The sequence below is a fragment of the Capra hircus genome, chromosome 20 (genome assembly GCF_001704415.2).
Source record: "Capra hircus breed San Clemente chromosome 20, ASM170441v1, whole genome shotgun sequence".
Lineage (NCBI taxonomy): Eukaryota > Metazoa > Chordata > Mammalia > Artiodactyla > Bovidae > Capra > Capra hircus.
In genome coordinates, this window is record NC_030827.1 from 2183710 (window position 1) to 2295618 (window position 111909).

The window sequence follows — 111909 nt, forward strand, 5'->3', positions numbered from 1 at the left end:
TCTGAGCCGCAGTTTTCCTCAGATGTTAATTGTGGATAATGCTATTTTGCAAGGTTCTAACAATTAAATGAGATAATGCAGACCCTGCCCCTTGTTCTTCCCACCATATCTTACTCATTATCAAGTCCATGTGAATTCTACCCCTTAAATGCTCTTTGATTTCATTACCATCTCTCTGAAACCATTTAGAAAAAATTTTTTTTTAATTTTTTGGCCATTCCTCATACAGCATGGGCCTCCCAGGTGGCTCAGTGGTAAAGAACCCACCTGCCAATGCCGGAGACATGAGAGACGTGGGTTTGATCCCTGAGTTGGGAAGATCCCCTGGAGGAGGGCATGGAAACCCATTCTAGTATTCTTGCTTGAAGAATCCAATGGACAGAGGAGCCTGGTGGGCTACAGCCGTAGGGTCGCAAAGATTCGGGCACGACTAAAGCGACTTAGCACGCACACAGCACACACACAGCATGTAAGATCTTAGTCCCCCGACGACGGGTCTAACCCATGCCCCTGGAGTCGAAGTGCAGAATCTTAACCGCTGGACGCCACCATTTTAAACAAGGTATTGCCACCTGTCACGTGGACTATCCCACCAACTCCTAACCGGACTTCCAAGCCTATTTGTCTCCTCTTTCAACCTGCTCCCCATCATGAAGCCAGGGTCATCTTTCCAAACCACAAATATGATCCTATCAACCACCATCACTCCCATCCTCTACCTGGGAGCCCTTAGTAGCTTCCCACAGGTGTCAGGAGAGATGCCATCCCTCCACACAACCTCCATGATCTGGCCTCTGCCCCCTTCTCCCATCTCCTCTTGCCCTAGGCAGCCCCTTGCTCCTAGCACTCCAGCCTTGCTGGGCATTCCTTCAAACCCTCTTGTGTACTAGGATCGGCTTCTGATCCTGAACATGCAGTTGCCTCTGCCTGGAATGTCCTTCTCTCCCTCTGATCTTAGCCCAGTGTCCCTACCCCAGGGACATTCTCCCTGAAAGCTGCCTCAACCACATCACACGCCCTATATGACAGTGCCTAATTAAACTGTGCCATTTGTGAATTCTAGTCTGTTTCTCCCTCCAGACTGTGAGCTGTCCGTGTCTACGTGCAGACCAGCGAGAGACCTGTCAGTTTGGGCTCACTGCTATATGACTGACACAGAAGAGATACATAGGAAAGATTTGTTGCATGAACAAACACATGATACTCGGTACGTTTTCCAAAAAATGTGTTTCTTTTTCTTTGCTTAAGAGTTCTTACACATGCAATTCAAAAAAGTAGTTCTTGCTTTGTGGTTTGTTTAATGAAATAAAGGATCTGTCAAGAGTCCTCAACAGTGCATACGCCTAGAATTTTCCCCTGTACAAGGGATGGCCAGCAGAGGGCCCCACAGGAGCAGCTACTGACGGCAGGCCAGTGAAAGTGGAGCTAGCGGGAGGCAGCAGACCCTGTCCCAAACCTGTCTCTCCTTGATCACCAACAGGTTGCACAAGGCAATGGGACTCTGGCCAACCATGTCCAAAATCCTTTTGATCTAGACTCAAGAAATATAGGGAGACCCAGAGCAAGAGATCGGAGGCCAGTGTAGATCATTTTAACACAGACTCACTCCTTGCTGCTTGATCTGTCGGTTTCACGGCGAAGAATTTGTAATCAAGAGCTCGCCCTGTTGGGTAGAATCACGCATGAGTGTTAGGGGAGATCTGCTTTCTTTGGGGGCCACTTTTCACTTGCCAGTCAGTAGTTTTATTTCCATTTTAATTTTCAGAGCATCTGCCCCCCAGCAACAGCCTGCGGTTTGGAATTCATGGCTCTGTTGTGCGTTTATGCACTATGCTTGCTTGTAATTGACAAATTTAAATTCTGGTCATATTTCATTTATTACAGAGACCCAGGGAAAAATCCTCGGTGAAAACCTAATTACAGCGAAAATGCCACAAGGTAATTGCTGTGAAAGAACTCCTGCAGCAACAGGGCTGAATATTTCATCCACCCATAAAATGATTATGCTGACAAGATTCTGAAAAATAATAAAATCTGTTTAATAAAAAAGAAGCAAAAAAATCAGTGTTTTTACACACAAAGTATTAAAACATCCTTCATTTTGGACAGATCCGAAGTCATTTGATTTTTATTCAAATGATGATCCACAGCCAAGAGAGTTCTTTCATAAGAGACAAGTTTCGTAATTCTCCCCACACCACGCGAGGCGGCTGTGAAGCTTTCAGGCCTGTTTCCTTCTAGAACCACCATGAGTGTGCTTTTCATTGCTCTCTTGAAACTTCGGTCTGTGCACCAGAATGAATCAGAAAGCACACAAAACAGACTACTCAGTGTTTAGGTTCTGTGGCTCATCCCCTGTCTCCTTGGCCACCACAGGAGCTGCCCCTCATTCGGAGGGCTTTAGAAGCCACAAGGATGTGACTTCTGCTGCCAGAGCTTTGCTGAGGGCCCAGGACACTGGCAGGTATAATGCACACCCTGGTTTCTCTGAGTCTAAGGATACCACTGTAGCAGGCCAACTCCTCCATTCAGTCACTGGACAAAGATCATTTGTGCCCTCATTATGTTGCAGGAATTGTGCTAGGCACAGGCTATGATGATAAGAGATGAGCAGACAAGAGTAAACAAGATGATAGCTTCTTGCCCTTTTAAAAGAGATACAGCAATAGCGAAAGAGGCCCACCCCAATGGAACTAAAAAGTAAGCAGAAACTTGAACAATTAAAATTAAATACATAAAATTCCAAATGAAATCGAGTATTGCATAGAAACAAATAAGGGCCTGGGAGAGATGATGGGGTGATACCAGAGGACAGTGATGGCTTCTCTGAATCCTAAAGTATGAAGAGAAACCACTATGGGAGGGTCAGAAGGAAACAACTGCAAAACAGCTGTGGGTATGTTCTAGGAATGAAAGAAGAGTGAGGCCAAAGGGAGACTGGAACTCACGTGGGCTTATAGACCAGGTCAGGAACTCTGTGTTTCTCCTGAGGTGGACCATAGGAAACCACGGGAGGGCTTTGAGCAGGAGATGACATGATCTCATCACCATTTAAAAGGCACATCCAGCTGCCGTGCACAGAGCAAGCAGAGCCTGGGGGCAAGAGCAGCAGTGGGAAGCCAGTAGGGCTGCTAGAGCAGGCAGCGCGGGCAGAAGGCGGTGGTCTCCAAGGCCAGGGGATGGCAGCAGAGCTGGCAGGAGGGAGTTGTTTTTTTATTTTTTATTTTTTAGCACAACCCGTTACACATAAAAACGTAAACCCAATAGTTAAAACTCTACCCTTTCACTGCAGGGTGCAAGGGTTCGATTGAAATAAGGAAGGTGCAAGGTGCACCCCCCCAAAAAGTAAATATTAAAGAAAAGAAAAGCATGTAAAATCTCAGACTTTGGTACTGGAGTTTGCAAGTGAAACTGGAAGCAGATAACAAAAAGGCTGGGAAAGAGAAGAAATAAAGACCTAAATTAGGAAGAGCCTGAAGCTGGACTACCCCTCCGCTTTTTCCTACCTCCAAGAATCAAGCGGCACTGTGTGTCTCTGTTTGCCGTGCGGGGGGCCTTACGTGGACATGATACATGGCTGAAGATCATATGCATACACGTATGTATATACGCAGTTGCTGTTGTTTAGCTGCTCAGCAGTGTCCGACTCTTTGCGACCCCATGGACAGTAGCCCTCCAGGCTCCTTTGTCCACAGGGTTTCCCAGGCAAGAATACTGGAGTGGGTTGCCACTTCCTTCTCCGGAATATATATATATAGTGACTGAATTCTGTCATCAGTACCAAAATAAGTTTCAACTATGATCACACATTTGATATAGGTAAAAGGTATACCTATTTGATACAGGTGAAAAATGTTCAATGAAGCCATAAGTCATATTCCTTGAAATACGGTCCACAGTTCACCTAGATTAAAATGGAAGAGGAGGGATCTAAAATGCAGATATAGGGAGCCCTACCTCAGATTTATAGATTCCCGGGTGGCAAGGTGGTAAAGAATAAATAAGTAAGCTAGAATAAATAAGTAAATGCAAAGAAAATAAATCACCCATAAATCTCACAATTCAGGGATAATCATTAACGTTTAGGTGTTTATTTTCCACACTTGTTCTTAAGCACATACGATGTTGTTGTTGAGTCACTCAGTCGTGTCTGACTCTTTGGAGCCCAAGGACTGCAGCACGCCAGAGTTCCCTGTCCTTCACCATCTCCGAGCATTTACTTAAACTCATGTCCATTGAGTCGGTGATGCCATCCAACCATCTCATCCTCTGTCACCCCCTTCTCCTCCTGCCCTCAGTCTTTCCCAGCATCAGGGTGTTTCCAATAAGTTGGCTCTTGGCATCAGGTGGCCAAATTATTGGAGCTTCAGCTTCAGCCCTTCCAATGAATAATCAGGTTTGTTTTCCTTTAGAATTGACTGGTTGGATCTCCTTGCCGTCCAAGGGACTCGCAAGAGTCTTCTCTAACACCACAGTTCAAAAGCATCAATTCTTCTGCACTCAGCCTTCTTTACAGTTCAACTCTCACATCCATACATGACTACTGGAAAAACCATAGCCTTGACTAGACAGACCTTTGTAGCAAAGTAGTATCTCTGCTTTTCAATACACTGTCTAGGTTTGTCTTTGCTTTTCTTCCAAGGAGAAAATCTTTTTTTCCCCCCAACTTTTCAAACACTTTAATCAACAGAATGGACATATACAAATGAATTTCAAAATGAAATCAATGCACCCAAGAGGGAGCTCTAACATGAGAGTACCTACAGCTCACAATGAGAAACCGGTCAGATGGAAGAAGGCCAGAGTCCAAAGCAGAGAGTGAGGAGGGACGTGTAAGAGGAAGGGCCCTGGGACCGGAATATCAAGATGTGCTCAGCGGACGTCTTCAACTTCCAGACGCCCCAAGGCGGTGGTGGTTTGGGACAAACATGGTATTTGGTCACGAAGAGCAGCAGTAGAGATCGGCTGTGTCTGGAATGCGGAGGGAGGTGAGACATCTGGGGAGACTGCAGACAGTCTATGATAAAGCGGACGCAAGTATGAGGGCGCGGGCGACGATAGGCGCCGACCAACCCGCAGCAACGTCCTATGAAAAATGACTCAGGTCACTACTTTAGTGGCAGATATGAAGTAGCTACAGGAAACTTCTGCGGAAAAGGTCCAGCTTATATGGAGAAAAATAGGCATTCGAGCACTGGATCATCGATAGCGCCACATTCAGAGCTGGTGGAGGAAAGGAGCTCTTTCTGGGTGACTTGCAGAAGGCCATTTTTCTTCACGGAGAGGACGGAAGCATTCAGCTCTTCATAAAGTTCTGTGAGACTTCATCTTGTCCTGTTTTGCCTTGTATTTGGAAGCGTCCCTGGGCTCACTGCTGGGACTGCTCCAATCGTCAGCTTCAGCTGTGCTCTTGTAATGGCGCCACGTGGACTTGTTAAAAACCGGAAGACTCAAATGCTTCACTTGAAAGGGCCTTCAAATAAATGACAGCATCAGTAACCACGCCTTCCATAGATCAATGAGCAAGCGTCTTTCAATTTCATGGCAGCTGTCAACATCCACAATGATTTTGGAGCCCAAGAAAATAAAATCTGTCACTGTTTCCATTGTGGTCCCATCTATTTGCCGTGAAATCGTTGGACTGGATGCCATGATCTTCGTTTTTTGAATGTTCAGTTTTAAGCAAGCTTTTTAACTCTCCTCTTTTGCCTTCATCAAGAGGCTCTTTAATTTCTCTTCACTTTCTGCCTATCTGAAGTTACTGATATTTCACATGTATATTTTTTCATTTAAAATGTGAGGATGCGCTTAGATTCTATTGTCGTTGACTTCATGAACATAATGTTTTGTTTTGTTTTGTTTTAATAAAGGCGCTCATCTGTCATTTCTTGGCTGGCTGAGGGTGAGGTGTGGGAGTTGGGGGCAATGCCTAGAGGGAGAAACATCTGATCAGGATCTATGTTTTTAATAAACAACGGAAGTATTGTTGCGAGATGGAGAGCTGACATGATAGAATTAGAAACATCTTATTTAAGGACAGAGAAGGTTTCCTCTGATTGGTGGATCTCTGAAAATAAATACAACGTGTGTCATGAATATGCCTTTGCTGGATGAAGGCATTTCCTAAAAAGCCGAGTGCAAAGAGTTTTCAGGCAAACAGGCATAGCAAGCAACTGTTATGCTTGCAAAAATAGCACCGTGTTGAATATTGACAGCTTTTGTCCATCTGCTTTCTCAAAAACCCAGCCTCTTTCTTGCATTGTAAGAATGTTGAAGGGAAGAAGCAGCCAAGTTCTGGCACAGTAAGTGTATGCATTTTTTAATTTTAGACATCAAGTTGGAAAGCCTCAGTATTTTCTTGGCTTCCATACCTACTGAATCTATAGTCCTGCAGACTGTTTGCTTTGCTTTTCAAGGTTGAAGTGTTTGGGGCATAATGTTGCCAGATTTAGCAAATAAAAGTGCATAATTCCAAGTTAAATTTCATTATTACATAAATTTTTAATATAATTATCTGCCAAACAATATTCAGGACATACTTACAATAATAAAATTATCTGAAATTGTTTAACTGAAATTCAAATGTAACGGGATGTCCCATATTTTATTGGCAACTCTATTTGGATAACTGCCTATTTCAGAGGAAAATGTTGGCACAGAACTTTAATTTCTTTTTTCCCCAGCTTAATTGAAATATAGTTGCATATAACATTATGTAAGTTTAAAGTGTACAGTGTGATATTTGATACATGTATATATTGTGAATTGGGGGCAGGAGGAGAAGGGGACGACAGAGGATGAGATGGCTGGATGGCATCACCGACTTGATGGATGTGAGTCTGAGTGAACTCTAGGAGTTGGTGATGGACAAGAAGGCCTGGTGTGCTGTGATTCATGAGGTCGCAAAGAGTCAGACACGGCTGAGCCACTGAACTGAACTGATAAATTGTGAAATGTTTACCACAGTCAGGCTAGTTAGCTCATTCTTCAGTTCCCATGATGACCATTTTGTTGTTGTGATGGGGAGAGCATGAAAGCTCCACTCTCTTTCAAGAACACAGCGTGGTATTATTGCTCAGCTATAGTCACAATGCTGTACACTGGGTCCCTGGAACTTAAAACTAGTACCTCTTGACCAAATCTTCCCATTTTCCCCACCACTCAGCCTCTGGTAATCACCATTCTACATTCCATTAGATTCCCTGTATAAGTGATAGCATATCGTATTCATCTTTCTCTGTCTAAAAGATGAATTATGCTCATTTCACTGAGTATAACATCCTCAAGGTCCATTTCTGCTGTCACAGACAGCAGGATTTTTACATAAAATAATTTCTTAATTAGAAATCAAAATATTTTAGTTAATGCAGTGAGCTATGTGTATTTTGTTAATAACTTCTTCCTGGTATGCAGCAAAGTGATTCAGCTATATATATATATATATATATATATATGTATATATATTTCTTTGTTGGAATATAATTGCTTTACAAGGTTGTGTTGGCTTCTGCGATACCAGTGTGAATCAGCTATACGTACACATGTGCTAAGTCACTTCAGTCGTGTCCGACTCTGCAACCCCATGGACTATAGCCTGTCAGACTCTCCGTGGGATTCTTCAGGCAAGAATATGGGAGTGGGTTGCCATGCCCTTCTCCAATATGTACACACATATCCCAATAACTTCTTTCTAAAGTTTGGAAGTATTTCTTTCAGAGAAAAGACAATGACTGTGTCCAGTGTAACCGCAGCTGCTTATGGAAGACAGAAGGCAGGACCGCCTACCCCCACTTTAGGCCACCAGAGGCAGAAGCCACGCACTGTCTTCCTTCCTTATCTGATTGGCCTCGAGGAAAGCATTGGCTCTTCTAATGCACGAGAATGTCCTTGATCTTTTGGACACTGGCCACGCTCCTCGGGTAAGGATCTGAGCCTGCCACATCTGCGTACACAGGAGTTGTGTAAAACAATATTCAGAAAGGAGTTGATGCTCCAGCAGGAAGTCAGCCCTCAGAACAGAGAACAGCACTTGTAATTTACAGTGAACAGGGGGAGGATGGGAATGGGAGCTCTGAGAGCAAGGGGAAGACAGGAGATAATTTACTCAATTTGTTTTCCTAGAAATGAAGACTTTATGTCAAGAATTTGTAATAAAACTAACTGAGGCACTCACACCCGGCTCCATAAAATGCTTAATCACCTTGTTGTTCTATAACAGCTCTTCTCTTGATGGAGGAATTTGCCAGCTTTTTAATCTCCCTTATTTGATTAACAATAGCAAACAACAGCAACCTGTGTTGGGTTTCAGTAAATGTTGGATCTACAGACTTATTAAGGAAGATAGATTTATTTTAGGGCCTCACCTATAATGGTCTCAAGCCTTAAGCAGCAGATCATGCTTTTAAAGTTTTATGTTATGGGGGAGGGGCGGGGGAGAATCTATATCTACTTGCGGAGGAAAAGCACATCAGTAGGCAGTCATCATTGTTCCAAGACATTTTTGTGGAGGAAAATATATTACTGCAGTATATCTTTTTCTGAGTCCGGATATCTTTTTTCCTTTTTTAACATTAATTTAAAAGAAACACAAAGCTAATTCTTTTTTTAAATAAAAGGTTTAATGATGATCTTTCCCCAAGTTTGAATCTACTCATAAGAAGTGATTAACACTATGGTGGGTAGAAGGTCTTTAAATTTAATTGAAAGTCCTGTGAACAGAATCCTAGTCCACAGGTGTCTGAGCTGAAGCAGGTACTGCAAACTCTTACTGGCCCCTGTGAATGAGTGGATTCAGTGTGTTTGGGACAATGGGGCCCCAGAGACACCACATCCTACTCAGCACCAGCCCCCATCGCTCCTTGATTTTCATCATTGTCAGCCTTAATGCTATCTCAGCCTGCCTATGTTTTTCACCCTCCTTCTCGTAAACACCTTCTTTTGCTGTTGTCTTTGTGGAGTTTCCAAACACACATCTGAATTCATGCAGGTCTGAGGTGAAGTTTTCATTACCTGCATCAATTAAGGAGAGGCAAAAAGACACATCCAGGAAGATATTTGTTAAGGTAGTTTTATCCTGAAATTATTATGATCTTCCTTCCTTTTCTTCTTTCCTTTTTGATGTTGAATTATCTCTGCTTGTATAGATTAGTGTAAGTTATTTTTGTTTTATTAATGTCCCTCATTCAGAGGTCACTCCACGTTTATATGTTTCTGTGTGTATTTGTGTGTGTGTGTGTGTGTTCACATTCAATGATCTGAGAAGCCCATGACATTATGGATCTATGATGTGTTTGTTTACATCATGTATCAAGAGATGGTATCCTGGTCCGGGAAACAATTTGGTTCAGCGAAAAGCACAGAAGGTTCTGGAATCTCAGACAGGATCTGAGACTAAATCTGGTTCTTATGGCCTCTGAGCAGGCACTAAGCTCAAGCTTCACTTTCTATACAATCAGGAAGGAAATGGCAACCCACTCCAGTATTCTTGCCTGGAGAATCCCATGGACAGAGGAGCTTGGTAGGCTACAGTCCACGGGGTCACAAAGAGTCGGATACGACTGAGTGACTTCACTTCAGGGTGATAACAGCTCCCTGAGAGAGTTCCAGAAGATGAAAGCTTCTAACAATGTGCTAAGTTGCTTCAGTTGTGTCTGACTCTTTGAGACCCTATGGACTGTAGCCTGCCAGGCTCCTCTGTCGATGGGATTCTCCAGGCAAGAATACTGGGGCGTGTTTCCAGGCCCTCCTCCAGGGGATCTTCCTTACCCAGGGATCAAACCTGAGTCTCTTCTGTCTCCTGCATTGGCAGATGGATTCTTTACCACTAGCGCCACCTGGGGAGCCTCTAAAAGAATGTTTATTTTCTGAGCTTCTGTGCCTCTTTGTCCCCCTTTTCACCACTTGGAGAAATAGATCTAAAAATGCTCAACACACATATCAGAAATAAGAAAATGCAAGACTCTGACACTAGCAAGTGTCCACAGTTAAAATGGTGAGTTAGGGAAGCACTGGCAGAGAGTTTGAAATTACAGAACTGGGTAGGCTCAATTCTGGAAAAGGCCTTCCAGGATTAAGTTTTGAAGATACCCCTAGCAAGTTGAGGAGAAGGCAATGGCACCCCACTCCAGTACTCTTGCCTGAAAAATCCCATGGACGGAGGAGCCTGGTGGGCTACAGTCCATGGTGTCGCGAAGAGTCTGACACAACTGAGCGACTTCACTTTCACTCTTCACTTTCACGCATTGGAGAAGGAAATGGCAACCCACTCCAGTGTTCTTGCCTGGAGAATCCCAGGGACGGGGGAGCCTGGTGGGCTGTCGTCTATGGGGTCGCACAGAGTCGGACACGACTGAAGTGACTTAGCAACAGCAGCAGCATAGCAAGTCGAGTATGAAGTCGTTTTTTCTTTAATATAGTTGAAGTGTAGTTGATTTACAATATTAGTTTCAGATGTACAACATAGGATTCAGTATTGTTACAGACTGTACTCTACTTAAAATTATTACAAAGTAATGGCTATATTTCTCTGTGCTGTGTTCTTGTTGCTTATCTATTTTATGAATAGTAGTCTGTATCTCTTAATCCCATACCCCTATTTTGCCCCACCCCTCTTCCCTTTTCCCCCTAGTAACCACTAGTTTGTTCTTCGTATCTGTGAGTCTGTTGCTGTCTTGTTACATACATTTGTTTGCTTTCTTTTTTTAGATTCCACAGAATGGAGAAGTCTTCAGGGATGGATGGTATATTGGACAGCAGTTAATATTATGTTCAGCAATGTGTGGGACATATACTACTAAGGATCTGAGAGCTGTTTTATATGGTGCAGAGGCATTAAACAATGTGTAATCACACTGTTATTCCCCATCCAACTCTTTCAGTTCTCCTGACTACATCAAGAAGAAAGTCTCAGTTTGTACTAGACTAACTTTAATATTTCTCTAATATTAACACATTTTAACAAACAGATCAGGGTCATCAAGAAGTAAAATGTCTAGATGATTGTTTTATTTACACAGTCTTCATTTTTCTTATTTCCTCTGCTTAACTTTTACTCCATACTAAATTATAATAAACTCCATGATATTAAAAAAATTAAGTAATTTAAATGTCAATGAAAGTAAATTTAAAATATTAAAGTAATAAAAGAGGTGTTACACAGCTAGGGCAAGCAATTGTAACAGCAGCCCAATAAGGAGTGATATTTAGAAAAACTGATTGGGCCCATCTCTCTCACAAGGAAACAGATGAGGAAACTGAGATTCAGAGAAAACAAGTTTACTCTTTTCCAAGATCGCATAGCTACCTCTCCTTAGGACTGAAGCTCAGAAGCTCAGCCCTTCTATGCCCTTCCTCATCTAACTCTGCACCAGACAACAAATTCTAGTGTTAAAATGAAGCTGGTGAAAAACTAAAGTGTTCATTGCACAGTCCTGTCCTATTCTTTGTGACCCCCAAGGAATGTAGCCCACCACGATCCTCTGTCTATGGAATTATCCAAGCAAGAATACAGGAATAGGTAGCCATCGTCTTCTGCAGGGGACCTGCCTGACCCAGGAATCAAATCCAGGTGTCCTGCATTGCAGGCAGATGGTTTACCATCTGAGCCACCAGGTTGGATATAAAATAAAAACAGACTGTGTGTTGCAAGTTGTTGGGAACCCACTGGTTCAAGAGGCTGCTAAGTGCAAATAAGGAAGCTTTAGAGAAGGTGGACTTGTGTAGAATCTGAATCTGAAGTTCATCAAGTCTAAGGCAATTCCTGAGGGCACCAAGAAAAATCTTTGAGTCACTCAAAGGCAATGGTGCCAGAAAATCCTCTTGGAATCCAGCAGAGACGGCTTGAATCCCAACTTCTCTACTTGGCAAGAGACCAGTGTATACCTCTCAGCTCATCTGTACAGCTTTATAAGAGTGATAATAGCTAACATTTATGGAGCACATCATCTGCCAAGCCCAGTGCGATGCATTATCTCACTTAACTCTCAAAAGAAGAAGGACAGTAGGCATTATTATCTTCATACGATCGCTGAGGACATCTATAGCTATACCAGCGCTGGAGTAGAATTTAAACCCAAGAAGTTTCAGTCCAGAGTCTGACCTTAACCACACTCCTATTCTGTGAAAATAAGAGCTGTAAAGCACCTAGCCCAGCGCCTGGCACAACAGTCGGCAAAATGCCTTCTCACTGTCCTCCTCTGCCCACACAGTAATGCTAGTCACTTCCTGCCACGCAACCAGAACTTTCTCTGCAGGGGCCTAGCCTGGGACTACAACTCCCAGGATGCACCAGGAAAAGACGCTGACCAATCAGGAAGCCCAATCTCACTTCCTCGGCCCAACTCTCACTCTCTCCACTTAACAGGGAGAAATTGGTGCGTCCCCACAAGGTCCGGGTTGTGGGCTGGCCTGGGTTACTGGGTTTTAAATAATCCTAATCCATCTGTGGTCTGTGTGGTGTAGGTGAAGACTGTTGACCTGTCCAGACTGCCTCAAGTTTCATCTTCAGCCTGGACCCAGTGCAGTTCGCGAGGTCTCTCAGCCTGTGGCTCCCAAGAGCCCGCTTTCCTCACAAGCACGGTCGTGTGTTGAGTCAATAAGGGATGGTTGGCTGGGTGGGTCCGGGCGCGTCCGTTGAGTCTGTTTCGCTTTGTTCCGATCTGGTTTGGGAGCGGAGGGCTGTGGAATCTTCGAGGCTGCCACAGGCGCCATCTTCAGACCCTAGACTGTGGCCCCAGACCTGAGGCTCCTCCCGGGCGTCAGACTGGAAGGAGGGCGTGGCTTTTAGAACGGGAAGAGGATAATGATCCCCCGTTACGGGACGGCCTGGCCTCCTGGCCTTTGGTCCCGGGATAGGGCCTTACTTGCGTTCATGCCTTCAGTCTATGGTATGGAGGGCTCCAGTGCTATTGGGCCCCGATCCTGGTCTCCACTTCCCACCTCCTGGAGAAGCGCCGCTTGGCAGGCCTCTCCAGTCTCAGGGTGATGGCCTGTCGGAGCTTCCTGGAGAAGGGTTGGCCAGCTCTGGCCTCGATCTAGTCCAAAGGGGCCCGTCCCCTTGCCACGCTGCCCTTTGACCCCACCTACCTCTGGACACCTGAGGGTCCTGGATAACTGGACCCCAGAGTGGGGAGGGTCAACTTTCTTGGGCATTTCTCCTTCCATTTAGTTTCTACTTACCTCAGGGTTTTTACTTTTATTTTTGCGTTCATTTCTTTAAAGTTCTTGAACTCCGCCAGCCCCAACCCACCTTCTTTGCTTTTTATCATCTTTACTTTCTCCTCAGACTTGTGTATCTGGCTTTGCTATACCCAAGTAAGATAGCTGCCATTCGATTTTGAGCACCTAGGGGCTTGTAGGCGGATGCAAAGTGTATTTTATTCATTGTCTGGACAGCAAACTATTTCTTTTACAGTGGCTCTGAAGTGAGTGAAATAGGATAAATTTCCTTGACTCAGGAAAAGGCAGAGTCGAAGAATTGATTCCAAGGTTAGTTTGTTCTCTTTTTTTTTTTTGGACAAGCAGCATAAGGCATAACTTCCCATAGTCTGTATTTCTGAAGTTGTGTGCACTAACTGTGGTTTATTCAAGCTATTTTGAGATACTTGAATGACTAAGGTTAATTTCTAGTGAATGAGGTAGAAACATCTCCATATGTTTATATCTGACACAACTGACTAAACATATGTTTTGTACTATAAAGGAGTAATCTGTTGATTAATGTATCTCAGCTGAATTAAAATATGCATTGCCCTAACTCCCAAAGCTAAAGTAGAAGTGTCCATGTTGCCATCTTCTTAGTCAAGGAATTATAACTGTGTCTTATTTTATGCCTTAATATGTACTTAAATAAATCATATATGGACCGTGTCATTCAAGCATAAGTTAGAGAATGATGCTTACATAAATAAATGTAGGGAAGATATTCTGAGATTGCTAAATTGTAAGGAAGTTTATGGGCTTCCCCAGTGTTTCAGCAGTAAAGAATCCTTCTGCAACGCCGGAGACCCAGGTTGGGTCTCTGGAGGGCATGGCAACCGACTCCAGTATGCTTACCTGGAGAATCGGATGGACAGAGGAGCCTGGTAGGATACAGTACTGCTGCTGCTGCTAAGTCGCTTCAGTCGTGTCCAACCCTGTGCGGCCCCATAGACAGCAGCCCACCAGGCTCCCCCGTCCCTGGGATTCTCCAGGCAAGAACACTGGAGTGGGTTGCCATTTCCTTCTCCAATGCATGAAAGTGAAAAGTGAAAGTGAAGTCGCTCAGTAGTGTCCGACTCTTAGCAACCCCATGGACTGCAGCCTTTCAGGCTCCTCCGTCCATGGGATTCTCCAGGCAAGAGTACTGGGGTGGGGTGCCATCGCCTTCTCCGAGGATACAGTACATAGAAGGGCAAAGATCAGAAAGGACTGAAGCAACTGAGCACCCAGACACAAGGTAGTTTTACAAGTTCTGAGGATTTCTGAAATGGGGACATCTGTATTTCCATTGTAAGGGCTCCATTGTATGGATATGGTTTGATTAAAGAAGCAGCCTCATCCTAAGAATTCTGGTTAGAGGTGTTTTCAGTTGGAAAAATAGTAACAAGTTGATGACTTCCTGTGTGAGAATTCTAACCATTTAAAGAAACTATAATTTCACTAAAATTTTAGTAATAACAGATTTTCTTCTTCCAGAAGTGCTGAAAATTTGAGTATTTTTATTTTATTTATTTATTTTTATTTTATTTTACTTTACAATACTGTGTTGGTTTTGCCACACATCAACGTGAATCTGCCACGGGTGTACACGTGTTCCCAGTCCTGAACCCCCCTCCCACCTCCCTCCCAGTACCATCTCTCTGGGTCATCCCAGTGCACCAGCCCTGAGCATCCTGTATGCTGCATCGAACCTAGACTGGCGATTTGTTTCTTATATGGTATTATACATTTTTCAATGCCATTCTCCCAAATCATCCCACCCTCTCCCTCTCCCACAGAGTCCAAAAGACTGTTCTATACATCTGTGTCTCTTTTGCTGTCTAGTATACAGGGTTATTGTTACCGTCTTTCTAAATTCCATATATATGTGTTAGTATACTGTATTGGTGTTTTTCTTTCTGGCTTACTTCACTCTGTATAATCGGTTCCAGTTTCATCCACCTCATTAGAACTGATTCAAATGTATTCTTTTTAATGGCTGAGTAATACTCCATTGTGTATATGTACCACAACTTTCTTATCCATTCATCTGCTGATGGACATCTAGGTTGCTTCCATGTCCTGGCTATTATAAACAGTGCTGCAATGAACATTGGGGTACACGTGTCTCTTTCAATTCTGGTTTCCTCGGTGTATATACCCAGCAGTGGCATTGCTGGGTCATATGGCAGTTCTACTTCCAGTTTTTTAAGGAATCTCCACACTGTTTTCCATAGTGGCTGTACTAGTTTGCATTCCCACCAACAATGTAAGAGCATTCCCTTTCCCCACACCCTCTCCAGCATTTATTGCTTGTAGACTTTTGGATCGCAGCCATTCTGACTGGTGTGAAATGGTACCTCATTGTGGTTTTGATTTGCATTTCTCTGATAATGAGTGGTGTTGGGCAACTTTTCATGTGTTTTTAAAGTATACATACATACTTCTGATTTGTACATTGTTTCTTTTTCGAACCAGATGATTAAGAATAATGTTACTGACCGTAAACTAAATGTGGAAGCCATAATTAAAAACATTAACACAATTTCTTTGGAGCTAAAGAAACTGAATGGTAAGTAGTAATCACTGAATTAAAATGTTTGCAACTCATTGTTATAAAAAGTAGTCAGTTTGTGCTTCTGCCGGGTGTAACTGAATTTTGCCTGTTCATTAGGATTTCTCTATTTCTTAAGCCATGTTTACAATGTAGTATGAACTCTGAAGATGCATTATGTTTGAGCATTGACCTGAAAGATAGCAGACTTGAATTTTCATCCCCAACATTTTATAAAAAGCTTCAGTTCAGTCACTCAGTCGTGTCCGACTCTGCAACTCCATGGACTGCAGCATGCCAGCCTTCCCTGTCCATCACCAACTCCTAGAGCTTGCTCAAACTCATGTCCGTCCATGGAGTCGGTGATGCCATCCAACCATCTCATCCTCAGTGGTCCCATTCTCCTCCTTATAGAAACCTTATGATGTCTAACTAACCCCTTTAAATTTACTCCTCATCCTTCCCTTCAACAAACTATTATACAGTGATGTCACAGTCTGCAAAATTCAGTATCTTTATCCACTAATCATTACTAAGTCTCTAAAGTTCCTTCTAAGTCAAAACTTGTAAGTTTGCTTGATTGTGTGAATTGATGATTCTAGTAGGATTAGGCCTTATAGATCATGATATTTAGTCACTCACCTTACAGACATATTCTGTAATTTTATTCCAGGCATGTAGAATTTCTGTGATTGAATATTTCATCTATTCTTGACCAAACATTTCCTGTGTTGAGAAAAACTCTCTCTGTGTTGGAAAACTCTCTCTGTTACCAGTCTATTCTATATTACACAGTGTCTCATCATGGACTAGCTAAAATATTTTCCCTGTTCCTTTCACCCATTGGTCATTTTTCTAACCATGAAAATCACTTAATATGTAGTTATTCTTATGACAACTCTTGATATATGAAGACAGCCTCTGTGTCAGTTAAAAGACCTTTCTACAAGTAACAAAATACCAATTTAACACTGATTATGCAATAAAGAAACAATAATAAGATTTAAGGTTGGGCAACCCTAAAGTTAATTCAGGGTTTTAAAGGTTTCATCAGGTGTTAGGTTTTCATATTTTCTGCTCTGTTATGTTCACTCTGTTTATCACTTCTCATGGTCATTACCTGCAAACATGATCATATACAGACATTCTCTCTGCCTGTGTCTCTTAAATAATCCTTTCTCCAGATCCCTCTAGCACATTTTCCCTTTCCTTTCATTGGCCAGATTTGCACCACATGTACATCCTACAGCAGTTACCACCAAGGAGACTAGGACTGCCACAACCAGTTTAGACCAGTCAGAACATACTGCTGAAACTGGGGAGAGGATCACCTCAAGTGCAATCAAGTTGTGCCCCAGGAAGAAGAGGGAAGTGGCTGTTAGTTGGGCACCAAGTAGGGAGTGCCTGTTATGTTTTTTCATGTATTCTCCTAAGCATTTCCCACATTTATGGCAGAAAGCGAACAAAACTAAAGATACTCTTGATGAAAGTGAAAGAGGAGAGTGAAAAAGTTGGCTTAAAACTCAAATTCAGAAAACTAAGATCATGGCATCTGGCCCCATCACTTCATGGCAAATAGATGGGGAAACAATGGAAACAGTGACAGATTTTATTTGGGGGGCTCCAAAATCACTGCAGATGGTGGCTACAGCCATGAAATTAAAAGATGCTTGCTCCTCGGAAGAAAAGCTATGACCAACCTAGACAGCATATTAAAAAGCAGAGACATTAGTTTGCCAACAAAGGTCCATCTAGTCAAAGCTATGGTTTTTCTAGTAGTCATGTATGGATGTGAAGGTTAGACTGTAAAGAAAGCTGAGCACTGAAGAATTGTCGCTTTTGAACTATGGTGTTGGAGAAGACTCTTGAAAGTCCCTTGGACAACAAGGAGATCCAACTAGTCCATCCTAAAGGAAATCAGTCCTGAATATTCATTGGAAGGACTGATGCTGAAGCTGAAACTCCAATATTTTGGCCACCTGATACAAAGAATTGACTCATTTGAAAAGATCCTGATGCTGGAAAAGATTGAAGGTGGAGGAGAAGGAGATGACAGAGGATGAGATGGTTGGATGGCATTACTGACTCAATGGACATGTGTTTGAGTAGACTCCGGGAATTGGTGATGGACAGGGAAGCCTGGCATGCTGCGGTCCATGGGGCCACAAAGAGTCAGACACTACTGAGCGGCTGAACTGACTGAAGCATTTCCCAAGCATTTCATGGACTGATCCAGGAATACTGCTGTCTCAGGTGATGTTAATAGATATTATAAATGGAATCAGTGAACTGATGATCAAATAATTTTGGGAAGGGCTTTATGCTAAATAATTCTGTCACAAATTCACAGTACCTATTAACAGAGGCTGTGAGGAGTCTGATGTAAAGGAATAGGGTTACCTTTGCTTAATTCATCATCTCTCAAAAGCAATCTCAACAGCAAGGATTACCTTTCTGAAATATAAATCTGCTAAAAATGCTCATTGGCTCATCATTGTCCTCAGGACTAAGTCCAGACCTCCTAAAATGGACTATAAGACCTTGAGATCAGACCCTGCCTACCTCTCCTTTCTGTTACCTCATTCTTCATTCCCTACACATTCCAGATTCCAGCCACATTGAACTATCTGCATATCTACATGTTTGCTCTTTTTTTGTGGCTGTGTGTTAATTATTACATGCATCTTCTCCTGAAGTGCCCACTCCACCTCCACAGGTTGCCTCCCCACCTCCACCTCACCTGGTTCAGTTCAGTTCAGTCACTCAATCGTGTTCGACTCTTTGCGACCCCATGAATTGCAGCACACCAGGCCTCCCTGTCCATCACCAACTCCCAGAGTTCACTCAAACTCACGTCCATCGAGTTGGTGATGCCATCCAGCCATCTCATCCTCTGTCGTCCCCTTCTCCTCCTGACCCCAATCCCACCCAGCATCAGAGTCTTTTTCCAATGAGTCAACTCTTTGCATGAGGTGGCCAAAGTACTCGAGTTTCAGCTTTAGCATCAGTCCTTCCAAAGAATACCCAGGACTGATCTCCTTTAGAATGGACTCGTTGGATCTCCTTGCAGTCCAAGGGACTCTCAAGAGTCTTCTCCAACTCCACAGTTCAAAAGCATCAGTTCTTCAGCGCTCAGCTCTCTTCACAGTCCAACTCTCACATCCATACATGGCCACTGGAAAAACCATAGCCTTGACTAGACAGACCTTTCTTGGCAAAGTAATGTCTCTGCTTTTGAATATGCTATCTAGGTTGGTCATAACTTTTCTTCCAAGGAGTAAGTGTCTTTTAATTTCATGGCTGCAGTCACCATCTGCAGTTCTTTTGGAGCCCAGAAAAATAAAGTCTGCCACTGTTTCCACTGTTTCCCCATCTATTTGACATGAAGTGATGGGACCAGATGCCATAATCTTAGTTTTCTGAATGTTGAGCTTTAAGCTAACTTTTGCACTCTCCTCTTTCACTTTCATCAAGAGGCTTTTTAGTTCCTCTTCACTTTCTGCCGTAAGTGTGGTATCATCTGCATATATGAGGTTATTGATATTTCTCCCGGCAATCTTGATTCCAGCTTGTGCTTCTTCCAGCCCAGCGTTTCTCATGATGTACTCTGCATATAAGTTAAATAAGCAGGGTGACAATATACATCCTTTACGTACTCCTTTTCCTATTTGGAACCAGTCTGTTGTTCCATGTCCATTTCTAACTGTTGCTTCCTGACCTGCATATAGGTTTCTCAAGAGGCAGGTTAGGTGGTCTGGTATTCCCATCTCTCTCAGAATTTTCCACAGTTTATTGTGATCCACACAGTCAAAGGCTTTGGCACAGTCAGCCAGGTTAACTGCTACTTATTAGTCACAGTTACTTACATTGGAAAAGTTTTTTTGAAGCCAGTATGTCATTTCTTCCACTTTTTCATATCACCTATCATACTATATTGTAATTGTATGTTGCTTACTTATCCCATCTCTAAAGGTTATTCCTAGCACTTAACCCAGTGCCTTTATATAATATGATTTTGGCCAACATTTATTAAATGAATAATTGATTTTGAGATGCTTGCACTTATTTAAAACAATTAGAGAAGCTTTAGATTCTTCTCAAACTAGATTGACTGTTCTAGTTTGGCAATTATTCTTTCATGAGGTAAAATAGAATAAATATGATCAATGTTTTCCTGAAAAGTTGTGGGATAGGCAGGCAGTGAAGATACAAAGGACTAATAGAGCCAGACTAGGAAGGTAGACTTCTGGTAAATATGGAAGATTAAACAAACACTCTGTTACCCCCACTTTCTCCCAGAAGTATTAATGTCAATAACTAACCCTTATAGCATCTACCATAATTCAGATACTCTTCCAAGAGCTCTACATAAATGGGCTGAATTGCTGTAACAACCTTATGAGGTTGGAAATATTACCATTGACATTTCAGTTCAGTTAACATTTACAGATATAGAAATAGATATAAAGGGATTAACTAACTTTCCCAGAGTTACACAGCTGGTAGACCTGGGACTTAAAATCTCACAAGTTGAAGGAAATAGTAGTACTAAAAACAAGGGTCTTAAGACAAAGTTTACATATTGGCTTACAAAATCCATAAGACTTTCTTACATAACCCATTGACTTTCTTTCCCCACTTGGCTACAAAACGTTGGCAGCCAGATTTACACACTCAGGCAGATTTTCCTTTCAGGAATCTGATAAGCCTAAGAGAAAAGACCTAAAGATACTCAGAACTGAGTTTCCTCAACAAAACACCCAGCCAGATCACCACACAATAATTGCCATGGGAAAGAAATTCTAATTGTCTTTTTGGAACGATAGTCTTAAATATGAGCAGACAACTATGGAAAAAAAGATGTTTGAGGAAAACATCTAATATGAAAAGCAGAGACAGAACCAGTAAGTAGATTCAATCAGTGAGGAGAAAAAGATTACAAGTGAAAATTAAAAACTCTTTAAGAAACTATCATTAATATCCACAGAGAAGTAAAAGAAGATGCTACATTTATGAAAAAGGAATAGGATACTATAAAAATATTTGGAGAACAAAATTAAAAGTGTGACAATAGAAATAAACTCTAGAGAATGGTTGAAAGATTAAATGAAGAAAATTCCCTTGAGTGTAGAGCAAAAAAACAGATGGACAAGGAAGTCTAACATTCCATAAGTAGAGTGTTAGAAAGAAAGAACACAGACAATGAATGAGGAGGAATTCATTAAAGAAATAATCTGAGAAAATTTTCCAGAGCTGAAGGATATTTTTTTACAATGAAAGAGCCCAGCGCAGTAGATAAAAATAGTCTTATACTAAAATACAATACTACAAAATTTCAGAACACTGGAAGAACAAAATGATTCTTAAATCTTTTAAAGAGAAACAGTGACTAAGAATTAGAATTGTATGAAATTTGCCCATAGAAACACTGGAAGCTAAGAGAAAGCACAGCACTGCCTTTGGAAATCTAAAGAAAAGTGATGTCCAGCCTAGAATGCTATAACCAGTCAATCTATTAAGCATTGGTGTAGAGAGAGAAACTTTCAGACATATACATTTCCCTACCTTAGAAAGTTACGTTGGTTGTATTCCACCAAAGGAATAGACCAAAAAAAAAAAAAAAAAAAAAAACCAAAAACAGAGAGACATGAGATTCTGGAAGAAAGATACTCCACACAAGGGAGGGGTGAAAAGAGTCCATTGGATAGTGGTGAAGGGAATTCCCAAGATGTGAACTGTACAGCTTTCTAGAGAGCTGTCAGTCCAAACTAGAGCTGATGAGAAGGCTCTAGGAGAGGAGAGACTTTCAACAGTAGAACAGTAAAAGCTCTGGACTATACAGGGAGGAGATTTACCCAACTGCGGAAACTTGGAATACATCCATGGTAATTAAGCAATGAAAAAAGGAAACAGTTATTAACTGTGGTTAGGTGGAAGCTTGCAGGAAGGGAAATGTCCTACAAGACTCAACTGTAAAAAATATATAATAAAAAAATTAAACATTAAATACTGAGCTAAGAAAAATTATACTAAAATATATTGGATGAATAGGGATAAATGGAAAGAGCTATATTTTGTTCTTCTGTGGGCAAAAGCAAATACCTAAAATTGAGAAAAAACATGAATATCATTTAGAGATATGGAGGTTAAATACCACCCCTCCCAAAATAAACAAAAATGCAACACACACACACACACACACACAAAACCCACAAAAACAAAATGAGCTCCAAAAACATCAAAAGTGGTTGCCTCTGGGAGATAGGAACTGCTCTTTTTGTAACATGCTTAATTTGATTCTTTATACTGTATGCATGTATTGCAGATAAAACTAGTAATTTAAAAAATACATAAATTTGCATAAATCAAATTGCAATGTAGTAAAACATCTGACAATTTGAGCCAAAGAGCCCTTCTAGTAAGCTTCTATGTCATGTTTATTTTGCGATGTATAAATTTGACTCTAAGTCAAAATTTGGCACATCTAAATTGTGGTTTAAGCAATAATCACTTAAAATTAAATTAATAATTAGAAATAGCAACTTAAAGTAATAATAGTTGCCTGTGACATATGTGTTACAATATAGTGTCTTATATTATTAATTTTTTTTTCTTTTACACAGAACTCTCCCAGTTACTGCTTTGTGACCTTACCCTACATTTTAGTCATCCTGTGAAGACAGATGACTTAAAGGAAACAGAAAGAAACAACCCCCACTTTGAAGAGTCTAAAGTGCCAGATGTATCCCTTGCTTCTGATAGTTTTTTAATCTGATTTTTTATTTATTTGTTGTAAATTTGTGACTTTTTATTGTTGAATCAACCCATTTCTAGGAGAATTGAGTTTACTAATATATTCAATTAAAAAAAGAAAAATGTGTTGAATTGTAAATAATCATTTCATGCTCTTGTAGGCTTCTCTTGTTTTAATGTTCCAAGAAATGGCTAATTTATTTCACCAATGGCAAGAGCATTGCATAGGAAGTTGGTCATGGAACACTGCTCATCCTATCCTCTGTGCTTGAATTTGGCTTAGATTGAAAGAGAGCTACTAAATTATAAATGTATGGTATAGTTAGAGTTAGCGTTATTGTTAGTCGCTCAGTCGTGCCCGACTCTTTGCGACCCCATGGACTGCAGCATACCAGGCTCCTCTGTCCATGAGATTTTCCAGGCAAGGATACTGGAGTGGGTTGCCATTTCCTTCTCCAAAATTATAAATGTATGGTATGGGTTTATATTAATCAGGTGTCTCCTGGTAGCAAGTGTCAAAAACAACTCAAGCTAGCTAAATCATTTATTAGGTCATGTGACTTGAAAGTCCATGGTTGGGATAGATTTCAGGGCCTTCACTAATTCATCAGATATCTCTGCCCTGGTTCTGTTTCTGTGCACTGGTCTATATCCTTTCCTATTAAAAACTCATCACTTCATGTAACATGTAGAAGAGAATAGAGGTATGGTGGGTGTACAGCATTATCTTTTGGAGACCCCAGAGAAAAGAGAGAACCTTTGTCTTAGCCTCTGTGTTTAACAATCCAGAGAAGGATCTTGACTGGGCCAACTTCAATTACGATGGGTTCTGAGCAGCTGTGTTTGGTGAGGCTGGGACACAGGCCAGGTCAGTTGAAAAGGAGCACTGCGTGCCTGCTCAGCCACTCAGTGGTGTCTGACTCTTTGCGACCTCCATGGATTGTAGCTCACCAGGCTTCTCTGTCCATGGGATTTCCCAGGCAAGAATACTGAAGTGAGTTGCTGTTTCCTCCTCCAGGGGATCTTACCAACCCAGGGATCGGACCTGCGTCTCCTGCATTGGTAGATTCTCGACCACTGAGCCACCTGGGAAACCCTCTAGAGAAAGAAAGGCCCCACCAAAAAATAGAGTTGCCATGGCCTGAAGCAGGGGAGGAAGAATGCTTGTCATAAAAACATCAGATCCTCACAGTTCATTTCAGTTATTGCAGTGGAATAGGTTTCCTACCCCTTTCCACCAGCAGCAACTTAAAATAATAAGCATCTGTTTACCTTGTAAACATTATTCACTACAAGATAGTTGCCTTGAAATCTACTGTGTTCTTGATTTTAGAAATTTTTGAACATTAAGTATAGAATACCATGAAGCAAGGCACAAGGTCAGCTCACTCCGTACCAGAACCTGTAGTTTTCTATGTTCACTACCCAGCACCCAGCTCAGTGCACAGAATAACCATGAAATAAATGCTCACTGAATATCCTATTGAATAAACATGTTGTAAGTGATGCAGGTTTTTCAGTTTTAGAGTTCCTGAGTTCTGGGTCCTGATTTGAGAACTTCTAGTTTGTAAGGATGAAGTTTTGTTAAGCATCTTGTCTATCATCATTGATTAAAAGTCTCCACAGATTCTTTATCTTGGCAAATCATTATTTTAACTAGATGACTTCCAATATCTCTTCCAGTGGTCTTTCTACAATTTCATGAAAATGAAAATATAAGATATTATTTGTGGCTTATAAAACTCATAGATAAAACCAAGAAGACAAAAAAATTTGTTATTAATACAAGTTGTGGAATGACAACCAAGGCCTCAAAAGGGAAAACTTAAGTGAATGTGAAGTTTTCGTCTTGTGAAATTGCTTACCATTTTTTATTAAATGGGATATGTAAGTTGAAGGAAAGAATTGAATTGCTTTGAAGAATTTATAAAGCCTTTGGGGGAAGGGTGAAGATAATGGCTTTATAACAGATGGCAGGGGGAATAAAAATAGAAGAAAGGTATCTAATTGGAAAGTCTGATTAAACTTTTCCATGTATACATAAATTGCTCTTTCATCTTCCCAGGAAGACGTTGGTAAAAATCACATCACTTGATACTTTCAGAGGTGGGCAGAGGTGGAAGAGAGAGGATGAGGATGTCAGATGTGATGAAATTAAATCTGGTGTATTTGATGCCAAAGCCTTATTCTAAATTTAAAATGTTTTCTTTTGGTGTTTGTAGCTTAAATTTGCTTTAAAATAGGAAAATAACAGTTAAATAATTAAATTAAGTCAATAAATTGTTTTAGGAATCAAAAAGTGAAGCAGAAGTCAAATTAATTTTAATTCCAGGAAGTTATTCCAACATGCATTTATCTTTTCCATAAAAAAAGTATGCAAAAAAATCCCTACTCTCCAGCAAAAACATGAACTAAGAAAGGATGAAATGCTTTTGAAGCTTTTTAAATTATTGCTGCCAAGAAAGTCAATTTTAGTAATTTCAAATTATACATATAAAATTGATGATTGTTTTTGACTGACGAAGGATTGGCTAGTTTAAAAATCTGTTTCATGTGTTACCAAAATCTGTTACCATTTCAGTGTTTCTAAACTTGCCCCAAATTGTCTCTATAGGTGTGCAAACTAATGTACTTGGACATGGGTATTCAAAAATACACATGTTTTTAAAATGAATCATTACAGTGCACTGTTAGACTTCAAGTGTGAACATTATTACTCATGCACTTTACAAACATTGAAGAAAAATAAATAAATTATGGGATATTTGACAGTCTTCATTTCAAATACTTTCATAAGTGAAAGGACAAAACCCTTATATTCACGTTGAAGGGGTTCAATTCAGTCCTAAGTGTTTGACTGTTCACCAAGGTTGACTGATCTTCCCATGCTGGGACAGAGGCAGGAGGAAGATTCGTTTGCTTGGCTAACGTGCTAGGGATAACTTGCAGCATACGTTAACGTGCACTGGTATCTGGAACCTCGGTTTTTCCCATCAATAAGCAGAAGCGGCATTTTTCTGAAGTAGTCGATAATATCTGACACAGACAGAAAGTCCTGAAAGATTCAAAATAGGAAGAAAATCAGCATTGGAATGTGTAGCATGAATTTTGCAGTTTTTTTTTAAATCTGCATAACATCCTACCTCTTGTACTATGGGGATTATCAATCTATATAAAATTTGGCAAAGATTTTAATGATTTCTGCTATGGAACTTTGAAAAAAATTCCTCACCAACATTCAGCAAACTATGGATAAAAGACAAGTATGTATTTATGTATATGTTATTTAACTTCACGTAGGGGGTTATGGCACCCCATTCCGGTACTCTTGCCTGGAAAACCCTATGGACGGAGAAGCCTGGTGGGCTGCAGTCCATGGAGTCACTAAGAGTCGGACACGACTGAGTGACTTCACTTTCACTTTTCACTTTCATGCATTGGAGAAGGAAATGGCAACCCACTCCAGTGTTCTTGCCTGGAGAATCCCAGGGACGGGGGAGCCTGGTGGGCTGCCGTCTATGGGGTCGCACAGAGTTGGACACGACTGAAGCGACTTAGCAGCAGCAGCAGCAGCAGCAGGGGGTTATATACATTATATACAGTGAGAGATAGAGGGAGAGTCTAATTATGATAGCTTTGCCTTAGGATTGTTCTTGTTTATTTTTTATTCCAGAATAGTTGATTTATAATGTTGTGTTAGTTTCTGATGTATAGCAAAGTGATTAAGATATATGTATATCTTTTTCATATTGTTTTCCATTATGGTTTATCATAGGCTACTGAATATGGGGCCTCATCGTTTATCTCCCTCTTTTTATAAGGATACCAATCATTGGATTTCAGGAGGATTGTTCTATTTGTGACTTGGTTTTGGTTTTTGTGTCCCTCCTCTAAATCACTAAGAATGTTAGGAGACACAAGGAATCAGGAGGTCAGGCAGCATCTCTGCTGTCTGAAGATATCTGTAGTATGGCATAACAGTTCCCTCATGAAATCTGCTGTGTTCCCACTGCCACCTCCACACTCACAAGAGCTCTGTAGCGAGTCCTTTCATTCATTACCTGTATTACCCTTTCCCTGAGGGCCAAACTGAGAAACCCCCATCTGTCCATTGAGAAATGAGTCAGATGTTACCGAGGTGCCCCAGACAGAGTTGAGCACTTCCTCCAAGACTACTCTTCCAGGTGCCTCCCTCCAGGGCAACAGCAATGAGAGGTTTGCAGTTGTGTGCTTCCACACAAGCCCAGTAGAGATCCTGGAGAGCAGACATCTTCGCTTCTATGGGACCGATGCAGCTCTGCTGCCGCCACTGCTGAGTCGCCTCAGTCGTGCCCGACCCTGTGCGACCCCACAGACGGCAGCCCACCAGGCTCCCCCGTCCCTGGGATTCTCCAGGCAAGAACACTGGAGTGGGTGCCATTGCCTTCTCCGATGCAGCTCTACACACCCCGAACCAGTGATTCAAACATACGATGAAAATCATGTGTTTTTTCTACTGGTTTACATAATCATAACTTAAAAATATTTGGAGTGAAGTAGAAGTTATGGGTGAGTTGTGTTTCCTTCTGGAAATGTTTGATACAGCTAATCCTCCTCCTAGAACTCTGAACTTAAAAAAACACATTTGAAGCATTAGGTTTAGCCACAGTTTCCTTTGCAAAAAGCAGCCCTGAAAGGTTTTCTTTCCACAGTTCTCATTACTACCCCAAAAGGGACTAATATACACCTTGGGAAAACAGAGGGAAATGTTTTTGGCAATTTACACAGCTTCACTGGGCTAACCTCTGTTTTTAGGGAGAAGCGACCCAAGTCATTTTTCCAGATGTTTATTTAAGACACGGCCTTATAAATACACTGTACCCTTACATCAAAATCATGTCACAGAGGTGACTTTAACACACTTCTGTGTCATAGAAAGGACTTGCCTTTGGCACCATCTAATGATATTTTTAATTTACACATTTTTTTGTTACACATGTGATTTTAGACTAGCTGGAATAAAAGATGTAAAAAAGACACTGTGGCAGAGGCCGATGCTGTTAACATTTTATTTCCTCCCAGTAAATGCAGGCTTTCACTAATGCAATTCAGCTCTAAAGTTGCCAGGCAGTGTGGACCTCCAAAGAAGGCCGCAGCCAGGTTCTGTGCGGGCAGGTGTGTGGAGAGGCACACGCGGAAAACGGGGGGAAGTTTGACAACCCTTACCTCTTTCCCTCGGAGTCCAGTTCCCAGCAAGTAAACCTGGCTTTCCTCCTGATAACGGATTTGGATGTTGTAAACTTTATCTTTGTACAACACCATGAGAACGTATGGATTAGATATTGTTTTTTTAGAGCTGTCTCGAACCAGGAAAGTGCCGTCCTAAAAGGATAGATTCTTGTTATTATGGAAGTAGCAAAAGTCAATACTTCTCTTGCCTCTAAGAGCAGCAGAGAATCCTCTAGAGATCGTGAAACCTACCAGCTGACAATGTAATGAGCAGTTAGCTCCCCAAACAGCAGTAGTCCCATGTCTCATGGATTTCTTGGTTGTCAAGAAGCAAGCAGCAGAGATTATATTAGAGAAATTCCCAAATTTCAAAGAGATCTCTTTGAAGGCTCTCAATGAAAAAGGAATCTTTTTTACAATAATAAATAATAGATGGTTGAGTGGATACAGGGCCAGCAAAATAAGGACTTTAGTGGTTAAAGATATCTCTTCCTGCTCCTGAGAGTTAATTCTATGCACTTTCTTTCCACAGTCAAAATCAGAATACACCCAAATACCTAAGAGATGTACCTATTTTAAAATCTCATGGTGCCCAGATACTGTGTTTCATCATCAAACACCTGAAAAAAAAACCAATGTGGATCATCCTTTTTTCCTGATATTTACCAAAATAGTGTGGTGATCTGGCCTATCCTTTAAAATTTCATTTCATAAATTAGCTACATAATATTATAATAACACTATACAGATCTAATATTAAAATAGAATGAATTAAGAAGAACTCCTTTAAATTGCTCCTCCTTCTGCGTGTTGAAATCAGGATGGCCAGTGTGCAATAATGCCTTTCCTTTGTTCCTTTCCATCCTAGGTTGAATGAGTAAATTCTAGTCAGAACATCTCTCTTAGACAAATAGACCTGTGGAGTCATAGCTCTGGCTTCACTTTGGAGTTTCAAGTTTTGAAGATTTCCAGAGCCCGCATAGCATCCCTAATTTAATCAATTAATTAATTAATTGACTAATTAAATCAGAATCTCTCCAGGTAAAATCAGAACTTTTTTTTAATGCTCCCCAAGGGATTTAACTGTGCACTCCCCTGGTGGTCCAGTGGTTAAGAATGTATCTGCCAGTGCAGAGCACATGGGTTCAGTCCCTGGTCTGGGAAGATCCCACGTGCCTCGGAGCAACTAAGCCCATGTGCCCCAATTATTGAGCCTGTGCTGCAGAGCTGCTGAGCCTCTACGCCTGGAGCCTGCGATCCGCGGCAAGAGAAGCCTCTGCGGTGGGAAGCCTGCACACCGCAACGAAGAGGAGCCCCTGCTCACCGCAACTAGAGAAAGCCTGCGCAGCAGCAAAGCCCCAGCACCTCCGAAAATAAAGAATGTTTTTAAAAGATGGGGAGATGAACATTAATCTCTTCATATCATTAAAAAAAAAAAAAAAGTGCAGCCAAGCTTGAGGCTTGAGGACTTTTGTTGTGGTCTCGAGATGTGAAGAATGTGAAAGATGAAGGATCTTTGATATATAGGTTTAAGATTAGTGTTCAATACCGGAAGACAGGAAATCTGGTTTAAGACCTTTAATATTAAAGGACAATTAGAAATTTCGAGGGAAAAGGACAAAAAGTTGCTGTTGTCTGTCTCAGTATGGGTTCCTCCACATTGATATGGATGGCAATCGGGTGTCAGGAGGAAGACACAACTAGTAAGAAGTCGGAAATTTGGGGGAAAGAGTTTCCTTTTGATGCTGTGTGATTCCTGTGAAAGATGGACCATTTTCATTAATAAAATCTCCTAAGATTCCTCCAATCAAAGACTACCTTAATAAAAATTTTTCCCAGGGTCCTAGGAGTCATCGCTATGGAGATTAGTAGGTGAGAAGCTGGCACTGATTGGTACCCTTTGGTATAGCAGCATGAATGGCACCCAGCAGAATTCCTAGCCCATTATGTATGTTCAGTCTGTCTGACTCTTTGAGACCCCGTGGCCTGTCGCCCACCAGGCTCCTCTGTCTGTGGGAGCTTCCAGGCAAGAATCCTGGAGTGGGTTGCCATTTCCTCCTCCAGGGGATCTTTCTGACCCAGGGACAGAACCCAAGTCTCTGTGCCTCCCGCATTGGCAGGCAGATTCTTTACCACTGCATCCGCTGGGGTTTGTTTTATTGGATGATCCAAACTGTAGGAAGAGAGGTTGTAAAAATAAAAATCTGTTGTTAGTTGTTAGCAGCTATGAAAAGCAAGCTTGGAGCCAGTATCTAAAGCCCATCATTGGTACTCAGGAAAAGTCAGTCCCATTTCTTTTCTTCAATCTATACTTAAAAAAATAAACTTGTAGCACAGTACCTGGTTTATCTTTCTAAGAGCTGCTTCTGCCTCTGTTCGGGTAATATAAGAAACATACCAGTCTTCATTTAATGAATTCTGAAAATGCAAATTTTAAAAAATGGAATAAATTTTGTAGTTACATAAGTAAGTGGAAAAAAAAAAGCCTCCAAGTAATCATTTCCATAAATCACCACCTCAGTTCCATGAAGTTTGAAACACTTGTGTTATTACTTTGAATATAGAATCATTCAGGTAAAGCTAAATAGAAGCTATTTTGTGTGAACTGCTTTTTATCATAGGCTCATTCGCAAGGTAGAGGTAAATAAGCATTCATAGATAATCGAGTCTCTAATCAGGAAAGATTTAGATGTAATAATTTCTTCAGTTTAGAATAATAATATATTTAATGAAAAACACTGGGTTAATGAGCAGTTAAATGACTTATGCTATGTCATAAACTAAGAAATAGATGAAAAATAGAATTATTTTTCTGTTTAATGTGAAACACACATTTGCCATTGGAAGAGGAACATCAAGGAAAAAGAATATTTTTCAACTGAATTCTCCCCTCAATATTTTTCACTAAAAAAATTAAGAGTAAAAGAAAATAAAAGTATAGGAGACTATTCAGTGGAAGATTTTGATAATTTGTTTGCTGGTGTAGAAGTAAAATAGGAACATATGCCTTATTACCTGTTCTTCCCCAGGGGACTGTGGTCTAGGTTTGCTGGGAACTGGCGAGAAGTTCCTGCCTTCCACTCTGGGAAGTGGTCTGTTGAGGGGACCTTTGAAAGTATAGCATTTTGAACGTTAATTTACTTTAAGCAATTTTTCACTAGTCATAGCCCATCACTGCCCACCCTCCACAATGCCCTTGCAGTTGTTCCCAGCAATGAACATTTCAAGAAACCACAGCTTCCAAAATAACTTCCACTTGTTCAAAACCACAAGGGCTGTTTCGGGCCCTATTCTGCAGCCATGCCAGTGAAATTCTGAGACACTACACCGCACACTTGATTGGTTGCTTAACTGAGCAAGTTACATATATACCACCAAATGGTAAAATGTGGAGGTCAAGATAATTATGTTCTCATTTTCACAAAAAGAAATGTGACTTACCCAAGATGAGGTGAAATTACCTTGAATATTCTTAGCTTTCAGAGCCAGAGCTTACTACCTGCTGTTCTTGCCCAAATTTCTTACAGAAGTAGAACTGTTAGACTCACATAGAAGGAGGCCCTGACAGTATCTGATCCATCAGGAAGCCTGTGTCGGAGTCTGTAAATTACCCAGCATTTGTGCCTCACCTTCTCGAATGCTTTTTTTTTTTTTCTTGTTGACAGTTCCATGAAATTTTTCAAGAGAATGTGTTTCCTAATCTCAGGAAATGTTTGATTGTGTTGATTTGCAGTTGCTAACCCTGTCTCTATATGCCAGAACAGCTATTTCAGGCTGGTAAAGTCCGTGAGTTGAATGTTCTCTTAACAATTCATGCATCACTCATTTGTTCATTCAACAGATATTTTTTCAGCACTGCTGTGTCCAGGCCCTGAGTAAGGCACCTGTGTGCATGACCTTTCATCCTCACAGCAACTCCACAAAGTGGGTATTGTCTTCTTTTTTGAATATCATGAAACAAAGGTTCAGAGAGTCTAAACAAATCATGTGTCTTAGTGGCAAGGCCAGAACTTGAACTTGTGATTCCCAAATATGACTGTGCGTAAAAGGGAATTCCAGGGGCACCCTGAATCACCCAGGCTCAAGAATCTGCATTTAACAAGCACTCCAGGTGGTTCTGCACCAGCTCTGTTACTTCATCTAATACACACCACAGAGGGTAAATCGCCTGCCCCAGGGCCCCTGAGAGGGGAGAGCTACTTGATGAGTCCAAGTCTTCCTAGTCAGGATTATTCGAGATGCAGATGGGGCTAGCCTGAGCTGCTGATCTTCCTTCTTAAGGCTCCCAGTACCTGAGCAGACCTTCCGCATGACAATCTTTGCAGTGCAACATGCAGACACTTGTATAATGTTTGTTGAGTGAATGAAATCTAGCTATGTGAGAAAGTCATGTAATGAAGGTCTATAGCGCATGGCTGTCTTAGAACTGAGGAATTTTTCTCCATCTGCATCTGCAGGTCAGCACCACAAAGTCACTGTTCATGACAGACAATATATTACTTTTCATTGCAGTCACCCTCCACCCTTAATAAATAGATCCTCAAGGGAACTGGGACAGGTTTTTGGCCAATATAAAGCACATGCTTTATCTTCCTGACCTTGGGGCAACCAGTGGGTTAGACTGAGGACCAGGTGTCCTGGCACTCTTAGGAGAAAAGGGATCAATTTTGATTAAGGTAGTAGAGTAAGCCCTCTGCGTTCGTGGCTTCCGCATCGGTGAATTCAGCTGACTACAGACTGGTTCAACCAATGGGTTAGCCAGGTCTGTGGATGTGGAGCTGTGGATGTGAAGGGCCAACTGTGCGACATCATTTTATACAGAGAACTTGAACATCCTTGGATTTTGTTATCGGTGGGGGGTCCTGGAACCAATCCCCCCTCCTGTATTAGAGGGATGATTATATTAAAAAAATAACAAAAGCCAACTGTTTATATTAATAATCTCTGTCACCAACTCATAGAAGCAGGGGTCTACGGAGTTTACTTTGGCAGACACTGCTAAAGTGAAGTGTCTCAAGCTCAGATGCCTGGACGGACCAGGCGAGGGACACAAAGTAGGTTTACAAAATAATGAGTTGTGGCCACTGAGGGGTGGGGGGAGCTGTGGAAGCCATGTAGTGAATGAGGACACTATATCCTAAAATGCCTAGGAAACACTGAAAATACAGTGGGTTTCACTGGTGTCAGCAGTAGAATCTCATACATATATGGCATGATGTACCCGACTAAATGTAATAGACATGCCCCTAAAAGAAAGAGTCGACTCTTAAGTTAAACTTTAAACTTATTAGTTTTCTGTTTATAATGCATACTAATGTTCCTGCATGTGTACATGACTACAAAAAAAAAAAGTGTTTTATTTTTTTCCTCACAGAATTTTTAAATCTTAAGTCAATCTTTAAAAATTAGGTAATTTCCCATTGAAAGCCATATTTCTATGTTTTCTTAAAAAATAAATCAGAAAATCTGGTAACACAAGATGTGTTTCCTAGCATGAGAAAAAAAAATTGTTTACTAGAGTTGGGTGACTCTCCATAGTCATTTGACAGTCATTCAACAAATGTTTTAAAGTGCTTACCATGTACTAGTCACTTGCAAGTCCTTAAGGATAGGAAATAAACACAGCTAGTCCTACTGGGTAGGCCTTTGTTTCTACTTGAAGTGGTCCATGAACCAGCAATACCAGCTGGGAACTTGGAACTTGGGAATCACATGGAAACTTGCTGGAAATGCAGAACCCTGGGTCCCATCCAAGACCCACTGACTAGAATCTGCATTTTAACATAGCTCCCAGGGGATTTGCGTGCCTTTTAAAGTTTGAGGACTCTCTCAAGAAATACCATTGACACCCAAAGGAGGTATTATTAGAGAATACAGGTCTTCAGCCAGACTTACTGTATCAGAATCCTGGAGGTTGGGGTCCCTTAATCTGTATTTTAAACATGTTCCTCAACTAGCACTCCAGGTTAGATTCATTACAGAAATCTAAACTACAGAGAAAGCTAGCACCATCCTAAGCATCATATAAAAACAGCCGGGAAGAAAAGTTCCGCGTGGGAAAATAAAGCCAAGGGCGCCTTCCTGCGGAGGAGTGTGTGCGTCTGTGTGTTGTTTTTGTTGTTGTGTGGAGTATCCTATCACTACAGCAACCTTTGGTACACTTCAGAAACCGAAGTGCTGAATAAGGAAGTCGGATGCTTTTAGGAAACAACAAAACTTTTGCCAAAAGGCTTTGGGATGACGGCATATTGGCTGGAGTCGGTCACTAGAGCGCAGAGAACAAACCTTGAGAGAAGTATGGTGGCAGGGAGGCACTCTGCGAAAAGTTAGGGTTACTGTGGAGACAAAAAAGAACAGATGTGAAGTTGGGTCGGGGTTAAGGGGTCAGAGAGGGACCTGAATTGGGGAAATGCTGCTTCTCTGACTCTTCTCACCCCCTCCCTGAAACCACGGGGGCAGGGCAAAAAGAAGGAACTTGCTGGACACACTTCACTCCTGTCTCAGGAAGACCAGGCCGGAGTCTAACGAGCTTCTCAAGATGAAGAACAAAAGCAAGAACACAACAGTGTAAAGAGCCTCAAAAGCTGCTTTAAACAGGCAGCAGCAGCCTGAGGACCTCGAGTCTGCAGCACGACAGAAGTTCTCTGGGAGAACGCTTCTCTTTCTGTTAGGGAAATATCCTCCATGGGCGTGTTGTTTGGGATGCTGACTGCCCAGAGCCTAGTGGTCTACAGGGAGAGAGGAGGGCATGAGAAACAGAGGGCTCGCTAGTGCCACAGCAGACAGAAATTGCATCTGCGGGGACAGTGGGGGAGGAGGGCCAGTGGGAGGCCCTGAAAGTCTGTCTGCTCCACGCTGAGCAGCAGTTTCCCCACCCTTTCGGCCAAGCTTCCGATAGAGGCCTGCTTTGTTCAGAAATCTCGTGCGAGTGGTGTTTTGAAAGAATGAAGGAAAGGGCCGGGCTCAGGGTGGGATGAGGCGGCACAAGAAGATTTTAAAATTAAAAAAATAAAAAACTAAAAAAAAAAAAAAAAGTGGCAGACGTGGCAGAAGAAAAACACCTGGAAGAATGAGAAGAAGCAGCAGAAAATCAGAGCAAGAGGCACCCGGGGAAAATGAAATTGAGAACCCTTCCAGATACATAGCAGAGTGGAAGGACCTTACTGGTGGGTGAGTTTCCCTCCATCCTTAGTGTAGGGACTAGGCCTCTCCCTTTGGATAGTAAAGGAGAAGAGGAGCCGAAAAGCCTGGTGGGTGAACCGTTGGGGGTGCCAGGAGACAGCCCGAGGGCTTATCTATGAGGAATGCCCTGAGTCTTCCTCCTGTCTGTGCCTCTCCTGGAAAGCCTGCCTCCTCATGGGTCCTGAGAAACACTCTTGCTGCTGAGAAACCAGACCTGCTGGGGACAGAGCCCGTACAGTGAGCATTCCACGCCTGCCAGTGCACAGTGCGTGGGATGGGCATTCCCACCCAAGCAGTGAGTGAGCATTCCACGCCTGCCAAGTGCACGGTGCGTGGGATGGGCATTCCCACCCAAGCAGTGAGTGAGCATTCCACGCCTGCCAGTGCACGGTGCATGGGATGGGCATTCCCACCCAAGATGGAGGGTGAACTCCAAGTAATTAATTGGGCTTCTTGACTGTTTGCTTGTTTTTAACCTACAGAGTAAAAAACATTTCCCGTTTCCTGCCAAAGGGTCCATTCTGTCTGGGGCCATGGCAGGGCAGTCAGTTCTGTACCTCTCTTCTCCCCAAGCACAGCACTCAGAAGACAGCAGTGAGTTAATATGCGCATTTGTGCATTCTTTATGCTCAGCTTGGTTTTCTTTCCTAAGACCCAAAATATTCTGACCCTGTGACTGGTGACTTCTTTCTTTCTCCCTCAACCCACCTGACATTAGCTCAGTATCAGTGGCCCAGACGTTATGCTAGGTCAGAACTGAGTGATTCAGCACACACCTTTCTGAGAAGGCTCCAGATGAGTGAGTTAATGGGAGGGAGTTCTTGGGCGATGGCTTGGTAGATCTTGAAGGGAAGGTGTTGGAGCTCATGGGGAGAGGTGATGGCTGGGGCGGAAGTCTTTGATGTACTTCAGAGGAAAAGAAAAAGGAAAGATTGTCAGAATCCCAGTGTCACAAGAACATCCATCCCCAAACTGCTCCCTGGTTAAAAACAGCCAATGTAAAGTGAGACACAAAGACTGGAAAGATCAAATGTCATCAGGAAGCGGTGGGGTGGACGCCCACCCACAGGGGTTTCTCGATGGTTTACCACCTCAGAACAGTTTCAAATGCTGCCATTCTCCATCATTCTTCATAGCACTTTTTTTTTTCATTTTTAAAATGTTAACTTGTCAGAAAATTGTCAGTTAGAAACCATATGAATTTCAGAAATGATTCACAAGTTTTTTTTTAATGAAAGACAAATTTTATGCCATGTCATTCATATATAGTTAGTAATCCTTTACCCAAATGCATTAGAGAGCTTCAATACTGGAATGCTGTCTATCATACTGTACGTGTGATTTTCAATTTTGCTGTACTAGTAAGTATTAATAATTTGCACTGTTATACATGAACTTAGCAGTTCTTTTTGGTAATCCAGCCAAGTAATTCCATTTTATTATAGTTATACAGTATACCAACTGCCATACATATGCTCAATACTAATTTTAAAGTTATAATGGATTCTACAGAGTTTCTATATTAACTAATTAATTCCATCTGAACACAGAAAACTAAAGGAAAGGTTACAAGTTGTAAGAAAGTCTTTCTAAACATACCATCATCTTCATCCTGGTAAGGGGAAGAAAAAAAAAGATATTAATTTATCATCAAAGCACAACTTCTCAAAGAAAAATGTATTTCTCAAACATAGGAATGCCTCTGTTTTCTTTCTTTAGCGGTTGTGTGTCTCCACAACAAAGGTACTGTGGAGAACAGTAGAACTTGCTAAATAATGTATGATTTCTTAATACAAATAATCATTTAAAGACATTCCGATCTGAAACACTGTTTATATACTTAAAATAGGTTCTGAAGTGTCTAAACAGCCCTAGAGATACTAATAATGATGATATCTACTATGTCTCCCAAAGACTCATATGCAGTATTTCATCCAATTCTTCAAGCAACTCTTCAAGAATTTAACATTTTCATTTTACAAATGAAAACACGCTGCCCAAGAAGCACTCCTACCTTGCCAAGGGTTACAGAAATTGATTCACACCTAATCTCTCTGACCCAAAGCCTAACCTTCTCCGGGTCTCGGCTTTGCACTGGCCACTCTGGTTCAAAGCACCGAGGCCTTGTCATTTCTCTGTCGCCAAGTCGTGTCTGACTCCTCGTGACAACCGTGGACTGCAGCACGCCAGGCGTCCCTGTCCCTCACCGTCTCTTGGAGTTTGCCCAAGTTCATACAGCCTTATGGTTTGAAAATAGCTTTCAAGGCGTGCCCACTTGGGGCAGCACATCTGTCTTTGGGTCAGCCTTCTGAAATAGGTAAGGGAGGGGCTCTATGTTCTACTCCTTAGATAGGAAATGATGTTCAGAGAGGCAAAAATAATGTTGCCATTGACTAGTAGACCAGAATTGTCAACTCAGACTTGTTTTGTTAGGCTAGGACAGTAGTGATGAACAAGCACCTTCCTCAAGTGCTGTTGTGAGGATTAAGTTAGTTACTACTCGTGCCTGGTATGTTTGCGTGCTCAATAAAAGTTTGTTATCCTTAGTCCTACCACTGAGATGAGGCAAGGTGGATCACAGCCAGAATCACTCATCCAGGTTGGCCAGCTGGGGAGGAATCCTAACAAAGGGCTGCACAGATAAATACACACGGACTATGGAATCCCCAAAATGGAATTGGTCTTTGACTCTGCTGCAGCCATGTCTCCTCTAGTCCAAAACATAAGATTTTTAGATTCTCATGACAACTAGTGTCAGTCCTTCCAGAGGTAGGGATCCTTGGGAATGTGATATTGCCCTCATGTTCAACCTTCTCTCCTCTTTGCCCCTGTGGCTCTGGAACCAACCTGCTGTCCTCACTCTTCCCACAGGCTCCACGGGCACTGCCCATGCCTGCCTTAGTCAGGACACTCCTGAGGCTGAAGGGCGCTGAGCTTTGCCTTGGAGTGACTATCCTGTGTCTCCCCATCATTCAATGACCACAGCGCTAAGAAGTCACACTTAGCTCTTCAGTCCTTATACATCACTTTCTTCACTCCCCCTCTGTAGCGCATCCTGTGATCAGATGCCCCTTAGCACACTGGAGCATGTCCGTTACATCTTGTATCTCAGCACTTCATCAGAATAAGCACACCGTTTGGCATAGAGCTATGGCACGCCAGGCGCCTATGGGAGGAGCCCTTGAGCATGGCACAGGTGTGACAGCCTTCTTCAGGCAGTTTACAGTGCGAGGAGGTCAGGCTGGCCTGGGTTTCAATCCTGGCTATCTCCCAGCTCTGCAGCTTGCAATGAGTATCTTACCCTTCTGAGCTTCGAGTTCTTATTAGTGAAAGGGAAACAATGACTCCTCCTAGGGACAGTCAATGCAAAGAAAACGTGAAGTTGGAATGACTAACTGTCTTGGTCCTCGTTTGCCTCACACTGATGAAGTTCTTGGGACACGAGACTTTCATCGCTAAAACTGAGCAGTCCTAGGCATGTTTGCTAGGTTGGCGACATGTACACAACATACATTCCATAAATGCTATCTCCTCTCTTTCTTAGGCCATAGAGATATTTAAGGGGAAAACAGAGGCCTACGAGACTTTCTGGGAGGCCAGACTCTGGAGCATGCCTTACTTTAGCCTCCCTTCTACCTACTTGCCAATCCCCTTGCTCACTACCACCTGGTAATGGGGTTGCAATTAACCCAACCTCCCCGGGAACCTTCAGAGGGACAGGAGCTAAGCCATGCAGCATTCTGGGCAGGAGGGAAAGATGGAGACCCCAGACACCGGTGTTCAGGAGCCTACTGTGTGTAGGCCTGGCTTCCAGCACTGGACTTCACTGAAGGCTGAGACAGAGCCTCGACATCTGCAGAGTCTACGCTGGTTTCCCTGGGCCAAGCATTCCCCAGATGATATTCTATACTTACATTCTCTCTTCTCTCTGGTCCCCGCATATGCCTGAAATGAATCAGGGCAAAGAAAAAGAACTGAGCATAAAGAGTTTCAAAGAATATAAATAGTTTCACTTAATCTAATATCGAGAAATCAAACCCACTGAGCCGTAATAAAATGGGAAGCAGAAAAAAAAAAAAAAACAGAAGAGAAGCAGGGGAGATGGAGGCTTGATGACTCAGTGTTCTGTCATTATTGTGAGCTGAGCTAGGCAAGCCTCTATTCTGTTTAGCAACTGCAGCAAATAATTACATTAAAGAAAAATAGTTTTGTCAACAAACTCTTTAGTAGCTATTAAATTTCCGAGTGGATGTTTCTCTAAGCAGATAAAGGCATTTGAGGAAACATGCTCCTTTGCTGATGTTTGAGAACAGCCGACTTGGGGCTCACCCTTGGTGTGAAGGAAAGACAGCTGGGAAAAAGCTGCTGCTTTGGTCCCTTTTTCCAGATGCACAAACTGGCCAAGCAGATTTGGTGGTGGCGGCCTTAGACCCGCGGTGGGCAGCAGCCTTCATGGGCTCACGTCGTGTCCTCACAGAGAGGGCCCGAGGAGGACAGTTTGCTGGCAGTTTGCCTCCTGATCAGTGATTCACATGATCTCATCTTGTTGTTTATTTAAAACTTCGCTATTTTGTTCACTATGCTATTTTTGGCATTCGTTTTGATTTTTTAGAATATTCCATTAACACATTAACTCAGTTGCTAAGGCTTTACCAGCGCACTCTGGCCCTGGCCCTGATTTCATCCTCACATTAGCCAAGCAAGGATCATAATTTTGAATCCTGGTTGCACAGATGAGGTTGATGGAAGCCTTGGTTTTGTCCTTAGTAAGGAGCAGAGCTGGGCCCAGCCCAGCGATGTTTGTGCCATTTGGTTAATGGGTCCCTGGAGACTGCATAGTAAAGTTAGAAATGTTAGAGCTGACGGGTGCTCTGCCACTATAAAATGTGGTTGAGCGGTGAGGAAGCCGGGCACAGCGATGTCCTCTCCACCGCCTGCGTGGTTACAAAATGGTAGGTGCAGTGCTGTGCCTTGTGGTGGAAGGAAAATGCAACCAGAAATCAGACTGGCTGAGAAGGTCTCCACAAACGGTGCTGCTCCCGTGCTCCAGAGGAACCATCTGTTCACGCCCCTCTGTGGGAACCGCCTCATCCTGTAAAGTGACCCAGGCACTCTGCATCCAACCTGAGAAGCCTGAACATCCCTCAAGCCCCGGCGGCAAAACGAGCTCCCTCCCCTCCAGAAGCACCATGGTCTTGGGTCCCCGTGTGGAGCTATCTGATCCAAGGCAGGAGTTCTGTGCCACAATCCAAGCAACAGAAGACACTTACCTTGGCACGGGTGGCTTCTTCCCTGTCAGGGGGCTGCCTCTGTCATGCCTTTCCGTGGCTGGCGGTAATGGGGGCTTTGGTATCTTGGGCAAATGCTCCCCAGGAGGCCTGCAGTGTTGAGAGAAAGGATGGATGAGAAACAAGCTAGAGTCACTCAGCACATGCCCTGTAGCAACACACAGGCACCCAGAGGTACTCACCTTCCCCCCAGGACCGAGGGCTGCAAGGCAGGAGGGAAGATAGGTGAGTATTCTCGGCACTTTCCACAGCACGAAGGCAAGATACAAAACAGAGCAAAAACAAACAAAACAAAACAAGGAGGAAACTCACCTTGTCAGAAATCGCTGGCTTCTTTCCTGTAAATTACAAACAGCTGATAAGCCTTGCATGTAACAGCCAAGCTTTGAAACTTTTGATGAAACTGAATCCCAGCCCCTAAGAGGGATAATTGGGTTTAAGCAGTGAGGAATCACGGGCTTCCCAGGTGGTGCTAGTGGTAAAGAACCTGCCTGCCAACGCAGGAGACCTAAGAGACTTGGGTTCGATCCCTGGGTCAGAAAGATCCCCTGGAGCAGGGAATGGCAACCCACTCCAGTGTTCTTGCCTGGAGAATCCCATGGACAGAGAAATCTGGCAGGCTACAGTCCATAGGTCACAAAGAGCTGGGCACAACTGAAGTGACTTAACACACGCAACACATTGAGGAATCATAGACTTTAGACCTGGAGGGTCCCTTACAAGAGCACCTAATTTTACAGTCTCAGACAAATTAAGTGACTTCACCCAAGGGTCACACAGCGTTGTGTACATACAAGCAGTATTGTGAATTCTGAGCTTCTTTCCAAAATGTCTTAATATAATTGATGCTGAAAAGGATTAATGCCTTCTTGAAACTTTGTGCCTCTTTCATTGGCCAAGAGCTGCTTTGTACAGCCTAAGTTTATCTGCATATCTGAAATAAACTCATTTGCCATGGAGGGGTCAATCTTCCTCAGTCCTGCGGCACACTTGCCATTGCATAAGGTATTGCATTTAGTTCTTGAAAAAAATTTAATTTGGGTTCAGAGTTTCAGGAGATTCCTCCGGTGGGCTGCAAAGCATTTTGCTTTGACTTTTGTTTTTCTCTCTTACTTTCTTCTCTCCCTCTCTTTCCTTCTCGCCCTCCCTTCCTTTTCTTCTTTTACTTGTCTTTTGTAACAGATGACATGTAGGCTTCCTGAAGAAATGGTAGGTGTACCTGAGAACCCTGCATTGCAAAGTCATTCAAAACAATGTATTTTTTCTTCTGTCTGAAATTCCCCAGAGTAATACCCTATGTCTTCAATGTAACAAAAGAATTAGTTAACTGGATTCAGCCAGGCTTAGATGCAAATCTTATATGATTTTGAGCAAGTTACTTAAAATTTTTGAGTCTCAATTTCTTCACCTATAAAATGGGAATTATGTGTTAAACTGCATAGATTTGCTCTAAGGATCAGGTGACAATTTATACACAAGGCCACCACTGACCCCTGGGTGCTGAGAGTTGTTAGATGGCTCCTCTTTCTTCCCCTCCGTCCACCTCCCAGCTCAGTCAACATCCTGCAAGAGTGGAGCTGCATTTTTGAGACACAATTGATTCCTCAAAGACTGAATACATGTCCAGCCCATAATATGTCCTAAGAATCTTGTCTCACTGTGAAGACCTGACTACTTATAAGTAGGTTGGATGGTATAAAAATGTTCATTACTTATATAAAATTTTGGTTTGATATGGAAACCCTACTTTAGAGGGATACCCAGGAAACAGATTTATATCATTAGAGCTGAATAGATTTTCTGAAAAACGTCTGCCGGTTTATGCATATTCCCAGGGCATGTTAGGAGCCTCCTGATAAAAGTCTGAGCATTTTAAGAGGTTAATTCTCCCAAAGCATCATGGATAAGGGGTTCAAGGGTAGAGCTAGTGCTGTCAAGAAAAGGTGTCTTTCAAAAGAAAACTAATAAAAACAAAAATATTTTTAAAGGATAACTTTTGTACAGGAAGTGACCCTGAAAGATTTGACATCAGTATTACAATTTTCTGACCCTTTGGCTCATGGCAGTAAGAAGGGCTGGAATCTGAAGTCCAGTCTCTCTCTTCATGTTCATATAATGTGTCCAGCCCTCTGCCACAGGCCATTTTAAACTCGGATAGTTGACAAAGCTTGGCATGAACTATCAGAGCTATGACACAGTTCAGGGAAACTGTAGCAAGCATAGCATCAAGTCCGAGAACTGACATTTTGCCAACAAAAGAGGGGACAGAGGCCACAAGGGCTAAATGCTTTGCTCACTATGTAGCTAAAGAAGGGCTAGGGTGGGGCTGGATTCCAGGTTCCTTATCCTTCAAGGCTCAGAACTCCCTCCCCAGAGCTCCCCAGCAAGGAAAATCCAGGGCCTCCAACTGCAGCAAGACGTGGGAGAACAGGGCATCCACTTTGAAGTCAGAAAGACTTGGGTTCAGATACAAGTCTAATTCAAATCCTGCACCTAGTTCTGCAATTTGGGGAAATTAACTCAACCTCTCTGAACCTCAGCTTTATCATCTGCAAAGTGGGGATGATAACGCACCCCCCTTTGTGGGCCTGGGGTGACGACTAGAGACGATGTGGAAGTAGCTCTCCATGTCCGTGGGCTCCGTACCCACGATCTACCAACCTTAGATCAAAAACATTTGGAAAAAATAACTCCAGAAAGGTCTAAAAAGCAAAACTTGAATTTGCCATGCACTGGCAACCTTATATGTGTTTTTATATTGTATTTACAATTACATACATAGAATTTATATTGTATTGGGTATTATGAGTAATCTAGAGATGATTTAAAGTTCATGAAAGGATACACAGAAGTTATATGAAAACACCATTTATATAAACACCATTTTATATAAGGGACTTGAGTATCCCTGGATTTTCATATCCACAAGGATCCTGGAACTGGTCCCCCTGGAGATACCCAGAGATGACTATAACTTATTTGTGGTGGCTGAAGCACTTGCCCCATAATAAGTGCTCAGTACCCTGTAGCTAAGTTTTAGAAATGAATTAAAGATAGCTTTAAGTAGAGGTAGCTGCCATCCAAGAATACTCTGAATCCATTCTGGAGGAAAGGACTGTAGCATACCCACAGCTTGGTCAATGATACACACAACAAAAGCCAACTCTGACATCTGAATAGCACCTTAGGGTTTCACTAAGTATTTTCTCGTCATAGAGCATCCGCCTTATAAGTAAGGAGACAGCTCTGAAAAAGCAACGTCCCTGTGGTCAGTGAGCTGCTCAGTCAGCAGCAAAGGCAGCCAACAGCAGCTCTCCCTGGCCTCTGCCTCCTGGCCCAGATGCTTGCCCGTCGTCCTTCAGGAGGACCATGTGATGGGTGTGTGTGCACAGAGGGTGCCCGTGGACAAGCAGGCCCAGCACAGGGCGCAGGACAGGAGCTCTGAGCTTGGGTCTCCACCCCCATCACCTGGCATCTGAGTGACCTTGGGAAGTCACCTCTTCGTGTCTCGGTTTCCTCCTCTGTACAATGAGGGTGATTCTAACAGTCCCCTCTCCCTGGGACTGTGGCGACAGTTAAACGAGGTGGTGCCCACGAAAAGCACACAGTAAGCATGCATTGATATCGGCCACTATAGTTGATTTTGTGTTGTTAGTCTCTTGATCGTGTCCAACTCTTTGCGACCCAATGGACCATAGCCCGCCAGGCTCCTCTGTCCATGCGATTTCCCAGGCAAGAATACTGGAGTGGGTAGTCATTCCCTTCTCCAGGGGATCTTCCTGACCCAGGGATGGCACCCAGGTCTCCTGCGGTGCAGGCAGCTTCTTTACCAGCTGAGTCACCAGTCAGCCTCTGTTGTGTTGCTGTTGTTCAGCTGCCAACCCGTGTCCAGCTCTTCTTGGCCACTATTACTGAGCAACAAATATGAAAGATACCAACCTAGTGTGAAGGGCTCTCTGTCAAATGGAACTAACGAACGATCTAGGGCTGGCTTCGTGCTTCTGTCTATGGAAGGAGCAGGGACTGGAAGGGAAAGAGACTGAAGTCAATTCACAGAAAAGAGCATGGGCTGGGGGAGGAGGGCAGGTGGGCAAGAGAGGGTGGCCCCGTACTCACGCTTGGCCGTTTTGTGGGTTCTGCTTCTGCTAGGCTCTTCGTGGTTGGGCTGGGGTGGGGGCAGTGGCTGCTGTAACAGAAATCCACATGTTAGGAAGCATTTCCAACCCGTCAGCAAGCCCTGAGAGCTTCATACCCCCAATAGGTCTGAATCTGTTCACTTTTCTCCATCCCACGGACAGGCACACACCTGTCCATTTGTCACGTGAACCGAGCTCCCTCTTCCACACTCTGGCAGAGCATTTTCTGCATGTCACTCCTCCGCGAAGCTTTCTAGTGGCTCCTGTCACATTAGGAACGAAACTAAACCCACCATGGCCTGCAAGGCCCTGCCTGGGCTGACTCCTGTCCACCCTTCCACCACCTTCGTGCGCTCCTCTCTCCAGGGCCCACTGGGCTCTCACCCTACGTACCTTCTTGCGGTTCCTGCAAAACCTCATGCTTGTGCACCTTCGGAATCTCCATGCTTGTATCTTCCCTGCCTGCAATATTCTTTTCCCAGCTCTCACCACAGCTGGCTCACGCTGTCCAGCTCGATGTCACCTCTCCACCCACCGTCACCTTCCCTGGTCTCCTGTCTCCCTAACTACACATTACTACGCAAATCACCTTGTGTATGCGTCTCTTTACTTGCTGATTATTCATCTCCCCCAACCCAGATGAAAGCTTTATGAAAGCAGGGACCTTATTTGTCTTGTTCATGCTCGATTCCCAGAACGCTGCTGGGTGCTGCTGCTCAATAAGTATCTGTAGACTGAATGAGTGAAATTCTGCATCCCAAGAGTGAGCTGCAGAGTTCAAGAGCAAAACCCATGTGTAGATAAATTCAGCTCCATGAGCTCCCTGTGTAATAAAACTGCAAAAGCAGGAGGCAGCCATCTGTTCTTAGACAGACTGTCCCAGTGGTGGTGTGGTCTGGATTTTGAGCTTTGGGGAAAACGCGTCCTCTGTGGCCCTTAGCTCTGACGCCTGGCATTCACCACGGCTGTCCGAGCGCTGCAGTCCTTGTGGAGAGAGCACATTTCCAGCTGTGGACTCCTGAGCCTGAACTTCTCCGGGTTTCTTTGGATACAAGCAGACCTCGGAGATACTGGGGGTTTGGTTCCAGACCACCACAATGAAGCAAGGCTAGTGAATGGGAAAATCATAATTTTCTCTCTGGCAGGATAATCAGACCGACTCAGAACTGAAACACACATAGTATGTGCCCATCTGTGACGGGCCTCTCCTACTGTACAACATACATCTGCACTAACCAGACCTCCTCAAGACGAGAGGACAAAAACAGACTTGGGGGGAAATGGTCCCTTCCTTCTGACACCACCACTGTGATTTTTAAGTTTAGCATTTCTTTCTCATCCTGTCAGGGGGTTGCACTGACCTAAAGGCTTACTCTGCACACCTGACCAAAACAGCTCTGGTGAACTTTCTGTATAATGTTAACTTGTGAGTATGACATATGAGTCTTTCTCTCACAAATGTATGAAACTGAATCTCTAGCTCCTGACTAAAGGAGCAGTTCTCAGCGCTTCTGAGAGTCTGCCCCCCGTGTTAGAATAAAATTATCTTTTAATCTTCTTAGTTTGATTGCTAACTGGATTTTCATCAACACTAGTCACACATTTTTTTTATTTCCCCTGTATACAAAAGCTACATTTATACTATATTGGAATCTATTAAGTGTGTGATAGTATTATGTGTAAGAAAGCAACACATACATTTTAATTGTAAAATATTGCTTAAAAATGCTGAACATCATCTGACAAGGCAGGGTTGTCACAAATATTCAATTTATTAAAAACACAGTATCTGTGAAGTGCAGTAAAGCAGATGCAACAAAATGAGCTGTGCCTGTTGCTTAATTGATCCATGGAATCTGGAACTGTAAGCTTGAAGAAAGAGGAGCAGGGATTTGCTGCCCCTGTCTCCCTGGATTCAACACATCGCACTCCTTGGTCCCAAGCTTTCTGTCCATGGAATTTCAGGTGTTGGCCAGCAGGTGGTGCCAGTCTTTTCTCAGGAGAGAGACGGCCTAGGACCACCATTTGCTTGTTCCTCCTAGATTTTATTTTACAGTTTCCACTTTTTTCAAAAGTGGGAAATAATAGCACAATGAATATTAGAAGGAAACTTTATATTATACAAACAACTTATATTGTTTATGGTAAAGAGAAAATACCAGTGATAAAAAGCATTACGCTGTGTATAAAAATCACTAGTATTTCATCCCCCACAAAAGCCCGCTGTACTTGGGTATGAATTCCCCAGCCTGCATATAATTTTTCCTCACTGGCTGCAGTTGGAGAGAGATGTCTACAGTCTGTTCTGCCCACAGAGGAAGTCATTGAGTGGACACGAGGTAGCATAAGAGAAAGGAGGGCGCCTACCTGGTGAATCCGGCCGCCCGTGGGCAAAGGAGGGAGGGTGGGCATCGGCCTTTGTGGGGGCACAGGCGGCTGCTGCACTTTCCCAGTTGGGGGGCGGTCTGTGGAAATAAAGGCGTTCAAATGGAAGGAGAAATTCTGCATCCAGGTGAGTGGGGCCACCGGCCTGGTGCATCGCCCGATGCGTGGCAGAGATGTGCCCACACCTGGGCCGTCCACGGTGGGGCGTCCTTGGCCCCTTGCCTTCTCTGTGCCTGCCCAGTTCATCTTACTCTTATACTTGGAAGCAACTCTCCCCTCACCTCTGGGGACTGAGTATTTATCAGAGGTTTTGTTGATGAAGGCATTTAAACAACAAAAAAAGCCTCTTGATAATGAACTCAGCCAGTACCACGAGGGAGTGTTTTCAGACACAGTTGTAAAGTAGACATACATTCCCCTACATATGCAGGCAAGTGTAGGTGCACACACGTGTGTATACACGTGTACGTGACATGCAGAGCCACACGCACAGGCACACCCGGCTGCCGGGGCAGCGTCAAGTCCACCGTCGCGGCTCACGAGGCTCCTGCTCTAGGTCCCTCTCCTTCCCTCACGCGTGCTCTGCGCGGTCCTCCCCCCCACTTCCTCCTTCCTTAAAGGGAGGAGTCAGTCAGCAGCTCCAGTTACCAAACCACAGGCTCTACACAGAAACTCACATTTCTCTGATCATCACAGAAGCATCCCCAGGCAGGCTGACAGACTAACAGTGTTCCGCCTCTTTGACGGCGAAAGGCCAGGCCAGGAGTAATTCCTGCATTTTGTGCCCTGACCTATCTTGCCTCAGCCAGTCTCAGCCCTGGGGAGGCAACGCTCCTCCACAGGGAATGGGGCTCAGAGCTTAGGCAAGCCTGGCCTAACCTCACACCTCACCCACCCTAGCCATCTCTCAGCCCCTCTGACCTTCTTCGAGCCTCAGTGCCCTTGCACGGCCATTTCTACGGCTCAGAGTGCTTTCCCGTTACACCTCTACCCCCACTCAGACGACTCCTGCTCATCCTTTAAATTGAAACTGAAATATGTCCTCAGGGAAGCAAGCCGGGACTAGGAATAGCCTCAGCCTCATCTCCCACATGTGTCTTCCTAAGTATATATCATGGTTTAATTCCATCATTTTGTTGCCTCACCCATCGAACTATGACTTCTTTAGGGTGAGGACTGTCTGCTGTCTCATTCATTCTGTGTGCTCATAACTGGCGTGTATGGGACACTCAATGACAGTTACCTATTTCTTCTCTGGACCTCAGTTTCCCTAAATATGAAACAGGCTTGGTAATTGTCATCTGTATCATACAGGGTGCTTCAAAACACGAAATTCTGACAAAATTTGAAATGACTTTAAAATTGCCAAGTGTTCTACAGCCTAAAGGATTCGTGGTATTAATTTTTGTGGTGCTGATCATCAACTGTCCGGCTTACTCCTTGATAGTACGCACGTGTGTTATGTGGCTATTTCTGTTACCACCACTGGGAGGATGTAAGCCCTGTCTTCTTTCCAGATAATTTTGAATTTCAACATTTAAAATGATTCCTGGATAACAGGAGACCAGTAATTTTTGTTGAATGGATGAATGTGCTGACAGGAACAGGCGGACAATGAAAATCTTAAATACTATTGAAAACGTTTAGAGTTATGGTCAAAGCACATTCAGTATTGCTGCTTTTATCCTGACGACCTGTGGGTATCGGTGCCACATGATCATGAATTGGTCCGAGACGGGGAGGAGCAGGAAAGTACTTGAGTACAAAGGAACACACCAAATAAGCCGTTCCTTCCAAATGCCCTCAAGCAGCAGTTCAGTCCTGACATCAGCTACCACCAGCAATGGTTTGGCTGCAAATCATAAATATTAAACTTCACAGCAAACGTATATGGCCTGTATTATTATTGTTCTATTTCGCAGATAAGGAAACTGAGGCCCAGAGAGGAGGAGTCACTTGCCCAAAGCCACACAGCCGGTCAGCTGGCATCAGCACGCAATGCTCTCTGCTGCATGGGTGTTGGCCTCCGTGCATCAATGGGGGCTGGGGCTGGGCTCCAGGGCCCTTACCTATGTACATGGAGTTGGGGTTGGACAAAGGCTTGGCAGGCAGGATGGAGTTCTGCAGAGCTTCTTCATCGTTGGAGGGCGGTGGCTCGTAGTCGGCATCGTCTTCCGCAGGCGCCTCCTCCTCTTCGTTTGGGGACTCATAGTCACCGTCGTCCTCCACATCTGCATCGTCAGTGGGACTCTCATAGTCATCTTCTTCCTGCCGGAGTGACGGGGGCAGTGCGGTGTGTAGAGGCTCCTTGGCAGTGGGCGTCGCTCATCTACTCTCTCTCTGCCAAGCCTCACAGTGGTCCTCACTTGGCTCCTCCCACTTTCCAGATGAGGACACTGAGCTCAGGGAGCACAATTCATGTGGCCAGCAAGCTGTCGTCTGAGGACCCACTCAAGGTCCTTAGACTCCCCAGGCAAGTGCATTTTTTCCGTGTATGTCTTTGCACAGCAGACACAAGCAGAAGAAATGAGGTGGACACAGCAACAGAGGGATGGGAGGGCCTGCTGTTTTGAGTAAACACATTTTGCACTTCCAGCATCACCAAGAGTTAGACTAAACCCTAGGAGCGTTTATGATGCCCCTGGCTAACCGCTAGTTCTGTTCTCAGGGTGTGCGCTCAGTCGCTCAGTCGTGTCCGACTCTTTGCAACCCCGTGGACTGGGGCCCGCCACAGGATTGTCCCAGCAAGAATACTGGAGTGGGTTGCCATCTCCTTCTCCAGGGGATCTTCCAGACTCAGGGATAGAACCCACGTCTCCTGAGGCTCCTGCATTGGCAGGCGGGTTCTTTATCACTGTGCCACCTGGGGAGCCCCGTTCTCGGGGTGCCTATACTCAAAACTTTCCTCTCATCATAACCTGGCACAGCCTCCAAGGCCATGCTGATGGGAAAATCAGACAAACAAAGCCCCTTAACTGAAGGCAGATTAAGTTGTGCCTGAGATGGGGTAGTCAGGGTTGGGCTAGTCTCTGCTGGGGGTCAAGTGTACGGAGACAACAGCTTATTTTTCGCAACAGCTAACTCTCTTGGAAGAGACTCTCTAAACTTTAAGCTTTTTTATTGTATTTTGTATTTGTTTCTCTGTAGGTCTCAGGGAAAGCAAGCTCTAGGGCCTGGATGATTGCCTTTGAAGCAGCCCATGAAAGTGGACGGTTATAGTCGTGAGTTCCCAGGCACAGGCGACACCATCAGCTGCCGAGCAATGACGGGCTTATCACACTCAGGCCAAAGTCACGTGGGTCCTCACTGAGCCCTGGGCATTTCTCTAAAGTCAAAGGGGTGCAGAGAGAAGCAGCAGGAGGTTGCAACTTGGTGAGGAAAGGTGTGCACTAGAACCTAGAAATCCTGATAGCATTGCCGGGTGGCTTAAGGAAGACTGTCTAAGGAGCTTAACTGAAACATGTGTGTGTTCAGTCACTCAGCCATGTCCGACTCTGCGACACTATGGACTGTGGCACCCCAGACTGCTCTGTCCATGGAATTTTCTGGGCAAGAATGCAGCCTTTTTTTTGACATACATGTCCTATGGGCTTCCCTGGTACCTCAGCTGGTAAAGAATCCGCCTGCAATGCAGGAGACCCCAGTTTGATTTCTGGGTCAGAAAGTTCCCCTGGAGAAGGGATAAGCTACCCACTCCAGTATTCTTGGGCTTCCTTAGTGGTTCAGATGGTAAAGAATCTGCCTGTAATGCGGGAGACCTGGGTTCGACCCCTGGGTTGGGAAGATTCCCCGGAGGAGGGCACTGCAACACACTCCAGTCTTCTTGCCTGGAGAATCCCCATGAACAGAGGAGCCTGGTGGGCTACAGTCCATGGGGTCGAAAAGAGTCGGACTTGACTGGGTGACTACACACAGCACAGCACCTATATCATATGTGTATATATAATATATATATATTCCTGTGCATATATATATTCCAAAACATATACACATTGGAAGCCAAGCTGAGGTTGGGCTCATCTTCCTGAACACGAAAAAGACTTCGTCCTGCCATCAGTGTCACTGCAACTTGAGACCAGAGGACGATGAGTGGGAGGGACTTAAGAACCACGGCCTCAGCACCTTTCCAGGCCTTGCTGACTGCCCCTTAGACCTGCAGGGCCTCCCTGCCATCTCTCAGCCTGCATACCTAGCCCCACGGCTCCTGACTTTCCACCAGGCCTTTACCTTATCAGCCTTTCTCAACAATAGACTTTTCCTCTTTGCTTCTAGAACAACTAGTTTCTCCAGGGATTCGGCTCATATATTCCCATGTGTGTGTTTTTGTTCCAAATCACATTCTGATCTGTGTGTGTGTTCTCCAAGCTATAAAATGGTCATAGGGTCATTTGTCCTTGCCCCCCGAGTGCCCTGAGCAGTGCTGGGCACTTCACGGAAGCCCGGGTGTCACAGCAGCAGCTGATGGGGACTCCCTGTTTAAAGACCAGGTGGAGGAGGCCAGCCTTAGACTGAGCTCACAGGAGGAACTGCATGGCAAGCTGTGGCTAAGGTACAGTTTCTATGTGAAAATGTAAATATTTGGGAGGAAACTCTGGTCAATTATCCCTTGGGAACAAAATTAATCTGTTACATTCCTTTGTTCTCATGCAAAAAGCACAGACTTAACTAGCAGGGGTTTTTTGGTTTTTTTTTGTTTTTGTTTTTTTTTCAAATTCAATGCTTGCTTTTACCAGAATCCCAGTAGAACAAGGGCGTTTAGTGTCTGCTACCTAAAGGCACTAGAGGCAGCCGCTTACCAGAAGGGCCCCTGGACCAAGGGTGGGCGAGCTGCACCCTCAGCCTGCCTCTAACTGGTCATGGGGCTTTACGTAAGTCACATGCTGCAGTGGGCTCAGCCGCTGCTTCTGTGAAAAGAACAGACTGGGCTACGAGCCATAACAGAGTTCTGAGCCTGAGTCTGGCTTCAAGTGTGGTGATGCAGTTTTCTGGGGAGAGGCTGTACAGAATTCATCAGACTCTCAAAGGGGTCATCACGACCCCTCAAGTGTAAAACCCAATTGGGCCATCCCATCCCTGAGGTGTTTCGAGGGCGGATAGTTCATTCTAAGCTCCCTTTCCCTCTGTGTCACCAGTGGGGACTTAAGCCCACGAGAAAAGCTACTCTAATGCTGCTTTAGTGTAGTCTGTGTGAGGAGGGCTTCAGGGGCGGGCCCTGCTGTGGGGGCTCCTGGTGAACAGCGGCGGGTCGGCACCCTGCAGGCCTCAGCTGAGCCCAGCTCGCCACCAGCGTCTGTCACCAAGTGGCTCACGCCAAGCCTTTCCTGCAGGTGTCCTCCACCACTGCTCCCGTGCCCGAGGGCAAGAGGGCCGGGCGAGGCCAGCGACCCTGAGGACTGCAAAGCCAGAGTCGCGCTCTGACCACCACAGAGCACGCTGGAGCCCCGCGGGGCTCCGCCAGGGCCTCGCTCCCCCGGCATTGTGCCAGTGCCTTACCACAAGGGACCTCCGGGCTCTACCCTGAGCTGGGGGGGCCCGCCCCATACTCACAAAGGACGACCAGCCTCCGTTGTCTTCCTCGTGGCTCTCTGTGGAGGAAGGCGACACCGTTACCAGTGCTGACTGAAGCCACGGAGGGGAAGTCGGCGCTCCCCAGCCTGGTGCCCTCCCCGACCCCCGCCTTCATCCTGTGCACCTGGGGGTCAGCAACTCAGTGTCAGCTCTCCACTTCCTACCTGAGGGGCTCATTCTACCAGACAGAGGCGGTGGTTCTTAACCTTTCACGTGTGTGAAAGTCACTTGAGAGAGCTTCAAAATATGCAGATTCCCTGGGCCTATCCTTAGAGCTTCTGATTCTGCAGGAACTGGCGGGGGGGGGGGGGGGACCCAGGAATCTGCGTTTTAACAAGATGTGGAATTTAGCAGCTGAATAATTGCTTTAAAGACTCAGAAGCAGGAGGACTGGCTGTGCTCGGGTGCTCAGTCAAAACCCAGGTTGTTCCAGGCACCGCCCGCAGAGTCCCTCCCTGTGTCTATGCAGAGGGCCTCCGTTGGAAGGGGATTGTGGCCAGGTGCCTGGCATAGTGATATCTCTCCTCCCCTCCACCTGGACCAGCAGCCAGAAGAACCGAAGTGCCTCCCATCTCCAAAGCAACCGTTCTCAACCCCAGAGACCTTTACCTGTCTCCTCCGGAAACCGCTGGACTTGGGGTCTGCAAAGGCAAGCAACATGGCATTAACAGTCCTACTGACTTGGGGAGATATCCCTCTTAGTCCAGCCCTGCAAGAGGAGCCCCCAGGGGAGGGTATGTCTCACTACCCAGGACTCCTGTCCTTGTTGCTTTGAAACTCGGGCCAGGCTACCTGAAAATTCTGGAAACCACTGAAATCACATTGGTGGTACAACTGGGAGCTCATGACTGCCTGCCTTTCTAGGGGAACCTCCCCTGATGCAGGGGCAGGATGCAGGACAGAGAGGGGGAGCCCCTGGACTGGAGGCTTACTGCAGATCAAAAATGAGGGCAAAACCACTCCCATTTAGACTTGAGTCTGAAAATTTTTTGCATCTCATTAAAGTGACCCTGGGCACTTGGCTGCCCCACTCACTTGCGTGTGAAAATGCTCCTTCTCTCTTCATTCTTGTTGATTTCTTGACTTAACTTACTCAGAATCCTACAAGACAAAGGGACAGGTGAGATGATAAAAGCATTCTCTCCCTCCACCTTCAGCCTTCCTTCCCTGGGTCCTGAAGACCCCCGGTCTGTGTGACCTCAGGCACTTGGGCCAGTCCTAGCCGGCCTCTTCCTTTGGCTCCAGCTGGCCCTCTCCCTCTTCTCCTCACTCTCCACCCCCTTGCTCCTGCCCAGGAAGCTCTCTGCATAGGCTCAGCCTCCTGGCTCTAGCTCAGAGTCCCTCCGTGGGGACTGGCCAGCTCACACCGGCTCCTCCTTCTCTGAAATCCAGCAACCTTCAGATCAGGACATGACCGCAGTGTATTTTATTGTGCTGGTATCCGCAATGCTGAGCTCCCCTGATTTGGTTTGACATCCCTCTAGCGATGTCTAACAAGAATCTTCAATCCACCTCTGAGACCTGGAGGAATCGGCCGCTCGTTGCAGAACTCTTGACAAGAGCTTCAGTGCGCTTTCTGGGCCTGAAATCTCCTTCCGTCCTCCGCTCCCTCCTTGGTGACATGAATTCTTACAAACACTTGGTGAAGTATTCCCCATCTAGGCACAGCCTGCAAAGTGGGAGACTCCCTGACTCACCCATGCCCAGAGGCCTTGGCCAGGATCCTCTCATTCCTTGGATGTTGTAAACTAGCAAATCTCTAAACCCCAGGGCAGGAAGGGCAGAGTGGGACGGCAGCTCTGGCAGGCACGCCCTCTGCAGTAAACTCCAGCCTCCCTTAGCACCACTGAGGAGACCCAGGGTCTATCAGCTGACAGGCTCGTGTTCCCATGAGATCTGGGGCAGCTGGAGGAGGCTCAGAGGTGGTCTCGCCCTGCGTTATTTCACACGTGGGGCCACAGGCGCCCAGAGAGGAAGAGACAGCTGCACAGCGGCCCCTCCCCCAGCGATGCACAGCAGCCTCAGAAGCCAGGCCCCCTCATTTCCAGAGCCGCACACTGTCAGCACACCAAATCAACACCCCTGATGCCAGAAGCCCCTTGGGAATAGCTCTATGGAGCCCGCTGCCCTCTGGGAAGGGCCCAGGGTCTACCTTCCTTCTGCTGCAGTGACTGCAGCGAGATCACAAGTTTGGTCTAAAACAAAATTGCTAAGTTAGCAAAGTAGTCTTGGCCCCCACCACGTCTTGCTTCCCTCATCATCCCCCAGGCCCCCAATCCCCACCCCCCCCCCCACTTCTCCACGTTCCCCGGGAACCTGCTCAGAACCTCTCAGCTCATTCGAGTGAGAGGATGTGCTGTGCTGTGCTTAAGTCGCTCAGTCGTGTCCAACTCTTCGCAACCCCATGGACTGTAGCCCACCAGGCTCCTCTGTCCACGGGGACTCTCCAGGCAAGAATACTGGAGTGGATTGCCATACCCTCCTCCAGGGAATCTTCCCGACCCAGGGATGGAGCCCAGATCTCCCACACGGCAGGCGGATTCTTTACCATCTGAGCCAGCAGGGAAGCCCGAGAGACAGGATGAACAAACTTAATAAACGAGCGGGGCCGTCAGGGGAGAGAGAGAGGAGCCTGTAACCCTTCCTCCGGTGTCACTGCTGGGGTGTCACACGCCACAGGGAGATGCTTTAAAGCGGGGGTGGGGAGCTTCCCAGTGGAAGCTCCAATCACACCGTCAGATTGCTGGTTTCTGGTTCCTCTGTTTCCTTTAAGCGGCTGTTCAAGAGGCTGATGAGCGTCCCTCTGCTCCCTCCTCTGACAGAGCGTAAGTCAGGGCACCGTCACCCCCATCCAGTCATACCTTCACTCAGCAGTGCGCACTCCAGGCTACCTAAGCGCCAGGAGCCCTGCTGGGGTTCAGGGCACCTCGGTGAACAAAACAAAGATCTCTGCTCTCGAGGAGCTTACTTGCTAGTGGAGACAAACAGATGACAAATAGTGAACACGGGAGGAAGTGAAATTCAAGGTGAGAGCTGTGTGGACACGCAGGCAGCAGAGGTGCGGGCTGGGCGAGGGGGGCAGGAGCGGGGTGCGGTTACAATTGAAAAACCACCCAGGGGGCCTCTGGGAGGAGGTGACATCTCTACAGGACCTGAAGTAGGGGGTGCTGGGGAGCAGGTCCCCGCACAGCGAGGGCGGTGAGGGAGGGCATGGGGAGAAGCGGGGTGGCCCTGACGGGCTGGCACAGTGGCTTTGATCCTGAAAAGACCTGCTGCTCTCGGCAACTCCTTGGGGCATCTTCAGCAGCCGGGCGGGAGGCTGCTGGGGCTCTAACTGGCGAAGGAAGGAAATAGCAAACCACAGCCCCACAGAGGAGCAGTGTGAGCTGAGACCAGCAGGGCCGGAGAGGGGCCGGCAGCCCAGCTGTGGCAGACGTGGGGCCCCGGGCCCCCTGCTTTGAGGCCTCAGAGCACCGCCTCCCCGCAGCTGGGGCCGCTGGCTGTGGGGGCGCATGCGCAGGGCGGCGGTGCTGGGGATCAGAGCACGAGGTTCTTGCACCTCTGCCTGCAAACTCTCGTGGCTGTCCCCCACTCACTCCCACGCCCCCAGAGGACCAAGCGACAGTGAGCGGCCGGAGGTGACTCATTCTCCCTCCTTCCCACAAACCCCAGGCCGCACTCAGACCCAGGAGAGACCGACGCCCTCGGGTAGACACCACTCTCTCTACTTGTCTTCAGCCGCAGAAGCGGAGCGGACCTTTCCGCAGGAAGCCAGGCTGTGGCAGCCGAGACCCCTAGCTCGCTGTGTGATGGGGGTGGGCCTCTGACTTCTCAGGTGGAGGCCTCCTCCGATCATGCTGGACGGTACAGAGGTTGGGAGGGGGGTCCTGCTGAGTGTGACTGCAGCCTCCTGTCCCTGGACAGTGCCCACAGCCTGACCTCAGGCCGGGTATTGCCCTTCCTGGTCCTCCCTGCCTCATCAGCGAAACAGGAGGGTTGGCCCTGCTGGAGAATCCCTGACCGCCGGACCATGGCCACAAACACTGATGGCCAGGCCCACTGGAGACTTAACCCATCAGAGCGTCCAGGAGAGGCTGGGAGCCGCTGGACGCAGTCACAACAAGTGCCCCAGAGACATGGGTGGGTCCTATGGGCTGAAAGCTTGTGAAATCACTCCTGTGATCTGGTCTTCTTGGACTTGCTTTCGAAAGAATCGAAACGGAGGAAGCGGAGTGAGGTGGGGGAGCGGAAGCAGGACTCAGGGTCTCTGCATGTTGTGACCCCTGTAGGGCTCTCCCGGGACACGTGGGGCTCCCTTTCCATGGCCCTTGTGTTTTGGCAACAGGGGTGGAGGCTCACAAGGGCGTCTTGAAATCAACTTTGCTGGTCACACAGAAGTAAGAAGGAAACTGGGAAAGAAAGGCAGGCAGGGAGGAAGGGAGGATGAAGGCAGAGCAGCGTGGAAAGTGTCAGAGCCCACAGTGCAAGTAAGCGTCAGTGTTATTTCCGAACACTCTGCTCTGCTCCCTGTGTGGTCGTATGTCTCGTGCACAGCTGAAATGTTCTTCTTGCCGAAGGTCACATAGTGTGAGCTGTAGATGAGTTTCCCTGTCTCCTAGAGGGCTTGGGGGGACGGGGAGCTGCTTCCTTGACCTTAGTTTCAGAGGCACACTGGCCTGCCCCTCGCCCGGAGGCCCTCCTCCACCCCTCACCCCCTCCCTGCTCTCTGACACTACCCTGACCCCTGTCCCACCTCCCAGCCCATGTTCTTACACCCAATCTGGCTTTCACTTGCATTTCACCTTTCTTTAAAGGAACAAAATTCCTCCTTAAAGGCAAGTCTTCTGTGAACCAAGAGTCAAACCTTCCAAAATTCTCTCCTGTCACCTGAGGAGCCAGGGAGAAGCCAGGACATCGCTCTCAAGACTCAGGCCTCCAGGGGCAACCGGGCACATGAGCAGGAAGCAAGAATCTGAGGGTCTCCCACTTCTCAGCCATGCCCTCCCCCTGACAGATTTACAAGTTACTTGTGCTCCAGTCGTTTTGTGTGGTAGCCAGGAAGAGCTATCCTGTTTACCAGCAAGGACAGCAGGGTGCTGGGGGAGGTGTTTGCCAAAGGCCCCATGAGGGTTTTTCGCATGGAGCTGAGTGGAAGTTAAGTGCCCTGGGCTCCCACTGAGAAGGAGGAGCACGGCAGTCAGTGGGATGGAGGCACTTTCCGTGCAGGGAGGACGGGGCACCTGGACAGGGCTTTGGCCAATGAATGAGATAGGGGAGCCACACATCGGAGAGGGGCCTGGCACTGTCCCCAGTCTGCTGGGAGCTGAGCGCGTGTCATGAACACAGTGCTGAGTTCAGCTCTGCGCCCTCCCTCCATCCTGCCCACCATCCTTTGCTGTCTTTATATCTTAGGTAGGCGCTGAGCAGATGAGACAGGGAGCTGTCTCTGAGGTTAGGAGACGACGCCTTTTCAGAAGACAGACAAATCAACAGGCACGACTGCCTTGTCTCTCTAACTGGATCTTAGCTTTTTCCATCCTAATTCCACTATGGATGATGGGGACAGTGATCACTGATGTTATAAAGAGAATCATCCAATACCTATCTTTTGCCTATATTACCACCACATCCCTGCCCTCTTCTTCCATTTTTTTTTAAGTTACACTGTATTATTTTAAACATAAAATTTATAGCATTGGACTTCCCTGGTGGTACACTGGATAAGAGTCTGCCTGCCAATGCAGGGGACGTGGGTTCAATCCCTGCTCTGGGAGGATCCCACATGCTGTGGGCAGCTTAATCTCATGCACCGTTAACTTCTGAGCCCTTGCACCCTAGAGCCTGTGCTGTGCAACAAGAGAAGCCAAGGAAAGTGAGACCCGCACACTGCAACCAGAGGGTAGCCCCCCGCCACCCCGCTCAGCATGATTAAAGAAAGCCCTCGAGCAACAACAAAGACCCAGTGCAGAAATAGCAACAAAAATTTACAACATAAAGAAAAAAAAAGACTGCAGATGATCGTCAGAAGATTTTATCATGTGCTCTATCGATTTAACCAGGTCATGCTCAGTGCTACCACAGGCGCTAGGCTCAGTCCTCCAAAAGGACGCTACACTGTTTTATTTTGAAACTCTCCTCCATCACATTGTCTGTGAGGTCTCTGGGAGAAACTAGGCCTGAGACAGTCCTATGTCTGCAGACAGAGGACACTTCCCCACCAGAAACTGCCTTCTTACAAAATCCATTTAGTACTGACTTTTTAAAGCAAATTTAAGGAGACTGAGCTATTCAGAGGAGTGTAATCTTGTTTTGGTCCACTGTACATAAACACAATTTCTTTTCTATAGCTCTTTAGGGAAATGGTCTAGGGCAAATGGACCTGTGTACAAAGGAATGGAGCAAATGAGCCCAGAATATCTATACACGCAGGCAGCTTATGTGGGCTGCCTCCCACTCACCCACGTACCCATATACACTGCCCCCTGTGAGTTCCTTCTTTCCTCTCCTCTAGATGAGGAACCTGAGGCTCAGACTTGAAATGACTTGCCTGAGTCCCACAGCTGGTAGGAGGCAGAGCCTGCTTTAGAACCTGGCTTTGCCTCGCTCCAAAGCCCATGCCTTTCTATGCTTTCATTCTCCCCAGTCAGTAGGATAAAATCATTCGTAAAAATCTGAAATGGTGCTCATTGGGATTTTGCATAAAATGGCTGGAATAGTTAATGCCTCTTCAGTACATTTTATTATATCTCCATTGTTTCTTCCAACTCTCTCATTGATCCTTTGAGACACGGTCTGTACCTGTCCCCATTTTACAGATGAGGAAGCTGAGGCTTAGGGAACTCCAATAACTTGTCCACAGACTCATAGCTAATGAATGGGAGAATTGGGTCTCAACTAGTCTGATCTCAGAGCTTGCATTTTACTCACTAAGCTCTCCTGTCTGCCTGTTCAGATCTGAAATCATATCTTTTAAAAGAATGTGCTCATGAAGTTCATGTAACCCATTCCTTCATTTTATACACTTGGAAACTCAAGAGTACTCTAGGACTCATCCTAGGCACAGAGCTCACAAGGTATAGCTGAAAATTGGTACTTTTTATACCAATGCTCACACTCAGAATCACCTGATCAGGGCAGCGGACCTTCCCTGGATGCCTCCCCCACCAGTTCGCCTTTCATGCTCGGTGGACAGCCCTCATGCCTTGCCTTGGGGGGCAAACCCACTGGAGGGGGGTTTTTACTGCAGGCCAAGTTGTTGTTTTAGTTTTTATATAACTGAAGAAATATCCCACCTCCACCTCACGTTGAACGGCCGACATCAGCTCCTTAATCTAAGGAGGTGGATCTAAGGCCTTAAGATTGAAAAAAGGATCCTCCCAGTTAAAGCGCCTTCCTCATCCCCTTCCGTCTATTGCTCTGATTGAATCCCCTCCTCCCAGCATCTTCCTAGCCACAGCCCTGGGAGAAGCTGCCATCTCATAGTGGGATCATAGCCATCATTCCTAACCAGGCTCCATGCCTCCAGCTGAGCCCTCCTCTCCATCATGTTTTACACACCGTGGAGAGAGTCAACATGCAGGGTTTACCTCAGTGTTCCCCCTGGTGAACTCACTTCACCAACACTCTCAGACTCATAACATTCGAAGCATCCTTCACAACTGTAACCAGCTACTGTGGTCTTTTCACTGCGCACTCCCCCACGTACGCCTCAACTGCTCTGACCTACTTGCAGTTCCAATAAACGCACTGGTATCATGCCTTCGCAATAGAGTCCCCATTTCTAGAATGTCTTTCAATCATTTTGCATCTGACCACTCTCGGTATATTTCAAGATCCAGGTTAGGTTCCCTTCTTCCCCAGAGTCTTTCCTGATGCCACTTCCTGATTTTAAAACACTATGTGGATCCAACTTAACGTGTCTACAGGCTGACTCTAGCCCACCAGCCACCAGTTCTCACTGCTATATGCTAAGTTCTCTCCTTGACCTAGAACTGTGGCCTTTTTCTAGGGCATCAGGTCTATAATGTCCAGTATAATTGTCACCACTGTATCTAGCTACTGAGCCCTTGAAATGTGGCTAGTGCCTCTGAGGGGCTGAATGTTTTGTTATTTTTTGAGTCTCTATTTCTAGTTATTTGGCTGCACTGGTTCACAGTTATGGCGCGCGAGATCTTTTAGTGCGGCAGGTAAGATTTTCAGATGCAGTGTGGGAACCCTTGGCTGTAGCACACAGGATCTCGTCCCCTGACCAGGCATCGAACCCAGGCCCCCTGCATTGGGAGCATGGAGTGTCAGATCACTGAACCACCAGGAAAGTCCCTGAATTTTTAATTTAACTGGATTTAAATAGCCATTTTGGATTAGGGAAAAAAACTCTTAAGATTGATTATTCTTCAACAATAGTGGCCCCTGGAGACAGGCAGTACCAAAGGCAAATCCTTACTCCCGTCTTTTTCTTCACCCTTCCACATGAGGGAAACCTGAGAATCATGGTTTTCTTATCTGAGCTACTCCGGCAGTTCTACCTATTCACGAAACTTTTCACCTCCTACTTCACTGACCTACTGCCCTTTCATCATTGTGAGCCCTAAGATGTTTAGAGCAAGAAAAAGGACCCCAGAGGGTGTCTGGAGGGGAGATCTCAGACTAGGGGCCCCCACACTAAATCTAGCCCATAAGGGTGCAAACTTTGGCATTTACAATATTAAAAAATATTTGAGCAACATTTAAAAATTGAGATATATTGCATAAAACTTATATTGCTAGCTGCTTGATAAATTCAAAGATTGAGCATTGAGACTTTCCTGGAGGTACAGTGGTTAAGAATCTATCTTACAATGCAGGGGAGGCAGGGTTGATCCCTCATCAGGGATCCCACATGCCTCAGGGCAACCAAGTCCATACACCGCAACAACTGAGCCCAGGCACCACAACTAGAGAATCCACACAGCAAAACTAGAGAGACCACACACCACACCTAGGGAATCCACGCACCATAACAACTAGGGAATCCACACACCACAACTAGGGAATCCACGCACCATAACAACTAGGGAATCCACACACCACAACTAGGGAATCCACGCACCATAACAACTAGGGAATCCACACACCACAACTAGGGAATCCACGCACCATAACAACTAGGGAATCCACACACCACACCTAGGGAATCCACGCACCATAACAACTAGGGAAGCCACACAGCACAGCTAGGGAATCCACGCACCACAACAACTAGGGAATCCACACACCACAACTAGGGAATCCACGCACCATAACAACTAGGGAATCCACACACCACACCTAGGGAATCCACGCACCATAACAACTAGGGAATCCACACAGCACAGCTAGGGAATCCACGCACCACAACTAGGGAATCCACGCACCATAACAACTAGGGAATCCACACAGCACAGCTAGAGAATCCACGCACCACAACTAGGGAATCCACGCACCACAGCGAAATATCCCACTATGCAAGCAAGACCCCGCGTGCTGCAACTAAGGCCCTATTGTCTTTCTTACAGCAGAAAAATTTTTCTCCATATTCAAGCTTTATTCAACGGTGGTAAATGACTGGACTTTGTATTTTTCAGCCTGGCCCATTGCACACATTTCTCCCTGGCTCCTCAAGCATCAGAGTGTGAGACTTCTGCAAGAAGGGCAGGAAACATGGCCCAATACGTGCACTGCAACTTCGCATTTCAGCACCCACGTCAGACCTCAGAATCGGCCCCCTTCTCCTCAGAATTCCTCTCAACACGATGCCCATGGCAGCCACCCAAATGGTCATCACTGACAGACCAAACGGAGTCCATTGCCCGACTCATCTGGTCCAATGCTCTCATTCTACCAAGGTCCAAAAAACTGAAGCGATTACTGAGTTGGTGATGAAACCACGATGAAATCTCAGATCTCTTGATTCTGGTGCTGTTTTCAAAGGCCAGCCCACCCCACTGGGGAGAGAGGAAATGAGAACATGGGCCAGAATCAGGCTGATCTTTGGCAAGAGCAGCCAAGTACCAGCTGGACTAGGACCGTTGCTTCTTTTTCTCGACACATTATGTAACTTCTCTTCCCCGAACACTGCTCTTGCCTGCTCTCTTCCTGATTGCTTTCCTATTTTAAGCTGACAGTGACAGAAAAGTAGCTCAGCTTCCGGGATCTACTCCCCACCCCACCCCAGTCATCGGGCCAGTACTCACGGCACGCGGAGCTTAGGGAACTTCTGGATGTCGTTCTCTGCCAGGCTCTGCAACGGAGACAGTGGTAGTTACAACCCGCAGAAGGGGCTCCAGGCCAGGTGAGCAGAGTCAGGTGTGAAATGACAGGGGACAGCGGGCCTGCAGCCAGCGGGAGAGGAGGCCGCATCCACCCGACCGAGCAGGCAGCTTCTAGATGGGGCACTGGAGCCTGCGGGCCCTGGATGGCCACATCGGGTCACAGGGAGCCCGAAACTCGGATTTTATGTGGACTTGGCCAGGCTGTAACAGCTTTCCTAGCCTCCCGCCCCAGACCTCAGGCCCTCAGCTGCCATGGAACGGCTGTGAGCAGCCGGCCTGGAGAGGGAGTCTGTGCTCTGTGGCCTCATCACAGCCCAGCTGCCTCCTTCACTGGAAGTGTTGGTAGGATTCTCTAGATGCAAGGGAGCAATCAAGAGGCTGTCCTGAGGGAACCGAGAGTGGAAAGAAGAAAGAGACCCATGTTTGTAAAGAACTGACTGCCACCTTACAGCACCTCGATTAATCCTCGCATCAGCCCTGTGAGGGAGAAACTGTCACGTTGTCTCATTTTAGTGAGAAAGTGGGGCCCCAAGGTGTAAGGGATTTCAGCTTGTAGGCGATGGAGCTGGGGCTAGGACCCTGCTCTGTGGCTTTTGTGGGCGATTTCCTTCCTGCGAGCTTCCTCCTACCACGGCTAAGCCCTCTGGAGCCTTAGTGGCCTGTGGTGGAAAAGAGGAGGGGAGGGAGAGAGAAGAGGGAAGCAAAGAGGGTGGGCACATGCTCCATAGAACCAAAGCCGAGGCAAGAAGGGCCTCTTTAATGGTCTAATTGAGGCCAGAGCCCCAGCGGTCAGGGTGGGGGCACTGGAGTCGGACAGGCTGGTTTAGAATCTTGGTTCCCTCACTTAGCAGTTCCCTGACTTGGGACAGACACTTAATCTCTCTAGGCCTCAGTTTCCTTCTCTGTATAATGGGAACCTTGATAATATGAACAGCTCCGTTTCAGGGGCTGTGAGGACTGAATGAGATGGAGTGTGTCCTGTGCTTGGCACAGTGCCTGACAGACCCTTTGAGAGCGATGAATGGGGTTTAGGTGAGCAATTTCTGTCCCAGGGCAGAGCAGCTGGGGTCTGGATGGTTGTTGGAGGTTAGTTAGTGTTTTTGCTTCTTCCGCTCTGGGCTGGGAGCTGCCTGGCAGGATTCTGGCTGCCTTCTGAGATGAGCTGGGCAAACTTCCCATTAAGCCCAGCTGGCACTGGGGCTGGGGCCTCTTAAAATGTGCTACGGCCTCCCACTTCAGCTCTTAGGAACGGAGTCTGATCCAGCCCCCATATCAGACCTGGCGACAGGGCTAGGAAGGAGGCTTTGGCAAGAGTCCTGAGACAATCAAGACTTTCTTCAAACTTATTAACTTCTTTCTCTAGCATCACTGAGCCGTGGTGTCCCTGCCCCTGGAACCACTCCCTTCTTAGGGAAGATACCAAGACTCATGTTAGCAGTGTGGCATGAGGGTCAGAGGGCTTCCTGGGAGTGACCAGAGGGATGCATGCTGAGGATTAGGTGGTGGGCCGTTGCCTTCTCTTCTCCTGAGTCAGAGATGTAAGCTGAGGGAATTTCAGGAAGCAGGTGAAGGAAAAGGTAAGCATGTGAGTGTGGCTGGAAATACAGAGAAAGGCCTTAGAAACAGGGATAGGAACTGGGAGGAAAGACGGACGGTGGTGAAAGTGTCTGGGCTTCCCTGATGGCCCAAGCTGTCAAGAATCTGCCTGCAGTCCAGGAGATGCAGGTTTGATCCCTGGGTCGGGAAGATCCCCTGCGGGAAGAAATGGCTACCAACTCCAGTATTCTTACCTGGAGAATCCCACGGACAGAGGAGCCAAGCAGGCTACAGTCCACGGGGTCACAAAGAGTCAGACAAGATTGAGCAACTGAGCACACACACGATGTTTGGAGAATTCTTCTATGTGACGTAACAGTGTAAAGTCCCCTCCGCGACCTTCTTCAAAGACCTTCAGCAAAGTCTGGAAACTCTGAGTTACTTGTACAGTGACTTAGAGTCAGACTAGTGGCTTTACAGGAATATGATTATGTGCTGAGTGTGTCCTTAAGAGGGACAAGAGAGCAAGAAAAGCAGAGAACTGGACCCGGCCTGGAGAGGCGTTGCAGCCGATACTGTCACTTGCCTACCCAATATCCACTCTCTTGCTCCCTTACTGATGGGGTCTGGGTTTTGTTCAAGGCAGTAAATGTGTCCAGTTCAAAATATTTAACACACTAAATTCTCTTGCATGTGACCAAGGTCACGGGACTCCATTGTGGCCGGTGAGATATAATCTGAAGTCTAACTGAATCAGGCTTTTGGGAAAGTACCCCTGAAAATAGAGGGGAATGCAATCCCCATGCACTTTGAGTGTTTCACTCTTTGCCCTCCCCCTCTTCCTCCTGCTTGGATTGCAGATGTAATGCCTGGAGATGGAGTGGCCATCTCATAGCCATTAGGACAGAAGCCGCAGAGAGCTTCCGTTGGCTAGGTGAGGCCTGAGCTCTCGACGACTTCCTTTAGCATCTCTCCAGCCACGAGTGCCCACCTCTAGACTTCTTGTCACTTGAGAAAGATAAGCCCCTCTTTGGTTAAGCCACTGCGCTTCAGTTTCTCTTTCATGCAGCCGCACCCCTTTCTAACTGACAGAGCTTCCAAGCACGTGGCCTCCTCTTCTTTAGCCTTTCGGGAGCATAGAAACCCCGTTCCCTCACCAGACTTCTCAGTGGAAAACAAAATGCTGGCAGTATAGATTGCAGGGGGCTGCTGGCTCCTGCATGGAAGAAAGGGAAAGGAAGGCAGGGAGGGAGGGGGAAAGGATGGGGGAAGGGAGAGGGTGGAGAGAAACGGAGGGGTGGAGGGGTAAAGACGGCTGGGTCTTCCATTTTCACCCTTAAAGCAGAGTGGCTCTGGACACCTTAAAGCTGGAAAGGGTGATAGCTGAGAGCTCAGAGCTCAGATCAAAGCCCAGATCATACCCAGAGCATCTGGCATGGAAGGCGGTTTTAGCAGAAGCTGCCAGGGCAGGGCTGGGCTCTGTTCCCTACTCCCCTGGCTCCTTGAGCCCCTCTTTCCACTTCTTGCTGTTCACACAGTAATGAGAGTGAGCAGCATTCTCTGAGGGCATGTCCCAGATATCGGGGTAGAGAAGGCAAAGCTCCTCAACCAAGGCAACAACCCTGTCTCAACAGGCCTGAAGAAGCTCACAAGAGGGGGATGGGGGGACCCCCCCAGAGCTGGGCTGGACTGTCACCCACTATCGCTCCGTCCAGTGTGCTCTGTTACAGAGGAAGGAACAAGAAGTTCAGAGAGGGCATGCGCTTATTAGAGGTCACCCAGGGCTATGACCAGGACCATCTTCAAGAAAGAGGTCTTACTCCCTTTCGATTCAGCCCTCAGAAATCTCAGTTCTCAGTTGTAAAAGCATCTTTTAGCTAAAAGCTAAAAGAATGAAATATTCAGATTTAGCGGTAAGTTGCAAGAAGAATAACAATTAAATGCTCAAAGTCTAGTGGCTTAAAGCCCAGTGCAAAGAAGTAGCACTGTTCAAAACTCAAGCAGTGTAAAATTAAATTAAGTGTATGCTTTAGTCCAGTAACTAGGTGTGTGACAGAGTAAATCACATCACATTTCTGTACATGTTTCTCTAATTGCAACTGAGGTGGTGGTCAGAGCCTTCCTGGAGATAACGTTCCGCTATAAAACAAGCTTCTGGGAGGCAGAAATCACATCTTAATCACCTCTACATTCCTAGCACATGGCATCGTCTGGTTAATAAAAGGAGCCCAGGAAAGTCCTTGTTACATGAATGGCAGGGGGAATGACTGAATGACTTACGTGGAACAGTGAATGAAGATGTCTTATATGGCCCATGAAAGCAAAGGGGGCATAAGTTTGGTCTCAGTGTGAGACTTAAGTATTGCCCAGAAAGGGATAGATGACTGTGCATGGTAGTGAGCTCACCATCAGTGAAGGAATTCAAGAAGCAATTGGTAGCAGAGATGCTATACAGGAAACGGATTGGTGTACTGGGTGGAAAACTAGAGCATGTACCCTCTACGGCCCCTTCCATCCCTGAAGCCCCATAGCCCAGTTTCCTCAGTACTGCTGACCAGGTCTTGCCAGGAAACAGTTTGACTTATCCACTGAGTCCAAATCCAAATTGGGAACATTGACCCCATGAGACCTTTGAAGGCTTGTTCCTGCTTCGTTTTTGAACAATGAAGAAACACAACCAGAAGGGCTGGATCGGTACAGTCAGGGTCTCCATTACCCACTGGCAAAAGTGTCATTCCAGGGGAAATGCTCATACCACCTCCCCAGCCACTGCCCAGTGGCTCAAACTCCACCTAGAGCAGCAGCCCCTTCTCTGTAATGGCTTAGTACTTAGTATAGAGCTGCCTCTTAGTATTACACTGGAAACTTCTTGCAATATAAAGGAGCAGAGAAAGCCATAGCACATGTGTGTTAATTGGCACAAAACCAATGGTGTGAATTTGTAAAGAGAAAGAGGGACATAACTGAAATAAGGAGGGCGATTCTACCGTTTATTCTAGTCAGTGAGTACGTTCCCTACAGTGACAAATAGGAAAAGAGAGTCTTCCATTCTCCCATGTGGCTGGTTTTCCCCCTTGAACTTCTCAGAGTATGAGCACTATTTGAATAGATTTTCAAGAGGGGTATGTGTGTGTGTTAACTGTAATTTGATTCCTACTTACACTTTGACTTCACAATGTACCTTAGTGTCAGTGAAAGATCTGGGAGGTATACTAAATAGGAGGATCCTGAGAGGTGATGAGAGAGGCGCTCATACAAAACCCCAAAGAAGGCTTTGGGTTGTACGTGATCCTGAAGACAGGCAATGCCCCTGAGCAGCCTCAGACAGGGTAGAAAGTTGGCTCTGCAGCCGTTGGTTAAAGTTACAGAATAGTTTTGGTCATAACGCGTTGGACTAGCAGCCAGCACTCACCAGAAACCGTGGCCCATCGATATGATGCTTCTTCACGACCTTTTCACAGTCCTTGTAGTTTAGCTGAAAGAGAGGAGAGGAGGTGTAACAGTGCAGTCGGGTTCATGCCACTGGTTCCCCTTCCTTGCCTGCCCCAGGAGCTCAGCAATCTGTGGTGCTTGTGGCTAGCCAGGCTCCCCGCTCCCCCACTGTCTGTCAGAGGCGCCCTATCCTTACATCAGCCCTGCTTTCACTAACTAACCCCTTGGGACTGTAAAATGGAGAAATTGCCTGTCGAAGGCTTTGAGGCCAACCCCTACAGAAAGAAGCTGCTAGGGCTGCCAAGGGCTGGCCATGCGCTCCTCCAGCAAATGGAAAAGAGTTGAAAGAAGAAAACAAATAGTAGGCATCATCTGGTCACCCAAAGACAACCTGGGTGAACATGGCAATGTGTTTCCTTCAGTGGTTTTTCCAAAGCATCTTTCTAAACACAATCAGTGTTATCATTCATATTCAATCTCCTTATCTTGTCTTTTTCTCTTGAAAAATAAAGGCACTGACTCATGTTATTACAAAGTGATTTTGAACATTATTTTAATTTGCTCTATTGCTGAATATTTCGCTATTTCCCCAAACTGCTGCTGTAACAATGATAATTGAAACTTCTAATAATTCCTGAATACTTGCCATATGGTAGGCACCATTCTAAGTGCTTAAACCAATTTTAATCATTTAAGCTTCACATTTTTCAAATGGAGAGTCAAAGGCACAAAGAGTCAAGTAACTTATACAAGGTTCCATGGATAGGCAGGTGGCAGAAGTGACAGCTGGGCTTCAGAGCAAGGCTTTAATGTCTCTATCAGGAGTATTCTCCTTTTAGCTACTAACAGTAAAACTTACAAACGGTAAGTGAACAGACTTAAGTGCAGCTTAACCTACAAGATCAAACAACATCATAGATATTCTTTTGCATAAAATTTTTTCTTCTTTTTTAAATAGTTGAAGTTAGAGTCTCAGAATAGGTTTACCGCCTCAACAGGAATGATCATTTTTAGAACCTGCTGCTTTCCTAGAGTCACACCAATTGACAATTGAAGCAGGTGTCTGTTTGGCCTAGTCCTCAACAGTGTAAGCAGTTACCTTTGAAATATCTCTAAATTTGAGGTTTCCAGCTAGAGAATTTAAGGTAAAATGTTTGTCCTTGAGAATCTCAGCTTTTCCTCGCAAGTATGGATTTCACAGTTTGTGGACGCCTTCTTTTGGTAACTTAAAATCATAACCTTTTCTTATGGCCAAGGAATCGAAAGAGTGAGGGCAATTGTTGTGAACCTTATGGCGTGGCAGAGTAGGGTGAATATTAGAAAGCTCGGAAAAAATGATTTAGTGGTCCTTGGGAAGAAACCAGCTTCTGCATAGCCCCAAACATCCCTTTTATCCATGTTGCAAATGGTGAAATTGTTCTTGGAATGTTCAACTGCCTTTAATTTATCAATTTCACCACCAGCGTTATGAGCTGAATCTCTGATTTTGCAGAGTTCTGACTTGGGCTCTAGATAGACAGACAGTCCCGCAGACTGGGGCCTGCCTGGAAGTTTGGTTCTGAGTCAGTAATATTAGGCCTGGGAGTAAGACCTCTGTCCTTTCAGCATGCATGAGTGCATACTCAGTCCTTCAGTAGTATCCTACTCTTTGTGACTCTGTGAACTGTAGCTCACCAGGCTCCTCTGTCCATGGGATTTTCCAGGCAAGAATACTGGGAAATCCAGGGGATTTCCTTCTCCAGGGGATCTTCCCGACCCAGGGATCAAACCCATGTCTCCTGCGTTGCAGGCAGATCCTTTACCAACTGAGCTCCCAGGAAGCCCTGTCTTTTTAGCATATACCCAGATAATTCTTATGAGTGGCAAGCTCTGGTTGGCACTGCTCTGAGCAGGTACCTGGTGTTGTGGACAGGACAGCTAAGGCCCAGAGAGGGGAAGGGACTGGCTGAAGGTCACACAGTGAGTTGGGGATGCAGCTAGGATTAGAACTCATGGCTCTGATCCAGAGTCTTCTCCGTTGCATGGTCCAAGGATCCCTTTCTGCTAAGTCAAAAGGAATCAGAGGACTTAAAGAAATAGAAAACATGACCTCAATCCTCAAGGGCTTAAGTTCTGGACAGAGGATGAGCTGCACATGTCTGAGACAGTCAGACACAAAAGCCTGCTGGTCTGCATGGAGTCCCCAGGCAGGGTCCGGTGAATAGAGAAGGAGAAAGGGACGCTCGGACGTGAATCGGACCCCTCTCTGCTGGACGCCTCACACGTGTATCTCCTCTATTTACCCCGACAATCCCATGAGCTAGTCACTATGAGTGTCTCTGTTTCACCGATGAGGAAGCCGAGGCACAGAGAGGTATAGTAACTAAGGGAGGGTCAGCAAGTTAGCAGGTGGTGGAGTCAGGATTCAAGCCAAGGTGTGGCTGACTCCAGAGCTGGCTGGGGAGGTGCCTCCAAGGGGGACCTGACCCCAGTGCTTCGTTAGAAAGTAAACCTTCTGGGATTTCCCTGGGGGTCCAGGGGCTGACTCCAAATACAGGATGCTTGGGTTCATGCCACAGCTGAGAGATCCAGCATGTCACAACACAGATCCTGCACACCACAACTAAAACCCAGCACAGTCAAATAAAGAAACAAAAATTAATTGAAAGGAAGAAAAAGAAAATGGCATGCCTAAATCAGACACATGACATACTCCTTGATCTAAAAAAAAGAGAGAGAGAAATTGCATCTGCCAGTAGGACTTTGGTGGCTAAGATCCAACTCCAAATGACGCCATGGTCAGTTCACTTAGCATTTTCTCTCTGGGGGAAGTGAGGTGCTCAGCATTTAAAGGGTGTCTATCTGGGTCTGTAGAAGGGCCAGAACTTCCTAGATCACAAACACCCTTCAGTCTCCTCGTTCCTTCCTTCATGCGGGGAAGGGAACCTGTTCAGTTTCTGTGGACATGATCTGGAGTCCAGGGTGGGTAAGAAAATTCTCTCTTCCCCCAGCTGAGGCAGAGAGCACCTACGTGAGTCATCCTGACCTGTAGGCCATCTCCCTGTCCTGAACAGAACTTGGATTCCTCCGTTGCTGACCTGGGTTGTGCAGTTCTCTTTCTCATATTGGAGACTGGGCCTCTGGCCCATCAGCCTGTCCCCAGAAGTGCCCTGGATAATTCTCAGTTCTTTTCTCCTTTCTGTATTGATCTAATATGCCACTTCATAGCATCTTAGTAAATTTCACTGTGGCCCTCAGTTATTTGGTCTAAATTTAAGAAAAGCATTTAGAATAAATACTTTTGACTCTTTCAAAAGTCAGCTATCTCAACGATCTTTGCACCCACTGTGCTGAAACCTAAGTTTATTATGACTTCCAGTGAGGGAAAAATAACAGAAATGAGATGCACAGCAGGCAGCAAATAACAGGATCTGTGGGTTGTGCCTCTACCATGCCACACCCAATTCAACATTTTCACATTTTTCTTAGGGCAGGATAGTTGTGGCACTAAACACTTTGGCACCATGTAGACCCCAGGTTTGGGTATGTGTTACAGGGAGCCTACCCCATACCAGGAAAAATAGTAAGTTGAATTAGAAAACCTCTAAGGTCATGACTTAAAACCATATCCTTGTGATAATCTGGAGTATCCACTGAATTGGATGCCAGCCTCCAGAAATGGGAGTGTTAAGAGCTCAGAGGTCCCTCACAAGACAACGTATCCCTTGGACAGTCATAGAGGGTCACATGACTTGGGATCTGCCCTAGCAAGCCTGTGACCCATGGCCCCACCAGCAGATGACCAAACACAAGGATCCTTGAGCTCCTTCAAGACGAGAAGGTGGGACAGCAACACTCTGGTCTCAGCTCTGCCACAAGCTTGGCCCCTGACCCTTCCCGGCAAATCTTTTCCTTTTCGGAGGCCTCAGTATCTGAAGGCCTGAGGCTCATGTCATTTCCCAGCCTGCATCATAAGACCCTCATGAAGTTCCCATGAGACTCTGTTCTAGGTAAGCGGTTGAATAGCTCTCTTTCAAAGTCACAAGCAATGACTTGCTCAGACGCTATCTCCAGCATCGTTCATCACAGTCTTCCACCCTGCCTTTCCTCTCTCCTACCCCTCAAGACTCCATGTTTCCCTTTTGAGCAAGGAGCCTTGATCTCACTAGCAGTTATAGCGGTTCTGAGTCTCAGGGCACGGACTCTGATACTGGACAGGTGTGACCGGAATTCTGCCTCCATCACATGCAGTCCCTGGGGTTTGGGGCCAGTTAGCTTCCCTTGGCTTATTTCACAGCTGAGCCAGTAGGACAGCAATCCTGGAGCGAGTTAGATGCGTCCGTGCCTGAAGGGGACAAACTCAAATCCTAGGGTGTAGTAGGCACTCGCCCCTTGAGGGCTTCCCTTCTGCCCAGAACGTATTGCCAGAGAGCTCAGTGTTGCTCCGTCAACCAGAGAGACTGCCCAAGGCTGGAAGCTCCGCTGCTGTCCTTCATGCCTCTCTCATTCTGCCTGCGCTCCCTCTTCAAGCCTCTGCCCGGCCCCCTAGCCACTAAAGAGCAAGGCTCACCTTTTTGAAATAGTCTGCAAGGGCGTCAGGATCCCAGTTCAGGACCTCAGAGCGAAAGGGCACGTTCTTGAATGCCATGTCTGCTCACTCAGGAGGAAGCTCACCAGCTGAGCATGGGCGCTGCACCCATGGACAGAGAACCCCAAATCCAGGGTCTGGAGGTGTCTTCAGCTCTTCCAACTCCTGGGTACCTTCTGGAAAAGTCTCGTTGGAGCCGATGTCCTTTCTGTTACAGCCAGATCCCAGAAAGCAACAGCTTCCTCTGCGAACAAATATGGTCTCTTCTCAGAAAACGACTCAGCAAGTTTCCTTTACCACTTCCTCTGCTGGGCTCTAAATAAGTAAACAAGGAAGCCCAGCTCTGGGGACTCAAGAGGCAGAAAGAGCTACAGGCTGGTAATTCCCCGCTGGGCCCCATCTACCCCAGCCCAGTAGGAGGAGCGATGAAGGGAACTTAGACACCCAAGTGTGTTTCCATTGAAATCCCTGGCATCCATATGTTTAATATTTAAACCACATTCCTGCTTGGGTGGGTCTTTACAGATGAAAAATCTAATTTGACGGTTCACCTAAAATATAGACAATCTCCCACATCAGTGAAGGGGAAGGAACATGACCTTTCAATGCTTTCCAACCACGGCTCAGTTTCTCTCAAAAGCGTAAGGTTGAGCTTCATTAGCTGCCCCTTATAGTTATTACAAGCGGATCCTCTGAGTCAGTGAGTTGGGATCCAGAACTGAGAAAGGAGCACCACTGGGAAGACCTGGGCTTCGTTTCTTTCTTTCTTTCTTTCATCTTCTTCTTCATCTGTTTATTTGGTGGCACCAGTTCTTGGCCGCAACACACAGGATCTTTAGGTCCAGCACATGGGCTGGAGTTCCGTGACCAGGGACGGAACCCGGGCCCCTGCTGTGTGAGCATGGAGTCTTAACCACTGGACCAGCAGGACAATCCCCAGGCTTCATTTCAGATATACTTGTTTCCATACTGGGCAACCTTAGGCAAAGGCTTAAACTCTAGGAAGCTCAGTTTCCATATGTGTAAAACAGGAACAGAAAAATTGCTTCATATGTGCATAAAACTATAGATGTGTTTAGCTAGACAAACTTAAGGAAGGAAAAAAATAACAATTGCTACTGATGTTGCCATATAGTCTAGTCACTCTTGTTCCCCCAGACATTCTATCTAAAGGGCACATCCCTGGAGACAGCAGGTGGGAGTCTGGGTTCTCTCTGTCAGTTTCTCAGACCCTGTGCGCTTCTTGTAGCTGAGCATCTCCTTGACTGAGGGTGAACCCAGTGTCAAAAGCAAACATATCCGTGGAACACCACAGGCTCCAAGTTCACCGTTCTATCTAGTGCTCCCCAGGAACGCACAAACCACTGTCTGTTCTGAGGTTTGAGTCTGTTGCGTTTACTGAGTTGGCCCCTGAAGTGATGGCTTCCTGAAGCTTTTTCAAAGATCGCTTTGGCCACGCAGTTTCCATCTTATACACAACCTCAGGAGCCCCACCCTCACTGTTATGCACCAACCTCGCCACGTCTTCATGTAAATAAGATCTGCCCTTTATCCTGGACTAAGCATCCTTATGGATGTGGTCCATGAATCTGAGTTAATTCATCTTCACCTCCAAGGGCGCCAGAGACATCAGCTGAGGCAGCCCAGGCTGAGCACTTCTCACAGGGCTGAAACCTCAGTGCTCTCTGCAACTGACCATGCCCTAGGAAGCATGGCCTGCTGCTCAAAAGTTCTACCATGGATGGGAGAGGCCCCTTCACTTTTTAAATCCCCAGAAGAGCAGCAAATGATAAAAAGCCCATTTGAAAAGACAGGAAGAGAGATAAGTGGCTCCACATAAAGAAGTCAAAGAAGATATCATGGAATTAGCTGGGATTTAAGCAGGGCCTTGGAAGAGGCAGCTGAGGGAAGGCATTCTGAACCTGTGTGTGATATGTGACGTGGCATGGTCTGGAGTGTGTCTTGGGCTATGCTTCATGAGCAAACAAAACATTCCACACCTGTGCACCCCTGTGGAAAGGAACATTCAAGATCATCCTCAGAAAGAGAAGCAATTTTTTAAATGACGTTTACCATACTCACAAGAATCCAAATCTAATAGAAAATCAGAAGTTGGAATTAACTTACAGCTAAACATGAGGTTCTTTTGGAAGAATTATCCAATGAATGTGGCCAAGATGGACAATCTCTAGACCCACGTAAAAGAGAGACATAGCGGTTAAGAAACCTGCATGACAGTGATGACAACGGGAATCACCAAGAATCACTGTGCAAAGGAGTAGCCCGAGGACTCTGCACTAATTGTGGGCACTGCATCACTCCTGCTCACAGAAGGGGAAACTCAGGCTCCGGGAGGTAAAGCTTCTTGCCACCCTTGCACCCAGCAGGTAGGTGGTGCAGCAGGTCTTGTCTGGAACTGTCTCTGAGTCCAGAGCCCCTGCCCTTGACCTCTGTGCCACCTTGGGACTCTGAGATGTTCCATAAATTGCACAAGGTGGAGCGGAGGTTCAAACCCGGCTGGGTCTTCAGAGCCTATGCAGCGTCCTCTCTATCAGTCTGCCTTCCACAAACAGCAGGCAAGGCTGGCGACCAGGGCTGGTTAAGAAGAGGACGCAGCACTCTCTCCAGGGCAGTTCTTCGGTGCCCCCTTCCCCACAGCGTCATAGACCCACTCCCCAGAAAGGGGAGCTGGGCCAGGAGTGCAGGTGGCTCAAGGGGAAGTGGGCTGCTTCAGGCTGGGGCCTTCCCACCTCCCCAGTCCTCGGTGATTTCCCGACACCCACGAGCTTCACAGCTCCTATCCCTGGCTGGAGAATTCCAGAAGTTCCAGGGCCGGGGCTAGCTGGACCCCAAGAGAGGCTCAGGATACCAGGAAGGCCAGAGTAACCTGGGGCAGCTCAGCTCACTTGGCCTGGCCTCAAGTTCCGCACCTATAAAATAGGCAGTCGTGAGAGCAGAGGAGATGCTGGGGCGAGGAAGGCTGGGGCCAGCTCACAGTGGGCTTGACTTCAAGCACGAAGTAGAGCAGAGAGCAGGGAGCAGGTAAGGCTAGGTGAGGTAGAGCCGTGGCTTGGGGGTGGACACCCTCTCCCATCTCTCCTCCAGCCAGAGGGAAAAGCAGAACTCATGAGGGGTTTTGCTCAAACTGAAAGGTTATGAAGGCCTTCTAAGGCTTTGTAATCTCTTTCTCCAGGTTAGGGCGATGGTCAATGGTCTGTGCACAATAACAGCAATTCATATCAGTACATGGGGATGGGGGCTCTTGGGGTAGGGATCTTAAATGTACACCCAATAGAGCCTGTGGACAAGACAGCAAATCTTGCAGGGAGCAACATGTCAGATTTTTAGGCCTTAGAGACAAAAGGTGGCTATGGGAGCAGTGCATGCTGCAACCCAGAGTGAGAGGAGGATCTCCTAATGTGCCCCTACCCTACCCTGCCCGGTCCAGACTTGCAGCTCTTTTTGCTACCAACCCACAGAAGAATTTGATGAGGAGATAACTGCCTTTCTTAACAGCTAATTTTAGAAGTGAGAAAAACGCAATTTGCTAGAAGAGGCTTGTGGGTTGCAGCCTGGGGGTGGGGGTGGGGGGGCGGGGTTGGGGGCCAGGGATGGGAGGTGTAGCTTGAGGACCAGGGGGGAATGGAAACATGAGACCATGAAGGAGAGCCCGCGTTGACGCGTTTAGGAGAGGGACCCACGGAGCTGGGAAGTGGAAGGCAGGACATGCTTATTCTGATGTGATTTGGACAGAGGGTATTGGCTGGGGAAAAGAGACCAGGTGGTGGCCTGTGGCCCAGAGACAGTGGCACCTCGGGGCACTGCGGGCCATGGAGAGAGTGCCCTCACAGGGGTTCGCTCCAGTTTCACCTCCACCAACCTGTTAAGGCTCCATGCATCCCCTGGGGCCAAGGCGAATCGCTCCTGGAAGTTTTCCTTGGGGCCTGTCCATGTTTGTCAATAGGGGGAAGAAGAGCTGCAGCTGAGCCCATTCTCTGCTCTGCGCTGGAAGCACTCTCTGTGCGCAATCCCTCTGGACACTGAGGGCTCCACCCACACAGGAGGTTCCAAACGGGGGCACAGGACGGGGTCCTGGCCATTCGGTGAGCTGGCCGTCCTCTGCACCACGCAGCGTACACTAGACAGAGCGGGCCCTGCCTGGGGCGTGTGTTCCAGGAGGGTCAGGCCTGCAGCGGCCGCCCCGTGTGCAGGGACGCTCCTCCCCATGCTCCTGGAGGCTGGAGCGGGACTGCGCGGAGCGGCTCAGGCAGGGCAGCGCTTCTCCAGGCCGCCCTGCGGTTTGTGTCCTGGCGACCACCCCTGTCTGGACACAGTCACCACCCCCCACCCATCCCTGGATACACAGCAGGAAAGCATGAACCAGTTGCTGCTTGTGAGGTAATGAGCGGCAATAGTTTCCACTTCCTCAGAGCTGACAATTTCATTCTTTTCAAAAAATGTGTGTTTTTCATCCTCTCTCTGTGTCTCTCTCTCTCGGCTGTTTTGGCTGAGGTGCGTCAGGATGTGGAAGGTGGGTGGGAGGAAGTGCTTATTTGGACTTCCTGTCAAGCGTGTCTTCCTCATTTGCCCTATATTTCACTGCGGGCAGCCTATCCCCAGATAGCTCTGCCGTGAAAGGAAACTCCCCAAGTGCCCGCAAGGGTGGGTGGGCTGTGGGCAGGGAGCCAGAGAGGGGAAGGCAGGCTTCTCAGCTTGATAGAGGAGAAAAAAACCTTGCCTCCTCCTCCTCCCCCTCCCCAGGCTAGCTGGAGAAAGGCAATGGAAGCGGGGTAGAGTGCGTGCAAGCAAAGCAACGTTCCCCGAAGCCCCACAGAAGTGACTGCGGCCCACTCTAGCCCACCCTCCCAGGGAGAGCACGCCCACCCCTGTGTGCTCAGCCGCTTCAGCTGTGTCCCACCCTTTGTGACCCCATGCACCGTAGCCCGCCAGGCTCCTCTGTCCACGGCGATTCTCCAGGCAGGAATACTGGAGTGGGTTGCCGTGTCTTCCTCCAGGGGACCTTCCCAGCCCAGAAATGGAACCTACTCTTCCGTCTCTTGCATTGGCAGGTGAGTTCTTGACCACTAGTGCCATCTGGGAAGCTCCACCTGCCCCTAAGATGAAGAGATTTGCAGCTGGCAAGCCCAGCAGCCCGGCATGGATCAAATCTGTTATAGCTCTCAGCACATTTCATCCTCACGAAAGACCTATGAGTAAGTAGATAAGCAATTTTATAGACCCTGAGAGACCAGAATTCACGTGCCCAAGTTTCCATGACGAGTCAGTATGGAGGGCGAGTGCCAACTCAGGGCCAGGCAGATTTCCGTCTGTTCTTCTCTCACAACTTGTCTCTCCTGTCTTGACAAGTCACTTAGCTGTTGGTGTTCACTCTGGATGTTCCTGCCTCAGTGTAGCCCTGGTGCTTGTGGCCACCATGCTATTTCTAGAGCCCCTGATGTTGGCTTCCTTGACCATATCAGGGCCCTGACCATCAGTTTGTATCTGACCTTCCAGATTTTTGACCCAGAGTGCACCTTCCAAATAGCAGAGGCACCTTGTTTGGTCTCTTCAGTCCATTACACCTTCCTATGGGTGAAGGTCAGAGTTTCCCACGACTGTGTTCCTCCAATGGATCCCTTAGAAGGAGTGGATTAGGGTTTTGGAGCAAAGAGGATGCATCTAGAAAACAGGTAATTTGTCGATCCAGCCCTTCTGTGAAACCTCACGGGTTTGGAGAAAAGAAATTCTAGAATCTTCTTCTATAATACTATGTGATCTATTTGACTGCTCTTTGCAAAAGAAAGATAGGGGCATATGTGTGCATTTTATAGATTGTAAGAAAGAGCGAATGCTTGTCCAAGGCCTCACAGATAGCTAGAAGGATTTGAAACCAAACCTGTCTGATGCTATGACTCTTTCCGCTGAGAGATGTTGTTTCCAAAGATGGCCATTTCACCTGGTGAATAACCAGTATTTATCCAGAAGAGTTTGTGTGTGCACGTCTGTTCAGTCACTCAGTTGTGTCTGACTCTTTGCGACCCTGTGAACTATAGCCCACCAGGCTTCTCTGTCCGTGAGATTCCCCAGGCAAGAATACTGGAGTGGGTTGCCATTTCCTACTCCAGGGGATCTTCTAAACCCAGGGTTGGAACATGCGTCTTCTGCATTTCCTTCCTTGGCAGGAGGATTCTTAACCCCTGAGCCACCTGGGAAGCCCTAGAACAATTAGTACCAACCATATTCTTTAGGCTATGAAAGAAGGGTCTTTTGCCTTTGAGTTCTCAAATCTTTTGTCATTTTGACAATTTTTGGTGTTTTGCCTTCTCCGATACAAACCCTCCAATACAAACCCTATACAAAATATAATTTCAATCTCAAATTAACTTGAAGGATTTGCTATTTCACAATATAAAGAGAGAGATGCCAACAACTATTAGGGTTGAATCAAAAATTATTTGATATTGAATTGCATGACAAACATTGTTCAGTTCAGTGGCTTAGTTGTGTCCGACTCTTTGCAATCCCATGAACCACAGCATGCCAGGCCTCCCTGTTCATCACCACCACCTGGAGTCTACCCAAACCCATGTCCATTGAGTTGGTGATGCCATCCAACCATCTCATCATCTGTCATCCCCTTCTTCTCCTGCCCTCAATCTTTCTCAGCATCAGAGTCTTTTCAAATGAGTCAGCACTTCGCATCAGGTGGCCAAAGTATTGGAGTTTCAGCTTCAACATCAGTCCTTCCAATGAACACCCAGGACTGATCTCCTTTAGGATGGACTGGTTGGATCTCCTTGCAGTCCAAGGGACTCTCAGAAGTCTTTTCCAACACCACAGTTCAAAAGCATCAATTCTTCTGTGCTTATCTTTCTTTATAGTCCAACTCTCACATCCATACATGACTACTGGAAAAACCATAGCCTTGACTAGACGGACCTTTGTCAGCAAAGTAATGGCTCTGCTTTTTAATACGCTGTTTATGTTGGTTGTAACTTTCCTTCCAAGGAATAAGCGTCTTTTAATTTCATGGCTGCAATCACCATCTGCAGTGATTTTGGAGCCCAGAAAAATAAAGTCAACCACTGTTTTCACTGTTTCCCCATCTATTTGCCATGAAGTGATGGGACTGGATGCCATGATCATAGTCTTCTGAATGTTGAGCTTTAAGTCAAGATTTTCACTCTCCTCTTTCACTTTCATCAAGAGGCTTTTTAGTTCTTCTTCACTTTCTGCCATAAGGGTGGTGTCATCTGCATATCTGAGGTTATTGATATTTCTCCTGGCAATCTTAATTCCAGCTTGTGCTTCCTCCAGCCCAGGATTTCGCATGACATACTCTGCATATAAGTTAAATAAGCAGGGTGACAATATACAGCCTTGACATACTCCTTTTCCTATTTGGAAGCAGTCTGTTGTTCCATGTCCAGTTCTAACTGTTGCTTCCTGACCTGCATACAGATTTCTCAAGAGGCAGGTCAGGTGGTCTGGTATTCCCATCTCTTTCAGAATTTTCCACAGTTGATTGTGATCCACACAGTCAAAGGCTTTGGCATAGTCAATAAAGCAGAAATAGATATTCTTCCAGAACTCTCTTGCTTTTTCCATGATCCAGCGGATGTTGGCAATTGGATCTCTGGTTCCTCTGCCTTTTCTAAAACCAGCTTGAACATCTGGAAGTTCACAGTTCACATATTGCTGAAGCCTGGCTTGGAGAATTTTGAGCATTACTTTACTAGCGTGTGAGATGAGTGCAACTGTGAGGTAGTTTGAGCATTCTTTGGCATTGCCTTTCTTTGGGATTGGAATGAAAGCTGACCTTTTCCAGTCCTGTGGCCTCTGCTGAGTTTTCCAAATTTGCTGGCATATTGAGTGCAGCACTCTCAGAGCATCATCTTTCAGGATTTGAAACAGCTCAACTGGAATGCCATCACCTCCACTAGCTTTGTTCATAGTGATGCTTCCTAAGGCCCACTTGACTTCACATTCCAGGATGTCTGGCTCTAGGTGAGTGATCACACCATCATGATTATCTGGGTGGTGAAGATCTTTTTTGTACAGTTCTTCTGTGTATTCTTGCCACCTCTTCTTAATATCTTCTGCTTCTGTTAGGTCCATACCATTTCTGTCCTGTATTGAGCCCATCTTTGCATGAAATGCTCCCTTGGTATCTCTAATTTTCTTGAAGAGATCTCTAGTCTTTCCCATTCTATTGTTTTCCTCAATTTCTTTGCACTGATCACTGAAGAAGGCTTTCTTATCTCTCCTTGCTATTCTTTGGAACTCTGCATTCAAATTGGTATATCTTTCCTTTTCTCCTTTGCTTTTCGCTTCCCTTCTTTTCACAGCTATTTGTAAGGGCTTCTCAGACAGCCATTTTGCTTTTTTGTGTTTCTTTTTCTTGGAGATGGTCTTGGTCCCTGTCTCCTGTACAATGTCACGAACCTTCATCCATAGTTCATCAGGCACTCTGTCTATCAGATCTAGGCCCTTAAATCTATTTCTCAGTTCCACTGTATAGTCATAAGGGATTAGGTCATACCTGAATGGTCTAGTGGTTTTCTCCACTTTCTTCAATTTCAGTCTGAATTTGGCAATATGGAGCTCATGATCTGAGCCATAGTCAGCTCCCAGGCTTGTTTTTGCCACTGTATAGAGCTTCTCCATCTTTGGCTGCAAAGAATATAATCAACCTGATTTTGGAGAAACATTGTTAAATGGGAGGAAATGTTTAACCTTGCATAGGTTGTGTTGACATAAGTAAGATATTTTAGGGAGTGTTTTTTATTTTTCTTTATATCTTCCAGTTTTATTGAGGTATGTTTGACATATCTATATAATTTAAGTATATAGCTCCTTGAAATATGTTAATGCCCCCACTGTCCATGAAATGTCCAGCTGTTGCTTTTCCTGATAATAGGCAATAATATAATTTATCAGCCATAATTCCACTTGTTATTTTAAAATGTTACAAGCCACGGAAACAACCAAATTTCCTTCTCAGTTTTATTATTTTTATGATAAGCTCTCATTTCATTGAAAGTGAAAGTGAAGTCGCTTAGTCGTGTCCGACTCTTTGCGACCCCATGGACTGTAGCCTACCAGGTTCCTCAGTCCATGGAATTTTCCAGGCAAGAGTGCTGGAGTGGCTCGGCATTTCCTTCTCCAGGGGATCTTCCCGACCCAGGAATTGAACCTGGGTCTCCCGCATTGCAGACAGACCCTTTACCGTCTGAGCCCCCAGGGAAGCCCATCTCATTTCATTAGATCTTTAAAAATAAATAAATGATTCTTGGTGTACCTACATTTTTCTCTAATTTAAAAAAAAAAAAAAGGTTAACAATGCTAATGCGGGGTTAGTAGCTGACGCTCACTGACTCCCCTGACAGTGGCCACAGGTAAGGGGACACTGACCTGGGATGACAGGCTCAGGCTGAGTGGGGATGGGATGGGGGCCCAGGAGAGGAGTAAAGTAGGGGAGAGAGTGACCAGCCCTCATTCATTTTATCCTGAGACCCTGAAGAAATCTATGTCCCTTTGCTGTGGAGACCCCTGGAGTTGTCCGGCATCTTTGTACTCAAGGCTAGTTCTTAAACCATCCTTTTGACTAATATGAGTTACCCTGTATCCTTCTAATAAACTACTCTGTTGCTCAGATAGCACGAAGTTGGGTTCTGTTGCTTGCAACCTGTCTTAGTTCAGGCTACTGAAACAAAACACTGCAGACTCGGTGGCTTAAAACAACAGAAATTTTCTCTCACAGTTCTGGGGCCTGGAAGTTCAAGATCAAGGCACCAGCATGGTTGTGTTCTGATGAGAGCCCACTTCCCGGCTCATAACACATGCTCACTGTGTCCTCATGTGGTAGAAGGGGAGAGGGAACTCTCTAGGGTATCTTTTATTAGGGCATTAATCCTATTTGCAAGAGGCTTTGATCTAAGCCTTTCCTAACAGCCCCACCTCCCAATGCCAGCACGCTGGGGGTTAGGATTTCAGTATGTCAGCTTTGGGGGGCAAAACATTCAGATCATAGCACAACAACTGCAAAACATCCATAACTCTTCCAAGGTACATATGCATTCCTCTTCCATTTGTCCCCAAAATGTCAAGGGGAAGAAAAAGAGGAGGCCTGGGGGTAAGGAAGAGACGGTGGGGTCCAGAGATGGAGAATTCCTGGCTTAGATTCTAATCAGAGGCATACCATCAACTGGGTGTCTGGCCCTGAGCCCTGTATGGAGTTCCCTCATCTTTGGCAGAAACTGGTAATGCTCAGCGTCTCTCTGGGCAATCGTGCGGCAAATGAAATTGCGCGTGTCTTGTGCCTGAACCGTGTCTGGCATAAAGTACAGCTGTCACGGGTTTCTTCCCTTTCTCCAGAAAATTTCTGGAGCTTCCTTTCAGCTCTAACTTTCTATGATGCTCTCAGTCACTGATTAATTTTGTCAGTTTCTCTTGGAATCAAAACAAAAAAGACAGATGCAGGCAGACCTCAGAGGTGTAGCAGGTTTGGTTTCAGACCACCGCAATACATTAAATTTCACAATAAAGCAAGTCGCATGAATTTTTTGGTTTCCTGGTGCACATAAAAGTTATGTTTACATTTAAACTGTAGCCTATTAAGCGTGCAATAACCTTATGTTTAAAAAGAAAGAATGTACATACCTTAATTTTTAAAAGTTTTACTGCTAAAAATGCTAACCTGAGACTGCAGTGTGTCATTGTAAGAGCCCAGATCACCATAACAAATATAATCAAGCTTTGAAATATTATGAGAACTCCCAAAATATGATACAGAGACATGAAGTGAACAAATGCTGTTGGGAAGATGGTACCATTAGATTTGCTCAACACAGGGTTGCCACAAACCTTCAATTAAAAAAATGCAGTATCTACAAAGCACAATAAAATGAGATATGCCTATAACATGATATCAAGTATTTATTCTGAAACTTATTTATTCACACAGATTATTTTAAATTTATTTTTAACTGGAGGATAATTGCTTTACAATGTTGTGTTGGTTTCTGTTGTACAGCAGCATGAATTGGCTATATGTATACTTATATCCCATCCTTTTGAATCTCCTTTGCACCCCAAAGACCACCTGACCTGCCTCTTGAGAAATCTGTATGCAGGTCAGGAAGCAACAGTTAGAAATGGACATGGAACAACAGACTGGTTCCAAATAGGAAAAGGAGTACGTCAAGGCTGTATATTGTCACCCTGCTTATTTAACTTATATGCAGTGTATGTCATGCGAAATGCTGGGCTGGAAGAACCACAAGCTGGAATCAAGATTGCCGGGAGAAATATCAATAACCTCAGATATGCAGATGACACCACCCTTAAGGCAGAAAGTGAAGAAGAACTAAAAAGCCTCTTGATGAAAGTGAAAGAGGAGAGTGAAAAAGTTGGCTTAAAGCTCAACATTCAGAAAACTAAGATCATGGCATCTGGTCCCATCACTTCATGGGAAATAGATGGGAAAACAGTGGAAATAGTGTCAGACTTTATTTTTCTGGGCTCCAAAATTACTGAAGATGGTGACTGCAGCCATGAAATTAAAAGACGCTTACTCCTTGGAAGAAAAGTTATGAGCAACCTAGATAGCATATTCAAAAACAGAGACATTACTTTGCCAACAAAGGTCCGTCTAGTCAAGGCTATGGTTTTTCCAGTGGTCATGTATGGATGTGAGAATTGGACTGTGAAGAAGGCTGAGTGCCAAAGAATTGATGGTTTTGAACTGTGGTGTTGGAGAAGACTCTTGAGAGTCCCTTGGACTGCAAGGAGATCCAACCAGTCCATTCTGGAGGAGATCAGCCCTGGGATTTCTTTGGAAGGAATGATGCTAAAGCTGAAACTCCAGTACTTTGGCCACCTCATGCGAAGAGTTGACTCATTGGAAAAGACTCTGATGTTGGGAGGGATTGGGGGCAGGAGGAGAAGGGGACGACAGAGGATGAGATGGCTGGATGGCATCACTGACTCGATGGACGTGAATCTGAGTGAACTCCGGGAGTTGGTGATGGACAGGGAGGCCTGGTGTGCTGTGACTCATGGGGTCACAGAGAGTCGGACACGACTGAGCGACTGAACTGAACTGAACTGCACTCAAAGCCCTATACCACCCCCTAGGCCATCACAGAGCACTGAGCTGCACCCCCGGTGCTACACAGCAGCTCCCACTCGCTATCGATCTTTTTTAAATTTGTACACGTGCACATATGCCGATGCTGCTTACTCATTGGAGGGTGATCATATGTGGTATTGAAGCTGGAAGTTTCTGGAAGTGGAAGGGGCACAGTTAACAGTACACTGGCACAGCAGGCAAACTCCAGGGCTGTCCCTGGAAAATGGGGACACAGAGGTGCTGAGTGCTCGCCAGGTTACAGGGGCGCTTCGGTCAGCTTTCTCCTATGAGGTCTCATCTGCCCCCATTAGGAAGAATTGTCTACACTTTTTTTGTTCTGGCAAATGTGACTCTATTTACACTTAGTAAGAAATCAGTCTCCCATTTGCCCCAGGAAGAAGCCCCAGATTAAACTCGGGTGGGAACATGCTGGAGCATGTGGCCAGCTGTCTGCCTCTGCAGACCCGTGTCCTTCCAGCCCGTCTAGAACTAGAGGGTCTGCTTTATCTTTAAACCAGGGAGGTTATACAGGTTCACAGCTCTAAATTGAAAGTGTGAAAAGCCAACAGAAGTGTGCAAAATAAACTTCCCTTCCTCCTCCCCAACCTCCACCACTGTTCTTGTTATCTATTATAGAGTTTCAGGCCCTCTTGCCAGCAGCTTGTACTCCCAGGCAACCTAGACAACTTCACAGCCAGAATTCTCCCGAGGGCAGGACCCTCTGACAGAAAGCCTTTGTTCCTCTTTCCGTGGCTTCCTGTGTAAACCTAGAAACTCAGAGGGACTCAAACCTATTCTGGAGTCCTGGTAGAATGATCGTTCTGGACCAGCTCGTCTTCCTAAGTTTAATCCCTCAAAAGCTTGCAACCACAGATAGTTCTTTCACTCTAAAGGCAGAATTTGTAGGAATCAAGACTCAGACTCTGAAATAAAAATAGCAGTTTTGAATCCCAACTTTGTTACACGCCAGCTGTGTGAACTTGGGCGACTTAACTTCTCTGTGCCACAATTTTCAGAGGGAAGTGGGGGAAGCCAAATAATGGCATCAACCTCATTAAGTGATTGTGAAGACTCAGTGAAATAAAATGGTAAGCACAAAGTGCAGTCCCTGGCACACCGGAGATGGTGTTTCTTGTTAGCATTGTTCACTGTTGTGAGCCTGTCTGACTCATTCCTCCTTCCTCAAAGACCAGCAATGAGCTGGTGAGTTCCTGAGTTGCATAAAACACTGAGCTCCCCTTTCCCATGTCACATGTGGCGTAGGGTCAGTTGCATACAGAGCTATGTAATTTTTCTGATATGGACAGATAACAAGAACGTTAAAGTTGACATCTCCTAAGAATTAAGAAGAGATGCTGCAGGCTCAAAGGCTGAAGAGGCCAGCAGAAAAATGCAGATGAGATAAGCGAGCTTGGTAGGAAAAACAGTAACCCAAGGCAAGGGTAAATGGTACTTTATTCTGGACATTAGGCAGGTAGCTTATAAGGAGGGGTGGGAACTAAGGCAAGCTAGAAGCAGCTCAGTCTAAGCTCATCACAGCCATACTGTAATGGGAGCCTGGAAGTGTAAGGTTGGGGTCCAGTGTTGCTAGACCTTTTATAAAAAATAAAAAGCAAGATTTTTATGTTGCAAAACAATGAAATGCAGTCTACTGTGCTAGGCAGAATATAGTCAAGTACCCTTAAAATACTGAGATTATCTTGAAAACTTGGATGGACCCAATGTAATCACAAGGGTCCTTAGAAGTGGAAGAGGGAGGCAGAAGAGGGAAGAGTCAATGGGAAACGTGATCAGTGACTGTAGAAAAAAGACACAGAGAGATGAAACATTTCTGGTTTTGAAAAATGGAGGAAGGAGGCCAAGGAATTATGAGTGGCCTCTAGCAACTGAGAAAGGCAAGGAAAAGGATTCTCTCCTAGACTCTTCAGGAAGGAACATAGCCCCTTACTTTAGCCCAGTGAGACCTAAGTCAGACTTTCACCCTCCAGAACTGTAAGGTAATGAATTTGTGTTGTTTTAAACCACTGCATTTGTGGTGATTTGTTACAACTAATACATTAACTAACGTAAAAAAAAAAAAAAAAAGAAACAAACAAGTGGGCCCAAGAAGTCACATCTGAGGTCTGTCCCAGTGAGCCACTTCTGATTTAGAATCAATGAATGACATAGACTCTTTCAGTTGGAAGAACTCATCGACCTAGTTACTGCCCAGAGGTGACGCAGATCACGCAGCTCGACTCTCACGAAGGATGCTGACTCTCAGAGCAGGATTCCCGGCACCATCCGGGGCACTGGTGAAAGGCAAACGAGGCGAGCTGACGTCGGAGAAGCCCCTGCCGGGGCGACGTTCACCTGCGCAGTGCCCACCTAAACGCATCTGGGAGGAGATGCACGGTGGGGAGGAGAGCAAGAAATAGCAGTTTCCATGGTGTGGGTCACTCTACCTGCTGGTCTCTTCAAGGAAACCAGTGAATGGCCCAGGGTGAGCTCATGACGTCTGACTCCAGGCGCTGTGTTCGGAACACAAACCCTGTCCAAGAGAAGACTTCCTTCTGGCCATGCCCTTTCCCTGCCATTGGTGCCAACTCAGCTGCGACTCCCAGACTGACGTTCCTGTTTCCCAAGCCAGTGGCATTTCTTTCTTTCTTTTCTTTTTTTTTTGGCACATGTAAGTTCTGAGGCACCATTCTGTTCCCTCAGGAAGATCTGTACTGGGTGAGAACCTGGATGACTATGCCTTCATTCAGCAGCAGCATCTATGGTGCTGGTTTTCTGAGCGCTGGATCCTAGATGCTTCGCGTTCAGAGGAGGCCTAGAGTTGAACCTCTGGAAAGTGGAGCCAGAGACTCGTCGCTATAGAGCAAGGAAGCCCCCCAGAGTCCCCACCAGTGGGTGTCCTTTAGTTACGGGAGTTCTGCTCGGACCACAGCGCCCCTTGCACTGCCCCCCGCTCCCAGGAAATGACTTTGAACGCCTCTCCTGGGGCGTGTTCTCTTCAGGTTTCCAGTCCTCAGTCTCCTTCCCTCTTGCACCATCACCCTTCACTCATTCGCTTTCCCTGTCGAGCTCCCCAAAGAGGTTGAGCCTGTGACTGCTGATCTTTATCCAAGTCCTGTATTCAATTCAATCCACTTATTTATTCTTTCAAGAAACATGTATCGAGCGCCTGCTATGTGCCAAAACATTCTAGATAACGGAGATTCACGAGAAAACAAAGCCTTTAGTTTTATGGGGTCTTATAATGATAAAAATAATGACAAGATAGTAGTGATGATAATAATTAACAGTCATTGAATATTTACTTTGTGCCAGGCTATGTTCTAAGCCATATATACATGTTTATTTCATCCTCATAAGAGCCTTATAAGCTTTTTTCCTCACTGTTAGATAAGGATATACTCTGGTTTCTCTTCAGATTGTGTAAATCTTTTGCCTTTTACTGTAAGATAAGGAATGGTGATGGACAGGGAGACCTGGCATGCTGCAGTCCATGGGGTCACAAAGAGTTGGACACGATTGAGGGACTGAACTGAAGACAGGGAAACAGAGGCACAGAGAAACTCCATCTGTGTGCAGGAGAAAAGCATTAGCAACGGAACAAATAAGGGTCTCTGGGATTCTACTGTGCAATACGGCAGCCACTAGCCACATGTGGCTGTTTAAATGGAAAGCAAAGTGAAAGGAAATAAAATTAAAATTTCAGTTCCTCAGCTACAAGCATTTCAAGCAGTCAGCAGTCACACATAGCCAGCGGCTGCCATTTTGGACACAGAACATTTCTATCATCACCAAGCTCTTTAGGGCAGTGCTGGTCTAGAGGGTTGTAGTCAATAATGGACGCTCCAGGGTTTGAATCCTCTCTGACACTCACCAGTTTAAACAAATGTCTTAAGCTCTCTGAATCTCAGGTTATTAACCTATAAAATGTAGTTAATAAGAACACCATCCTCATTGAGTTTAGGGGAATACAAATTAATTCTTGGACATTTAGAACAGCGTTCAGCACATAGTAAACATTTGATCAATTAGAAGCTATATTATAAATATATAAAATGATGGGAGGGAGTGATAAGTATCATGAAGACAAACAAAGCAGAGTGAAGGGACAGAGGGTGAGGAGTGCCGGCTTGGACAAGTCAGTCAAGGAGGTCCTCCTGAGGCGGTGGCATCTGTAAGAAGTCAGGAAGCCAGACCGAGGCAGCCAGGAAGGACACCTGAGCAGAAGCTGTGGGTGAAGCTTGTGAGGCTGCAGCCTGCTTGGTGTGTTCCAGAAACAGCATCCCAGCAGAGAAGCGGGGAAGCAGTGAGCCAGGGAGGCAGGAGAGAGGACGTGACTCCAGAGACACTGCCGGCCCCGGGGCAGGACTTTGGTATTTGTTCTGAGTGTGGTAGAGGCTCCCGGTGGGTTTGGGGCAGGGAAGTGAAGGGTTCTGAATTATATTTTGTGGAGTCACCCCAGCCATACGTAGGGCTTCCCTCTCGGCTCGGGTGGTAAGGAATCCGCCTGCAATGTAGGAGACTCAGGTTTGACCCCTGGGTGGGAAGATCCCCTGGGGAAAGAAATGACAACCACTCTGGCATTCTTGCCTGGAGAATCCCAAGGACAGAGGAGCCTGGTGGGCTGCAGTCCCCGGGGTTGCAAAGAGTCAGACACAGCTGAGCAACTGACACTGGAACCGCAGAGAGAGGACTGGCGGGGAGCCGGCATAGAGGCAGGGAGCTCGTGGCGTGATAAGGAGTGGAGACGAGAAGCTTCCGTGGTCAGAGCCCCCTCCACGCCGCTGGCCCCTCTGTCGAGAACTCTGCCCCAGTGTCCTCCTGCCTCGCTCCCTCACCTCCTCAGATCTTGACTCAAAATTCACCTTTTCAAAAAGGGGTGAGGAAACCAACGAGCAAGAAGCAAACAGTGGACCCAGAGGTCACTATCAATAGACACAGCGGTTGTGGACGCACAAGCCTGTTTGAGAGAGAGAGAGAGCGACAGGACTTCCTGGCTGGGCGGTTGGGGAAGGTTCCTGCACGCTGATGGATACCAAAGACGTGAAGTAAAGGGAACACGTCACTGGAAACAGCTCAGGAGGGCCATGGATAGAGGCAAGCTGTCGGGAGAGCAGGGTGCATGGCTGACCTTGGGGAAATTCACAGACTGGTGTGTCTCTCTTTAACCACTAACCATGTGAAGGCATCTCTGTTCTTCCTCGCCAGCCTTGTTAAGTCACGTATACCCTGTTAGATTTAATGTCAAACAGCATTTCCTCTATCCCGGCCCCCCTCTTCTCTCAGTGCCTGGTTGGGTCTTGTAAAGGGTTTGACTCCTCCTGACCCCAAAGGCTGAAGAACCTTAAAACCATAATCACAGCTATTGTAATTAGTGTTGCAATGAGCACTGGATTTGTGGGCACAGCAGGAGAAGGCGAGTGTGGGACAAACTGAGAATGCATCATTGACATACACACAGCTCTCATGTATATATGCACTATCATGTGCAAAATGGGTTTCCCTGGTGGCTCAGACCGTAAAGAATCTGCCTGCAACACGGAAGACCCAGGTTTGATTCCTGGAAGATCCAGGAAGCTCCCCTGGAGAAGGGAATGGCTGCCCACTCTAGTGTTCTTGCTTGCAGAATGCCATGGAGAGAGAGCTCGGTGGGCTACAGTCCACGGGGTCACAAAGAGTTGGACGTGATTGAGCAACTAACGTGTAAAACAGAAAGCTAGTGGGAAGTTGCTGTATAACACAAGGAGCCCAGCCTGGGGCTGTTCTGTGATGACCTAGAGGGGTGGAGTGGGGGGAGGGGGGAGGCTCAAGAGGGAGGGTGGACATATACATGTGTGTATATATATAATGACTGGTTCACGTTGTTGCATGGCAAAAACCAACACTACATTGTAAAGTGATTTTCTTCCAATTTTTTTAAAAAAAGAAAGAAAACCCCAGTCGCAAGGGAGCAAACTGCAGTAGCAATAGCTACCTCGAGCTCCCCCTGGTGGCCTTCCCCGAGCTGCACCGCTCTCACCGTCCACGGCTCCCTGCGCTTCAGTCTCTCCGCCTCCGCCCTGCCCCTGCCCCCAGCCACACTGGCTCCCACTCTCCCTCTTGGTCCGGCCCGGTAATCAGAGACTGGGTCAGACTCGAAGCCTGGCTTTGAGTCTGGTTGCTGTACCTCACATCCCCAGGCTTATCTCCCTTCCTGACTTTTCTTAGCTCTTGTCTGATTATCTGACAAGGGTTCTAGAGCCCCAGCCCCCCACTTCCCCAAAAACAGACTTCAGAATCACTTCAGATGATTCAGCGGAGGTTGAGAACATTACCCTGTCCCTTCCATGAGAAAGAGTAAAGCGCCTGCTCTCCACTTCAATGCTAAGGGAATGTCAGGATTAAGCATTACCTCCTTGGGAGATTCCCTGAGCCTCCAAACACGGGTGCTCCCCAGGGGGCTGCACCCACTCTTCATGTACCGCCAACCAGGAGGGGCCATCTGACCACTCACCTCTCCCACTGGATGAGGGTCTCCTTGAGGGCAGGTCAACACAGTATCTCAGGAGAGACAGGCTTGCTGGCACAGAGGGGCTTTATGAGGCCTAACCGGCCCAGATTAAGGCTCTGCGACAGCCTGGCTGGCAGGGCCCTGGGAAACCAGAATACAGGTTTGTTTCCCTTTCTCACTATCCAGCATGTGGGAATCCTTCCAGACCTGCTTGGTGCCTCTTCAGCTTGCTTTTTGGTTTCTCCTAAAAAGCACAACTGGAGGATCTGTAAGACTCAGCCAGGGCTGGAGGGCTGGAAGCACGAGTCAAGAGCACCCTCTAATTGCAAACACGGAGGTCAGACTTCTCAGGACGTAACTGAAACAGCACATGGGGGTTTTCGTATCTCCAGGAAGACTCTGAGGCACCTCTGTTTAGAATGCAGTGAATCCTCGGCACTGCCTGGAGTGCTCAGTTGGTCAGACGGCAAAGATAGCGGGGGCAAGGGGGCGGGGAGCAGGCATGATGGTGTCATAGACTTGCAACACCCAAATGCCTTCAAGTTGGTTATTACCTTCATAGTTTATATGGTTTGAATAAAGTTATGATTTTTCTCTTTCTATAAAGGTAAAACAGTCATTATGGAAACGTTAATAAAACACGAGCAAGAAAAAAGAATAGTAAAAATTGAACACGAAAATTATTTTCTTTTTTAAAAATTCTTTTGCAGTGTCAAAATGGGATCACATTGTTCTTACAGTTCTTTGTCAGTTCACTTCAGTTCAGTTCACTTCAGTTCAGTCACTCAGTCTTGTCTGACTCCTTGCGACCCCATGAACAGCATACCAGGGTTCCCTGTCCATCACCAACTCCGGAAGTTCACTTAAACTCATGTCCATTGAGTTGGTGATGCCACCCAACCATCCCGTCCCCTGTTGTCCCATTCTCTTCCTGCCTTCAATCTTTCCCAGCATCAAGGTCTTTTCCAATGAGTCAGTTCTTCACATCAGGTGGCCAAAGTATTAAGAGTTTCAGCTTCAGCATCAGTCCTTTCAGTGAATATTCAGGACTGATTTTCTTTAGGATGGACTGGTTGGATCTCCTTGCAGTCCAAGGGACTCTAACAGACATCAAGTTCAGACATCAAGAGTCTTCTCCAGCATCACAGTTCAAAAGCATCAATTCTTCAGTGCTCAGCTTTCTTTATAGTCCAACTCTCACATCCCTACATGACTACTGGAAGAACCATAGCTTTGACTAGACAGACTTTTGTCAGCAAAGTAATGTCTCTACTTTCTAATGCTGTCTAGATTGGTCATGACTTTTCTTCCAAGGAGCAAGTGTCTTTTAATTTCATGGCTGCAATCACCATCTGCAGTGATTTTGGAGCCCAGAAAAATAAAGTCTGACACTGTTTCCACTGTTTCCCCATCTATTTCCCATGGAGTGATGGGACCAGATGGCATGATCTTAGTTTTCTGAATGTTGAGCTTTAAGCCAAATTTTTCACTCTCCTCTTTCACTTTCATCAAGAGGCTCTTTAGTTCTTCTTCACTTTCTGCCATAAGGATGGTGTCATCTGCATATCTGAGGTAATTGATATTTCTCCTGGCAATCTTGATTCCAGCTTGTGCTTCATCCAGTCCAGCATTTCTCATGATGCACTCTGCATGTAAGTTAAATAAGCAGGGTGACAATATACAGCCTTGATGTACTCCTTTCCTGATTTGGAACCAGTCTGTTGTTCCATATCCAGTTCTAACTGTTCTTGACCTGCATACAGATTTCTCAGGAGGCAGGTCAGGTGGTGTGGTATTCCCATTTCTTTCAGAATATTCCACAGTTTATTGTGATCCACACAGCCAAAGGCTTTGGCATAGTCAGTAAAGCAGAAATAGATGTTTTTCTGCAACTCTCTTGCTCTTTTTTCGATGATCCCATGGATGTTCGCAATTTAATCTCTAGTTCCTCTGCTTTTTGTAAATCCAGCTTAAACATCTGAAAGTTCACAGTTCATGTACTGTTGAAGCCTGGCTTGGAGAATTTTGAGCATTACTTTACTAGCATGTGAGATGAGAGCAATTGTGCAATAGTTTGAACATTCTTTGGCATTGCCTTTCTTTGGGATTGGAATGAAAACTGATCTTTTCCAGTCCTGTGGCCCCTGCTGAGTTTTCCAAATTTGCTGGCATATTGAGTGCAGCACTTTCACAGCATCATCTTTTAGGATTTGAAATAGCTCAACTGGAATTCCATCACTTCCTCTAGCTCCGTTCATAGTGACGCTTCTTAAGGCTCACTTGACTTTGCATTCCAGGATATCTGTCTCTAGGTGAGTGATCACACCATCGTGATTATCTGGGTCATGAAGATCTTTTCTATATAGCTCTTATGTGTATTCTTGGCACATCTTCTTAATATCTTCTGTTTCTGTTAGGTCCATACCATTTCTGTCCTTTATTGGACAATTCTGTATAATCCCTTTTAAAAAATGTATGCAACATATTGTGAACATCTTTCCTATGGTTGAATGTCTGGAGCAGCTTTTTAAATGGCTGTAGCATGTCCTGGTATCTGCAGGTACTAGAATTTATTTCAGTAGCTCCCTACAGTTGGATATTTATGTTGATTCCACATTTCACTATTATAAACAACTCAGAAATGAATCTTCTTTTATCCATGATTATGTCTGCAGGATAAATTACTAGAAGTAGACTTTCCCAGGTGGCTCAGTGGTAAAGAATCAACCTGCCAACGTGGGAGCCACAGGAGATGCGGGTTCGAGCCCAGGGCTGGGAAGATGCCCTGGAGGAGGAACTGGCAACCCACTGCAGTATTCTTGCCAGAATAATCCCGTGGACAGAGGAGCCTGGTGGGCCATGGTCCCTGGGGTCTCACAGAGCTGGACACGACTGGAGCAACGGAGCATACACGTGCGCGTGCCTCTAGGGTGAATTGCCAGAAGCAGGCTTGCTGGGCCAAGGCTGTGGACTCCTATAGCTTTGCTGCGTCTCACCCCACTTCTCTCTCCCAAGAAAGCGTCCATTCTGGCTCCAGTTAGCAGGGCGCAAGGGGGCACGCTGTTGTTCTGTGGCATTCGCTCCTGCCAAGGCTGCCTTTGGTGTTCCCTTAACCTATATAATTGAAGTCTACTTCAGCAGTTTAGATTGATTTCCCTGGTGGCTAGGCCGGTAAAGAGTCTGCCTGCAATGCCCAAGACCTGGGTCCAATCCTTGAATTGGGAAGATCCCCTGGAGAAGGAAAAGGCAACCCACTCCAGTACTCTTGCCTGGAGAATTCCGTGGACAGAGGAGCCTGGTGGGCTACAGTCCATGATGTCGCATAAGAGTCCGACACGACTGAGTGACTAACTTTCACTTTCACTTTAACCTATATGGGACAAGTCCTAGAAGACCCTCAATAATCTGATGCATACCAAGGATGGCGGGTGAGAATATCAGCATCACACTTGGAACAATGAATTTTAAAATGCCCTGATGGTCCTGTCAAACACATCGCAGAGGTTAATAGACTCTAGGGTTACACAGACTTGATTTGAATCCTGATCTTGACTTGGGCAAGATCTTACTAAGATTCCATTTTCTCAGCCGTGAAATGGAACCATAATATCGCATCTGATGGGGTTTCTTGGGAATTAAATGTAATCAGGTATGTGAAACCCAGAGCACAGAGTACGAAGTGAGCACACAGTAGCTAGAACTGTCATTAAATAAGCACAATAATTTGAGCCAATATAACAACTTGTTCACTTAGTTGAGGCCTTTAACAGGCCCGTTAAACTGAAAATTATTTTCAACCAGCACAACAACTATCCTCATGGGAAAAGGTACCTCCATGAGTTAATTTCCTTAAACATTTACTACATTCTGTGTTTTGTAATTCAGGGTTTCTTAACACTCCCTGTGAAATTTTATTTAACCTAGCAGGCCCCATTTTTACTAAACTTGTTCTAGCAAGCTTTCTCCATGGCAAGAAAAAGTAAACTCAGACTAGGCCACCAGGTCAGAGACTCCTTGAATGGGGAGCTAGGGGAAAATGCAGATCTTTGGATCTCTCTGAGTCCTCCGGACTAAGATCTTTGGGTAGGTTCCAGGGGTCTGTCCCATTAGCAAACTCCCAGATAATTCTTAAAGCTGACTGGGCCCCAGACCGCAAGCTGGCAGTAAGAATCCTAAAAGGTAACCATAAATTGGATATTGGGGGACTTCCAGAGGAAAGAATGCCATTTTTGTTTTGTTCTACTAAACACTCTAACTGAAACATCATTTCTACTCTGTCCAGAAGGAAACATGGTCTAGGGTCTTTTAACAAGGTTAGCCCTCAGTTTTAAACCTTCTGCTGTGGCATTTTATTTTTCTTTCCATCTTAGATCAAACTCTCAGAGGACCCAGGAGGTGGACCTTCTGGTTCACACCATTGGCTGGGTGGTGGAGTCCAGAGTTCCATGTCCTTCCTGGAGGACAGTCATTCTGGAACGTGTGCTTTCCATCTAAATGTCCTTTGGCAATATAAGTGCTGCCTCCAACAGCTAGCCTCAGCGCTGGCTCTATATGCAGAAGCCACGTGTTAAAAACTGCTTTGTTCATAATTGGTGGCTTGGTCTAGAAAAGAGAGAGCTTTTAAAGAACAATTCTACACCGCCCCTTTCGAGTTCTCCCAGGAAGATTACTGGTATTTCATTTTAAGTTAGAGTTCCTCTTTCTCCCTCTCTCTTCAAAGGTTTTCATATATCTGCCCAGGCCATCCATGGAATTATTTAATCAGGTACCAGGCACTCTGTACAAATTAATTTCAAATAATTGGGATTGACCTCGGAAAGGTCAGTGTAAGGATTGTTCCCCTTTCAGCGGTCCAGCATCAGCAGCCTTACTCCAATTAGCACCGAGCACATCCCTTGGGTGGAGTAGAAAATGGCAACCCACTCCAGTATTCTTGCCTGGGAAATCCCATGGACAGAGGAGCCTGGAGGGCTACAGTCCCTGGGGTCGCAGAGAGTCAGACGTGACTGAGCAGCTAAACAGCAGCCGCAGCACATCCTTGCGGGGGGCACCTGTCATTGCGGCCACGGTCGAAGGAGTGTGCATTACACAGCAGAACGAAGGGGGTTAACTTTCCCCATCCCTCTCCTCTCTTGATGCAGCCCAGCAGACACTCAGCACCAGGATTTTGAGGTCTGAGCTGGTGATGCAGAGACGTGTATTCACCTGGAACATCTGGAGCACTATCTACGCCTTACCTGGCTCCCAAGGGTGGCCCTGAAGTGTGGGTCCTGCCGCCTGACCCTTCAAGGTACTATGGCTGCTGCCCGCTTTCCGAGACTGTTCCTATGCCTTCCATTTTTTGAGCTCCCAGCCTCCACAGTTGTTCAATACATGCTATTTGTTGTTTAATGTAGAGTCAGTTTCTGCGATCGCTAGGGACTTTGGACCCCAGTTTATAGATCAGGAAGTCCAGTTCTGGGTTGTAACTCTTAAGCAAAAAGCTCCCCTCCTTGAACACACACAGGTATCAAGAAATATCTAGTCTAGTCCATGCCAGGCTGGATCTAGAGTTACAGTATCAAAAAAAGAGTATGGTTTGGTTTGGTTTCCTCACTGAGGCCTACACACCAGTGTATTTCCTGAGCTGTGCGTTCAGTGTGGCCAACTCCAGGTCTACAGACAGAGACAGTATTCCACTGGCGCGGCACACAAAGCAATTTGAGTTACAATATAGACGAATATGGGCCTCCCTGGTGGCTCAGCAATACGACTCTGCCTGCCATGCAGGAGACGCAAGAGACGCTGGCTGGATCCCTGGGTCGGTAAGGTCCCCTGGAGGAGGGTATGGCAGCTCACTCCAGTGTTCTTGCCTGGAGAGTCCCATGGACGGAGGAGCCGGGCAGGTTACAGTCCATAGGGTCTCAAAGAGTCAGACACGACTAAAGCGACTTCGTACACACACACGCACAGATGAAAACACACATTTTAAAGAGATTGGGTTTTGTGCACATGCACGCAAGCACACGCATTATTGCATGTTGGAAAAATGCAGTTAGCTCATCTAAGTCACAATTTCATACGATGTTGCCCAGAAAGAGGCAAAGATTTTTTGGAGTTAAAAAATTAAATGAATTACCAATGTACTTCCTGATTCTATGAATTCAAATTATTCTAAGTATCTCATATAAGCGGAATCAAGCAGTATTTGTCTACATCTATCGCATATTGGCTGGAGAGGGAATGGCAACCCACTCCAGTGTTCTTGCCTGGAGAATCCCATGGACAGAGGAGCCTGGCGGGCTAGAGTTCGTGGGGTCGCAGAGTCGGACGCAACTGAGCGACTAGCAGTGCTACTGCTAATGCATACGGGGGGCTCCCCAGTTGGCGCTACGCTGCTGGTAGAGAACCCACTTGCCAATGCAGGAGACACAAGAGAGGCAGGTTCGAGCTTTGAGTTGGGAAGACCCCCTGGAGGAGGGCATCCAACCCATTCCAGTGTTCTTGCCTGGAGAATCCTATAGACAGAGGAGCCTGGGGTCTACAGTCCATGGGGTCGCAAAGAGTCAGACACGGCTGAAGCGACTGAGCGCAGCACAGCACCGTCATACTGGAAAGCATTTTTAGGGCTAACTTAATACGCGCCCTACAAACAGATGTGTCTTCTTTCTTCCCCTCTCTATGATACGCAGTAGGTTCTCAGCAGTTATCTATTTTAAACATAGTAGGGTATAGATGGTAGAGGCCAGAGGCTGTGGGTGACGATGGGGAGGGGGAATGTGGAATTAGTGTTTAACGGGGACAGTTTCAGTTCAGGAAGGTGAAACCTTCAGGAGACGAACGATGGAGAGTTCCACAACAATGTGAATGTGCTTAGTGCCGCTGAGCTGTAGAGCTAAACATGGTTAACGCAGGAGGTTTTACATTATATGACTTTTACCACAATAAAAACATTTTTAAGCATGAATTGAATTAAAATAAAATGGTAAATAGTGAAGAAGTAATTGTGTTTAATCTTACACAAAATAGCAACAGCAAGAAGACATGATGTTGAGACACGAAGTTCTGAAATCTGAGGCTCTAGTGGAGGGGGAAGCACCTCTCGGGGAGAGTCTTAGGCCGGATTCTGGACCGTGACGTGTCAGCCCGAGGGGGGCAGCTTCTTGGTACCACTTCTTACGTTAAGATGGATGATCTTCAAACTTCCGCTTATTGTTGGCCATCCATTTTTTTATCTGCAAGTATCAACAAAACCAAGCCTGGGTGAGAGAGATAGGCTTTCTTTATCCAGTGTCTAATGAGCAAATGATAGAGGCAAGTTTCCTGTCTGTACAAAGGGAAGTTCTGGGAAGCCCGTGGACTGTAAATTCAAGACTGGTGTTAAGCCAAGGGCACGGGCAAAGCACGTCCTCCTGGCACTGGAGAAGTTCAGAGCTGAGGCACCTTCCGCTTGCTCATTGCTTTCTTCCAGCATTCAGTGCAAATGTATTACCCACTTCTCAGATGCTGGACACTGTGCTGTTAGCTGGCATTCCACAGTCAACTATGCCCCAGGGCCTGTCCTCCTGAGTGAGACTAGGCTTCCTCTGTCCCCCAAGGCTTATTGGTGTTGGTAAAGAGGTCCTGGTTTGCGTAAGACCAAAGGAGCGGGAGAGCACTGATCTCTGTGTGTTTCGGGAGAGTGTGGGAGACACTGTGCAAGCCAACCAGGTATTTGCAAGCCTCTCTCATCTAATAATTCACCGGGGCGTTAGTCTCCTCATCTGTAAAATGGGATAGTAGTATGCACACAGAAAACACGTCAAAAGGGGAAAGGCTTAATAGCATTCACTTGTATGCATATAGCTCACTTTTCATCAGTTTACCCATGATAGATAGTTAGGTCATTTCCACTTGCGGCTGTTGTAAGTAGCAGATGGGAGGATGCAAATTATTCAGTCTTAATGAAGAAGAAAATCTTGTCACGTGCTACATGCTGCAACAGGAATGAACCTTGAGGACCTTATGCTAAATAAAATAATCCAGTCACAGAAGGATAGATGCTGCCTGATCCCCTGATATGTAAAGTCATGATGTAAAGTAGTCAGGTACTTCTTAGTACAACAGAAAGTAGGATGGTGGTTTCCAGCAGCTGAGAAGGGAAAATCTGGAGTTACTGTTCCAAGGTTCTAGAGTTTCTGTTTTGCAAGCTGAAACAGTTCCAGAGAGCCGCTGTCCAGCCAAGCACACACACAGCTGAGCCTGCTGCGCTGGGCTGTGCTCAGTCACTTAGTCCTGTCCCACTCTTCGCCACCCCGTGGACTGTAGCCCTCCAGGCTTCTCTGTGCACAGAAATTTCCAGGCAAGAATCCTGGAGTGGGTTGCCATTTCATACTCCAGGGGATCTTCCCAACCCAAGGATCAAACCTGCGTCTTTGTGTCTCCTGCATTGGCAGGCGTATTCTTTATCACTGTGCCTCCTGAAAAGCCCAAACATGAATGTATTGTACTTCTAAAAATTTGTTAGGCTAGATTTCATCTTAAGTTTTTCATCACAATAAAAAAAAAGGTTAAAGGTCTAAGCAAAAAAAACTATATATTTTTTATGAATATTTACATTGGTAGTAAGTGTATAAAAGCATGGAAGGATGCCATCTACCAATCTTCTGAAAGCAATTGTTTCTAGGAAGGGAGGGAGAGGAATGAGATTGGGGAGGGGAGGACTTCAATATGTTTGTAAAGTCTTAATTCTTAAAACGAGAGGATCTGAAGCTAAGAGGGCAAAATATGAATTTATCAATTTGGGGTAAGGGGTGCATTGGGATTCCCTGGTGGCTCAGAGGTTAAAAGGCTTTGCCTTCAAGGCGGGAGACCTGGGTTCAATCCCTGGGTCGGGAAGATTCCCTGGAAAAGGAAATGGCAACCCACTCCAGTATTCTTGCCTGGAAAATCCCATAGACGGAGGAGCCTGGTAGGTTACAGTCCATGGGGTCGCAAAGAGTCGGACACGACTGAGCGACTTCACTCACTCATGGTGTTTGAAATATTCAACAATAATAATTAAGAAAAAGAAAGTGCTTATATTATGCTTAAGATATTTAACAATAATAATTAAAGATAAGACTGGGCTCAGCAAAGTGCTTGCGACAGAGAAGAGCTCAAAGAGCGGCAGCGAAATAACAAAGGGGAACGCAAAGCCTGTGCGGAGATCCAGAAGTCCAGAGCGCTTCCAGAGGAACTCGGGCTTTCTTGAAGCTGGGGGAGGGAGGTGGGGCCACAGCGCAAGAGCTCTCTGACACTGAAGGCCAGCTCCAGCCCTGGGGACCTGCCCCGCAGGTTTAGCATGGAGAGAAATGAAGTCCCGGCTCCACCCCTGAGCCCTCCATTATCAGGGGCTGTACAGCAAGGCAGCTGGAACTCTGTCCTCTGTTGTCGGTAACCATGCAAAGTGGCGCAGCTACTTTGGAAACCAGTTTGGTCATTTGTAATAAAGTTAAACATTCACTTACCCTGTGAACTAGCATTACCATTCTGAGGTATTTGCCCTAGAGAAGTGAAATGTACACGAATGTTTACAGCAGCTCTATTCATAATCGTCAAGAAATGAAAATAACCCAAATATCTTCCAACTGGCAAATGGGCACAAGAATGGTGGCACGTTGATACCATGGAAAGCCACTCAGCAACAAAGAACAATGAACTCTTGATCCATGCAACCGTTTGGATGCATCTCAAAGGTATCACTTGGAGTGAAAGAAGTCAGTCTCAGCAGACGACATACCGTGAGACGCCTTACATATAACATTCTGCAGAAGACAAAACCACAGCGGCAGAGAACACAGCAGTGATTGCAGGGCCCAGGGACTCGGGAGAGGATGACTGCCGAGGTTGTTTTGGTAGAAGATGGTTTTTTGTGTTGGAATCTGTTCTGTATCCTGATTGTGGTGGTCGGTTGGTTATACAAACAAACCTCGACATTAAAACTCATAGGATTCTGCACACCAATTTTGCTATATCTTGCTATCTCTTAATTTAAAAAACAAAACTGTTTAAATGCTGGAAGCAGCAGTATACTTTGCAGGTGGTCAGCCATCAAAGATTGCTTTTTTTGTTCAGTTGCTCAGTCATGTCTGACTCTCTTTTGCGACCCCTTGGACTGTAGCCTGCCAGGCTCCTCTGTCCTTGGGATTTTCCAGGTAAGAGTCCTGGAGCGGGTTGCCATTTCCTCCTCCAGGGGTCTTCCTGACCCAGGGATGGAACCCTTGTCTCCTGCGCGGCAGGCAGGTTCTCTGCCACTGGGAACCCTAACATTGGGAATCCACCTGGGAAGGCCTAACATTGGCACAAAATGTCAGATTTGTCATCTTTGCAAAATGTGAAGCAGTTGTTTTGTATATATCTTCCAAAATACACCATATTTGTCTTCAACTCCAAGTTCATTTTATGCGAAATGCAAGTCCAATGTATGCATATGTATTGGGAAATGGAGAGTTTCCCTTCAGTGCGTAAACTTTGTGTCCCTCTTGAAGGGGGTAATGAGAAAAGCGGGAACTGGGGGCTGAGCATGGAGACAAGGTCAGCAGAGGCAGAAGTGGATTATGTTCTCTTTCTATTTACTTATTATTTGTTGCCTTGAAGCCCTAGAAAAGGTGGACAAACAGGCCAGAGAGGCTGGTTCAGACAGTGGGGGGCAGGGGCGCTGCCCACACGAGCCGAGCAAGGTGTTACCACTGCTGAACAGAGACATCATCTTGGAGACCTGCAGGGGCTTTGAGAAATGTCTGCCCAGCAGGCGGACAAATGCATTAATCACCCCAGGCTTACTTCCTTTGTGCACCCAAGAGTTTTCCATGCTTTGGGCATCCCAGGGGGATGGAGAGCAGTCAGAAATAGAACACAATCAAAACTTGGAATACGGACTAGATGGAGCATAGAAGCAATGTCCCTTTCCACGTGTGTCACTTGCAACTAAAGAAAACAAATTTGCAAATTAATTTTGAGATGTATAAAATATATGAATGGATGGATGGATAGAAGGTTGGCTAATTGCTGGACAGATACAGGATAAAAACAAACTTAGGTCCTCAAGAAGATGAAGCGTAAGTCTCCAGTCTGTATGTGTTGGCTATGCATAAGGACTTCCTTCTAATAAGAATATGTGGAAATGTGGGGGAAAGGGCAACTTCCCTCTTTGGAGTAAACATCCTAATAATCGCTGCCTCAGCCAGTGATCAAGACCAACTTCAACAGTGGTAAAGCAGGCGGATAGGACAGTTTATCCCTGTGATGTGATGTGATGTGAATGGCACATTACCTCTGCAGTCTTTCTACCAAAAACTTAAAACCTCAGGCTAGTCACGAGAAAATCTTCATATTCACAATGGGCAAGATATGGAAACGATCTAAGTATTCCTCTACAAATGGGTGGGTAAAAAGACAGGGAATATATAGTGGAATACTACTTTAAACACGAGAAAGAAGGAAATCCTGCTATTTTGCAACAATAGGGATGAATCTTGAGGGCATGACGCTAAAAAATAAGTCAAGCAGAGAAAGATACAGGTGGTATGATATCCTTTATATGTGGAATCTAAGAAGGCTGAACTCATAAAAATAGAAAGTAGAATGGTGAAAGACAGGGAAATGGGAGATGTTGGTCAAAGGTCACCAACTCTCAGTTATAAGATGAATACATTCTGGAGATCTAATATAAAGCATGGCAATAATGGTCAGTAATACTGTATTTCCATACTTGAAAACTGCTAACAGAGTAGATTTTAAATATTCTCACCACAAAAAAAATGATAAGTAAGGAGACAGAGGTGCTAACTAACCCTCCGTAACCCTCCGTGGTGATCATTTCACAGCATGTAAATGTATCAAATCGTCACAGTGTACATCTTAAACTGACACAGCTTTTTATTAAACTTTGGTGGCTCAGAGGTGTAAGTGTCTGCTTGTAATGTAGGAGATAGGGTTCGATCCCTGGGTCGGGAAGATCCCATGAAGAAGGAAATGGCAGCTCACTCCAGTATTCTTACCTGGGAAATCCCATGGACGGAGGAGCCTGGTGGCCTACAGTCCACAGGGTTGCAAAGAGTTGAACACGACTGAGCAACTTCACTTTCATAGCTTATTGACAATGTTGTGATAGTTTCAGGTGGACAGCAAAAGGACTCAGACATATACATGTATCCATTCTCCCCTAAACACTCCTCCCATCCAGGCTGCACACGACACTGGGCAGGACTGCCTGTGCTATGCAGCAGGTCTTTGTTGGTTACCCATTTTAATACAGCAGTGTGTAAATGTCCGTCCCAAACTCCCTAACTATCCCTTCCCCCATCCGTCCCCCCAGGAACCATGTTTGTTCTCTAAGTCTGTGAGTCTGTGTTTCTGTTAAACTTACACACTTTAGTATCTCAATAAAACAGGAAAAAATAAATTATAATTAATTTTTTAAAAAGAAAATTATCAGGCAATTCCCAACTGAGGGACAGTCTGCCAAGTACCTTATCATTATTCCTCAAACTGTCAAGGTCATCACATACAAGGAAAGTCTGAGAAACTGTCACAGCCAAGAGGAACTTAAGGAATTGTCGTTGTTCAGTCACTCAGTCACGTCCAACTCTGCGACCCCATGGACTGCAGCACACCAGGCTTCCCTGTCCTTCACCATCTCCTGGAGTTTGCTCAGATTCATGTCCACTGAGTCCATGATGCCATCCAACCATCTCATTCTCTGTCTTCCCCTTCTTCTCCTGCCTTCAGTCTTTCCCAGCATCAGGGTCTTTTCCAATGAGTCAGTTCTTCGCATCAGGTGGCCAAAGTATTGGAGCTTCAGCTTCAGCATCAGTGCTTCTAATGAATATTCAGGGTTGATTTCCTTCAGAATGGACTGGTTGGATCTCCTTGCAGTCCAAGGGACTCTCAGACGTCTTTTCGAACACTGCAGTTCAAAAGCATCAATTCTTCTGTGCTTAGCTTTCTTTATAGTCCAACTCTCACATTCATACATGACCACTGGAAAAAACATAGCCTTGACTAGACGGACCTTGCACAAACTTAAGGAGAGAGGACAACAAAATGTAATGTGGGTCTTCCTTTGTGATCCAGTGGGTAAGAATCCACCTGGCAATGCAGGGGACACATGTCTGATCCCTGATCTGGGAAGATTTCACATGCTGCGGAGCAACTCAGCCCGTGAGCCCCAACTGCTGAAGCCCCCGCGCCCTAGAGCTGTGCCGCACAACACGAGCAGCCGCTGCAGTGAGAGGCGGAGGCGCTGCAGCTGGAGAGCAGCCCCCACTCCCCACAGCTGCAGAAAAGCCGTATGCAGCAACTCACCGAACAAGACCAGACGCGAGTACCTGCAAACCCAACCCAGCACAGCCAAAAATAAACAAGCAAGCACATGATTTCAAAAACGTAGTGTGATATCCTGAATGAAGTCATAGAGCAGAAAAAAAAAGGATGCCAGCCCAAAACTAAGGAAACCTGAAACAGTGCGCGGCTTCAGCTAATAATGCTGTATCAGTATTAGCTCATTTGCTGTGGCAGCTGCGCTCTGCTAATACACGATGCTCATACACAGAGCAGGCAGTGCAAGGGGCCCCTGAATTGTCATCACAAGCTTTCTCCAAATCTAGGACGCTCTAAATTTGAAGTTTGTTTAAATAAACAACTTAGAAAAATGTTCATGGTAGAAGCTAGGTGGTGAATAATATTGGAGTGCAGGGTGAAATTCTTCCAACTTTATTGTGTGTTTGAAACTACTCCTAATTTTACAAGGTAATGTGTGAGCATTTCGTTTAAACTGCACGATAAGAAGATCTTGAACTGCTTCAAGCAGCTAGTAAGCAAAGCGTCGTAAGTTAAAATGGACTGTTTTAGCACTAATAAGATGTGCAAATTACCTCTGAGGTCTCATCCTCACTTGGAGTGCTGTGTTCATTGCTTTAGATGACTCGATGTAAAGTGATTTATAAAGATATTGATAATGTCCCCATCAACTTTGGTTCCTCCAACCCTGGACCTCCTAGCCTTGAGATTTTAAGATTCTTAACTGCAGCCTCTCCTACATGCCCCACAGTTGGAGAGATGCTCTATATTAACATATTTCCGCAGATGACCTAGTATCCTACTTCACAGACAAAAACAGGTATCAGGTATAGCTCCCCACTTCCTGTCCTCCTACCTACAAACTTATTTATAACCTTCCCACCCTCGCCCCTTCCTTCCAGTCTTGAGAGCTGGTTAGGGTTGACTCCTCCCTCTGCCCTCCACCCTCCCCTTCCTAATTCTTCCACAACAGTCACATTTTCCATCCATGATTTTATTGTTTTCCTAAATCTTCCATATCCTCTCCATCGACTCTTCTTCACAGACCTCCCTCCAAGTCTGTGAATTTCATCTTTAAACAGTGAACTGAGTTCTCTAGAGGCAAAATGAATCAAATGCAAAAAAATCTTTCCCCTGCGTCTGTTCCTCTATTTTTCTCATAGTCGGGGCTCTCAGGAGGACGCTGTCCACACTTGCCGTCTGCACACACGTTCATCCCCAGTGCCCGACTCTCACGAAGCCTTCCGCCCAGCTCACTGGTGGTTTCCCCAAGTTCCACCCAAGCAACCTGCAGGTGACCCCCGGGACTTAGTGCCCAGACGGCGTTCTCCAGCCCCTCCTTTGTGGCTAATCCTTCTCAGCATCTCTAGCTGGTTCCTCTTTCTCTGGTCACCCTGATAAATATCAGAGCTCCGTCTTGACCTTCTTATCATGCCTTAACACACTCTTCCTGCATGATCCAACTCCTCTGAAGGTCTCCATCTCTCAGATGACACCCATCTGCACTTTCCCACATGATACGGGGGCTGACGTGCAGCTTCTTCTGAGGACCTACCATATGCCAGCACTGCTTAAGCACTTTCCATACCTTGTCTCATCGGATCTTTTCAACAAGCGTAGGAGGGTGGTGCTGTGCTCATCATTCCACTTTATGGAACACAGAGAGATCCAACAGCTTGCCCAAGTTCACACAGCCTTGAACCCCACCTATGCCGCAACCACCGCACTGCTCTCCTTCAGAACACCTCCTCCTAGAGAGCCTTCATTTGCCCCAAAGTCAACATGTCCCAAATGGAAATCATACTCTTTCCCCACCTTGCACTTTTAGAGGAAGCTCCAGACTTGCTTTTACAATTGGGCAGAGAGGAACTCTTTAAAAAAAAAAAAAAAGGAAAGCAAATGAAAATAGTGATTACAAACTGAGGTTCAGAGCCTTGGAAACTCTGCCTGGGTTTTCCTCGACGCGTTCCTGGTGCTGCAGCAGGGTGACTCAGACACACATGTCTCATCGGCTCTTCATGGCTTCTCATCATCCTCTGTGCAGTGCAAGTCGCTCAGTCGTGTCCAACTCTGTGACCCCATGGACTGTACAGTCCGTGGAACTCTCCAGGCCAGAATGTTGGAGTGGGCAGCCTTTCCCTTTCCAGGGGATCTTCCCGACCCAGGGATTGAACCCAGGTCTCCCGCATTGCAGGCGGATTCTTTACCAGCTGAGTCACCAGGGACTGATGTCTAAATCCCTCAGTTTAGCATTTCCAAACTCTGCTTGACATTGCCAAGCTTACTTCTCACTCTGTTCTCCTTTTGTTCCTTTTTTCAAGAAATAATTCTTGAATACTAAGAATGGACCCAATTCCAATGCGTGTGTGTGTGTGTGGTGTGAGGGGTTTTTCCCATAACACCAAGCAACACTAGGGTGCCATCAGGATGTACGATGTGTGTGCCTGTTTAGTCACTCAGTCATGTCCAACTCTCTGCGACCCCACCAGGCTCCTCTGTCCATGGGATTCTCCAGACAAAACTCCTGGAGTGGGCTGCCATGTCCTTCTCCAGGGGATCTTCCCAGCCCAGGGACCCAACCCGTGACTCCTACATCGGCAGGCAGGTTCTTTACTGCAAGCTCCACCGGGGAATCCCAGTTCAAACTCTGACAGTCTTCCTGAAGACAGCCTCAGATCCCATAGGTGAAGGGCTCAGTTGCAAGAGACTTCCCACCCCATGCCCCCAACTTCAGTGGCCAACCTCAAGTTCAGGTTGTCACCTGTGCTTCTGACTGGCTGGCTGTAGATCAGCAGCCCCCTCCTTAGGTTCCAGCAGCTTGCTGGAGTGGCTCATAGGACTCACAGATACATTTCACTTCCTGGATCATCAGTTTATCATGAAAAAGATATACTAGGAAGAACTAGATGGAAGGAAGAACTAAGCAAGATAGGTAACTGAGAAGTACTGTGAAGTCAGTTAACCAAAGTGATGTCACTGAGGTGCTACTTTAGAAGGAATAGTCAGGTTCCCTTACAAGAAGGTGGTATTTGTGTGAAACCCAAATGGTGAGAAAGGAACAGCCAAGCAAAGAGGAGAAAAAAGTCCTGATGTGAGCAAGCTTGGGTATTTGAGGAACAGAAAAGGGTGGAAAGAGCAGCGTGAATAGGAAGGAGGCCAGGAGGTGAGGCTGGGGACATCCACAGGGATAAGATCCTGCAGCTTCTTGCAGGCCATGAAGTGGCGTCTGGAAATCAGTTAGAGGCATGTGTAATTGAGGGGTGAAGGGATGAGTAAACACACAAATACGACACATATGCATTGTCTCAGATGTAGTTTGTCTATGGAGGGTCTCTGCCTTGAGCCCTCCTCTGACCATCTGGTTCATATCAGGTAAGACAACCTTTGTCCTGAGCCCTGGGCACATTGCTGTTGGACAAGCTGAGGTGGCCACCTTGGCCCCATGTCCCATCTTCGAATCAAGGCAGAAGGACAGTGAACAGCCTTGCCCAGAAGCAGCCCAGGGCAGCCCAGGGCTAGATGTTACACCTGGTCCAGGACTGGTTTGATCACCGTGCCTCAGGGCTCCTGAGTGAAGAGCGAAGTAAGAGCTGAGTGAGGAGGGAAGGGCCAGAGACCGTGCAAGAGCCAGGAAACAGGAGATTTAGCAACAGTCACAGCCCCTTGGGGATCCTTTGGACCTACTGAGTAGCACAGGGAACCCCACTCGGCGTTTTGTAATGACCTATATGGAAACAGAATATATATGAAAGAAAAGCTAGTTGCTCAGCCGTGTCTGACTCTTCGCAATGTCATGGACTGTAGCCCACCAGGTTCCTCTGTCCATGGCATTCTCCAGGCGAGAACACTGGAGAGGGCTGCCACTTCCTACTCCAGGAGACCTTCCCGACCCAGGGATATCGAACCCAGGGCTCCTGCATATGGGCTCCCTGGAGGCTCAGACAGTAAAGAGCCCTCCTGCCAATGCAGGAGACTCAAGAGACTGGGGTTTGATCCCTGAATCGGGAAGATCCCCTGGAGTAGGAAATGGCAACCCTCTCCAATATTCTTGCCCGGAATATCTCATAGTCAGAGGAGGCTTAAGGGCAACAGCCCATGAGGCAGCGAAAGAAGGGGACATGACTGAGACAACTAAGCAACAACGTGTGTGTGTGCCTGTGTGTGTGTGTTTGCGTGTGCGTGTGTGTGCGTGTGTGTGCGTGTGTGTGCGTGTGCGTGTGCGTGCGTGTGCGTGTGTGTGTGCGCGCACGTGTGCGTGTGTTTGCGCGTGTGTGCGTGTGTGTGCATGTGTGTGTGCATGTGTGTTTGCGTGTGTGTGTGTGTGTGTGTGTGTGTGTGTGTGTAGCTTAATCGCTTTGCTGTATACCTGCTGCTGCTGCTGCTGCTGCTAAGTCGCTTCAGTCGTGTCCGACTCTGTGCAACCCCATAGACGGAAGCCCACCAGGTTCCCCCATCCCTGGGATTCTCCAGGCAAGAATACTGGAGTGGGTTGCCATTTCCTTCTCCATTGCTGTATACCTGAAACACTGTAAATCAACTATACCTCAATAAAAAAAATTTTTTTAAGATTTTGGATCCTTTCTCAAGCATTCATCGCTACATGAATGACCTTGGGCAAGCCTCTTCAGTTTCTGCCTCAGAAACTGCCTCAGTTTCCCCAGCGTGACCTGGGGACACAAGTATCATGTCATTGGGTTTGGAGAAAGAGTAAATAAGACAGCTTAATAAATTAATAAGGTTTCAACAGACATTATTTTCTCTCTTCCTTTCTCTAGACAAAGACGTCACTGCCTAAAAGTTAAGCTGTGGCTTCAGAAAGCGCCTTTGTTCTCTGCTCCTGTTCTGCCAAAGTGAGAAAATGATCAGAATCACGTGGTGAGTCTTGGTTCCCCATTTTGTTTGTCCAAGTTGATGTTTCCCATTTGCCACAATAGCACAAAAAAAAAAAAAAAGAAAGAAAGAAAGAAAAATCGAAACTGCTTCACTTCCTCTTCCCTCGAGACCCAACATGACAATCCCAATTGCCCTCCAGAGGCCTACTGCACATCACACAAGCAGCAGAGTCTTCAGAAGGCAAGAAGGTGTCTCTTCAAGGCTTGGAAACAGGATGAGAGCTGGGACCGCAGGAAGCAGGCATCAGACCCAGCCTCCGAGGGCCTCCGAGAGCCCGCCTCTTACAACACCTCCCCTGTCCCCACCTCGCATGGGAGCAGATCGTTCAACTTCTTAATTAGTTATTGTGGGAGGAATCATTCACATGGCTGAATTATTTTTCCTTCTCATTTAGTCCTTTTTGTCTTGCTCTTTAAAACAAAGTCCAAACAGACTTTGGGCCCCATGATCATCTAGGAAGGGATGGTTCGATGGTTTGGAAGCTGGTTTTCTGAAAGCCCTGGTCCCAGGAAAGTTCAACGTTGCCATAGTTTGCTAGGCCAACTGCGGATGCACACACACACACACACACACACACACACACACACCCGGCTCCAGTTCTGCTCCGCTCCCCTACCCCCAACCCCAGGAAGCAGATTTCTCAACCAGCAGGGCCTAGTATGAGTCACGGGCAATTCCGTTTTCTTTGGGGGCATAAGACCTCCCTCTCGCTCTTGGGGCCACAAGCAGTTGCTGAGAAGGAGGTGTGGTCCTTATCTCGAGGGAAATTCCCACATCTGTACCGCGGCAGGGGAAAGGCACAGTCTCTCTGCTCAACTGTCTGAGAGTCACGGAGGCCCTTGTTCCTGGTAAAGGCCTGTGTTCCTGGTCAAGGGCTGCGGTCTGGGGGACGTGCAGATGGTGGGGGAACAGTGCGGGGAAGGAAGGCTTATGTGAACCGTAGGCTCCTCAGGGGGTCTGCCCACGGTCACATGATGATGGGGGAACGGTGTGTATGACTCGTGGGGTGCATGGGGGGTTAGTCTCTATGTTGTGCCCAACTACTGTGATCCCATGAACTGTAGCCGCCAGGCTCTTCCATCCATGGGGTTTCCCAGGCAGGAGTACTGGAGCGGGATGCCATTTCCTTCTCCAGGGGATCTTCCCAACCCAGGGATCGAACCTGCATCCCCTGCACTGCAGGCAGACGCTTTACACTGAGCCCCCAGCGAAGCCCTGCGCATGCTCACACTACGTGTAAAGGGAAAAACAGGAGAGGAAGCAGAGGTCCTTACTGTCTGGCGCCACGGCTGGCTTCTGGGGCTTTCAAACTTTCCTTTAGCTGCTGCTGCTTATGGGGAGGGAATAAAGAAGAAGTCCCACCCGCTCCTCCCTGCACCTCGGTTGATCCATGAGGAGGGATAGCCAGGTCCATTGCTCACACGGTGTTCCTTCTTTCCTCAAATCATCTCAGACCAAGCAGAGAGAAGGGCAGCGGCCCTCCCCCAGAGAGCATCACAGCGGCAGGAGGGGAAGAGCCCTGCTAGGGGGCCCAGACTCTCCCTGTATCCGTGAGGGTGGTTCCATGGCTCCTTGGGGGTGGGGAAGACGAGTCTTCAGGAAGACTCAGCTCAGGCATCGTCTGTTTCCTGCCCTTTCTCAGGTGGAAACGATGCATCCCGCTTCTTGTCACCCACCCGCAGGCTGCCCCATCCTTGATAGGGACCGGGAGGAGAGAGACAAACCAAGCGAAGCCAGTAAGCCTTAAATCTCACTGGCAATGATGAAATATTATGCAAAAATTTTTTTAAAAAAGAAGCAAAATGATTTGGGGTGTGGGTCTTTTGTTGCTAACGTTCTGTGTTGTGGTTTTTAAGGATGAATGTATGAACGTATCATCTGCGTAACTGAAAATTAACAAAAATTATCATCAAAGCTACAAAAGAGAAAGCAGCCATAGGTCTGATTGGCAACTCTGCCCAGGGGTCAGCCCTGCCTGAGGCCCTTTCATCCCAGTCCTCTGAAGGCTGCTGTGGGACATTCTGGTGACCAAAGGGGCCTGCACCTGTCTCAGGACACATAGGGCTTCTGTTGACCCTTGACGCCGGGTGGGCAGGTGGGAGGGTACAAATCCCAGACAACAAGTCGATACAAAATGGCACTGCCCAGCCAAACCACAGGAAGAGGAGAAATTTAGTAAACAGAAGACACCTCACTGAACTCAGATGACGCAAATGCCCACGTCTGAGTCTTAGGTGAAAGGGGAGCGTGTCAAGCGTGTTCTCAGCGACGATTCATCGGAGAGGAAAACGTTTTACAGCGTGCAATCCTGGGAAGGGCCGTTCTGAGTCCAGAGTCCTGGGCCCTGGTTTCCCCAAGTTCAGCACAAAGAGTCCGCCGTCCACTCTGCTCTGCCAGCCCGGATGCAGTCTCAGGAAGGGGGGCGAAGGAGGGTTTCCGCTCAGACAACCTGAAACCCAAGCTCCTCGGCCCCTGAATTTAGTGCGGTTTTGCTGTGCTTCCCCCAGCAGAGGGCAGGGCAACATCGCTCTCCTCTCTCCCCTCCCCACCTCCAGGTCCAAACTAGAGAAGGTGAGCAGTAGCGGAACTGTGGCTTTTCTCCAGGGGTGGAAAGGCCGGAAGCCTGATTTCCTTCTGGGCCCCCGACTGGCCCAGGAATCACGGAGATCCTGATGTCACTGCTCCAGGCATCAGCGCTCTGGGTGCGCGGCGTGTGCGCAGGGCTGAAGTCGCTGTCACCCTGGGCTCACCTCTGCCCCTTTTATGGTGAGGCCGGAAAAAGCAGTGTGAGGCTTCTCTGAGCCCTTTAGGTCCTGTCTGGCGGACGTTTCCTGCTGAGGTTATGACATCACTGCATGACCTTTCCTCCTTCGGAGAGCGGGGTCCAAGTGTTGTTCCTGGGATGGTCCCTCGAGCTGAAAAGAACAAGTATCAGTGGTGGTGTTTACTCCCTAGGAAATGTGCTGTTTCTCAGGAAAACTGCAGAAGCCCCAGATGCATTTGCTGCAGACAAAGCTAGATCA

General features: G+C 46.3%; 2 protein-coding genes and 1 long non-coding RNA gene across 3 annotated transcripts; 2 read left to right on the forward strand and 1 right to left on the reverse strand.

Moving 5' to 3' along the window:
• Nucleotides 15583–18352, forward strand: C20H5orf58 (chromosome 20 C5orf58 homolog). Its single transcript, XM_013972665.2, is given in 4 exon segments — nucleotides 15583–15748; nucleotides 16954–16971; nucleotides 16974–17151; nucleotides 18337–18352. Coding segments are annotated over 4 exon segments (306 nt in total). The 5' UTR covers nucleotides 15583–15654.
• LCP2 (lymphocyte cytosolic protein 2) lies at nucleotides 24242–72382 on the reverse strand. Its single transcript, XM_013972703.2, has 21 exons — nucleotides 72057–72382; nucleotides 67488–67550; nucleotides 62462–62508; nucleotides 53286–53351; nucleotides 52860–52891; nucleotides 52230–52267; nucleotides 48752–48950; nucleotides 46665–46762; nucleotides 44278–44347; nucleotides 44101–44184; nucleotides 40474–40499; nucleotides 40344–40363; nucleotides 40144–40251; nucleotides 38788–38818; nucleotides 36473–36485; nucleotides 35650–35779; nucleotides 33977–34026; nucleotides 30707–30798; nucleotides 30032–30109; nucleotides 27689–27844; nucleotides 24242–25538 (listed from the first exon to the last, which is right to left on the reverse strand). Exons 1-21 carry the CDS (start codon nucleotides 72132–72134, stop codon nucleotides 25416–25418), a joined length of 1602 nt encoding a protein of 533 aa, XP_013828157.2. The 5' UTR covers nucleotides 72135–72382; the 3' UTR covers nucleotides 24242–25415.
• On the forward strand, nucleotides 77157–109951 carry LOC106503306. The gene is made up of 3 exons (XR_001296945.2): nucleotides 77157–77287; nucleotides 95836–95984; nucleotides 108769–109951. It is a non-coding gene; the product is annotated as an uncharacterized LOC106503306 (long non-coding RNA).

Bases quoted from the DNA above. Each gene is read 5' to 3' on its own strand.
- LCP2 (XM_013972703.2), bottom strand. From the start codon at position 72,134: ATGGCATTCAAGAACGTGCCCTTTCGCTCTGAGGTCCTGAACTGGGAT. The intron at 53,352-62,461 runs GTGAGTACTGGC...TTTGTCTTGTAG, and splicing joins TTCCCTAAGCTCCGCGTGCC to GATTCTGAGTAAGTTAAGTC. The intron at 40,500-44,100 runs GTTGGTATCTTT...TGTAATTTACAG, and splicing joins CAGAGAGCCCTTCACACTAG to GAAAGAAGCCAGCGATTTCT.